The sequence below is a fragment of the Capra hircus genome, chromosome 23 (assembly GCF_001704415.2).
Source record: "Capra hircus breed San Clemente chromosome 23, ASM170441v1, whole genome shotgun sequence".
Classification (NCBI taxonomy): Eukaryota; Metazoa; Chordata; class Mammalia; order Artiodactyla; family Bovidae; genus Capra; species Capra hircus.
In genome coordinates this window covers 1,812,255-1,955,319 of record NC_030830.1, presented here as the reverse complement: position 1 = coordinate 1,955,319, position 143,065 = coordinate 1,812,255, and the positions used below count along the sequence as shown (strand labels likewise).

Here is a 143,065-nt window from a genome sequence, read left to right as displayed (position 1 = left end):
CACTCACTCTAACCCAGTGCTCTTGTGGTCTGGAAGTCGGTGCATGCACTGACGTTATATGCTCTGCCATGTAAATATTTACAGTTTACATACGGTACACAATTGGAGAAGGAAATGGCAACCGACTCCAGGCTTCTTGCCTGGAGAATCCCATGGACAGAGGAGCCTGGCGGGCTAGAGTCCAGGCGGTCGCAGAGAGTCAGGCACGACTGAAGCAACTGGGCACATAGTATGTAATAGACATGTGCTATGCCTAGTCACCCAGTCGCGTCTGACTCTTTTCAACACCATGGACTGCAGCTCACCAGGCTCCTCTGTCCGTGGGATTCTCCAGGCAAGAATACAGGAGGGGGCTGCCTTGCCCTCCTCCAGGGGATCTTCCCAACCCAGGAATCAACCAGGTCACTCACATTGCAGGCAGATTCTTTATCATTTGAGTCATCAGGGTATATGATATTTATACAGTATGTGGTACATATAGAGTACATAGTGTATATATACAAAGATATATATAGTATACGGTATATGTATATAGTACATGGTATCCAGCTGACTCTTGAACAACATGAATTTGAACTGTGTGAGTCAACTTATATGTAGATTTTTTTCAACTGTAAATATTACAGTATTACATGATCTGAAATTAGTTGAATCCTTGGATGCAGACCCATGGAACTGGAGGGATTACATATATAAAGGGCTGAATGTAAGTTATATTAAAAATATATATTCTTATCTATAAAAATAAGAATATTTTTCTGCATGGGGGGGTGAGTGTCCCCAGACCCAGCATTGTCAAGGGTCAACTGTGTGTACCTATGTTATAATATATGATTTATATATAGTACGTGGTATAAACAGTATATGATATATAGTGTGTGATATATATTATACAGTATATGATATACTGTTTGTATGCATATACAGTATATTACATATACATATGGGGCTTCCCTGGTGGCTCAGAGGTTAAAGCGTGTGCCTCTAATGTGGGAGACCTGGGTTTGATCCCTGGGTCAGGAAGATCCCCTGGAGAAGGAAATAGCAACCCACTCGAGTATTCTTGCCTGGAGATCCCATGGACGGAGGAGCCTGGTGGGCTACAGTCCATGGGGTCACAAAGAGTCGGACACGACTGAGCGACTTAACTAACTAACATATGCATACAGTATATATTATACAGTATAAATATGTATGTCGTATATGGTGTATGGGTGTGTGTGTGTCCAGTTGCTCTGTCGTGTCTGACTCTTTACGACCCATGGACTACAGCCCATATATCTGTATATCTTCAGCTGTTGCAAGAGATGTGTGTTCAACCCCTGAGTCAGAAAGTAGAAAATGGCAGCCCACTCTAGTATTCTTGCCTGGAAAATTCCATGGACAGAAGAGCCTGGTGAGCTACAATCCATGGGGTCGCAGAGAGTTGGAAATGACTGAGTGTGCACACACACACTCACACACCCATACATACAAATATGGTGTGTGTGCACATGTATCTTCAGTTCAATTCAGTTCAGTCGCATCTTACATGTCTTCATATCTTCAGCTAAACAAGGATATATAATGAAAATGCACAGGGTGTTTTCCTTTGTATTTCCTAAATGTCCTGACCTTTTGTTCCCATCTTCACTCAGTCGTTTACACTGAGGAGGGCTGGGACATTGCTCCTGAGCACTCTGTTTCCTTCCTTGAAAGGACTTTTCCACCTGCATCCCAAGAATATTACGCTCTTAACCACCCGTAGCGAAGCTGCTGCTAAACACTTCTCAAATCTTAGACCCTGTGCTCAAAGGCAGATGCATCTTCTTCACTGCCCAATCCATCCAGTTGCTTAATCCCTCATTAAGTGAATTAAATCATTATTTAACAAACATTTGGTTATTGTCTGCTCGCCAGAAAGCTAATACAGCTAATGCCCTGCTCAGTTACATCCAGGTGCTCATCATGAAGTTTCTCACTACCCAGAGAGAGGAGTTCTGAAGGAGAACTCAGACTCTGCCCTTAACTTTTGTAATTCGCTGCACTTTGCACAGTTAGTGGCACATAATAAGGGTTCACAAAGTGCTTGTGCAATAAATCTATGAGCCAACAGATTCATTATTTTCCTCTATGTAGCATATAGGTACAGAACATCAATTTTTTGCCTTTTTTTTTTTTCCCCCCCAAATGATGAGGAGGAGTTGTTGTGCAGGGCCGTTCCCTCACAGGGCTGGGGCATCGGGTCTTGAGCCCTTTGCTGACCTTCTCATTGAGATGAGGCGGTTTTGTCTTTTCCACCCCACTGGCTGGGATGGGAGGTGATGAGCTTTGCTGGGGCAGGGCAAGGTGGGGCATCCATGTCTGACCGCTCTTTCTGTACAGCTTTGTACCTGGCTTCGCCTTGAGATGTCCAGTTTCCCTGGGGCAGGTCCAAGTTTGTGGCCGAGACTCGAGCAGGGGCCAGGTAAGTCTCCACAGGGCTTTGCCTCCCAGTTCAGACTAGGTGAGACTATTTGCATCTGCCAGACGCATGGGTTTCAGTCCTGGTGGTTTATCTGGGTCAGGTTCGCCTCTGGCTTTGATCTCTTCTATGAAAGCGTGGCTCAGCCTGGTTAATTCCCTTGCTAAGGCCTGCTCTCCATCTGTTAAGATAATGGAGCTTCCCTGTGAATTGAGCACTTTCTTACTAGGCTGGAGGGCAATGAACATTAGAGAACAAGGTCCCTGTCCTCTGGAAAGTCCCTCCCACTCAGCGCCCTGCTAGAAGCAAGACTAGCCATGCAGAAAAACTCATATCATGGGCTGGTTTGCTCGCAGTGCCAGTGGTGGATTTTTCAAGACTATTCACTCCAATCCAGGCTGTGATGTACTGTTTCAGGTTTCTTCTAGAAAACAGTTCTGGTCTTTACTTTCTTAGGGGCTGCGGGGGGAGCCCACCCCTAAGATGGGCACACAGGGAGGCGTTTGGCAGTGGTGTGTTGTGTGCATTCTTTGGAGCTCGTTTTAAAAGGTTCAGACATCTTGCTAGCTGCTCGGCCGTGGAAGGTGTTTTCAGCACAGGAATCGCAAATGCAATCATCATTCCCCTGCCTGGTAGAGCAGCCACCCAGCATACCACTGCTGCCACCCCTGGATGGGGCCTCCTGGGAGGTGTCATGGCTGACGATCACACTTCCTTATCTAGCTGTGAACTGCATCTAGAAGTGGCATTCATAATGGGGCGGGCAGAGAGGGCACAATTAGAGTACAGTCAGCCTGTGGTAAGGTGAAGGCTCCAGTGGTGAGAACCACCCTGGCCTTGGTGATGGGACATCTGGGTCCCATCGCTGTAGCAGGGGGCCTGGGTATGCCTGGCTGCAAGTCTGCTCCCAGAAAGGGTGTCCTCAGAGAGCCTGCTTCTGTGAGTGGGCAGCTAAGCACTCCCTCCACCACCTTCCCTAGAGGTTTGCCCTTGACAGGAGGTCCAGCCGGCCACCTGCCTCCCTCTTCCACCAGGGCACAAAGCCACCCGCCAGCCTCAAGGTGAGGCAGCTGTGGACCAGCAGAGATATTAATAGCTGCTAATGCCTAAGCCAGTAACATCTTTCAGGTTTTTCTTAATGAAAGGCAACCAGGCAAATATTTGAGGATAAATATAAACTATTAACATGATAGTGAAACCAGATATTTTGGATTTTTTCCTAACAGTTCCCTTGGTGGAACAAACCCTGAAGACACTCATTTCAGGCAAAGAGCTGAAAGCAAAAAAGGAGGGCGCCTCACCCCTCCCACCTCCCCTGCCACTGCCCAGTAGACACGAGTTCTGGTCTGGTATGAAGAAACGGGAGCTCCGTGTGCTCTCTTAGCTGTTGTTATCAGCATTCCTTTACCCAACTCAAATTCCCGGTTCCAGCCCGACTTACTCAGAGGGAGGGGCTCCCTGGGAAAGAGGGTTCCCTGGGGAAAACTTCCCAGGAGGTAAGCCTGCCGTGGGACTGACCAGCTGGGAGGAACCAGCCTGTTCAGTGGAGGAGACCTAAGGTTGTCCAGCACCTTGGTGAAACGGAGGGAAGGCCCGGGGAACAGACACAGGGGGGAGGGGGCCGGGGGCTCATTACGAGGAGAGCCCAGAGTGGTTGGTCTGGGCCACCAGGCAGCTCTGTGAACACTCGTCAGCCAGGGAGAGGAATTCAGATCTTTTTCTGAGTATAAAACCCTAGGGCCCTCACCTTGGTGAGGCAACCACTGATCTTAATGGCCTTCTGAGGGGCCTCCAGGCATGTTGACTCACAAGTATTTTTTTCCATAAGGGTGACTAAGGCTGATATTTCCTAACATATGAAAAATGGATCACTCAGACCAACAGTCCAAAATGTCACTCACTCTTCCTCCCCCACAAATTGCTTTTGCATCTAAATGATCTCCAGGTCCATGCCCATCATAACGTCCCAGCAAACCACTGTGGTTCCAGCAAATGCTTCCTTCAGAAACACCCATCCTCACCTCTCACAGGCACAGCCCCACACACACACTCGACCTGAAATCTCGTGTTCCAGGTTCATGAAGAGTTTCAGATGGCAGTTAGCTCTCAGGTTCACCTGAAGGGAGGCCTTGGGTATCAGGGGGCATGACTGGGGTGGGACAGGGGAGCAAGGAGCATAAGACGGGGTCTTCCACCTGCTGGCCAAAGGGAAATGCAAAAACTGTCCAAGTTTGTTTCAGAAGCTTTCAGCCTCCAGAAATCGGCTTAGAGACTCCAGAAAAGATTGGGTTATCTAGATGAGTCAATAGAGAAGGCCTAATGGAATCATGCTCTTTAATTCAGTTGGTGGTTGCTCTTTAGTTTTAGATTTATTTATTGACTGTGCTGGTTCTTCATTCCTGTGTGCAGACAGGAATGAAATTTTTTTTAGTTGCAGACAAGCCGAGGCTACACCTCGTTGCAAGGCACAGGCTTCTCATTGCGCTGGCTTCTCTTGTTGCAGAGTGCGGGCTCCATGCACACAGGCTTCAGTAGTTGTGGGGCATGTGGCACATGGATATTCCCGGACCAGGGATTGAACTTGTGTCCTGTGCACTGGCAGGTGGACTCCTACCCGCTGTACCACCAGGAAAGTCGTAGTGGCTGCTCTGGAAGTCAGATAGTTCAAGATAATTTTTGTTTTGTATTCATTTTGTTCTCTTTCACATCAGAATTACTTATTAAATGGTTCCCATGGGCTGAGTACCACTCCTGTGCTGGGGTGGCAGATGAAAGACAATCCTCCCTAGGCCAGAGTGGGTGAGGGACAGGCAAATGTTAATGTGTGTTGATAAAGGTACATACAAACCTCAGGAGTGTTATCTACCACTTCAAGGAGGGTTTCTGGTGGAGGGTCTGCAGATATGAAATCACTCTGGCCTATAGGAGCCCTTGAGTGATGAGGCTGGGTCCTGAAGAAGCTTGAATGCCGTTATCATCGGTTTCACTGTTCTCTGGGAGGTCCTGAAAACCATAAAAAAATGTTAAGTAAGGGAATGACATAACATACTTACATTTTGAAAATAGGGCTTTGGCTGTTATCAGGGGATAGGTTTGAAGGGCTTATTTATCTTTGCTGAAACATAAATCACTTCAAAACATAGCAGTTTAGAATACAAGAGTATTTTTCCTCAGGATTTCTGGAGCTGCTCAGCTGAGAGGTTCTGGCTTGGGGTCTCCCATGAGGTTGCTGTGAAGATGCTGGCTGAGGCTATGGTATTGGAAGGCCAAGGTGGCTGACTTTCACGCCTGCCAAATTGGTGCTTGTCACCGGCAGATGGTCAGTTCCTCTCCCTGCCAACCTTGCCACAGGCTGTGTGAGCATGCTGCCTGCTGGGTCACTCCAGAATGGGTGACCTGGGAGAGTGAGGCCGAAGTGTCTGTTATGAACTGCATGTTTTTCCCCCCTTTCCCCAACTTCATACATTGAAACCCTAACTCTCGGTGTATTTGGAGATGGAGACCATGGAAGATAATCAGGGGTAAGTGAGGTCATGGGGGGGGGGCCCAATCTGATGGAGTTGGTGCCTTTCTGAGATGAGGAAGCAACCAGAGCCCCTGCTGTCTCTGCCACATGAGGACACCAGGAGGAAACAGCTTCTATAAGCCAGAAAGCAGGCTCTCATTAAACACCGAATCTGCAGACACCTTGATCTTGGGCTTGCCAGCTTCCAGAACTGTGAGAAATAAATGTCTGTGGTTTGAGCCACCCACTCTGCAGTATTTGGTTGTGGCAACCAGAGCTGATGGGGACACTGGTATGCCTTTTGAGACATGGCCTTGTACCATCCCTGCAGTCACATTTTGTTTGCTAGAATGTCAGTAAGTCCAGGCCATATTTAAGGGTAAAGGAATTAGGCCCCACCTTGGGGAGGAAGAGAATTTGTGAATATAATTTCAATATCCCTTTGTTGCTGAGTCCAAGCTCACTCTGCTCACCACATGACAGACCATTGTATTGAGGCAAGGAGCACGTCTTTATTCAGAAAGCTGGCTGACGGAGAAGATGGCAGATTAATGTCTCAAAATGACCATCTTGTCAGTTTCTGGATGCCAGGTTCTATTATACAACAGAGAAGGGGTGGAGTTAAAAAAAAAAAAAGTATAAAGGTGTTTAATCTTCCAAAAATCTCCTGGAAGGGCCATCCTGGGGGAAGGGATGTGTTCATTTCTTCTTCTAAGTAGTCATTCACAGGTGAGCAGGGTCAGATTGTCTTTCAGTGAGCTGAACAAAGGCACTTTAATTTAACAGTTAGGCAGAGGGGCAGGGTTCCCTGAGGCAGGTCATTGTGTATGATTATAATAACAAAACTATTAAAAAGCAAAGGTTAAAGTCAAAGAAACAGATCCAACGTGGAGTAAAAAATGGCTCTTTCCTGTAACGCCTTTGTGATGTTCTTAACATGTGAGAAAGGAAAGGGGTCATAATCTGGCCCTAAAGCACATGGAGAAAGGTACAAATGTGATAGACATGAAGTCTGTAGAGTCAGCATGACTTGGAAACTGCACTTAGACTGAGCTGGGACTAAAAAAACGGGGTTGGGGTGGGGGATGTGATGTGGAGGAGGAATAGGAGAGTCCAGAATGTCTTAGAAGTGAGACGCCTTTGGGACAGGAAATGGATATTTCAAAGAGGCTGGGGTGCACCTGGATCTGGGGTGTTGATCTGGAGCTGTGAGCATGAAAACTATGGTTGCAGACGAGCTCACCCAGCCAAAGGGCATAAGACAAAGGGAGTGAAGGCTCAGGCAGAGGCGATCCTTCATGTGGGGCTTGTGTAGAGGATGATAATCGGGCAAAACAGACCCAGAAGGGGGATCAGAGAGGGGAAGAAGATGCAGAAACTGTCCTCAGGGAGCCAAGAGGAGAGAGTGGGTTCCTGTGTCACACACAGCAGGGGAGCTGGAAAGTTGGCTGGATTTGGTGATATGGAGGCTGTCTGTGGTTGACTAAAGAGTATCAGTGGAGTGAGTGGAAGTCAGATTGGATTGGGTGGAGGAGTGAATATCTGGAAGGACAGGAAGTGGATAGAAACTGCTGACAGCCCTTTCAAGAAGGTTGGCTCTAAAGGAAGAGGAAAGTAAATGGAAGTTTAGAAAAATTGTTTTACTGCTTGAGGGAGGGTTGCAGTGGAGACAGAGGGGTGGAGAGAGGGAGAAAGAGAGTAAGGTTAGGAACTGAAGTCCTCGAGAAGTCACCTGCCTTTGCTCTTACAGTTTATTTTACACCCAATAGTTTGTACCTTTTAATCCGCTACCCTGATCTTGCCCCTTCCTCCTTCTCTCTTCCCACTGGTAACCTCTAGATTGTTCTCTGTGAGTCTGCTTCCTTTTTGTTGTACTAGTTTGTTTTGATTTTTAGATTCTACGTGTGATGTCATACAGTATATATCTTCCTCTGACTTATCTCACTTAGCATAATACCCCCAAGTCCACCTATATTGCTGAAAATGGCAAAATTTCATTCTTTTTTATGGTTGAGGAGTATTCCATTAGACATCACATCTTCTTCATTCATTTCTTGCTGGACACTTAGGTTGCTTCCATATCTTGGTCATTGTAAATAATGCTGCTATTAACGTTGGGCAGTGTGTGTCTTTCCAAAGGTTTTCATTCTTTTTCTGATATATACCCAGGAGTGGAATTGCTGGGCCATACGGTAGTTCTATCCCTAGTTTCTTGAGAAACCACCGTACTGCTTTCAGCGGCTGCACCAATCCACATTCCCACCCACAACACGGGAGTGCTCACTTTCCTCCACACCAGAAGAGCGTGTTAAAGAGCCTGTGAGGACCTTGGTGGGATGGCAGTCTGGGCTGTCTGCTTTTGGAATCCCGAAGAAAAAGAACTGGAGACCCAAGGACAGATCTGGCCACCTGGGGTATCTTCCCAGGGTCTCAGTGCAGTGCTCTGCTTGGACCCTTTTGCTGGAAATCAACCCTGAATATTCACTGGGAGGACTGATGATGAAGCGGAAGCTCCAACACTTTGGCCACCTGATTCAAAGAGCCAACTCTTTGGAAAAGAACCTGTTGCTGGGAAAGATTGAGGGCAGGAGGAGAAGGGGGTGACAGAGAATGAGATGGTTGGATGCATCACCCACACAATGGACATGAACTTGAGCAAATTCCAGGAGATGGTGAAGGACAGGGAAGCCTGGCTTGCTGCAGTGCTGCAGTCCACGGAAGCAGGTGGGAGGGGGTGTTGCAAAGAGTCAGATGTGACTCAGTGACTGAACAATAACAACCACCTTTCCTGGCACATTCTGGCCAGTTCGGAGGAGCAGGTGATAAAGGATTATGGCTCCTATCACTGGGTCTGACCCAGCTGTACATAGTAAGCAGCTGCAGGGAGAGTGGTCTGGTTTGTCTACGGCAGGGGGCATCCTCCAGGCACCTGTTCCGACAGTTCTGGTCATCCCTGCTGGCATCTAATCCAGACTGGCCACTGACTGCAGGGGGATGGAGGGGCACCTTTTTCTAACTGGCCATCTCCACCAGAAGAGAAGTAAGCCTCTGTCAGGGGACTTCCCTGAGGGCTCAGACGGTAAAGCGTCTGCCTACAACGCGGGAGATCCGAGTTCAATCCCTGGGTCGGGAAGATCTCATGGAGAAGGAAATGGCAACCAACTCCACTATCCTTGCCTGGAAAACACCATGGACGGAGGAGCCTGGTGGGCTACAGTCCATGGGGTCGCAAGGAGAGGGACACGACTGAGCGACTTCACTTTAAGCCTCTGTCAAGAGGTGGGGCTCTGAAGGTAAGTCACCTGAGCAGGTTCTTATCTTCCGCGTGCCTTCCTCCTCCGGTGCGGCCCTTGGCCACCACGGGGCAACCTTACCTGGGGAAGTCCTGCCCCAGAGTACAGGGATGCTGGCCCTCACTCACCGCCATCTTGTGCGTGGAGACTACAAGTCCCAGCATCCACCGCTCGCGGCCCGGCCACGCCCCCTGCTAAAGGCCGGCCCGGGGGCGGGGGGACCCTGCCCGCTGCTGGGACAAGTGGCCCTCGGGCGTCCCTGGCAAGCTGGCCCCGCGGCCAGCCTGGCCTTGACTCAGCCACCCGCTCTGTCTCGATGCATTGGGGTTGATCCCTTCGTGGCTGGCGGTTTCTTGGCCCCAAGATGAGGCAGGGGGAAAAAAAAGCGAGATCTCTGGCAGAGAGCTGCCCCCCTGCCTGCGCATTCAGCCCACCAGCCACCAGCAGGACCCTGGCAAGAACGGAGGGTTTTGTCAGCTGGGAGCTGTGCTGGTGAATGCAAAAAGTGAAACCAGATGTTCCCCCTTCCAGTTGCTTCACATCCATGCAGGGGCTTGGAGGAGGAGGCAGTAAAAACGCCAGGGCCCTTGATGGCCGACGCCCAGGTTTACGCGCCGGCTAACCTTGCACCATAAATCCGCTGCCCTCGCCCCAGCCTCTGCTTCCGAAGGGGCCGGGCCCAGCTGCGGCGGTGACCCGAGGCTGCGGGCTGGACAGCGGGAGGAACTGGGGGCAGGGAGCCTGACTGGGGACCAGCTAGTTGCTTTTCAAGAATTTCCCAGTGGGCGAAAGATGCTACCAGATTGGCTGGGGGGGTTGGCCTTCTTGGGAAATAAGCCCAAACTCTATCTTGCATTTTAGCCTGGAAAGGAATTGGATTTCTCTTTGGAAAGGACTACCAGATGCAAGAGAACTCGGTGGGAATGGACGTCACAGAAGCAGTTTTTGCTGCAGGTCAAAGTGCCCATGGGGGAAAGGAGAGGTGGGCAGGGACCAGACGCCAGTTCCCCAGGGGCCATTCTCCAGAGACTGGGGCTTATCCTCTGTGCCACGGCATGCCATCCGACATCGGCTGTAAAACAGTCATTCTCTCTGCATGTGGAGGCAGAACTATTGTGGTGGGGCAGGAAGAAAGCGAGGAGATGGCTCAGGAGGCGCTTAGAGACATCCAAGTGATGTCACTGGCGGGGGCCAGGTGGAAGCCGTGAACTCTGAGAACCGCGAATGAAGTCAAGGTCTGGTGGCCAGAGGGTGGGAAGAATCCCGGAGGCCTCCCCAGTTTCTGGTGTGAGCAGCTGAGTGGTCAGTGGTGAGGCCATTGGAATGGAAACTTGGCGGAGGATCAAGTCTGTTGAGGGGATTCAGACTTTGGTTTTGGACCCGTTGGGTTAGAAATGCTTATAGACACCCGTGTGGATGTTTTAAAGGGATTGTTGAAGACGAGGGTCTGGAGAAGGGAAGAGAGGTCAGGGCTGGGATCTAAATTTCCTCCTCATGTTGTGGGTGATAATTAGAAAGACAGAGCCCGACAGCTGCTGGTCAGGCCCCAGGTGTCCCGTACTATTGACGCTGTGATTGTGGTCGCCTTCTTAATTTCTCTTTCTCTTGTTGTTAGTGTTTAGGAATGCACGAGGTTTCTGGGTGGCCACCTCTGGTCTCTGCATAGATACTGGTCAGTGCCATGGGGCCCTGGGTCATGGCTTCACACCCACGGGTCACGCTCCTCCTCCTGCCTGTGGCTGGCGTCTCTCCTCCATCCTCCTGAGCTCCCAAGAGCTCGCTCAGGTCTCCCCTTGGAGCTCCTGGGGGGATGTCTGCTGTCGATGGCACCACGTGGCAGGAAAACTTCTTACCATCCTGACCCCAGATCAGCAGCATTCTCCCCAAGTTCTGCTTTTCTCTCTTTTTGCATCATCTGGCTCAAATTTTCTGCTTTCTTAACATTTTCCCAGCCTGTTGACATTTTTACAATGGGTAAAACCTTATTATTTCATTATTAGTCACTAAACGGGAATGATTTGCTTTTTCATTGGATCCATGTTGCCAAGACTGTTACATTAATTTTTAGCACGTTCTAAGTGACCAAGTCCTGATAAGTGACTTGACACAGTGCTTCTAGGTCTGTATCTAAGCAGCTGATGGTGGGGTTGCTACTCGGACAGAGATGCCCACTTACAAGGATGCAGAGGGCAGTCGACCTTGCTGTTCATGCTTATTTCATCCATGCAGTTTTTATTTTGCCTTGCAATTATGGCTTTTATTTGTTCTAATTAAATAGGAACCTTGTTCAGATCAATGGATTCCTCATATAAAAAGACTGAAAGAACCTCCCCCCTCCTCCTGCCCTCAAGCTGGAGGCTGAAAACAGATGCTGCTTGTACCAGGGAGTTAAAAACTGCACTTGTGTGACTGAGGCTGTGACATGTGCAGGAACAGCTGAGGGGCTTCCTTGTGGGCTTGTGTGGAGCCTGTGGGCTGGGCGAGGAGGGCCCTGGGCCATCTGGTTCCTTGTCCTTGGGAGGCTGGGACTGGCACCATTCTGGTCCCTTTCTCCCTCTCTCTCCTGGAGCCCTTCTTCATTTTTAAAAAAAATTTTTTGTAAGGATTTTTTTTTTTAATGTCAATTCAGTTCAGTTGCTCAGTTCTGTCTGACTCTTTGCGACCCCATGGACTGCAACACACCAGACCTCCCTGTCCATCACCAGCTCCTGAAATTTACTCAAACTTATGTCCATTGAGTCAGTGATGCCATCCAACCATCTCATCCTCTGTCGTCCCCTTCTCCTCCCGCCTTCGATCTTTCCCAGCATCAGGGTCTTTTCCAATGAGTCACTTCTGCACATCAGGCGGCCAAAGTATTGGAGTTTCAGGTTTAACATCAGTCCTTCCAATGAATCTTCAGGACTGATTTCCATTAGGATGGACTAGTTGGATCTCCTTGCAGTCCAAGGGACTCTCAAGAGTCTTCTCCAGCACCACAGTTTAAAAGCATCAATTCTTCAGAGCTCAGCTTTCTTTATAGTCCAACTCTCACATCCATACATGACTACTGGAAAAACCATAGCTTTGACTAGGTGGACCTTTGTTGGTAAAGTAGTGTCTCTGCTTTTTAATATGCTGTCTCAGGTCAGTTCAGTTCAGTCGCTCAGTCATGTCCGACTCTTTGTGACCCCATGAATCGCAGCATGCCAGGCCTCCCTGTCCATCACCAACTCCCGGAGTTCACTCAGATTCACGTCCATCAAGTCAGTGATGCCATCCAGCCATCTTATCCTCTGTCGTCCCCTTCTCCTCCTGCCCCCAATCCCTCCCAGCGTCTAGGTGGGTCATAACTTTCCTTCCAAGGAGTAAGCAAGTACTGTAACTAGTTTTAAGACTTTATTGAATTTATTACAATATTGCTTCTGTTTTCTGTTTTATTTGGGATCCTCTCTTCCTGACTAGGGATTGAACCTGCACTCCTGCATTGGAAGGCAAAGTCCCAACCACCGGAGCACCGGGGAGGTCCCTCCTACAGCCCTCCTTACTCTCCTGCAGTGCTTGGTGCTTGCTGGCACCTGGATCACTCCCAGGACTGGATCTGTAGATGTCCTCCCCTTTGGGGAGGCTTGTTGCCAATAATGATAAAATGCAAATGGGGGAGGGTTATGGAGCATGTGGGGTAGATGAAAGCATAGAGGTCAGGCTGATCACCAGAGGTGTCTCTGGGGAAAGGCACAGAGGGGACCAGCAGGAGCTCTGGGAAGGACCAGCCAGCAGGAAGGGAGTTGGAGGAGCAGCCAGGAAGGCAAGGCTGCTGGGGGTGCGGGTGCACCACGGGCCATGAGAACAGAGAGGGGACGGGGGTCTTGGAAGCCTGGAAGAAGCAGATTTTGAGAAGCCACAGTGATGAGTCAAGACTGTAGACAAGTCAATAACTGTAGACAGTTATTAAGACAAGCAGTGAATTGTCCACTGTGCACGTGTTAGTCATTCAGTCTTGTCCGACTCTTTGCGACCCCATGGCCTGTAGCCCACCAGGCTCTTCTGTCTGTGGGATTTCCCAGGCAAGAATACTGGAGCAGCTTGTCATCCCCTTCTTCCGGGGATCTTCCCGACCCAGGGGTCGAACCCGTGTCTCCTGCACTGCAGGTGGATTCTTTACCGTCTGACCACCAGGGAAGCCCATTAGATTTAAGAGTTCTGCGCTAACTAGGGCCGTCATCAGAGCTGGTTAGAAGGAAGAGCTGGGGCCGGAAGCCAGCCTCTAGCAGGCTGGAAGGCAAGCACCCAAAACAGCAAGTGAATCCCCCTGAGGAGGATTTGGGGAAGAGAGATGGGGCGGAAGCTGGGCAGAGGGAGGGGCTCTGTTTGCGCAGCTCTGCTTAGAGTCTGGCGTGAGATTCACTTCACTTTCATCTCCTGTTCCAAAAGAGAAAAAGACAAGCGCCCTTGGGGGGAGAGCCCAGCCTGCCTGCGATCGCCCTGTGGATATTTCCACGCTCATGATGGAAACTGCTGGTGTGTCCTCTCGGAGTCGTCCTGTCGCTCCGATGGTGTGTCCGCAGGAAGGTCACCAGGGCCGCGAGAAGGCCTGGGTGGTGGCCGACCCAGGGAGCGTCCACTTTCCAAGACCAGCCCCGCCGCACCCTGGCACGCTGGCTCCTGTCCTGGCTGCACTTCCACGCCCTGTGGACTCACCTCTTCTCTTGGCCAGGGGGCCAGCTCCAGGTCCCCGCCGTTGGTGAAAGTGTTTTGTGTGATTCCTCCTGTTGCCTAGAGAACACTTTTCTCTTTTATTATTGTTTTGGTTTTAACTGGAGAGAATGTGGGTGAGGAGGCCAAAGGGCTTGAGGGGCAAGGGAGGGAAGGGGAGTCAGGGAGGGGGGTCTGGGGAGGGGAGGCCAAATGGGGTCAGCTCGCAGGTGAAAGCCAGGGTGAAAGGTCAGGAGTGGGGAGCGAGGGGGACAGGTGTGACCCTGGGCAGGAAGTCCAGAGACCCCAGGGTGTGCTGTTGCTCAGTAGGAAGGCGGCAGGATCACTGGAGGAGGAGGCAAGAATGGATAGGAAGCTCTGTGGTTTGGCTCTCGTGGGGGCCGAGAGGAGCCAGGCAGGGACCAGGGGGCAGTTTCCTCGTCCCACCTGCCTGGCAAGAGGGACAGTGTAGTCATGGCGACCTTCATAGCAACGGTCCAGAGTTCCCTCCATCAGTGCTGTGAGGATGTGGGAAGGAAGGGTATGTGTGGGGGTCGGAGGGGGAGCTCAAGGTAGGAAGGCAGGCGAGATGAAGGGCCAGGGGCTGGGGGAGCGAAGGGTCGGGGCCTGAGCCCTCCCCCAACCCCGTAATTCCTGGTCCTCCCCCTTCCCCACCTGCCCTAGCCTCGTCCCTGGAAACCAGATTCATTTCACTCCCTGTCTATCCCGAGACTGGCCTTCAGGGTCATCGACACGTGGAGCGGCGGGCGTGGGAGGCGGTGACGGCCCAGTGTTGGTGCATCGGGGCACCGAGTGTGCCGCCTGGTGCAGGGGCTGAAGGTGGGAAGGCTGTCAGTTTGGGGGCGGGGGCCACGTGGGAACAAGACCCTACTGTGAGGATGAGCCGGGAGCGGAGGGGGGTTGTGAGTGGGCTTGCTCATAACCCCGACCACACCAGTGCTTAATCGGCTTTATTTTTAAGAGCAGTTTTAGGCTCGTGGCATAATGGAGCAGAAAATACAGAGATTTCCAAGATTCCAGATGCCCCACGCCCACGCTCACTTCCCTCACCGTCAACGTCCCCTCCCCTTCACGTGCTCATCCGTTCAGAACATTAAGCCCGGTTTCACTTGCTGCGCTTGGTGAGCCGCTTCTAACAAGTCGACAGCGATTAGGAGATGCGTGGCTCCCTAGACCAGACTGCCGAGGGCGACCCAGCCTCCTCTGCCTTGACCTTGCTCATGGGGATCTTGCTCAGGGGAAAAGTGCTGTGAGGGCACTTAGCCCCGTGGCCGGATCCATGGGCAAAGAAACCAAGGCCTCCAGCCAAGAACTCCGTGAGTGAGTCGAACTGATGGACCCGGTGGAGCTGGCAGTTGACCAGTCCCAGCCAACGGCTCAGGAGAAGCTCTGAGCTGGGATCCCCCTGCCAAGCTGCTCCCAGATTCCTGCCCCTCGGACACTGTGAGATAACACATGCTTTTTGTTTTAAGTCCCTAAGTCTTGGGTAATTGGTTATGCAGCGAGAGATAGTGAATATAATACCTTTAATTTCATTCTGATTATCACTTTGTCCCTAGACTTGCCACAGGACCTACTCTGTCAAGTCTGTTTTTTCCTGGCTCTCTCCACCTTTCTGCTGCCGCTGGGCTGGCTATTCTTGGGACCGGCAGCAGAGTGGTCGTCCTCCCTACCCTGCTGATTCTGCTTGCTGGTTCTGAGGTCTCTTAGTCTTCCTTAGGCCTCCTTTCCTTTTTGTAAAAGAGTTTATTTAAAAATATATTTAAAAAAATTGAAGTGTAGTTAGTTTACAATGCTATATTAGTTTCGAGTATACCACAAAGTGATTCAGTCATATGCATGTACGGCTCAGTCGCTGAGTCAGCTCTGGCTTTCTGTGGCCCCTTGGACTGCTGCACGCCAGGCTTCCCTGTCCTCCGCTATCTCCTGGAGTTTGCTCAAATATATATAGTTGTTCTCAGATTCATCTCCCTTACAGATGATAAGGTATAGACTGGGGTTCCCTGTGCTCTATGTGGTAGATTCTTGTTGTTTGTCTGTTTTATATGCGAAATGGCAACCCACTCCAGAGTTCTTGCCTGGAGAATCCCAGGGACGGGGGAGCCTGTGGGCTGCCGTCTATGGGGTCGCGCAGAGTCGGATACGATTGAAGCGACTCAGCAGCAACGGCAGTGCACATATGCTAACCCCAAACTCCTAATTTCTCTCTCCACCCCCCCCCCACTATATTCTTTGAAAGCCGTGAGTTTGTTTTCTCTGTCTGTGAATCTGTTTGTTTTGCATTATAAATTAGTTCATTTGTATAATTTTTTTTTTAGATTCCACACATAAATGGTATCGTAGGATATTTGTCTTTGAATTACTTCGCTTAATTTGGTAATCTCAGGGGCTATCCACATTGCTGAAAAGGGCATTATTTCACTCTTTTCTGTCGGCTATGCAATATTCTGCTGCACGCATACACCATGTCTTCTTTGTCTCATCCGTCCACTGTCCACGGACTCACGTTGCTTGCACGGCTCGGTTGTTGTAAATAGTGCTGCTGTGAACACTGGGATGCATGTGTCTTTTTATATTAGCGTTTCCTCTGGATATATGCCCAGAAGTGGGCTGCAGAATCATGTGATAAGTCTATTATTAGCTTTTTTCAGGAAGCTTGATACTGTTCCCCATAGTGGGTACAGCAGTTCACACCCCCACCAATGGTGCAGGCAGCCCCTTTCCCGCACCCTCTGCAGCCGGCATTGTTTATAGACTTTTACATGCTGGCCTTTCTGATTGCTGTCACGTGGTTAGGCTTCCTTTTCTTCCTTTTTATTCTTTTCTTTTCCTGAAACCTGTCAACCACTAGCACTTAGGAAAAAGTCTGTCGGAGATTATAAAAATATATAAATTTTTATCCCTGTGTGTATAAAAATACCTTTACCTGCTTTCATTCTTGTTCCGTTTTGTTGTTCAGTCAGTAAGTCTCTGACACTTTGCGACCCCGTGGACTGTAGCCCCGGAGGCTCCTCTGTCCATGGGATTCCCCAGGCAAGAACACTGGAGTGGGTTGCCATTTCCTTCTCCAGGGGATCTTCCCAACTCAGGGATCGAACCCACGTCTGCTGTGTCTCCCGCCTTGGCAGATGGATTCTTTAACCATGGAGCTGCCAGCGAAGCCCTAGTTATTGAATTCCAGATAGAATGTCATTTTCTGTTAGAATTTTGAAGTCATTAATTGTCCTAGCATCCAATGCTGTATCCGTTGTACCATTTTCCTTCCTGTTCCTCTGGGTTCCTCCTTGATTTTCTCTCCTTGGGAGTTCGAGGGCCCTCAGTTTCCCCCGATGTGGTGGAGTTTTATGATGACACACCTTGTTGTGTCAGTTAGGATTCTGGAAGTGAAGAAAACCCAATTAAAATGTCCCCAATGACAAGTGGATTCATTTTCTTGAATAATATAAAAGTCCTGGGATAAGGTGGCTTTCAGGTTGTTTAACTCAGTGGCTGAATTACATCAGGAACCCTGGTTTAAAAAAAACCTGTTTGTTTTGCCAGAATGCCTTGGGTAGTTCCTTTTATGGGTACAGTATGGCAATGGCTTATATTCCAGAGGCAGAAATTGGAATTACCTTGTCCTTTGACTCTTAAAACTGGAGAATGTTTCCTAGAATTAATCCCATCATTGGCACTTTCTATCAAGACCCCACACCCAAAATTAGGTGCTACGGCTCTTCTTAAATGAATCACTAGACAAGGGAAATAAAATTAATATGATTGTCTTCAACTAATCAAGGTTTTTCCAGTGGTCATGTATGGATGCGAGAGTTGGACTGTGAAGAAAGCTGAGCACCGAAGAATGGATGCTTTTGAACTATGGTGTTGGAGAAGACTCTTGAGAGTCCCTTGGACTGCAAGGAGATCCAACCAGTCCATTCTGAAGGAGATCAGCCCTGGGATTTCTTTGGAAGGAATGATGCTAAAGCTGAAACTCCAGTACTTTGGCCACCTCATGCGAAGAGCTGACTCATTGGAAAAGACTCTGATGTTGGGAGGGATTGGGGGCAGGAGGAGAAGGGGACGACAGAGGATGAGATGGCTGGATGGCATCACTGACTCGATGGACGTGAGTCTGAGTGAACTCCAGGAGTTGGTAATGGAGAGGGAGGCCTGGCGTGCTGCGATTCAATGGGGTCACAAAGAGTCAGACACGACTGAGCAACTGAGCTGAACTGAGCTGAATCAAGGTTTACTCCCTGGAGCTGAAGATGAGGTTGGTCTTTCCTGACACCATGACCTTGCAGTGGAGGCTAAGGACTTAAATACAATCTGAATCTTATTACAAGGACGAATAAGGCAAATTGTCAAGTGACTAAGGGTTCTTCCATCATTTACTGTGATGGAAACCCAGTGATCTGTCTTCTAAAAACTTGTCAAAGTCTCCCATCTGTTGATGTCCCCTCCTGTGTCCTTTGTCCTTGTGGGGTTTATGGCATTTTATTCCTTTATTACCATTTTAATAGGGTTTATGAAGGGAAAGGTGGAAAATGAGTGGTCAGTCTCTCTTCCTGTTTGGAAGCCCCCAGCCAATGTTTCTCAGACTGGGAGCTGTAGAGCCTCAGTCTGTACAGCCTATAGTGAGTGAGCTATGACTAGCGTTTTAACAAATGAAAGAGCATAGAAAATGCCAGATGGTGTGTATTGCACAGAGTGAGATTAAATATTGTTTCAGTTGAGTATGCCTGTGTTGTGTGTGCTGGGAAGAGATGTGAAACATGTTTCTCCCTACAAGTTGCCCACAAAACTATTTGGAAAGCATTAAATAAGGGGCTTCCCAGATGGCTCAGTGGTAAAGAACCTGCCTGCCAATGGCTGAAGATGCAGGTTTGATCCCTGCGTCAGGAGGATCCCCTGGAGGAGGAAATGGCAACCCACTCCATTATTCTTGCCTGGAGAATCCCACGGACAGAGGAGCCTGGTGGGCTACAGTTCATAGGGTCACAAAGAGCTGGACATGGCTGCAACAACTGAGCACGCACGCACTTTGAAGAAAGCTCTTCTGAGCATTTTGTGCCCTACAATCCTATCTTACTCGGGGTGGCTTTACGGGTACGTGAGGCTCAGAGAACATAGCAAGTCCATCCGACTCCAGTCGGCATGAACTAACGTGATTTATGCATAAAGACATGGTTCAGTTCCACAGAGTCACTCAAAACTCCATGGAAGTAAACGTGTTACTGTTTTCATGTTATTTGTCTCTGTTTTCCCAAGGAAGAAACCGCGCTCCAGAAGTATCCTTGGCTGGAGCAAGGCAGCAGGCAGGTGGGCCTGAGAGGCTCTGGACACTGAACGTGGAGCCTGGCTGAGATCCGCTCCCCTCCCCCCGCCCCGTGGTCAGGGCTGGGTCACAGCCCTCGCTGAGTGTCCAGGGTAACCTCCGCAAACATCTCTCCAAAGGCCGCATTCCCCAAATGTTTGGAGAGCCTCCGACCAGAAGAGACGCTAGGCTTCCGCTGAGTTACGTAACAAAGTACTAGGCGCGAGGTTTGGTTTCAAGGCCTGTTTTTCACTCAACCTTGCCCTTCCCAGGCAGCTGTATTCAGCAAAGACTGATGGGTATATTTCCTCCACCTAAAGGTTTTCAAGAAGTGAAAACATCCCTCTGGGCGAGGACACCATCAACCTGAAAGTCTGCTCCCTGGGTCCCGCCCAGGGCCGTGGGCGCCCCCATCTGTCGTGCTCACGGTGGTGCCGCCTCTTCTGCTTCCTTCCTGTGTCCCCTTGTCATTCTAGCCCGTGTTCTCCACTTTCCAATTTTAAAATTCTTTTTTTTTTTTCTAAAATATCTTTGACATGGAAAAATCGTATCTAATTAAGGTGTCCAGCTTAATGTTTTGATATACATAGACACTGCGGGGCTTCCCAAGTGGGGCCAGTGGTAAAGGATCCGCTTGTCAATGCGGGAGATGCAAGAAATGAGGGTTCAGACCCTGGGCGGGGAAGAGTCCCCAGAGGGGGAAATGACACCCCATTCTGGTACTCTTGCCTCGAGAATCCCACGGACAGAGGAGCCTGGCGGGCTACAGTCCATGGGGTAGCAAAGAGTCAGACACGACTGAACATCTGAGCAGAAGATAATATACACGTAAGCTGACTGACACGTCCCTCACCTTCACGTAGTCACCGTCGTGTGTGTGTATGTGTGTGAGAGGTGAGATGGTTCCCCCTTAGCTCAGTCCTCTTTAGCAACTCTCAGGCATCCAGGACAGTATTGTTAGCAACAGTCACCACGCTGTATGACAAGTATGTTCTTTCTGTCTAGAACATACTCATCTTGCGTAACTGAAGCCCTGTGACCCACACCATGCCATTTCTCTCTCTGTCTACTTGCCAATTCTGTGCATCAGACTATCACAGATTCCACCTACAAGCAAAATCCTACAGTGTTTCTCTATGTCACAGCACGGGGGGCTCCAGGCCCACCCATGTTGTCACAGGTGCTGGCATCTCCTTTTTAAAGGCTGCATAGTTACTGTCTAACCTTGTTTCTGATGCTGAGGTGATCAGAGAGGCGTGCACCCCAGTCCTTCATTCCTCGCATCAAAAGCCAACGTTCTTTACTTCTCAATATTTAAAAATTGCAGCAGAAGGCTTGGAGTCCTTTTCTACGTTGTCCAGCTTTTAAACTGCTGTCAGTGGGAAACTTAGTCTGAATACTGCGCCTGGTGCTGTTGGAAGTTGGAAACCCTCCCGGCAGCGCGAGGCTCCCGTTCAGTTCCAAGTGCGTCCTATTCTCCACGGCGTCACTTCTATAATTAGCCTGTCCCTGGCTTAGAGGCTGCAGCCCCTCTCCCTTGGATCATGGGATGGAAGCAGGGGGGGACGCGGGCCCAGAAGCTGACCCCGACAGGGTCCAGAGCTGGGGATGCTGGGGGTCCTGGCACCCTCATTCTTGCCGTGTTGCTGCTTTTCAGTGCACGTGATTTGGAAAAAGACGTGTGAACGGTGCTCGAAAAACCGTCATCGCTCCATGAAGAAACGGCAGGCACGGCCCAAGCGCGGTGCAGTGCGGGGACCGGCTGGGTCTCTGGGAGGAGAGGAGATGGGAGAGGTTGAGGGGTGGAGGAGGAAGTGAGGCCCTGGGGCCTGTGCAGGGGCTGAGACCTCGGGCGGGGGCTTTGGCCCCGTCACCTGCAATCGGACACTCCCCAGCCTGTTAGGGCGCAGCCTGTCCTTCGCCTGGACCGGGCTGGCCAGGGGCTCGTGGGAAAAGACGGTCCTTGGATTGCACAGACACCTCTGCTCCTGCTCCTGGTGACTTGGACGGAGGTCAGGGCTGAGCCGCGGCTCCGGGTTCTGCTCCTCAGCACACTGCCGGGCTCTCCCCTTGGGCAGGACGCCCCAGGGGTCAGAAGGAGGGATGCTGGGAGCTCTTTGAGTGCAGAGCTGCTCTTGCGGGGCACCCCAGAGCGTCAGCTCCCGTCTGCCCCGCCCTCCCTCTCCGGGCTGAGAGCCGTGAGGCTGACACCCATCAGCTCAGAGCCCGGCACTGCCCTCGGAACTGGGCCACCTCGTAGATCGCACTTGGCGGGGTCGCACTTTTCTTCTCAGATCCAGCCAGGCCCCCTGCATCTGCCAGCCTCAGGGCGCTCCCCTGTCCTCTCAGTCCAGAAGGCTGAAGCACGCTGGGACACACGATGCCCTCTCTGCTTGAGGTCCGGGCACTGAACTGGGGCCAGGAGAGGCCGAGGAGCCCATGAGACTCAGGCTCGTGGGGCGGGAGGCGTCGCTCTGCTCAGGGGCCTGCGTCTCCTGGGTTTATATGCCCAGCCTCTGCCAGGACATGCTGCCTGGCTGTTCCCTGAGCAGTGTCTCCTGCACACGGCCTGGCTTGGAGGGACGTTCCTCTGTCTCCCAGCCCAGCCCTCCCTCAAGTCTCTCGGACTTGTTTTTCTGCTGACACGCGGGAAGCCCAGCGTGTGCTCTCTGAGACGCCCTGCCCTTGGAAGAGAAGCCGGCTCTAGTTATCTGTTAGCACATGCTGCCCTCTATCGGCTCCCTTGGCAACAGCAGCCCCAGGCCTTCGAGGAGGGTCCACAATGAGATTCCTTGCAAGTAAGCAGGCTCTCTCCCTTCCCCCAGCACCAAGGACCAGCCCTTGCTCTTGGGAGGGGCTGGGGGTAATGTCAAAGGCAGGCAGGCCTGGTGGGTCTGGCTGGGGGCTGGAGGGGGGAGCGGCCCAGTGTCTCACTGCCAGCTGTGAAGTAACTGGAATTTTTTAGCTTGGGAGCTGGGACCAGCCTGTCCTACGGCCGTGCCATCCACCTGCTTGCTCACAGCTCCTTGCTGGGCCTAAAGAGGAGAGTGCAGGGCCTATCCTCTGTGCACCTTGAGCGGCTTCCTTCTCCTGCCTCCTGGGGACAGGGCTCCCCTGCTGCAGCCCCCAAAACCAGCTCAAACGCTGAAAGGCCAGGCAGGGAGGACACACACACCTCGTGAAACAACGTCTCTCGTGTTTGAAGAACCCGCAGTGATTGGTTGAACATTGTCCAGTTCTGTTTCCAGGGGAGTCTGGTACCTAATCAAGGAACAAAGTTCACAAGTGTGGGAGGAGAAACTGGGAAACATTTTGTTTTGGTAGCTGGCAAGCTTGTCTCCAGAGGTGGTGGAAAGAAGCTAAAAGAGGAAAGCACTGTTTTCCTGCAATAAGCCCCAAATCTGGCAAAAGCCAAGCGTCGTGCTTGAGCTTCGCTGCTCAGCAGGAAACGATGCGAAAGTGAGTTTTCATGAGTTCCGAGTTTTTATAGTATGAAGCTCCTTAGAGGAAAAAAGACTCACTTCACTATGAAGCAAAGTTTGGAGCGAGCCACCTTTAACTTTCCTTAAATTGGGGGTGGTGGTCACAGAGGTTAATGTGCTAATTCCAAGGGAGCTGAAACCACTGTTTGGTGGAAGCAAACCACTGATCCCTTCTGCCCTGGGGAGCAGGGATGGAGACCAGAAAGTGCAGGAGGAGGGGTTGAAACTTGAAATTATAAGCCTTATTTGAGATGATAAGGTTTTCATGTAAAGGGAAAACCCCAGGGAGCCCACCAGGCTCCTCTGTCCATGGGGTTCTCCAGGCAAGAATACTGCAGCGGGTTGCCATTTCCTTTTCCAAGAGATCTTCCCAACCCAGGAATCCAACAGACATCTTTACTGTCTGAGCCCCCGGGGAAGTCCAGTTTTCATGTGGGGTTCAAGCACCTCACCCCTTCCGATATGGTCACTCTTTGTAGAAACGGAAAAGACACAATTTTTTAAAAATGTATTTTCATTTTGAACTTTTATTTGGATCTCTAGCTGCAGAAACTCATCATCAGGAAACTCACCTTTTCCATTCAACTAAAAACAAATGCTCATGTTCCTCCTTTCTGAAAATCTCGAGCAAATTCTGAAAAAGATTAAAACAGAAAAGGTTCCTTTCTTTTGACAGAACTAACCTGAAATTTGGGCCGTGTTCATCTTTGATGCCTGACGGTGCTGATTCAGCCTCAGAGGAGCCCGGCATCTTTCTAAAGGTACTTAGGCACAGCCCAGGCAGGCCTGACAGCAGGCCCTGCTCTGGCTTCTAAGAGCCTGGCGGGCAGGGGGTCAAGCTCTGAGGGCTCCCCTCCTGCTGGAAACGGAGCTGAGTCTGCTTGGACACGTGTATTGTGCACTCCAAGATTTGGTTTGTTTTATAGCCACACTTCCCCTCATCCTCCCTTCCCGCCCCCCCCCCCCCCCCCCCGGCGTAAAGATGGCGTCATGAGACTTTGAGAGATGATCCATGCAGTTCCTCTTCCTCACCATTTCCTGCAAGGCCAGTTCCGCCTCTCAGGAGAAGAGTGTTTTCCCAAAACCAGGCCCCTGCTGAGCTGCAGACACGGCTCCCTGGTTTTATTTGGGTAACGTCAAAGGTAAACAGAGGGCCTTGGGCTTATATGTGGTATTTAAAACACAAGAGCGTGACCATTTAAAGAATACCTCTAAGAGTCGCTGGGATTCCCGGCATTTCTTGCTTCACTGTGAGTGTTTTCACGGTGGCTGGGGAAGCCTCCAAGGTCTGAACTGGGGAACTGGCTGAAACGCCCAGAGCAGGACCCGAACCCTTCAAGGTGTGAGTGAGGCTCCAGCACATCTGAGATGACGGGCCTGCACCATCCAGGCGGGACTGGCATCTTCTTGGCTTTGCTGCTTGGTGGGATCAGAAGCTTTTTGCTTCTCCCAGCCTCCATCTGGGTCCTCCCTGGGGCGGGGGGCGGGGTGGGGGGTGAAGATGTGAGTGGCATTATAGAAGTTCAATGCTTAGATGCCAACTGGTAAGATACCAGTAGATTATCTTTTTAAAAGTCTGAATTTAAAGGACCCAAAGGAAATGAGATGTGGAACTGGCTTCCTCAAGCCCCGAGCCTCACCTGGGCTTGTGGTCATGTAAGGGAAGGAACTGGGGTAGAAGCAGAAATAGAAGCTTTGGGAGGAAGACGAGGAGAAAGAGAGAGGAGAGCTAAGACCTTGTCTTCTTGAGCAGCTAGTTCCCATCACAGCCGGAGCCTGTGAAGGCGTGGGGAGCAGGCCCTGGGGGAAGCAGGGGCTGAGGGGGCGTCTGCCCTGCCTGGGGATTCAGCCCACCGCCATAGAACCTGACAGAGGCCTGGGCTTATGGTCTGGATCCCTGTGGAGAGAGGTCTTGGCTGGGAGCAGAAGAGGGGACTTGGGCTGTAGGGGCGGACTGGGAATCAAGCCAAAGCTCCCAGTCTGCCAGGCCGAGAGGGGCCTTCGAGCGCCAGCCAGTTAACCGGTTAAGCGCCTAGTTAATGAGTGCACTGTGGTCAGAGCACACCTGGGACTTCCTAAATCCCCATATGCTCGCTCCAGGCTCTTTGTACACCCAGGCCTTTCCCACCCTGCTTGCTTGACTCTGCTTGCTGAGCAGCTGTTGGGGGAAGAGACCCCTGGGACAAAGTTTTCTAAAAATCTGATATTTGGAGGCGGGAGGGGTGATGTTCTCCTCACTAACAGAAGTGGCAATGAAAACACAAAGAGGACTTGCTTCATGAACTTGGAAGCTCCAGAAGCTGTTAGGCAAGATATGGGCAAAAGTGCATCGCCTCGTATGTTATTGCAGACTGTAGATGACCTTTCATCCTTGTGGCCTTTCCTGTAGAACTGGGTTTTCATTGTTGCTCATATAATTTCTTCTAATGTTTACATATATATAGGGGTAGAGGAGGAGGAATTGGCTGAAGGCATTTTACAATATTTTAGAAAAAATTCTAAAAAATGCATGCAGAAAAGTGCCCAAAGCCTAAACGTATAATTCACTAGTGGTTCACAACTGGAAAACACTCGTGCAACCAACGCTTGCACTAAGGAACGGGGCTTGCTCAGCCCCCGGGAGCCCCCTTCTCCCCAGCCAGCCCTGGTCTCGCACCGTAGTTTGGTGCTGCCTTTTTTTTTCCCTTAAAAAAGTTAGTTTTTAATCGTGGTGAAAAGCATAAAACCAAATTTATTGTCGTCATTCTCTCTAAGTGCCCAGCTCAGCAGCATGAAGTGCGTTCAAACGGTGTGACCCTCACACTTGCCATCCACAGACCTCTTTTCATCTTTTGCAAAACCAAAACTCTGTCCCCATTCCCCCTCCCCAGCCTCTGGAGCCCACCAATCTGTGTCTGTGAACCTGCCTCCTCCGGGGACCTCTTCCATGGAGCCAGGCAGCGTTTGGCCTTTGGTGACCGGCGTCTGTCACTGCGCGTGATGGCCTCGCGTCCCTCCACAGTGCAGCCTGTGTCAGGACCTTCTCTTTATCAGGCCGACGGGCATTCCACTGTGTCGATTCCCCTTTTGTTTACCCGGTCATCTATTAATGGGCACTTGGGTGGCTTCTCCCTCTTGGCGATTGTGAATAAAGTCGTTATGAACATCGATGTGCAAATAGCTCTTAGAGACCCTCCTTTCAATTCCTTTGGATAATTACCCAGAGGTGGGATTGCTAAGTCAAGCGGTAATTCTAGCAATGGCTCAGACGGTAAAGAATCTGCCTGCAGTACAGGAGACTTGGGTTTGATCCCTCGGTTAGGAAAATCCCCTGGAGAAGGGAATGGCAACGCTTTCCAGTATTCTTGCCTGGAGAAGTCCATGGACGGAGGAGCTGGTCAGCCACAGTCCCTGGGGTCACAAGGAGTCAGATACGATTGAGTGTCTCTACCATGTGGTAATTCTATCTGTGAGTTTTTGAGGAACCTCCATGCTGTTTTCCATAACTAGTGTTGCCCGTTTTTACGTTGTTGTTGAGTCACTAAGTCGTGTCTGACTCTTTACGACTCCACGGACTGTAGCCCGCCAGGATCCTCTGTCCGTTGGATTTCCCAGGCAAGAATACTGGAGGAGGTGGCCATTTCCTTCTCTGGGGGTCTTCTTGAACCCTTGTCTCGTGCATTGCATGTGGATTCTTTATCGATGAACCCCTGGGGAAGCCCCTTTTAAATTTCTCTACATGGAACTTTTCAGTACACACTGTTTTGTCTGGCTTTTTTCTTCAGTTTTGTGCAGCTCAATTTCTGTTGCTATATTTTTAACAGATATCCAGGTTTGTAAGAAGCTCTACTTGCTTTTTATTTGTCTGTATTTCATATTTTCCCGTATCTTCTAAATAAATATGGTTGATTTACAATGTTGTGCTAATTTCTGCTGTACACACACACACACATTTTTAAAAAGGTTTTTAAAAAATAACATGTATTTTTAAAAAGTTCACATGTATATAATAAGAAATCAAAAGGCATAAGAAGCAACAAACAATTGCTCGTGAATCACAAGCAGTTTGCCATTTGATGTGTCATTGTTTTTTAAAATGTCCTTTTCCATTAAGGCTTAATCACAGAATGGGGAATATAGCTCCCCGCGCTATATCCCATGTCTTATTACGCTGTGTTTTTATAGGTGAGTCCTTTCAGCCCTATGGTTAACTGCCTAGCATTTTGCAAGGGTTTTCAGCGGGATAGTACATGGCCCCCTGTGCGGTCAACAGCAGGCCCTGCTGGACACGGGCGCAGGAGTTATGCCAGGATCTGTGCTCTGGGTCCCGCGTGGGGATGTCAGCTGCGCCTCTGTCTCTGCCGCTCTCACAGACTTCACAGCCTGAAGAGGCAGGCGTCTCAGCAAGGACTCCTGCCTGGTGCATGAGCTGGGCCTGCTCCTGTGGCAAATATCCGATTTGAAGATCGATTCTATAGTTTTATGATGGAGTACTTTGATCAGCTGCTCAATTACCCTGCTGATAACCGACTACTAAATGTGATAAAATAGCTCCATGATTCCACACCTCGTCTCAACCGGATTTCCAGCCCCCATCCCGCCCCTCCCCCCCCCCCAACTCCACCGCCCTGTCAAGAAAACTGTTCTTGGAATCACAGGTTTGCAGAACTCCTGTAGCACCTAGCACCTAGGGATTTTACTGATTGCTTCCCTTAAAAAAAAAAAACAAACAATTTCTGCAGAAAGCTGAGTGAGAAAAATATTTTGTAAGTCAGATATGTGAACCTCAGCTTCCAACAAGGTCCTATTTAAACATTCCAGCGGGTTCCAGCAATGCTAAGTGAACAGGGAAGTGAGTCCTCATTGGGTTGGTTGGGGCCTGGCAGCTGCACAACAGGAAGAGTTTCCCGAGAGGAAGGCACTTCCGGGAATAGAGCTGGGGGCCCGGAGGCCCGGCGGTCCCCTCCCTCGGCCGTCAGCTCCGCTTCCAGGCCCTCTGGGGGTCGGGCCCCGGGGTGTGGAGAGGGGGAGCTGCAGTGATCTATTCAGGGGTCCTGGGCTGGGCTCCTCCTCTGACACTTTCCAGAAACGCGATACTGAACGATTATCTTGACCGCACACGGCCTTGGCTTTCTCCACTTGCGGAAACAGCATAATTTATAGAGATCTTAAATTGCGTGTTGTCTGTTGTCATTTTTTTGGGGTCTTCTTTCCCAGAAGGTCAAGTGTTTGAGCTCCTTATCACTCTGGAGGTTTGTAGTGCCGGATGGAAAGCAGAGTTTTCCTGAATGGAAACCCACTGTTGTGAATTTTATTTTGGACGCTTGAAGTCACTTAGGATAAAAGATAATGTTTGCTGGTACTCAGAGGAAGGGGGGGCAGCGTGTATGTGTAGAGGAGGTTGGGGGGCAGGGGTGGCTAAGCATGGTGCTTTTTGTTTTGTTTTTTTCAGTGAGAGGGAAGACTGCAGAGCTGAGGAAGAGCTTTGCTGTGGCCAGAGAAGAGGCAGGGGCAGGGCTTCCAGAAGGAGTCCTGAGAACGCGGTCCTGTCGCACTGCCAGCTCTCAGGAAAGGGCCACCTTGGAGTGCCATCCCTACATGTGGCACGCAGACCCCTACAAAGCACCAAGCGGCCCAAGGCGACGGCCCATAGGGATAACCAGGCAGACAGAAAATCAGAGGGGCCGCCTTGAGTGTTCTCTGCTTACGACTCTGGGGCCTTTACGTTCTGAACAACTGAAAGAAACTGGGGAGAGAAGTGAGACTGGGAAAAGAAGGGCATCTTGTTGTTTTTTTTTTTTTGAATTGCATCTTTTTTTTTTGCTATGTTTTTAAATTTTTTATTTGAATTTAATTTTTAACTTGATTTATAATATTGTGTTAGTTTTTCACTTACAGAAGTGGGATTCAGCATTTCTGCAGATCCCATCCCGTTATAGGTTATTATAAAACATGAGTTATAATGCCCTATGGTCTGCAGTAGATCACTGTTGGGTCTCTGTTTTACGTACTGTCATTTCTATCTGCTAATCCCAGGCTCAGAATTTGTCCCTCCCTTTGGTACCCACAAGTTTGTTATCTATGTCTGTGAGTCTGCTTCTGTTTTGTATATACATTTATTTGTAATATTGTTTAAGTTCCACATACAAGTGATATCATAGTATTTGTCTCTCTCTGTCTGACATATCAATAAGGGTAATATTCCCCAGGTACATCCCCATTGCTGTAAATGGCAGTTGTTAGGGTTGAGAAATATTCCATTGTATATGTATGTATATACCATATCTTAATCTAATCATCTGTTGATGGATACTAGGGGTGTTTCCACGTCTTCGCTATTGTAAGTAGTGCTGCTGTGAGCATTCAGATGCCTGTATCTTTTTGAGTTAGTAATTTTGTTTATTTCCAGATATACCCCCAGAAGTGGAATTGCTGGATCATATGACAATTCTATTGTTTAGGTTTTTTTTTAAATTGGAGTATATTAATAGTTTCTTTACAATGTTGTGTTAAGGACTGCATTACTTTGATTTAGTAAAAATGACCTGAGTTTCCAGAGCAAGATTCCTATTGGCCACATATAAATAGAATGGAGACAGCCTAGCGTCCAGCTCACCTGACTGCTTCGGGGATGGAGGGAGGTGATGGAGGTGGGACGTGCCTCACGACATGCTCCACCAGCTCCTCTGACCCCCGGCTCTCCTGGCTATGGGGGGCGGTGCACCCCCAGGCTCTCCTACAGGTTGGTAGGAGTGGAAAGTTTCCCGGGCTCCTGCGTGGGGTGTCCAGGGTCTGTTGCTTCCATCAGACCCGAGTAGGATGTTGACAGCTGGGGCTGCTTCCTTTGTGGGATGTTGCTGGGCGTCGCCTCTAAATGCTGACACCGCTGGCTGTGCGACGGTTCTCACTGAGAAGAAACCTGGGGGCGAGCATCGGAGACTTTCTGACGATTCTGTGTCTGCTCTGTCACGCCTTGGCTGCCAGATCCATCGCCAGGGCAGAGAGTCCTGACAAATGCTTGCTTTGCTGGTGTGGCAGCAACTCACTCCCAGGGACTCTGGACCTGCTCAGGGAGGACCTTAGCGGGCAGCGTCTGGACCTGTGCTGAGCAGTGGAAATCTAATGCCCCACCAGCTGAGCCACATATGATATTTCAATATGTTATTATTATTCACATTATTCAAAGTGAAAGAAAAAAGAGAGGTAAAATCAATTCTTACATTTTATTTTATATAACTCAATGGATTAAGAATCCTATTATTGTAACCAGTAAAAATGTAACATAATCATATAAAAATATTCCTGAGCTGGTTTACTTTTTTTCTTTCCGTGTAAACACTTGAGATCCAGGATACAGTTTATGCTCACAGCACGTGCCACTTTGGACTAGCCACGTTTCGCTTGCTCAGGGGCCATGGATGGTTTCTGGATTAGATGGCGCTGTTTCAGACTGGTGGTTCTCCTGGGGAAGTTCCCCTCTCGCCTGGGGGGCATTTATCAATGTTCGTGGATCCTGGGGGTTGTCACGCCTGGAAGGGATGCTGCTGGCTGCTGCTGGGTGGAGACAGGGATGGTGCTAAGCCTCGCGCACACACAGTGCCCAGCTATCCCCCCATGCCCCATCCCCAACAAAGGACCATCTCTCCCAAGATGTCAGCAGCACCGAGGCGGAGAAACCCTAGTCTGGACCAATTCCTTCCCCCTTGCTTTTCCCCCAGAGCAGTGAGAATGAGGCAGCAGGTGTCAGGACAGGTGATTACTCACAAGTCTCTTGAGTTTAGCCCTAGGGCATTTCCCTACATCCACCCCCGCCCCCGCCCCCCACCATGGCTTCCTTGCAGGGGCAGATGAGGGTGGGGGGATGGTAGCGAGTTCCCTACCTTTTCACCAGCCCAGGAGGTGAGTGTGAGTGACAGGACGCAAGCCACGGGCAAGAAACCAAAACCCTCCACAAAGTTCCACAGCACAAAAGCAGCTTTTGTGCTGCAAGAAATTTTAGGGAAAATTCATACACTTCTCAGAACCTGAGGACCAGCCCGAGGGACAAAGGAAATGCTGAGACCAGCAAGGGGCCTGCAGCTGACGGCGGGGCCAACCCTGGACATGAGCTGCAGCGCCTGGGCGATCGGGAGAGCATCTTCCCACGAGAGCGGGCTTCTTACTCAACTGCCAGGACCAGGAACCTTTCCTGAGCCTCCATGTGAATGTTTATTCTCATCAGTCAGAGAAAAGTACTTTTCAGTGCCTGGAAGCCACAGCTTAGAGCTCCAGTGACCAAGGGTTTGTCCCCTCCCTCGGTCTCTGTAGGGCTTCCCGCTCCCCTCTCTACCCCTCCTGCATAGGTTTGCAGACAGGGCACTTTCAGAAGTGTTTGTAGACGTTGGAAGGAGAAAGAGTGTGTGAGGGAGTGAATGAACTGCATGGAACTGCTTCAGGTAGGAACCAGACTCCCCCCTGTTAGTTTCAATGTTAAGTAAACGGATTCTTTTCTAGTCTCTCTGGGCCCTTGGCCTTCTTTTCTGGTCCTGGGGCTCTGGCCTCCCTGCCTTTGTCTAGCTCCATATGAATTCCCGAGTTTGTCTGGATGGCCTGATCCACGTCGGAAAGTGAAACTGTGAGAGCTCCCTGGACGCCCTCCTCCAGCCTGGGGCCAGTGTGCTGTGTGCCTCGTCATGCCTGACTCTCTGCGACCCCATGGACAGCAGCCCGCCAGACTCCTCTGTCCGTGGGATTCTCCAGGCAAGAGTACTGGAATGGGTTGCCATTTCCTCCTCCAGGGGATCTTCCCAACCCAGGGATCGAACCTGCATCTCCTGTGCCTCCTGTATTCCAGGCAGAGCCAGAGGCTTCTATTAAAAATACCCTTCCCTGGGCCCCACACTCTTGGAGATGGTCAGACTGCTTCCTACATCAGTGACCTCCAGGTGCTTCTCGTACCCATCCAGCCTCCACAGAGAAGGCTTCCTTTCCGCGTGGTCCTACGACCAGGAGCCCTGCAGCCCAAGCAAGGGACGCCTTCTACCTGCCGTCTACTTGCTGGTTGCCAGATCCTAGGCAGTCTTTTGTTTCTGCGTGGTTGGTGCTTTAAGACTATTGCTTGCTTTCGCCACCTTTGTGCGTTCCGCAGTGTGTCCGTTCAATGGAGGATGAGAAAGCCGGTCTCAAACTGGCTCCGGCCATTGTGCCATCAGCATGGGTTACAGACAGAGTTAGATGCTCAGAGCTGTTTAAAACGGAGTTTGGAGAAGCCGTGCAGCCCTCACACGTGGATCCTTCCCCAACCCTGTCTGTTTAGTGAGGAGCTGACCGCTGGTGCTCCGGCCCCAAAGATGCAGAGACGTCAAGGCTGAGGGATCCTTGGGAATTCCCAGGGCTCTGACCCTGCTGCCTCCTGACCTGGCTCCTCTGTGGTGCCTGTTTTTCTCAGGCCTCAGCAGGAAATCAAGAGTCTCTAAGTCCACTGGGTGTGCTGGACGCCAGGACAACAGTCCCATCCTGGGACATGGAAAATATGATGTGTTCAGCTGAGAACACGGGGCCTGTCCCGGAAAGGAGGAAGAGCATGTTACTTGGAGATGGATCAACCTCCTTAGTGATCGCCGGCCTTGGGGACAAGCTCCTGGCCACACAGGGTGCTGGCTGTAGGGCTCAGCCAGCGCATCAGTTCCTGGTTCTGAGCAGCTGCCCACTCTGCTCACGGGATGGGTGTGTCTGTGGAGACGATGTTGTCCCAACAGGTGGACTTCTTTGGCCACTGATGAGGTGTAGATGACGTCCTTTCTAGACACCAAGCGCTGCTCTTCTCAGGGGAATTCAAGGTTGTTTTTGAAAATGATTTTCCTTTCTTCTTCCTCATCTCATCATTTTATTCGCTTTAAGCAACGTCGTCCATCCGTCCTAAGTCATTTCAATCACGTCTGACTCTTTGTGATCCCATTGACTGTAGCCTGCCAGGATCCTCTGTCCATGGAATTCTTGGAGTGGGTTGCCATTTCCTTCTCCGGGGGATCTTCCAGATCCAGGGATTGGACCCACATCTCTTCAGTCACCTGCATTGGCAGGGGAGGTTCTTTACTAGGAACGCCGCCTGGGAAGCCCTTAAACAACATACACGATGTCTTTCTTAAAGAAGATGTAGCCCAGAATCTAGGGCTCTGTTTACAGCACGTGGCTTTTCTCAGATTGCTCCCAGGAGCTCTGCTTTACCTTCACAGCTGCACAAGCCCTGCCTGTGAGGGGCACCCAGGCAGGATAGGAAGTGGCTGACGAGGATGCTTCTGTTTGCAAACTACTTCCCAGGCAGGCGGCTCCTGCAGCGGGACCTGGGCGTGTGCAACTCTGCAGCGTTGCCGGTACACAGGGAGATGCCAGGGCCAGGGAAACGCCCTAATGCAAACCCTGAAACTAACCGGAGAAAGAGTTCCCTCTGCACCCGTGCTGTGGTTTTGCAGTGTTTGCTGACCCAAGCACATCGACTTAGCTGCATGTTAATAAAAACGTTTTTGGACGGGGGTGACTGTCACGGGTGTTTTCATTAAGCTGATTTCAGCATATCGTTGACCCCCGTTCTCAAGGGGACACACAGCTTCCTCTGGGGCCGCAGTACAGTTGTTTAATCCTCCTGGCAGCGGAGGAAGTTCACATCAAGGAAGGGCCCCCTCACTCTTCCTGCTCTGCTGGCTGGATTTTTAAAGAGACAAGACGATGTTTTTGCTGGAGGAGGGTAAGTACCTGGGAGAGTCATTTTCAGTGGGAGCATGTGGGGATGTTAGCAGAAGGAAGACCTCCTGTTTGAACTGCGCTTGCTTTCCCTGGCTTTTTTTTTTTTTTTTTTTCTACCGTAGTTCACCAAGTTGGAAGTTCAGATCTCCTTAGGGAGGTTGGAAGTTGGCTTTAATAATGCAGAAATGGGTCCTGAAACTACCTGCACCCCGGGCTGGTCTGGGTTGGAGGCCAACAGAGCTGTAAAGACTCTTCTGTGTGGGGCGGAAACTCCTCCCGATGCCGAGCCGCGGCCCCCCTGAGAAGGGCGTTGGTCCACTCCCGCACCGCCCAGAGAGAAAACACACTCCCACACCGGGGCTGGCTTTCCTCTCTCCTTCTGAGCCCTTTGCAGGTCTCTGGTTGGCTACCCCCACTTCCATTGCTGAGCAAGGTGGCTGAGATTGCGTGGCACCCAGATTCCCCCTCACCAGTGTGCTCCCCAAGGAGGCAGAGGCTGGGAGGGGCGGTGAGGAGAGCTGGCTGGCATTTCCTCTCTGTCAGCCCTGCTATCCTCAAACCCCAGATCGTTCTTCTTGGCACTTAGCTTATTTCCCAACAGATTCCCAGAATAGAACTAAATTCAGATCATCTAAGCGTGTTGCTGGGGGGAGCAGGGCACATGCTAACCAATCCGGGGCCCCAGACCCAGAGCCTGACCCCACTAGGCTCTTGGGTGGCCCCTGGCCTGGCTCTGTGCCTCCCCCAACCCCCTGATCTGGGTCCTCTGGGCAAGCAGCAGGCTTGGTCGACTTTCTCTTGCAACACTCTGACCACGTTGCTCACAGCACAGAAGAGCTCAGACAGTCACAGAGCTCCTGGCTGGTCAGGACACAGCGGGTGGAAGAACTGGGACTTTCGTGCCCCAGAGAGGAGGTGCTGGTTGAAAACACAAGTAGGTGCAAAACAAGGTTTGGGTTGATTTGTGACTGTTTATAGGATTTTCAAGGGGATCCAGCAGTCACTTGTATATAAGCCTCTGCTGTCTAGCAGGGGACACACAAAACGGATGGGGGCCTTGCATTCAAAGAGCCTTCGGTCTGGGAGGGAAACGGGATGTGCAGCCACGTACCTGGCAGGTGAAACACTACCCCCATCCCCACCCGGACAAACCTTCCTGCTCCCCCTGCTTCCTGACCCACCAGGCCAGGACCACAGATTAGATGCCATGGGTCTTGGACAGTAAGGAATACATTTGCTGAACAGTTCAGAGGAACTGTGATGAGGTGGAGGCTTTCCTGGTGGCTCAGATGGTAAAGTATCTGCCTGTAGTGCAGGAGACCCCCGTTTGATCCCTGGTCCAGGAAGATCCCCTGGAGAAGAGAATGGCTACCCACTCCAGGATTCTTGCCTAGAGAATCCCCAAAACAGAGGAGCCTGGTGGACTACAGTCCATGGGATTGCAAAGAGTGGACACGACTGAGCGGCTAACACTTTGTGTGTGTGTGTGTGTGTGTGTGTGGAGGTGAGAGACTGGGCATTACAAGGCACAACACAGTGGAAACCTTTGGACCCGCCTTCCTCTGGTCCTGGGCCTTCCGAGGGTGAAATCTCTCCTCTCTTATTGTCCAGTGTCCTGCTGCGTGGCTGTCTCCTTCCTCTCTCCCCTTGGCGACCTCACACCACGCCCCCCACCCCTCGCCCTCCCCCCTCGCGCTACCCCCCCCTTCCCCCTCCCTTCCCCCTCCCCCTCCCCCTCCTCTCCTTCCTCACTTACTTTCTCTGCTTCTCTGTGTGGCTCCCTGCCATGGGCTCTTCCCTGGGTCTCTGCAGGCCCCGCCGTGGCTCTTCATAGGTGCTTTCCCACCACGGCCCCCATCAGCCACGGGAGGCTTCAGTGGGGCGGAGCAGGCAAGGGAGCGGGGCCCTGGAGACAGTGCTGAAGTCTAGCTGGATCCCGAGTTCCCCAGGCAGCAGAAGCTCCCCAGAAGCTTCATCCTCCCGAGCTCTGTGACCAAGCTCTCCCACACTGTGTGTTCTGGGGCACGACTTCCTGCAGAAAGCACTCTCCCCCACGGACTTATAGAAGACCCACTGCTATGGGCTGAATGTATACCCCGCTCCCCCTCCAAATTCACGTGTTCAGTCCTAACCGCAACGCTTTGCAGGATACAGAACAACTGGTGCGCCCATTCGTGCTCAGCTGGTGGAATACGAATCGGAACCACCGTCTCTGAAAACAGCCGGGCTTTCTTTTTTAACAAAGATAAACATACACTTACCCTAAGAGCTAGCATTTGCTTTCTGAGGAATTCATTCTCTTGAAAAGAAATGAAGACATGTCCACATAGACACTTAACCACTGGTCCTCAAAACAGTTCTATTCACAGCAGCCTCAAAGTGGACACAGCTCAGCTGTCCATCCATGAGTGCACACTCAGCCATGTCCGACTCTCTGCGACCCTGTGGACTGTAGCCCGCCAGGCTCTTCTGTCCATGGGACTCTGCAGGCAAGAACACTGGCGTGGGCTGCCATGCCCTCCTCCAGGGGGTCCCCCCGACCCAGAGACGGGACCTGCATCTCTGACGTCTCCTGCACTGGCCGGCGGGTTCTTTGCCGCTGGCACCACCTGGGAAGCCCTTGTCCATCCATAGGTGAAGGGGTAAAATGAGTTGGGGTATCTGTACAGTGAGTTACTACCTTGCAATAAAAAAACTCCGAACTACTGAGCTGTGTAACCACTGTGGCTGAATCGCAAAGGCACTGTATCGAGAGAAAGAAGCCAAGCACCAAAAGCACACGTGGGACACGACAGGATTTTGTTTATATCAAACTCTTGATAAGAAGAATCTCATCCACAGTGACAGACAGCAGGTCAGGGGTTGTCCGGGACTGAGCAAGGAGATGCCTGACGGGGAAGGGGCCCCGCAGAAGTCTTTTCTGAGGGATTGAAATGCTTTTACCTTGACTGGGACTGCAGTTACACACACATGTATTTGTCATGCAGGAGTGTCTTATTGCACGCAAGTTATATTCAATGAAGTTAATATAAATTTAGAATCAAAAAAGAATGTCATGTGTACTGACCTGGAATACTTTAAAAGTAGGTCACAGAAGAATAAGCCTAGAATTACGTTAAAGATAATCACATTTTAACCATCTCCCCATCTCTGTAAATGCAGGGGAAGGATTCAGAAAAAAAAAAGGCAATAAAATGATAACTGGGTGTTACCCAAGGGGAAATGAGTGAGATGGGGGGACTTCCCACCTACAGTAAGTGTGCTTTCCTTCTGTGTCATTTGGTTTTTATAATCAGTATCTGTGTACTGTTTATATACTGTCTTGTTGTTGTTAAGGTTAAAATACACACACACACACAGAGGCACTTGTCCCAAATCACATGAGTCTGAGCCCATTCTGACTCCAAAGCCAGAAGCTAAGAGCCTCTAGGCGCTCGCTGGGGCTCTGCCATGAAGAACAGCAGCTGCCTTCCCGTCGGCTCCAAGAGCAGCGCCAGGCCAAAGGGGCAGGGTGCTCCCCGCACATTCTCGGCTCCACAGGACACGTGGGAACACAAGCCATTGTGGAGGAATGCCTCTGACTCTCCCGGTTTCCTGTATCATTTGACTACGAAGCTGAAATAACCGTGAACAGCTGTTTTGGTTGTTGCTGGTGAGTGTTTCCCAGGGACAACCCAAAAGTCCAGTTCTCTTTTGATCAGGGCTTCCCTGGTGGCTCCTGGGTAAAGAATCCACCTCCCCTTGCAGGAGACGTGGGTTTGATCCCTGGGTCAGGAAGATCCCCTGAAGAAGGAAATAGCAACCCACTCCAGTATTTTTGCCTGGGAATTCCCATGGTCAGGGAAGCCTGGTGTGGTCGCAAAGAGTCAGACAGGACTGAGCGATTCAACAAGCGACAAGCAAATAATCCAGTTTCCTTTTATCAGTGGTTCCTAACTGGGGGCAACGTTGCCCCAGGAGAGACACCCGGTAACATCTGGACACACTTCGGTTGTCACCGCCCGCAGGCGGAGCTGCTGCCAGAGCCCAGCTGGCCGAGGTCAGGGCTGCTGCCCCCCACCAGCAAGTCCGGGGCAGCCCCCAGTGGGGACCGTCCTGCGCCCGGCGTCAGTGCTACAAGCCCAGCTGGCTGAGGACAGGGCTGCTGCCCCCCACCAGCAAGCCCGGGGCAGCCCCCGAGCAGGGACCGTGCTGCCCCTGGCGTCAGCGCTGCCAGGACGGCCGCAGCAAGCCCGGGGCAGCCCCAGAGCGGGGACCGTCCTGCGCCCAGCATCAGCGCTGCCAGGGCCAGGACAGCCGTCCGCCGGCAGGACCGCTTCTACCGCGGTCTCCAGTCTCACCTAAGAAACAGAAGGAAACCAGCCCCTCGGCGTCAGTGATGGTGGTGGTTCCTTGCAGAAAAGTCCTGTCTCTACTTTTTACGAGCTGCAGTGTGGAAATAGAGTTGGTTGTCTTCTTGCTTCAGGACAAAAGCTGGTCTTGGGCACATACGTGAGGGGCGGCTCTGGGGAGCTAGATATAGTTGTTGGAACAGAACTGGGCCTGGAGCATGCGCCCTGGGTCCTGGCTCTGCACGCGCCTGCAGCATGTCATTGGGAGTGCCACTCTCCTCGGGGTGGAAATAAGCACCTTCGGCTCTTTTCTGGCCCTGGCAGCTTTTATTCTCTAACAAGTCTGTGCACGAGTGGGTGTGGAGTTGCTGAAGCACAGCAGGAAGAAGGAAGAAGAAACTACGGTGCTCCGCCTTCCACGCCCAGGCGTGCTCCCTGCATGCGTGCCCGACTTTCCATTCCTCACACAGGATTGAGAAGCAGCCTCTAAGAAGGGCGCGGGGAGACGGGAAGGCTGGCCAGGGCGAGGTCTCCGTTTCTCGGCAGAGTAGCTTCTGCAGAGCTTGCTTCCACCCTGGGATCAGGGGGGTTGTGTTGCTGTTGATTTTTAGTCGCTCAGTCGTGTCCGACTCTTTGTGACCCCGTGGACTGCAGCACGCCTTGCTGTCCTTCAGCCTCTCCCAGAGTTTGCTCAAACTCATGTCCGTTGACTCAGGGATGCCATCCAGCTTTCTCATCCTCTGTCGTCCCCTCAGGGGAGTTGTGGGTTGCCAGTTATCCTCAAGAAAGAAATGATGACGGACCCTGACACTTTGATGCCACTCTTTGAGAAGATTTTTTTTTTTCTGGGTTGGATGATAGCTCCTTTTTTCCCTTGGGTATTCGTGAAAGAGGTTTGAGTTGTTTTGTTTGTTTTATTTTCCTTTCTGAAACAACTGAGGATAGGTGATGGTAAAAATATAGATTTCATGTCTTTGTTCAGTCGCCAAGTTGTGTCCAGCTGTTTTGGACCCTAAGGTCTGCAGTGAGTCGGGCTTGCCTGTCCTGCAGTCCATGAAGTCACAAAGAGTCAGACGGGGGCTTCCCTGGTGGCTCGTCGGTAAAGAATCTGCCTGTAATTCAGGAGACCTGGATTCGACCCCTTGGTCCGGGAAGATCCCCTGGAGGAGGGCAGTGGCTACCCACCCCAGTATTCTTGCCTAGAGAATCCCACGGACAGAGGATCCTGGAAGGCTACGGTCTGTAGCGTCACAAAGAGTTGGACACAACTGAGTGACTAAACACACACACAAATATAGATAATAGACTTGTTTTCTAGATCCTGTGGACACATGCTAAGGCATTCAAGTATGAAAAAGGGTGTACAGTGAGAAATAAGCTCTGGGATAAATGTTCCCTCTTTTCTTCTCAAAATACTCTTGGAGGAACTGGAGAAGTTGGGGACTTGTTGCTTTAGGGGAGCAAACACCAAACCTTGGGGCTCACGTGACAGCCACGGAAAGGAGACTAGAGGGCCAGCGTCCAGGAAGATGACACAGTTCTGGGCAGACATCCACAGCGAGAGAGACCACTGCCTGCGACTTAGGTGGTTGCCTGCTGCTGTGTTGAAGGAAACACAATCAAGGGGCAGGAACAAGGCAAAAAACTGCAGCTTTCAGAGCCACAGGCTGGAGTTCTACTGGCTTCCTTCTGGAATAATCCACACCCATGTGTTAAGCCAGCCACTTCTGTTTTTCCTTCCATGTCCTTTTCAGAGTAAGTGCTTGGCTGATACAGGGAAGTAACAGCAGTGAGAGAATAGAACGGTTTCTTGGGCTTCATGCTTTTGTAGAGCTCTGCGGTCTTCTTCCTGTGTTTAAAGCCAGTTCCAGTTTGGATGGAATCGTGGCCTCTAGGGGCTGCCTGCGCCCCCCAGCTGCTCAGGGCAGGTGTATTATACTTGAGTCCCAGGGGACTCCCGGGTGTGTGGGCCCCCGGGATTCTGTGCTCATTACATCAGGGATGAGGGCCTGTGAATGGGGCAGCAGGGAAGGGTGGGCCCCGCATTGCTCATGTGCACGTCTTATTGTCCCTAGGACTCCACTCACAAAAGACAAGTTCAAAGGTAAAAGTGCTAAAGATTTCACGATGGTGACAGCAGCGCATGAAAGAAGGTGGGGGCCCCGGGAAGCTGCGCAACTGACGCCCCAAGAGGCCGCCCTGCTGGTCTGGGTGTGAACCCAGGGCCACTAAGGGCTCGGGGAACCGTGAGACAAGACGCCTGAGCCTGAGGACAGGAGAGCCCAGGGCTAGCAGGGACTGGCTCTTGATGACTTTTTAAAAACATGTTTTAGGCGAAGCAGCAGGTGGGAACTTAGTTCCCTGACTGGGGATCAAACCCACACCCCCTGCACTGAAAGTGTGGAGTCTTAAACGCTGGACCACCAGGGAAGCCCGAGTCTGGAGATCTTGTCAACATTCTCAAGTGCCCACAGTCCTTAGACTCACAGAAGTTTATGGCTGGAAAAATCCCACAGGAGTTTAAGCCTGGTCTAGCCCTACCCTGGAGGTCACTGAAACACAGCTACGAAATGTTCAAGGTCAGTACTTAACGCAGACCTGGACGAGGAGTTCGGCTCTCCTGCCCCGTGCTCCCTGCACCCCTCCCCCACTCTCACCCCTCCCTGGCGGCTCACACTAATTTATTGCAGGTCCTGTTTCTACAGCCTCCACTGATTGGTTTATTTTCATTGGACACTCTTTTCAGGATAAGGGTACATTATTTTCTCATATTTCTTTTTCCTATTCTCTCCGCTCCCTCAAAGCTGCTGAGCCTCCATCTGAGATCAGCTAATTAATAGGAATTCACTTCCAAGTGGCTTCTTCCGGGTGACAGATGTGCAGAGCCGGGTGTGGAAGGGCGCCTGGCCACCTTCTTCCTGATATGTGTTACACATCAGCCTTGAGCTAATTTTGTCAGGCTCAGAAATGATCCTGAAAGTGATCCTGAAAACACTCAGCATTGCAGAAAGTCAGATTCAGAGCAAAGTCTTGCAGTTCTGTAAATATGCTCCAGGGAGCCCCAGGGGCTACCTTCTGCTTGGCCATTAAGAGCAGGTGGACTGGGGAACTGAGCAGACCTTCGTTCCCTCCCATGAGTTTTTTATTCAGCCGGGTCTCTGGGAAGGATTTCTCATGAGGAAAGGCTTCAACATTACAAAACGGTTTATCACGATGGATATGGTTCATCTAGAATATGATGAGATGGCTGGATCTGGACAGCCATATTGGGCCATGAGACAGAAGCTGTCTGGGAGGGGCGATGAAGCCGCAAATTAAGACAAACTCAAGCCCTGCTGATCATGGACCATCCAGGTTCATGGAGAGAAACTCAACGTCTAACTAAATATGGGGAAGTGGAGGATTGGCGGGAGAGGAGAGGGACCGTGACCTCTCCATACCAAGCTGCCCCAGCAGCTAGAGACAGAGCGGGGCTGGAAACCTGGTCTGCAGATGCCCCTGGGGTCACCTCGTGGAGGGGACCTGGTATCTCTAAGAAGCGATGTGCGTGGCTTGGCTGAGAGGTGGAGCTGATGGAACCCGTTCTACGGTGGCTACTCACTTGGGGAAGGAGGGGGGACAGGATCAACACGTACCGAGTGACACAGGGTGACAGACACGGAAGATGTATCTGTGCCCTGGCCCCAAGCAGGCTCCCCCAGCGCCTCTCCTGGGGCAGGACCACCCTGACTGCCTCTCCTCTGAGCCTCAGACAGCAGCAGGAGCAGCCGCAGCTCATCTCCGAGGTGAAGGCCTGGAGAGGGTAGGTGACTAGGGGCCACGTCTGAACCCATATCTCCCGAAACCCACACCATGTGCTAAGACACTTCTTATTTTGTTTAAGGCTCAGGAAGTCAGCAGCTGCCAGCGGCACATGAGCCCTCCAAATACTTGAAACCCAGTTAAAAAACAAACAAACAAAAAATACTTGGAGTTTTCCCTGGTCTATTTGGAAGGTGGCAGGCCTCCCCAGGTGACACTAAAGGTAAAGATCCCTCCTGCCACTGCAAGTAGATTTAACAGACGCGGGTTTGATTCCTGGGTCGGGAAGATCCCCTGGAGGAGGAAATGGCAACCTGTTCCAGAATTCTTGCCTGGAGAATCCCCATGGACAGAGAAGCCTGGCGGGCTCAGGAAGATCTGGAGGAGGAAATGGCAACCTGCTCCAGAATTCTTGCCTGGAAAACTCCAAGGACAGAGGAGCCTGGTGGGCTCAGGAAGATCCCCTGGAGGAGGAAATGGCAGCCCACTCCAGTCTTCTTGCCTGGAGAATCCCCATGGACAGAGGAGCCTGGCGGGCTCAGGAAGATCTGGAGGAGGAAATGGCAACCTGCTCCAGAATTCTTGCCTGGAAAACTCCAAGGACAGAGGAGCCTGGTGGGCTATGGTCCACAGGGTGGCAAGCACAACTGAAGGACGGAGCACACACACATGCCTGCACAGCTTCCCCTCCACGCCCATTCTCCAGGGGACACGGCTTCACCAAGGGGATCTGGGTCCCGTCTCCCCGCCCAGAGGCTTCCATGAGTCACCACACGCAGCCCAGCCTGGCTGGAAACCACTGCTCATCCTGCCTCAGCCATGGGCAGGTCGGGCAGCAGCCCCCCTCCCCCTGCCCCGGGCGACTCCTGGGGCCTGTGAACCAGCGAGGGGCAGACAGCAGTCGTGTGCGTGCGGGGCGAAGCGCGCGTGAGGGGCCTGTCTTCTGCTGTGCAAGGAGTTTCCAGCTGTCTCTCAGGAGACGGCATGTCTCCATAGCATGCTGGCGACTTCGGGAGCTGGTTCAGTCCAGTTTGTTCTCCATATTTGAGGCTTCTTCCTGCTGGACCCTGGCCAGCCTCCTGATCCTCTAAACATTCTTCGCAGACCCTGGGAGTCATCTGGATAAGTGGGAGGGATGTGGGTGCTGGCCAGGGAGGGATGATGGGAGGAAGGATGGGTGTGTGCAGACTCTCCTGGGATGTGTGACGGTTGCCAGTCCCTCTGAACACTGGCCTTTTCAGCCGTCAGACCCACCCACACACTTTGTTCCCTGCTTCTAAATCCCTAAGGGATTTTTTTTTTTTTTTCCTGAACCACACAGCATGGATCGAACCTGCACCCCCTGCCTTGGAAGTGAGGAGCCTTAACCACTCAACCACCAGGAAATCCCTGGGATATTGTTAAAAGTTGGTGGTACTGATGGTCTGACGGGAACGTGGGCCTGGCTGTGGGGTCTGAATATTAAGGCTTGAAGTTGAGGTTTACTTTGCTAGTTCTAGAGGTAAACACGCTGTCCCTCAACTTAAAAAATTAAACCATAAATCTTTGTGAAGTCATTCGAACTTAAGGAGAAGCTGAATGAATTATTCCAAGTGAGCACAAAAATGTACGAAGAAATTCAAACCACAGCCTCCTTTTTAATTTTTATCTAGTTACTAATTTACGATCATATCTCTCCCACTGGAAAGAGATTAGTTTTTGGACATTACTTCCAAAGAAGCTGCTTTCCTGAGGCAGCTCAATTTGAATATTCCCCACCCCCCACCCAGCTCCTCCTCTGCAAAGTGAAAGTGAAAGAAAGTGAAGTCACTCAGTCGTGTCCGACTCTTTGAGACCCCATGGACTGTAGCCTATCAGGTTCCACCATCCATGGGATTTTCCAGGCAAGAATACTGGAGTGGGTGGCCATTTCCTTATCCAGGAGATCTTCCCCGACCCAGGGATTGAACCCGGGTCTCCCGCATGGTAGGCACTGTAGGCAGACGCTTTACTGTCTGAGCCACCAGGGCAATTCTCAGCAAAGTATTTCTGGGCAGATGAATGCCCAGGGGGTGGGTGGCCCTGGACCCTGGGTAGCTGGAATGGCTGCAGGCTGGTCAGCAGAACTGGCCGCTGCCCGCCCTGCCCTGGGCCCTTCTTACAGGGGTGAACACCTGTGAATCCATCCCTGCTCCCCAGCACTGGGCCGGGCTCTGGGACAACAGGTTTCATCCCCAGGGCAGGTGGGGCTCTGGTCTTCCTGGCTTTGCGATCTGAGTGGAGGGGTGGGGGTGTCCATTGTGAAAACAGCATTTTCTGATGCTTTCTGACCTGCAGGGCTTCCCACCTGCGGGGTAAAGTGTTGAGAGGGGAGTGCAGGCGGTCTGCCTCCAGGGACGGGTGTCACTTCACAGTGTGCGTGTTCAGGGAGCCCCTCGATGCTTGGGATGGCCATGATCACGAGCACTGGGCCGGCAGATCACCAGGGCCAGCCGCGACTCGGGCCGTGCTGCATGCAGGAGGTTTGCCCTCCTTTGCTTGTGAAGAGCGGACATCTCTAGTCCCAGCCGTGTGCTTCTTTACCTTGCCCGCCACTGATTCCTCTGTCTCGGAGCCGATTCAGGTCACAGGAGGCTTAGGGGCACCAGGAGCGGGCCAGGCTGGACCTCTTGTGCAGAGGGGGACATTCTCTCTCAAGAGCTTGGAGTTTCGGGAACAGCCGGTGAGGTTTTCAGGGTTTAGCGACCAGCCAGCATCCGAGCTCCAGGAACAGCCTTCTTTAGCTCTTTAGGGTTGGGGTTAAAGGTGCCAGGAAGCTACTGCTCCCCGCTCGGTCGCAGACGGCCGCCAAGTGGGCACCATTGAAAGACTCTGCCAATAGCCCAGAGGGTCCCACGGAACAGCCTCGGGACAGCTTTCAGAGGAGGACGGTGTCTTCTCCAACTGCTGGGCATCTCCCCGCATGTCAGCCAGAACCCTTGAGCACTGCGGCGCTGGAAGGCCTGGGGCGAGGCTGGTGGCCATGGCAACGGGACAGAGAGGTCCCTGGGACTGAGACAGTGGTGAGTACCGGGCAGTGGCGGTGAAGGTGGGCTGGCCGGCAGCGCAGAGCCACCTTTCTGCCGTGGAGGAAGCCCCTGAAAGCCCATCACAGACGCTGACTGGGGTCAGACTCCAAGCAGCGCGTGCAGCTGAAGCCGGGAGCTGCCAGACCCCAGCCTATAACGGACCCACCTGGCCCATCGAACAGTGAATCAGCAGGCGCAGTGCTGGTCACGTGCTGCCTGCCTGCAGAGGGCAGACCCTTGCTGAGATATTTACGTGGAAGATGCTCTCCAAAGACATGTGTCTGATGAGAGAGTGAGTGTTGTCTTGCCCCACCTTAGGTCTCAGCCTGTGAATGAGAAAACAGAACCCACCCTGCGGGGAGGGGTGGCCTGTGCGTGAGAAGCCTGCTCCCCGGAGCCCTGGGCTTAGTGCAAAGCTAGAGTTCCAGTCCCATCAACGCTGTGACCCCTCACGTGACCTCTCCATGCCCTGGTTCCTTCACCCATAAAATGGGAGCAGTGAGGCGGTCAGGGGCGCTCCAGCTCTGAATTTCCGTCTGACTGTGGAGGGGACGACCGAGGATGAGATGGCTGGAGGGCATCACGGACTCGATGGACGTGAGTCTGAGTGAACTCCGGGAGATGGTGATGGACAGGGAGGCCTGGCGTGCTGCGGTTCATGGGGTTGCAAAGAGTCGGACACGACTGAGCGACGGAACTGAGCTGTGGAAGCAGAGTTAACAGACGGTGTGGCCCTTGTGTTAGTTCTGTGTTCATTTTCTCTGTCTCCTGAAGCCATCGGCTGGAGTCGAGGACAAGCTTTACACGTTGATGGCTTTCTGCTCTCCTTTTCCCCCCACCCCCTCCTTCTCTCCCATCTTTTCTGCCTTTCTTCCTTTTTTTTGAAATTTAATTGTATTTTATATTGGTGGTTTCCCTGGTGGCTCAAATGGTAAAGCGTCTGCCTGCAGTGCGGGAGACCTGGGTTCTATCCCTGCGTCAGGAAGATCCCCTGGAGAAGGAAATGGCAACCCACTCCAGTACTCTTGCCTGGGGAATCGCACGGACAGAGGAGCCTGGTGGACTACAGTCCATGGGGTCGCACAGAGCTGGACATGACTGAGTCACTTCACTTTCAACTTTATATTAGATTAAATATAAACATTTACACTTTCAATTTCATATTAGAGCATTTGTTGTTGCTGTTCCGTGGTTCAGTCGTGTCCAGCGCGTTATGACCCCGTGGTCGCCAGGCCTCCCTGCTGTAACAGAGCCCGGTGGCTGAGTGCCGTGTCAGTTCCAGAGGAACTGCAGAGGAGCACAGTTATGCATGTATCTGTTTCTTCCTTTCTTCCTAACTCTTGCAAGTATCATCAGCTGCAGAACTTGATGGGCGTTTTGCTAAGGTAGACAGCTGTAAAAAGTCGCTGTGTCTCCTCCCCTGCTGCGTGACCCCAACCCTCCTTCAGGCTAAGCTCCCCGGGCTCACTTCCCCATCCACTCTCGAAGCACAGGCGCCCATCTGAATTCCAAGCTGCTGGTCCCACGCTTTTTTTTGTCCCAACCCTGACACTGAAGCATCCGAAATTGTTTATCTGAGGCACTGATTCTCAACCCTAGGAAATTAAAAAAAAAAAAAATCAGTGCCTGGAAATTCAGATGCGATTGACCTTCACTGGCATTTTTAATATTCCCCAAATGATGCAAAAGTAGAATCGCTACGAAACGAAAGCGAAAGTGTCAGCCCCTCACTTTGTGACCCCATGGACTGGAGTCCTCCAAGCTCCTTGGTCAGAACACTAGAGAAATGAGAGAATACTAGGAGAAATGGGTTGGCATTTCTTCCCCATCCAGGGATCAAACCTGCACCCCTGTGCAGAGGTCCAGACTCGGAAAGTCGGCCGTAATTGTAGAGATTCCTCAGCAGAGCGGGCATGCTCTTCCTCCCACACCAAACCACAGACACACGTGAGCCTGGGGTGGAGCCGAGGCAGCCAGGAGAAAGGCGTTTGAAGTCTTTTTTAAATTAAAAAAAACCTTACAATTTCATGTGAATCAATGGAATGTGTTTATTACAATAAAAAAAAAATCTCCTCCCCAAGTATCTGTGTACAGCTGCACCCTCAGGAAGGTGTCGTGGGACTGCTGGGGGACCTGGGAACACGCCCCACCCCACCCAGGGGCGCTGCCCCCGCTCCGGCTCCCACTGCGCCAGACCTGAAACCCCAGCTCCTACTCGCACCCTCCTGCTTCCCTCACGCTCACTCACTTCCGGTCTTGACCTGTTCCCGCCACTGTTCCTCTCTCACCATTAGCTGTCTCCTGCCTTTACTCTGGTCTCTGCCAAGTGTGGGTCCAAGGTCAAGTGCTGCAACTGTGCTCACGGTCACCCCCATACCCAGGATCTCCCACCACACCTTCCTCTGTAGACCCCACCCCCGCACCACGGGATGGACCCCCACCCCGGATGGACCCTCACCCTCCGGAATGGACCCCTCCCTCCAGGATGGACCCTACCTTCCAGGATGGACCCTACCTTCCAGGATGGACCCCATCCTCCCGGATGGGCCTCGCCGTCCAGGATGGACCCCTCCCTCCTAAAAGACCCCACCCTCCTGGGTAGGCTCCACCCTCCTAGAAAGACCCCACCCTCCTGGATGGATCCCACCCTCTGGGTAGACCCCACCCTCCTGGGTAGACTCCACCCTCCTGGAAAGACCCCACCCTCCTGGATGGACCCCACCCTCCTGGGTAGACTCCACCCATAATGTCCAGCCCCACCATCAGCTTTCTCCCTGCAGGCTTTTGGGCGGTGGTGTTTTGGAGTGAAAAGGATGCCAAAGGGTCCCCTCAGGTTCATGTCATCTAGCCTCTCCTGGGCTCTCCAGAGTCAGCACTAGTTTAACCCCCCGCTTCCTGCAAACTTGCCTGGTGTCCCACTGATCCAGGGGCCCTCGCTGCCCCCTGCTGTGGCACAGGGCCCTTCATCACCCCCTTTCCTGCACATTTGGTGTTTCCCTCATCAGAGGATTGTTCTGTGTTGTTCTTAGAACTGGGCTTACGATCTTCAGCTCCCTACACCCTTCAGAACTTTGCCTTCTCCCTCCAGCTCCCAGAGCAGACCCTCCTCCCTCTTTCCATGGAAGGTCTCATCTTCCCCGGCAACCCCCTCCTCTCTCCCTGTCTGGTTACACGGGGCACCTGCACGGCACCTTGGCAAGGTGTTTGCAAGCCCCTGATGGCTCAGACGGTGAAGAATCCGCCTGCAGTGCAGGAGACCCAGGTTCCATCCCTGGGTTGGGAAGATCCCCTGGAGAAGGAAATGGCAGCCCACTCCAATATTCTCGCCTGAGGAATCCCATGGACAGAGGAACCTGGCAGGCTACAGTCCATGGGGTCGCAAAGATTTGGACGTGACTGAGTGACGTCACTTTCTTTCTTTCTTTCTTGCAAGCCCCTGCTTGAGCCAGGCAGGGGAGATCGTGGTCAGAGAGCAGACGCCTCCCGCTTCCCCTGGATCCAGCACGGCCTGGGATTTTCTTTCTCTGCCCAGCTGCTCTGATCCAAGCCTCTACCCCTTGGGACCTCCTGCAAACACAGGGCCTGTCTCCTATGGATAACCACAGAGAACCCACAGAAATGGGGATCAATCGCTGCCTTGTGGCTCCGAGGATGGGAAGCTGCAGAGACCTGCAGGGGGCTGCTCTGCACAGACTGTGGTGGAGGTCCCTGGAGAAGACCCCCTGGAGCCAGGGAGCATCTGGGCCAAACGCCACCTCTGAACTCAGAACCCAGCACTCCTTCACTCCTGCCCACACCCACCAGCTTCATCAGCAAGTTTTGTTGGACTTAAAAAATAATTTATTGAGGCAGAACTCTCGTAACATCAGCTTCACTGAAGTAGCGGTTTCGGCTTTTAGCGCATTCACAATGGCGTGCAAACACCACCCCTGGCGAGGTCCAAAATGTTTTCATCACCCTAGAAGTTTCCCCGGTCTCCCTCCCAGTCCCAGCAACCACTGAGCTGATTTCTGTCCCTGCGGATTCATCTATCCTGGAAGTTTCCTATAAATGGACTCAGACCGTTTGTGACCTTTGTGACTGTTCATTTGGTTTGTTTTCTTTCCCTTTAGCATCGCGTTTTCAAGGGTCATCCATGGCGTGGTGTGTATCAGCACATGCTTCACCCCTTTGCTCTCTTTAAAAGTTTTCCATTGTGGTCAAGTACTCATAACGTAAAGGTTACCATCAGATGTATTTTCAGCAGACAGTTCAGTGGTAAATATTAAATACACGCGCTTTGTGCAAGCATCACCTCTGACGTCTCCAGAACGCTTCATCTTTCTCAGCTGAATCTCCGTCTCCATCAAACACTATTTCCCACATCCCCCACCCCCACCCCGCTCCTGGCAACCCCTGCCGTGTGTGTCTCTGTGATTTCTACTCTAAGTGTCTCATGTGAATGGAATGAGAGGCAATTTCTTTCTTTTTTTTTTTTAAATTAAAACAGTTTTCTGGCCGCTCCTGGTCTTTGCTTCTGCAGGCAGGTTTTCTCTGGCTGTGGCGAGCAGGGGCCGCTCTCCAGGTGCGGAGCTGGGGCTTCTCGCGGTGGTGGCTTCTCTTGTCCCGGAGCAAGGGCTCCAGAGCGCGCGGGCTTCATTTGCTGTGGCTTGTGGGCTGCAGAGCGCAGGCTCAGTGGTTGAGGTGTGCGGGCTTAGCTCCCCAACCTGGGATTGAACCGGTGTCCCATGCATTGGCAGGTGGATTCTTCTCCACGGGACCACCAGGCAAGTCCTGAGAGACCCTTCTTAGAGTAAAAACAGGCTTTCATCAGTCCTCTCTCTCCTCACACAGCCCTGCAGCTCAGGACTCCCTGCATTTTGCCTGCTGGCGAGGATCCGATGGGGCTTGTACAACAAAGGACAACACATGGGCTGGAGATTCCACGTCGCTGGAGACTCACAGCCGATGCTGCTCGGGAACCAGAGGAAAACCCGGGAGGATGCAGTGCCTTCCTGTCTCCTCCAGAAAACCTTCATTTCTGGGCAGCACTTTCACTGTGACTGTTACCTGGTCCAAGCCTGTGCTGGTCGCTGAGCGACAGGTCAAAACATCAAGAGCCGAGTTGTGCGGTAAGGAAGAGTGACTTTATTTAAGGCAGTAGATAGAGACGGTGGTGGACTCATGTCCCAAAGAACCATCTGTCTGAGTTAGAATTCAAGCTTTTTGATACTCAAAGGGGAGGGAATAAAGTCAAACACTTCCTGGTTCTGTTCAGCTTCCAGAGGGAATGTGATAACGTCTTCCTTCCGGCAGTGGTTCACAAGTAGGCCTGGTCAGGATGTTTCCTGTGAGCTAAACAAAGGTAGTTTAGCCTAATGCTCATTACCTGGAAGGCAGGGTCCCCAGGGATGAGCCATTATGCATAATTTAAGCTTAAAGGCAACATCTCTTTAGTGATTAACTTGCAATCTTATCCCACCACTGACATCTCCAACCTCATGGGTCCACCAGATCGTATGGTTCCAGGAGTGGGTGTGTGTGTGTGTGTAAACTGAAGTTTGGACCTCCTGCAGTTTTCACTCAGAGTTAATATCCTCTGTACCACCCAGCGTTTGGGCTGGAGCAGTATTTCTGGGTGCAGAGCGTTTTGCCTTCAGGATCAAATGAGGCACAGCCAACACTGTGTTTCCTTCTTTGTGGTAAGGGATGCAAGACGCAGAAGTTTGTATTTTACCTTGGAGGCCACATTCAGGCATTCTCTAGCCGCTGGACTCCTGAAGACATCAATGACATGTAAGCCCTGAATCTTCATGGGATCCATCTGCCATCCTCTCTAACGCATGTATTTCACCAAGGTGAACTTGTTATTTCTTCTGTCCAATCACCACGATGTCATTGTGTTCTGTAGGATGCTCAGGTGGTCCACATATCTTCAGGCCATTTCATGAAGAAGCTAGAAGTTCCTATAGCCATGGGCAAAGTGCTAACTGAATACTGGTTTCCATCCCACATAAATGCAAACTGTTTCTAATCCTCTTTCTTGATTGGAATTGAAAAGAAAGCATCTGCCAGGTCAATGATTGTTTGTCATGGACCGAATCCAACACAGTCCCTGAGAGCAGGGTGGCTATTTGTTTTGTCTGTCGTAGATTGTAGCCATTCCCTCAGATCTATTCAGCTTCTGTGGAGACCAGAGCGGTACATTAAATGGAGACAGAATTGGTACAATGACTTTGCACCCCCGAGGTCTTTAATGGTGACACAAATTTCTGCCACCCCTCTCAGAATGCAATATTGTTTTTGATTTACTGCCTTGAAGGACCGGGATATTTTCAGAGGTTTCTGTTTGGTGTCCTCTGCTACGATAGGACTTATCCCAAAGATGAGGGTCCCGGTGTTGAAGATAATCCAACCACTAAGTACAGCCATTACGATGGTAAGGAAGTGGTCACAGGTGTGTCGGTGGAAAAAGCAGGACCATCTAGAGCTGGACATAAAGCAGAACTCTATTGCCAGGCCCCAGAGGCCCCCACTCTAAGAAGAGGGCCATGATGACACTCTGGATCTCAGGGGTCAATGTCAATTTGGACCCAATAGTTCTTACATTATCTGGGTCTTCCCCTTTCCCCAGTGACTGCTTACCTAGGATATGACCTTCAGGGTCATATCAGGGGTGCTACTGATATGAGCTGAGTTGTGTTTACCCCCCAGAGAAGACAGGTTGAAGTCCCAACCCCTATACGTGTGGATGTGACCTTGTTTGGAAATAAGATTTTTTTGCAGGTTTAACCACAGTAGGATGAGTTCAGTTCATGAAGGTGGACCCCAGTCCGATGTAACTGGAGCCATTATAAAAAGGGGCAGTTTGACAGAGAAGGGCCTGCCCAGAGGAGGGGGGTGTGAAGACACATGGAGAGATCCACGTGGAGCTGGGGGACGGGGCTGATGTGTCTGCCAGAGCTTCCTGGAGAGGCACTGCAAGCCAGCAAGGCGCCAGGAGAGACGACCTGCAGGTCTGAGAGGGCGCCTGGCCCTGCCCACGCCCTGCTGTCAGGGAAGCCACACTGCGGCTTCCAGAACTGTAGGAGAATAAACTTCTCTTGTCATCGGTCAGCTACTTGGGGTGCTTTAGGAGGCTAATGCGACTCTGACCCCAGTGGGGCTGGCAGTGGCGTTGCAGAGCTCCACCGCTGCAGCCAGCGGGTTCCATATCTGAGGGCTTCCCCGGTGGCACTAGCGGTAAAGAATCCGCTGCCAGCGCAGGAGATGCAAGAGACGCAGGTTCGATCCCTGGTCCAGGAAGATGCCCCGGAGGAGGAAACAGCAGCCCACCTGCGTACTCTTGCCTGGGAAATCCTATGGACAGAGGAGCCTGGTGGGCTACAGTCCGTGGGGTCGCAGAAGAGTCGGACACGACTGAGGAACTAAACAGTAACGCAAGCCTCTAGGAGCTGAGAGAAGAGGCGGGAAGCTCCCGAGGGGCCCGAGAAAGGCTGCAGAGTCCTGGGCTGAGACCCAGCTGTGGCCTCAGTGGAGGGAGGAAGGCATCAGTGCAGGTCTAAGAGAGGCTCAGCCAGGCCGATGGGGAGTCCTAATGCCAAAGCCTTTCTCTCTCTCTCTCTCTTTTTTAAATTTTTTGGCTGTAGCTTGCAGCTTGTGGGATCTCCATTCCCTGACCAAGGATTGAATCTGGGCCACATCAGTGAAAGCCTGGAATCCTAACCACTAGGCAACCAGGAAACTCCTACCAAAGCCATTCTTTAGAGGAACCCACATGTCCCAGACATAAAGATCTCCCCTTTTTGAACACAAGACCCTCCATTGCTTTGTTTCTGAATTGAGGCTGATGGTGGTGCTAGTGGTAAAGAACCCGCCTGCCAATGCAGGAGACCTAAGAGACGCGGGTTCTGTCCCTGGGTCGGGAAGATCCCCTGGAGAAGGGCATGGCAACCCACTCCAGGATTCTTGCCTGGAGAACCCCATGGACAGAGGAGCCTGGCAGGCCAAAGTCCACAGGGTTGCACAGAGTCAGACACGACTGAAGCGTCTTAGCACACAGTGCCCAAGGATCAGATGAGGCAGTGCCTGAGCATGTAGCCCGCGGAAGGGGGCAAGCCATGCCACCCCCTTCCCCTGCCCAATGCAGATGGCACGGAGTCACCAAAAAGATTTTTTTCCCCAGGAGGGACTGAATACAGTATAGCAAGTGGTCTCTGAAACAAAATCTAATTCCTAAGCAGGACCTAGGCACTGCCCGGCTCTCTGTCCCCAGTAAAGTCTTTGTTGAGACGCCTAAGACATTTCAAGGGCTTATGAATGAGTAGCTGTGTTTAATGAGTATATTCTGTAACTTCCAGGCATTCTGTTTGGATGGTATTATCCAAACAGTGCTGAGCACAACTTCAGTTCATCGGGGGACACCGAGCACACCTCCTTGGGTTCTTTGCCAGTTCTTGATTTAGGGAAGTTGAGGGCGGAGGCTCCGTAACCATGGAGGAGAGAGGAGGCAGGACACGGGTGTGTGCACAGGCGGAGAGTGGGCGGAGGTGGGAAGGGCCTGCTTCTCCGCTGGAGAGGGGAAGGGGGAGGGCCGCACAGGGTCACAGGTCTGTGTCCCCGAGAGCAGGTTAGGAAACACTGGGTTACGGTCTTCAACCCCAGAGGCTCCTGCCTTTAGGAGTGAAGATGAAGGGAAGGGAACAATTTTTCTTCCGTCTGCTCTTGTCTCTGCGCTCTCCCACCTGATCAGACGGCACTTGTGCAGCTCTGGGTGGCATGGAGTGGGTGCGCCTCAAAGCAGGCTGTGCTGGCTTCATGCTGTGTGCACACATGCACACCAGTCACACATGCACACGTGCAAAAACGTGCACACAACTCACACGCACAGCTGCAAAACCACACACATGTACACTCAAGCACTCACACACATACTCACATTCATACACAAACATGCACACACTCACACGCAATCACACACATGTGCAAAACACACACAACTCACGCACACATGCAAAACCACACACAGATGCACACTAAACACACAGGCACTCACACACACACATGCACACACACAGTCACACATGTACACATGTCAACACAACTTATATGCACACACAGTCACACATGTACACATGTCAACACAACTTATATGCACACACAGTCACACATGTACACATGTCAACACAACTTATATGCACACACAGTCACACATGTACACATGTCAACACAACTTATATGCACACACAGTCACACATGTACACATGTCAACACAACTTATATGCACACAGTCACACATGTACACATGTCAACACAACTTATATGCACACAGTCACACATGTATGCATGAACAACCACACACGTGCACACTCAAGCACTCATGTACACTCACACATAAACATACGCACGATGTTTTCAGCAGTTTCCTATAGCAGTGGCTGCAAGGAGGCAGGCAGTGTCTCCACGGTCAGTCAAGCTCCAGGCCGGGCCCTGCATGACTAGCTCACCAGCTGAGACGCACACGTCTCACCATGATACCGTCTTCTCATTGTTTTAGGCAGACGTTTTTTTCTCTTTGCCCAGAGGGAGGAAGCAGGCTGCACTCTCTTCCCTTCCTCCTTTTCCCTCGTAGCTTCCACATGTACATTTTCCTGTTTAACTCCTTGGTGTCAAGGAGAAAGCCCTCTCATAATTTCCAGGCATACAGACTTATCTGCAGGCCCTGAAAGAGGCTGGTCCTTGCCTTTGGACCGCCTGTGGGAACTCTCTGGTTCCAGCCTGGATTCCTCCTTCTGGAAGGATTTGTGTCCCAAATGCCTCTCTTCGGGTAGGCTGTAAGAGGTCATGATGGCTATCGTTTAGAGTTTGGGATTTCTGCATTTTCCTGATGCTTCTCCCCGCTTGCTCCCTGTGTGACATCTGCACATCCTTGACTTTTGCTGATTATTTCGGGGAAGTGTCCCTTTGCATTTAAAGGGGTATTTGTTTCCCGTGTGTGTTGGGAGGGGAAAGGAAGATAGGCTAGGCTAGGACAGCAAATACTGGGGAAGAATACGGCCCTGTCCTGCTGGGAGAGGCATTTCTCTCAGTGCCTTGGATGAAGCAGCCTGGGAGGGGCTTTCTTCTTTCTGTGATTTCATTTTTTCTGGAAGTGTGGTTGACTTGCAGGGTTGTGCCTGTCTCTGCTGTACGGCAGTGACTCGGCTGCACATGCAGAGGTTCTTCTTTGATGGTCTTTTCCGCGATGGTTTATCACAGGATACTGCAGTGTGTCCCCTTACTGTTTATCCATTGAATGTAACCATTTGCATTTGCAACATCAGCTTCCCAGCCCATCCCTTCCCCTCCCCCTCCCCCTCAGCGAGCATAAATCTGTCCTTTACATCTGTGAGTCTGTTTCTGCGCTGCTTTGGTGGAACAGGCCCGGGTGACTGTTTGGCTATGTGAATTAGAGAGGACTCCGCATCTCAGGACGGGAAATCTGCAGTTAGTGGACAGTGAGGTCAACTGGAGCCGACCTGCCAGGAGTGCCCTATGTGGGCGGGACGAAGGCAGGGGGCTCCGGGGGTGGAGGGTGCGCGGCACCGGTGGCCAGACTGCAGGGAGCAGACAGACGGGATCCCTTGCCGCTGAGGGGATCAGGAGTCAGGGAAGCGGGGGGAGCCCCCTGGAGTCAGGGAGAGGGAGGTCTGGAAGGTGGAGGGGTGCTGGGGGGGCAGGGAGGTCTCGAGGAAGAAGAGATTTCTTGTGGATGTGGAGGAGATGTGTTTCAGACACAAAGAGCTGAAAGTGCCCGTGGGAACATCCAGAATGTCCCTGAAATGTGGGTCAGCCCTTTAGGAGTGGGGTTTGTACCAAGGATGCGGGGACGGGCGTCACTTGCTTAGAGGTGACAGTCAAGACTGTAAGGAGAGATGAGACTCCTGAGGGCCTGTGATGCGTTAGGAAATTTAGATTGCTAAGCTCCATCCTGACACTTCCTTTTGTAGGATAGATAGACAGATGAAAGATAGTTGATTGATCGATGGATAGATAGATATAGACATGGTATCTCTTATGAGCTGTGTTTCTACTAAAATAAGACCTTGTTGGCATTTTCTGATTGTCTAAATATATTCACAGAAAACTCACCACACTCATCAGGGGCTTAAACTCTTGGTCTGCAAGCACAGTACCAGTCTGGGGCTCCTGCTTCACTGCCCTCAGCTGCAAGGTGGGCCTGTCTAGTGGGGTGAGCCCTCCGCTCTCGATGTTTCCTGCTCTGCAGGGCCGTTTAGAGGCTGCGTCCACACTCGGTCACGGAAGACGCTTGCACGGGTCCCATCTCAGTGGGGGTGCTCCTGGCTCCCGCTGGGGTTCCTCTAAAGCCTAGGGAGGACTCCTGCAGGGCCCCTCCCAGCACTCACACAGGCCCCCCTGGAAATAAGGGCCAGTGTGACGGGGTGCGGCACGGGAGGAATACCCCGTCTCTCAGGCCAGTGGTTCTGAGATGCCCTCAGGGGGGTGCTCCAGCCCAGTAGGATCTCTTTCCAGGCAGTGGCCTTGGTAGCCAGTCTGGTAACACATCCTTGTGTTGACTTGTCCTCCTTCGCTCACTCTTGCTCCCGGGACCTCCTTCCCAGATAAACTGCTGCACGTACACGTGACACTCGGCTTTCAGGGAAACGCAGGCTGGGGCCGATGGGGTCTTCTAACCTGCTGGACCGGACCCCTGGGGCTTCACCTTTCCTACCACAGACAGGAATGAGATGGGATGGGGTGATGGGGTTCTGTGGTGTGGTGGGGAGGACTGCTGTTTCCAGAAGCAGAGGGGGAAATAAACTGCACACACACAGGAACAGGGAAGAGAGACTGAGAGACAGGGCTGTTCTCTCTCTCTCTGTATATACACCTGTGGGAATATAGGACACTGTTTACTGAATGGTCAAGCTGGAGGGTCACCCATAATCGTGTGTTAGTGGTACTGAGCAATCCCTCTGTGTTCCACCACCAGAGGGTACAAAGCGGTCTTGTTTTGCAAATTCTTAGCCCTACAGACACACTGACCGCTTTCATTACAGAGATGGGAAACCAAGGCAAAGGGATTTCCCGAGCACCCAGGGCCGTGACCGACAGTCGGTGCTGAGTTTCAGATTACCTTTTGGGCTTCCTGCCTGCTGCAGCCGAGCCCCACCTTTGACTGGAACCGAGTCTCAGCAGGGAAGGAGGTTTGTGAGGTTCCTGGAAGGCAGAGGTTGGTTTTGGCACGTCCTGTGCCGGGGTGCTCGCCTGGTGTGGCCAGGAGGATGCTGCGGGAGGCGAGCCTGGGAACAGGAGGGGCGCGCCGTTCTGAGCGGCCGGCTTGGGATCAGCTGCGTCATCGCTGCCGTCTGCCCGTGACTGGACTTGCCGTCGCCGGGGAATGGTCTGACTCCAGCCGCGGCTGCCAAGGACAGGGCAGAGCTCATCTCTCTGCAGACTTGAGTCATGCTGGCATGTTCCGTCACTCAGTCCTGACCCCGTGGACTGCAGCCCGCCGGGCTCCTCTGTGCATGGGATTCTCCAGGCAAGAATCCTGGAGTGGGTTGCCATGCCCTCCTCCAGGGGATCTTCCCGACCCAGGGATCAAACCTGCAGTTCTTAACGTCTCCTGCATGGGTAGGTGGGGTCTTTACCACTGAGCCACCTGTGAGGCTAAACCTACTTATTTAGCCTCCATTTCCTTTTTGTGCGTGTAGAAGAGTGATACATGGTTTAAAGCTTTTCTGTGTTCAAATAGGTCCAAGAGTTCTTTTAACAAGTTTAAAATAAACATTCCAAGTGCTGAGTCAGCACTGTGCCACACGCAATGAGCCGTCAGCATTTTCTCGTGCGTGGTGCTTCATTTAAATATCTTACGCTGGTGGAGACTCACAGTCCGTGAAATATGACAGCATTTATGTTTTCTGTTTCAATTGTTATCAATCTGTTTCTAATCTATTCATGGAAAAACATGTGAGCCATCTTGCCATGAAACTATTTTCAAAATCTCATGGAAGCCTACCAAGTTTCTGTAATTTAGCTATGGAACTTTCTTGCTTTTGAGAGAAGAGGTTCTGATACCGTAAGGCTATGTTTCTGAGTGCATTTTTAGTTCAATTTTGTTAATCCCGGCTTTTGTCTTAAATAAATAAATGAAAAATATATAAATGGATTTATTTATATTTTGTTTTATTTTATATTTATATATTTATATTTATAAATATATAAATAGATGACATTAACAAATAAAATACATGTAGAGAAAAATTAAAATGTTCGTATTATAAAACATGCACTTTGAAGAATGAACAGTTATTTGTGCAAAGTCGATGTGGCTTCGATAAAAAGGTTTCAGTTCAAAAAGCCTGGCCTGTCTGCTCCTGCACTGACTGACCGGTAGTTAGAGATATGTGTGTCCTTGAGTGCCTTTGGGTTTGTTCACTAATACAGTTAAACAGAAAAAAAAACTAAACTTACCATGGGTGCAGCAGGTGTATTTATTCGCACTATCTTTACTTTTAGAAAAACACTATGATATCATGAAAATATTTCAACTTTAAATGACTTCCCGCAGGCCCCGAGTTCCATGCGGGACACACAGAGGAATCGATCTGTTCGGGCCTGAAGGACGATGGACTTTGGTTTTGTCCCACGTGGAGGAACAGCAAACGCCTCCCGGGAAACCGGGAGACAGGCCCTTCTTTCTGCAGTGCTCCGTTCTCTCAGTTCTGGCACTGCCCCACGGGCGCTGGGTCTAGGCTGATGGAAATTTCCAGGCCGGGAGGAGACGGAATTTCCAAGGAAGCAAAATGCAGGCTCCCCTGGTTGTGCACACCTGTCGCCCGAACTAAAACAAGCCCCCGACTTCGGATCTGGCGGGGTGTTGGCCTTTTGAACAAACAACCGCTCCCCCTCCTCCACCCCCAATTCTGAAGCTGAGGCCTCAGGGTCCACCCCCTCGCCCACCGTCGGGGAGCCCAGGTCCTCCCTCCTAAGGGCATGCTCCTCCCTGCGGAGTTTGCACCCACCTTCCAGCCTTGAGGGGAGAAGGGCTTCGCTCTGGTCAGGGGGCTCCAAGTGGGAGAGCCTCCAGATGGTGCCCCATTGTCCTCGAGGCAGATCCGAGGTCCTAAGTGGCTTCCAGGACTCTTCCTCATCTCCCTGGGCATCTGTGTACCTTCCCCTCTTCAGCGTCCTCTGTATTCCCTGACCTCTCTTGTCAATTTTCCCCCAACTCTGATCTTGGTCTGGTCCCCGGAAACTTGTCAGGCTTTACCCGACCTTTGGAATCCACACGAGGCCTAGAAAGGGTTTGATCTTGTTTAGGGAGTCCTACACACACGCAGTCCAAGACCCCTTGTCTTGATGGGGAAACCCATTTCAAACCAGCTTTCAGAACCACATTCAGTGCATAGGAAGCGGCAGGCGGGGGCTCACAAGTTCCGTCACATGAGTCCAGCTGCCCTAGGAGGTCTGGGCCTGGCAGTGGCCCCTGGTCCCGGGAGACTGCTCTTCAGAGCTTTGGCAGTGTGGACAGGGCAAGCCGACCCATTTGCTGCCCACCCCATTTGTCACGGGAAGGCATCTGGACTCGACCTAGGTGAAGGCTGAACTCTACACGGTAAGCTCTACATGCTAAGCTTCTCTGCGGATGCCAGGCGGGAAAAAGCAGGCCCTGCCGCACCCCGGGTTCTCCTCCAAGGGACAGGCCCCTGCCCGGGCTGGCAGGTGGAACACGGTGTTTATCAGCGGGGTTTCTTCTTGCGAGGCTCCCGTGAGGGGCCACCTTCTTCCTAACCTCACGGGACACCTGCCCTTCCTGGCGGTTCCACTACGTGCAGAGCCTGGGCTTGGCCTCAAGGTGTCTGATCCCGCAAGCAAACATTTCTATCAGGCAGCAGGTGACTCAACTCTGGCCACAGAGCAGGGCAGGCCTGCTCAGGTCAGCCCTGGATGGTGGCAGGAGTCAGGGGCACTGCAGTGGGCAGAACCCCGGGGGGCTGACCCCCGGGTGGGCCCTCCAGACGCAGACACATGCGGACGGAAAAGGGAGCCCTGCAGGCTCCGTGGAGGAGGCAGGGAGTCAGCTCAGAGCAGAGCTGGGGGTGTGTGAAGGAGCAGGGGCCCTCTGTGCCTCAGTGTGCGGGTGTGTGTGTGTGCATGCAGGCAGGTGTGTGTGTGTGTGTGTGCGTGCACCTGCGCAGAGTTTGTAGAATTGTGCACGCATGGGATGAGCCCCAGGGCTGGATCCGCACCTGCTGGTGAGCTTGCTCTGGTTGGTGACCACATCCCAGGTTGCCTCGGCCTGTGGGGCCCAGCTTACTGAGCACGTGTTCTAGCTCAGGCACAGTCCTAAGGACTTATCTGTCTTCTCGTTCCACTCTCACAGCAGCCCCTGCGGTAAATACTTTCACCCCCATGCAGCACACGTGGAACTGTGTTCTGCTCCATCTGCCCTCTCCTGCTGGAAATCTTCAACTGGCAGCCACCGGATCAGGTCTGGACTCCTTAAGTGGCTTTCCCAATCCGCCCAGAACCCTTCGCTGTCTGAGCAGCTGGCCTAGGTCTGTAGCTAGAGAGGTGGCGATGATGCCAATTCAATGATCACCTCTCGGGAAAGACCTCTGGATCCGTGTTTGCATGAGGACAGCACGCGGGCGTTGCTGCTGGGAAAGCACATGGCGTGAATGACTCAGCTCCGTGACCTCAACACAACAGCCGCCTGGCTTCTTGTGATTTCCTGCAGAATCCTCCAGCTGCTCGGCCTTCCCGGGGCTGGGATCAGTCTGGCAGTCTGCAGAGCCTGCCCGCCTTGGACCCCTTCTGATAAGACGGTGGGGCTTCAGGGAGAGGCCTGCGCCCACCCAGCTTCCCACGACGTGCCAGCCTCTTGGTGCTGGGAAAGTACTTACTGAGGGTCTGGCTAGAGCTAAGAGAGCTTGTGAGGCACAAACAGTCTTTATCTGCAGGATGAGGTTAGTTTCTGTTTGGGCCTGATGTTTTTGTAAGAAGGAAATCGCTTTCATAAGAATCAGATTAGGTCCAGGAAGCATCCACCGGCAATGAACAAGCTGATAGGGGCAGAGTGGCAGGATTTTCTCATTGGTCACGACTGCCACCTCCTGGCCACATTTGTGAACTGCAGAGTGTGGACTTCCCGCGTGCGTGCCAAGTCCTCCAGTCCAACTCTTGGCGACCTCATGGACCGTAGCCTGCCAGGCTCCTTTGTCCACGGGATTCTCCAGGCAAGAATACTGGAGTGGATTTCCATGCCCTCCTCCAGGAGATTTTCCGGACCCAGCGATCAAACTCAGGTCTCCCGCATCTCCTGCATTGCAGGCAGATTCTTTACCACCAAAGCCGTCAGGGGAAGACCTAATTTGTTACGTGGAAAGAGGTAATTCACACAGTCCTCTAGCTGATGCTCCCCTCAGAGAAGTCGTACGACTTGCAGGAAAGGGCTGTCTTAGTGTTACTGATGCACTCAGGCTGGGGCAGCTTGCAGGAAGCATGATCTCCCTGCAAATGCAGTGAAGGATTTTGGAACACAACAGCTGGGGACCTCGAGCGATTGTACTCCCTGCAGTCAGAAGTCTGAGAGGCGCATTTGCAAGCTGCTGCAGACACACCAGATCAAAGATCACTTTCTTCGTCCTCCCTGGAAGCTTTGATGGCCTCGTGTTGGGCTCTGGTCAGTGCGGCATCTGTGTAAGCTGTATATACAGCTTTCAGGAAGAGTCCTTAAGAGAGGGCTTATTCCTTCCTGCCCTTTCACCTCTCTTGCTGGCTGGAATGTGATGAGATGACTGGATCTGCACAGCATTTTGGTCCACGAGACAGAAGCCATCTGAGGAGGGTGATAAAGCCTCAAAATAAGACAAACTCAAGCCCTGCTAATCACAGACTGCCTGGGTTCTCGGAGGAGAGAACTGAACTTCTAACTTGTGTAAATCACTACTTGATTTTCTGTTCCTTGAAATGGAACTTAATCCTCCTACATTTCATAGGTTCTTTTCAATTAGTGAAGTCTGAAGGTTAAAGAGGTAAATATTTCCCAGAGGGTAAACCATGGCACAAAGAAAGGTGTAATTACCCAAGACTACTGCTGGGAGGTGATCTTTGTTCCATCTGTTGAGGGTGGGACAGGTCTCCCCTTCTGCTGCTAAGAAGTCATCTCCCTTGGTTCTCAAGGACACGAGAAGGAAGCCACAGATGCCCAGCCCAGAGAAGTCTTTGAAAACAGCACGTGAGAAAGCAGCTACCCTCACCCCCAACTGTGTGCCCGGCTAAGAACACTGGCCCCAGAGGCTGACAGAGTTTGCTCAATGAGGGGACCAAAAGGAAACCAGCTTGATTTTAATCATCTGTCAAAACTGTTGAAAATGAACTTTCTCTCAGCTAATTCTTTTTGAAGCTTTCAAAGCCTAAGAACATAGCAAAGGCCACACTTTTTTTGTGTTTTTCATCAATTTTTTTTGGCTATGGCACAAGGAGGTAGCTTTTGGAAGTATACGGCTGTCCTCTCTGATGACTTTCAAAACAGGGATTTGCTCATCAAAACTTCCTTTTGACTATATCATCCATAGCATCTTTAACCTTTACATGCATTTTTGATATGTGACTTCTAAGACTTAGCAAATCCCGTGCTTACTAAGTGTTCCACAGGTCAGGGGGCAGTGGAGACGAGTGGTAAGTACAGTCTCTTAATCTCTGAGACGGTCTCCTCACTTGCACCATGGGCTTAACAACAGTCTCTAGCTTGTGGGACTGCTGTGAAGATTAAGCTTGATATGCATGAAAAGTCTCAGAGGCTCAGTAGAGTCCTGGGCAAGCAGCAGGGACATCGTCTCCCCTGTTATCACTATTACTGCCCGCCACCCGTCCTGTGCTGTCCAGGGCGGCAGTCACCGGCCACCTGCAGCCACTAGGCAACCGAACGAGATGAGGCCAGTTCACAGCGAAGTGCATTAACAGTGGAGAGCGCAGACTGGATCGCGACTTCTTAGTACGAAAACAAGAATCTCAGATGTGGTCCAGATAATTTTTTAAAACTATTGATTCCATGTTGAAATGATGACGTTTTGGCCATATTGTGTCAAACAAAACATATTATTGAAATTAATTTTACTGTTTTTTTTTTTTCCTTTTTAATTTTGTTTGCTTATTTGTGATTGGCTGCGGTGAGTGGGTCTTGGCTGCTGCGTGCCCTTTCTCTGGCTGCAGTGAGTGGGGTCGCAGTGCTCGGCTTCTCTAGCCGCAGACGCGGGCTCTGGGGCACGTGGGCTCAGTGGTTGCAGCCCCTGGGCTCTCCCAGGCTCAACAACTGTGCTCGGGCTAGGGAGCTCTGAGACGCGTGGAATCTTCCCAGATGAGGGGCTGAACCCATCTTCTGCTTTGGCAGGCGGATTCTTTACCCCCGGGGAAGCCCTCGTCTCCGTGTTTTGAAATACAGCTTCTAGAAAATCTAAAATAGCATGGATGGCTTCCACATCAGATTTCTCCGGGATGGTGTGGGTGTAGGCAGACAGTTAGGGCGGGGTGGAGAAAGTGAGCTGGGAAATGGTGGTCTACATGGTCAGTACTGGTGGTGATTCAGACAAAGGGGCAGAGGCGCAGAGGGGGAAGTTAGTCCCAGGGCACTGTGGACTCTGGCGTGGTTTAATTCCACAGATGACGCTGGGGGTTAAAGGGCGGTCCTCACAGGGACCAGCTCTCTGCCCCGTGAGTCTGAAGACAAGCTGAAAATCGGTGGGCTCAGATAAGGGGGGGTCTGGAGAGGGCACACTGGGATCCCCCAGGGGAGACCAAGCCCCAGGGTGGAGCATATTTTTGACAGGAAACCACACAGCGGGTGGTTATCAAGGACCTCAACCAAGAGGGTGGCAGTGGAGGGGTAGGAAGCCCACTCTGGGGTCGCTGCTGCTACGGATACAATTCAACCCCACAGGTGATGGTCAACATTCACTCAGGGCCAGGCCCTCTGTTAGAAACCAGACGGAACATAGAGCCTGCCTGCAAGGTGGTCCCAGTGAAGTAAGGAAGGCAGAGCAAACAGGTGATCGTGGCCCAGAGGGATCAGTGCCGTGATAGGAGGGGAGGGCGGAGAAGGCAATGGCACCCCACTCCTGTACTCTTGCCTGGAGAATCCCATGGACGGAGGAGCCTGGTAGGCTGCAGTCCATGGGGTCACTAAAAGTCGGACACGACTGAGCAACTTCACTTTCACTTTTCACTTTCACGCATTGGAGAAGGAAATGGCAACCCACTCCAGTGTTCTTGCCTGGAGAATCCCAGGGACGGGGGAGCCTGGGGGGCTGCCGTCTATGCGGTCGCACAGAGTCGGACATGACTGAAAGGACTTAGCAGCAGCAGCAGCAGAGAGAAGAGGACACGATTTCTCTGAGTGGTTAGCTAATAACTCATAAATATTGTCTATGTAGGTAGGACATTGTCCCCTACGCAGTTCACTTTGTCCTATACATAGTAAAGATCTAACGTGTTGTAAAGCATTGTAAAAAGAGGCTTGCTCCTTGGAAGGAAAGCTCTGACAAACCTAGACAGCGAATTAAAAAGCAGAGACATCACTTTGCCAGCAAAGGTCCATATAGTCAAAGCTGTGATTTTTCCACTAGTTAGGCACAGATGTGAGCGTTGGACCATAAAGAGGGCTGAGCAACAAAGAATTGATGCTTTTGAACTGTGGTGTTGGAGAAGATGCTCGAGAGTCCCTTGGACTGCAAGGAGATCAAACCAGTCAGTCTTAAAGGAAATCAGTCCTGAATATTCACTGGAGAACCAAAGCTGAAACAATACTTTGGCCACCTGATACAAAGGGCGAACTTGTTGGAAAAGAACCTGATGCTGGGAAAGATTGAGGGCAGGAGGAGAAGGGGGAGACAGGGGATGAGATGATTGGATGGCATCACCAACTCGATGGACATGAGTCTGAGTGAGCTCCGGGAGATGGTGAAGGACAGGGAAGCCAGACATGCTGCAGTCCGTGGGGTGGCAAAGAATTGGACACAACTTAGTGACGGAACAACAACAATGTTGTGAATTACCCTGGGTTTGGAGTTTCTTCTGCTATACACCCCACCACAAGTTTCCTCTGGGAGTAAGGAGAACAGAGGGGCTGTAGGGATTGGGGATGTGTGTGGTCCAGGCCGTAAACAGACGAGAGTCCAGTGTTCTTGTTGGGAGGGGCTGAGGGAGGGAGTCCAGGGTGAGAGCAGAGCATCCTTCCTGTCATCAGGGAGACGGGAAAACAACAGAATGGGGCTAGCGCTGAGGTTCCAGGGAGGTCCAAATGGACCCCCACGTGTCTGCAGGGAAACTGAAGGAGCTGAGGAGGGAGCACATGGTGAGGAAACGGGATTCCAGTCCTGGGGGAGGGGCTCTCTGGAAGGGAACCCCACCCACCAGCAAAGCTGGACCGTCTCAATCATACGTTTGTGGGTTCCAGTGAAGACGTTCTGACGATGAGAGCTGAATTAAACGTCACTGATGGAGCCCTCGACTTGCATGTGAAGGGATCTCTGCAGACTCTCCTCCCGCCCCACCCCCCACCCCGCTGGTTATTTCTGGGGCCTCTGTCAGCAGAAGCGCAGTTCTTCCCTGTCTCATTCTCAGGCGCCTCCCCCGGGCCCTGACCCAGGCTCTTGGGGTGCAAGAAGGCTGAGCATCGCTGGCCTCGAGTGTCCTGGGGGCATGTGGTGCCGTGCCCAGGCCTGGCTCTCCCCGCCCTGCTCGGTGCTCGGCCCCCTAGTTCGTGGAGATGCCGTGCAGTATTCTACCCTCCAATGCCTGTACCCTGTTATTGTGCGGACCCCACAACATGGCACGGGGGGCCTGGAGGCCCTGGAGACCCTGAGTGCCTGGCGCGTCAGCTACTGGCCAGACTCCCGCGGGCGTTCTCTCTCCCTGAGGCTCGATGCATGTGTGCAGGGCTGGGTGGGGGCGTGGGGCCCCAGGCCCCTTCCCCTCTGCCTCTGTCCTCGGAAGCTCGCCCACAAGGCAGAGCCCACGCCACGGCTTCCACCCCGAAATATCCAGAAGAGACGACGCGGTGCCCTTTGCTCCAGGGAGGATCGGCTTCCTTGCACAGCTGTGCTGAGTCTCAGGTTCTGATTTTTAGGGCTGTTTCTCCAGCATCTGGGAGCCAGCTCCCTGAGTGGGGGAGGTGTGACTCCCTCCCAGGGGTGACCTTAGGGGCTCTTCTCCAAGTCCAGGGTTCTACAGCCTGAGCGTGACTGTGAAATATTGAAGTCAAAACACGGAAAAAATTGAACAGTGAGATCCAATTAAAAAATTGAACAAGAAGCAAACAGCTGCAGACAGACAGCCCTCAGGGTATGTGAAAGGGAAGGGAAAAAACACAATTCAGACAAACAAATAGTCTGGTACCTTTGGAGGCAACAAAGGGAAAATCCAGCGCAATGATGAAAACCTGTGGACAGGGAACGAGGCAAGAGTGGAAGCACCTTTCTCTGTTAATGACAGCAGACCAGACGTGAGTCGCCCAGGGTGGTGGAGAGGGCCGTCACTGAGAGGGCAGACGTGGACGGGTGACCACGGGTGGTTTACTCCTTCACTTATTATTTTTTTTTAATCAAATATATTGACATACAACAATGTGTATGTTGAAGATGTACAGGGTATTAAATAATACAGCCATATATTGTAACGATTGCTGTCAAAGTGACAATTACTGCTTCTATCGCATTGCATAACTCTTCTTTCTTTTTGGTGGTTGGGATAATTCATTTTCAATAGGGGAGTTTCACCGTTAAGCCGTCTTTCAGTTTCTTCCATTTCATGACCAAAAAGGAGGTGAGAAAAGGAAAAATAGAAAGCAGGTGTGAGGTCTGAACGTTTGCATCCCTCAAAAACCTCAGAGGTTGAAACAGACCCCACCCCTGTGATGGTGTTGCCGGGTGAGGGCTCTGGAGAATGGTGGGGTCAAGAGGCTGGACTCCCCTTGGGTGGGTGTGGAGCGCTTATCAAAGAGGCCACAGGGAGCCCCCTCCCCACTTCCAGCACTCAGGACGCAGTGGGAAGACAGCTATCGGCCTAGAACCAGGAGCCAGGAGGGCCGTCCCCAGACACCCTGGACTTGCAGCTTCCAGAAATGTGAAAAGGGGTGTTTCTGTTGCTCCTAAGCTGCCCATTCCATGGTGCTTTTGCTCCAGCAGCAGAACGAACTAAGACAGGAGGAGAGGCTACAAGCACGTGGCCCTTTTCTAGGGAAAGGGGCGACTCGGGGTGTTACTGCGTCTGGCTGGAGGAGTAAGCGCGGGAAGGAGCTGATGGACACCGAGCACCCCGAGCACCCCACTGCTCCTGTTGGGGCGCCAGGGCCGCTGCGGTCCCACTGATCCCTGAAGACACAGGGCTCTGCTTCTTCCCTTCACTAACCCTGGCTTCCTCTTCTATAAAGTGGGCCATTGGATCATCCCCCATGGGCTCAATGAGACTAAGTATCGAGACGGAGGTTGGACTCCCCTGGTGGCACAGTGGTAAAGAAGCTGCTTCCCAATGCAGGAGACACAAGACACTTGTGTTTGATCCCTGGGTGGGGAAGATCCCCTGGAGTAGGAAATGGCAACCCACTCCAGTATTCTTTCCTGGAAAAATCCCTTGGACAGAGGAGCCTGGCAGGCTATAGCCCATGGGGCCTCAAAGAGTCAGACAACGTTGAGTAACTGAACACAAAGTCCCTAGCACAATGCCAAAACATAGCAAGTGCTCAAAAAACTGTTAGCTTCTAAACTGGCGTTATTACTACTGCGGTTGTTCTGCCTTCTCAAACGTTATTTTTCTATACCACGTATTTTAACCTTTTTAGTCTACCTTTATGTGGAATTCTTGATTCCTGATGTGAAGAGCTGACTCATTTGAAAAGACCCTGATGCTGGGAAAGATCGAAGGCAGGAGGAGAAGGGGATGACAGGGGATGAGATGGTTGGATGCCATCACCGACTCAATGGACATGAGTTTGACCAAGCTCCGGGAGATGATGATGGACAGGGAGGCCTGGTGTGCTGCAGTCCATGGGGTCACAAAGAGTCAGACATGACTGAGCGACTGAACTGAACTGATGTGGAATCCTTGCTGTAACTCTTTGATTATTTCAATAATATTCTCTGGCCCCCTCTCCAGTTTTCTCCAACCATTTCTGAGTAGAAGAAAAGGAGGGGAAAACCACAATAAAAGGATATGAGCTTGTGTGGCATGGACTTTTTCCTTCTTTGCATCCTTGGCTGAGTTTCAAGGAATCCATAAAAACATCAGCTGGAGGAAGAAATTATTGTTTTCAGCTGAAATAACATCAATGCAAATATTCTTTTTTTTCAAGAGTGAGGGACCAAGAAACTGAAAGAAAGAATTTGGTGTTGTCCTACCTTTTAAAGGAAATCTGGGTTTAGGGAAAAGAAAAAAATCAGGTTGGTACATTTGAAGGCAGCTGAGGGCTTCGGCTCCAATGGAACAACTGAAGTTATTTACAAACTAGATGTTAAGTGGCTGATTCCCAGTTCCCCCGGAACCCCTGCTTGCCCAGAGCAAATGATGGGGGAACCAGACAGAGAAACTTTCCTGAGGAGGCTGGCTGGGAGAACTGTAGCTGATTCAAACCTGACACTGAGCCGCTGAGATGGGATGCTTTCCCTCCTTAACAAGTCCGGGTTAAATTCAGCACGTGGCCTTTTCCATTCTCTCACTAGCTATTTTGGGTGGTTTCTTCTGGAGGCAGACGTAATTGTTCCATTTGCAGATGTTACATTTAGTTCTTCACATCCCCGATGCATATCTTTTCTTTCTTTTTTAAACAGGAAACAAGTTTAATTAAAAATTACATGCATTTTTTTTCCTAGGCCTTTTTTTTTTTTTTTTTTTTTTTTGGCCTGGAAAGTTTCTGTTTCAGGGGAAACTTGTCCCTGAATGTTTCCCTTAAATTCTTCTCAGGGTTTATGTAGTTCAGCGAACATGTCCCTAACCCAGATTGACTTAAACCAGCCACACTTAGAAGCAATCAAGGTGCCAAAGAACCATGTCAGGACGTAAAAGAAATGCGGGCTCCTGGGTGAGGTCAAGGCTCAGAGACAGTTTGCACCCGACGATGTCGAAGGGAAATTAGGCAACAGGCCTTCAGCTCCAAGGTGAGTACCCATCTGCTTTGGACTGAATGTCTATGTCTCCCCTAAGTTCATAGGTTAAAATCCTAACCTCCATCATGGTGCTGTTAGCGGGTGGGTCTTTGGGAGGTGATGGCATGATTCATGCTTCTATAAAAAGGGACTCAGGAGCGCTCCAGCACCCATCTTGTTATGTGAGGGTACCCCAGAAGGACAGCTGTCTGTGGTCCAGGAAGCGAGCTCTCACCAGACATCGAATTTACCAGCAGCTTGGTCTTGGTCTTTCTGAGCTCCAGAAATAAATGAGAAAAATGTGAGAAGTAAATGTCTGTTGTCTGTAAGGCACCCAGCTTATGGTATTTTTATCACAGCATTCTGAACTGACTCATGCACCTCCTGAACAGAATAATAACTCACATTCATTGAGCTACACGCCTGGCACTGTTCTTTCATTTACTCTCAAGGTATTTCTGTGAGTAAGGCAGGTATTATTACTGTTGACGTGTGCACATGAACAAACAGAGGCTTTGAGAAACTGAGGACCTCACCCAGTGAACAGCTGAAAAGATGGCCTAATTCTAGACGCTTCTTCCACAACTCTTTGCTCTCTATACTCTCTAGCCTCCCCAGTGTCCGCTTAGGGGATGGTGTGGTTCCAGCGGGACTAATGCCAATCCAGCTCTCGGGGTGGGTCATGTGATGCAGGCAAGCCAATCAGCACCGGGCAAGGTGATTGGCCAGGAGTGGTCACGTGATCCAAAGCATTGCACTCAGAGTGAATGCCGGGTGTAGGGAGAAAGGCCGCCGTCATCCTTACTTTGGACAAGTGTGAAACTATTTACTATTATAGGACGGGCTGTCAGAGGGTGAAGCCGATACTCAGGGAGGCCAGAGGTAAAAGAACTGCAGAGAAATAGAGGTGGCATGCTGATTACCGCGTGAAGCTTTCTAGAGAACCGTGGCTGAAGCCTGAACCGCATGACCTCAGCAGTGAGCGCTGAGCCCCTGCGTGTAACCAGATGGAGCTGGTCTCCGTTCCTTGCAAACATTCCAAGCGGGGCGATCACACTGACCCAGTGGATCTTCAGCTTTCTGCCTGAACCTCGCCTGTGGAAGCTCTCCTTGGGCACCAAAGTTTCCTTAAAAATAACACACACACACACACACACACACACACACACACACACACACACACAGAAGCGCCCTTAAAATATAAGGAAGGGCCTACAGACATCAAAATGACTGGAGTTCGATTATTTCCACTTGAGTCCCTTGATTTGGAGGCATCCTAGCATAATCTTAAATCAGGGATTGTTTTTTTTTTCCAGAGAAGTTTATTTAGGAGAAATTTTTAGAATACTTGGTGATTTTGAAACAGTGGCAAATCATTAATAAGAAGTAATTAAGTTCTTTGGCAGGGCCCCCTCCCCCACCCCCAAACCTGCCCCCTGGGCACACATGGGTGACCAGCCTAAGAGCTTGCTGTGGGTTGCCCACCTGCCCCCTAATACCTCCCGCTTCCTGTGTTGGCAACTCCAAGCTTCACCCTCGTTATGATGGTCTGCCTGAGTTATGATAATTATTCTGGCATTTCTCCTACCAGAACGGTTTGTACTTTTTAATAGGAGAGTCATAAACAGGGACAAACTTTCTCAACTTGCAGGAGTGAAACTCAGTGAAATGTAAGGGCAGACGTATCTGGGGGCTGAGAAACACTTTTTCTTCCTCAAATCACACCCTTAGTGCAACTGCTGTGAGCTCCTGTGTGCTCAGCCAAGGCAGGGTCAGCCCACGTGTATGTATAAGTCTCTGTTTAACTAAACCTACAGCCTCGAAAACTCTTTCTTTCTCTCGCTGCCTCTCTGGCTTGCTCTCTCTCCCTCTTCCTCTCCCTCTCTCTCTCTCTTTCACACACACACACACACACACACACACACACACACACACACACAGTCAATGAATTTTAAGAAGAGAGCAAAGAATAGAAAAAGGAGCAGCTGAATAGCGGCAGATGAGATGTGCTCTGCTTCTTCCTGTCCCCGCCTTTGGAAGGCGGCGACAGCTGTCCTAAGCCGTCTGTGGAACCTGTGAATTCTCGGACTCCACCCAGGTCGCCTACTGGATGTGGGGTTGTTTCTGGAAAGGGAACGGGGAATGTCTGGCTGGGAGGAATGGAGAAGGACCAGCAGTACAGTCTGCCGTCTGGATCCACAACTGTTCTCCCCGCCCCCGGCCACGTGTGTGCCCTGAGCTTTGCCCCCGAGCCGGGCATGGCCACAGCGAGCCTTTGCCCTGGAGCGTTTTCGGCGTCAGCAAGAACACTGCTGTAATTTTGTCTCCCCACAACCCAGGAAACCTCAGATGCTGGGTTTAAGGTTTTGAGTCACCAGGCATTTATGGCCTGCTATTCCGGGTAGTTCAACTACGGACAGACGGTAATTAATAGCAACGGACATTTTAAAACTATGCATTTCTTCCCTCGTTTCATCGCTAGCACAGTGGCACCTTTATGGCTGTAAAAGACCTGTAAACACACGGTCAACCCCAGTGTCCCAGCTCCACCCCTTCGCAGGAGCAAGAGGAACAGACATGCTGGAAACAGAAGCGGGGGAGCAGGAGGGTGTGGAAGGAGGGCGGGGCCCCCGGGGGATTCTGCACATCCAGGGACAGGAGACAGTGGGGCCCCCCATGGGCTCTGGCAACAGCAGGCAGCCTCGTTGTTTATGGGGGGCATTGAAGGAGGCGGCTCTGCATGTGCACGACTGTGGGGGATGTGAATTTTTAATTTCGGGGGCCTGCAGGCTCCATGAGGGCAGAGACAAGCTGTCTTTTACCCCCTGGAGTAGCCTAAGTGCTGAGCAGAGGGCCTGGTATGTGAGTGGCCAGCAGTGACTCAGGGGATGAATTAAGGAGCACACTCAGGAGAGCCGAGGTGGGCTGGGGCCAGGACAGCCACACTCCGGGATGAAGTTATCAAGAGGTTAGTTCAGTGGAGACTGTGATGTCTGCACGTGAGGTTTCACCAGCTTCTGGACCTCATGTCCAGAGTGTGGCGCTTCCCGGAAGAAGGGACGGCTCATCCCCAGGTCTGTCCTTGCAGGTGTGCCGTCGCCTTCCTGCATCTCTCAGCATCACTTATGCTGTGGCAGCCCGTGGCTCTGTGTGCAGAGGAGCTCACACTATAGCTATAGGCCCATACCAGGATTCTTAAACAAACCACGAGGCACTCCTTTTGGGCCAGTTTCTTTATTTGATCCTGGGCTCCCAGGAGCTGGAAAGAGTTGAGCTTTGTTATGAGAGCACTTAGGGATGAGGGACGGTCCCTCAAGACTGCTGGGTTGACCCCCAGGAGCTCCTGGGAGGCAGATACTCCGGGGCCTTCACTGCATCCATGTAGTACGGGGACCTTTGGTCTTGCGGCTGACAGCGCTGGCACCTTCCAGGAGGCTTGCTCTGTGGTCCACTGGTCCTCCCTCTCAGCAGGGTTCGTGGGAGGAGCTGCTGTCGCCACAAGACAGCTGACTGCACTTCGAGACACTCAGGAATAGAGGACGGTGGCATTGGCGCAGGCCACAGTGGCATGGTCTTGATTGTAGAGCTCCAGCAGGACCTCGTAGTCTCCCTGAGGGGCACGGGGAAGCAGCAGCTGTGAGACCCACAGAGCCATCGCCTTGCAGCGGGTGCTCACTGAGCCCGTCACATGCAGCCTCTGCTCTCGACCCTGGGGGATAGGTCAGCAGGAGGAACCATGCCCTCCCCGCTGGCCCCCAGGCTGGCCCAGAGAGCAGAGGGCCCCCAGGATGGCTGGCTAAGCCTGACATGCTGGTGCTCCAGACGGTGCTCCCATGGGGAGCGGACCGATGGGGTGGTGGGGCTGGGGTGCTCAAGGCAGGCCCCCTGAGCAGGTGACCTCAGGGCCAAGACCTGAAGGAAGTGCGGGAGCTCGCCATTCCCCTGGAGGCTGGGGGCCCCGCATTTGAGGAGGCAGACGGGACTCCCAGGAGAGGCCTGTAGGAGGAGAGGGGAGGAGGCAGGGGACAGCCCCTCGGCCTGTAGGGGGTGGCGCCGGCCTCTACTCTGGGGGGTGGCCTGTCCCGACGTGGCTGTCGGCAGGGTCCCTTGTTGGAAGGAGATGGGGGGAGATGTGGAGGAAGTGGTGGACCAGGTAGGAGGCGCTGCAAGAGCCAGGTAAGAGGTGGGGACGGTTCAGAGCAGCTGGGGGAGACGAGGGAGAGGTGGGTGTTCTGGCTGGATTTGCAAAGACGAGCCGAGATGGTTTGCCGAAGAGACCCACGTGGGTGGGGAAGAGAGGGGTGAAGGCTGACCCCAGGGATGCTGGCCTGAGCAACAGGAAAGGCGGAGTGCTGTGTGCGGAGACGGAGGAGACAGCTGGGGGCAAAACTCAATGGCACGGAACCCGAACGCGCCACTCGAGAACGTGTTCCTGCCTTTCGGGATCCTTTCTGGCCACGGCCAGCCACAGAGGAGCCCCTCTGCCTGCGGTCAGGAAAGGCCGGCCAGGCTGTGTGTGGCGCAGCAGAGAGGCCCCGGGCAGGAGCCGCATCTGCAGCGCTCGTGGCCGAAGCCCTGCCCGCCCCTCGGCCCGCGGCTGTGGACACTCTGTCCCGAGGAGAAAGGCTCTGCGTGGTGGAGGGTGGAGGAAGCTCCTGGAACTCCTGGCCTATCTCTGAGGAGCCAGTCACCCAAGGGAAAGTGTGTATTACTTGCTCAGTTGTGTCCAACTCTTTGCAATCCCATGGACTAAAGCCCACCAGGCTCCTCTGTCCATGGGGATTCTCCAGGCAAAAATTCTGGAGTGAGCTGCCTTTCTTTTCTCCAGTAATCTTCCCAACCCAGGGATCAAATCCAGGTCTCCTGCCCTGCAGGCAGATTCTTTACCATCTGAGCCACCAGGGAAGCCCCCATCCAAGAAAGGGAGGGTGTTTAATCTGTATCAGCCTGGAGGGCAGGGCCAGATCAGACCACAGGATGGATGGTACATGACTGGTCTCAGGCTAAGAGAGAAGAACTTTCTAGCAATTAACAGAGGCCCAGGAGCGAGTGGGTTCCCCAGCACTGATGGGGTCTGGGGTGTGAGGGCTGCTGAAGGCAACCTTAGGCACCGTTCACCTTAAAGACTCTATGACGGTCTAGGCTCCCGAGGTCTGCTCAAATAGCAGCAGCTATGACTTCAGAAGCAGTGTTAGGGGTTTCAGTCACGGTGTAAAAGTCAGAGAATTAGGTCTGCATAAAGACCAGCTCACACGTGCACCTGAGTGGATTTCCTCCTCACCATCATCATTGCCATCACCATCATCTACTTCTCACTGTTCCTGTGCCTTTAAGAACAAGCCACACAAAATCACTGTAACCCAACTGAATCTTTCATCCATGCTTTAGAAGCCTAACAAAAGATGCAGTGTTTGAAGGAAGGGGTTCGGGATTTCTGAATCACAAGATATATTAATACATACTCTGCTGTAAGGGGTGGAGGTGTTCAGGCAGCTGTGCCCATCTGCGGGCAGGAAGAAGGGATGAGGCACAGACCAGGGGCCTTTCCGCTTTTTGGATTTGCCAGGTAGGAGACTGTAGTTGCACCCTTGGCACTTACACGGTTCAGGCCATACCTGCAAGTTGGCAGCCAAGCAGGAAGCTCAAAGAGTCTCTAAGTCAGAAAGCAGCCGCCACAGACAGGCCCGCTGCAGGTGGGACTTCAGTGGGGCCAAGGACTGGTTGTGATAAAAAGAAAATAACACCGGCACACTGAAGACTGGCGGCTGGGTGGGGAGTTTTCAGTCGAGCAGGGGGAGGAATTAGCACAGAGCCCACCTCGGGGGGGTTTGGTGGGAGGAGGAGGAGGACCTGGGGAAGGTCTTCTAAAACCAAAAGTCTGCACACCATTTCTGTCCCACGTTAGGGAGCAGCGTCTCTGCAGCCTGCAGGCTGGCGGCCGGCCAGGGGCGCCTGGGTGGGCCGGGTTGATCTTGGGCCAGCAAGGGAGCCCAGGTTGGAATTAAGGCCTCCAGCTGCCTTTGCGGCTCACGTGATGGGTCACACGTGTCCGCTCTGGTTCTGCCCCCTGCAGGCCTGGCTCGGGGGTCAGGACTGACCAGGTTCCTGCTCCACGGGCCCAGAAAGTGAAGAGGTAGGAGGACCGCACAGAGGGCTTCTGTGGATGCTTGAACAGGCAGGCGGGGGCAGGCAACCTAACCAGTGTCTTAGCCTCACACTGGGCAACATCTCAAGGAACACTGTTAGTGGGCCATGGATGTGGGTTATGCATTCACCCACGTAGCCTACGTGGATGCAATAAACCTCGTTACGTCTGGGCTTCATTTCTTTCAAAGCGATCCTATGGCTTTTAAGTTCTTTCTATTTCATTGCAGTTGCTAAGAGTAACTGCTTTTTTAAAAATCAATAATGCAAAACAAAAATTAATTGCTTGCAAATTTCGAGTTGATGAATTGGGGGTGCATGGGAAGGATCTGCAGAAAAAAATGGAGAAAGAAAAAGAATTCAAATAGCAAAGATTTAAAGCAAAAACTTTGTGGGAGAAATTTGGTCTCACATCCTAGAAGGGAAGAGAGTTTGCACAACTTGCATGTTACCCTGAAAGGCTTGAGGAGAAGACTCTGGGAAGCCGGACCTGCCCCAGCTGCCAGAGAAAGACCGAGGTGGTCTGGAGACTTGCGGCTTGAAGCGGAGGAATGCAGAGGCTGGGACAGAAAGGGAACACGCCCCGGGGGATGAAACAAGTTCAAGAGATTCTTTATGGAGAAGGAGGTCCTCTTCTAGAGTCATACTCAGGCTTTGGAAGATGAAAAGGATGAAAAAAAAAAACAAAAAATGAAACCGATTACATTTCTGTGATTCTCTTGACGTTTTTCTGAAGAATGCTCTCGGGAGTATCTGTTGAGAATGGATCACTAAGTCCGAGTCGCTGGAGTTCAGCTGTTTCATAAAGTAATGGTATTTTAAATAAAAAGGAATTGTTGGAAAAACAGTGAAGGTGCAAGGCGTGGAGATTTTATTTACAGGGTGGGAGCTTGTGAGTACTGAGCAAGCACAGTAACCGGGAGGCTTAGCGCTTTCTGGGCTGTCTCTCTTCCCTTCTCTGAACGGCCAGCCCACCTGTGGCTGCCTGCCTCGCCTCTAACAGTCTGGCCACGCGGAGGGCCCTGGGCAGAGTCCTCCAGCAGGACAGGGCCCTAGAGCCCCTCCCAAGGGGCGCTGCCTCCACAAAAGGTGCCCCAGGGTCCCGCTGGACAAAAATGTTAAACACCCAAACGCCAAAACCCGTGCATCAAGCTTTAATTAGCAAGTGCTCATGATGAAGTAACAGCTTCACCCAGAAAGGGTCTTCTCAGTGAAAGGCCATGCGAAAACTTGAAGGTTTCACTTTAATTTCCTCTCCTCCTCCTCTGCTGTCTCCCCCCGACCCCCACCTCCTTCTTTAAGAAACTGCTCAATACAAGAATTAAGGAGCAAAATAAAACAGCAGACCAAACCCTTACCTCGGGAATTTCAAATCCAGGATTATTGAGAGGGCCGGCATAATAAATCTGCTCTGGAAAAACAGACAAAACGCGCATCACGTCATTCAATCATTGAAAACAGAATTGACTCGCTCTATTATCTGTGCTTATTGTGCCCTGGGGATCCAGTGATGGAAGCTAAAAGTCTCTGACTGTGGTACATAAATCCCTGAGTAAGACAGAATCCAGGCCGTAGCAAGGAGCCAGAGACAGGCAGGGCATGAGAGAGCCAGGCAGAATGAGGGTTCAGAGGGTAGGCCGGCCCTGGGATGCTCAAGGTTAACTCCTAAGACAACTTCCCGCAACTGGTCCACCTTGGACAGTCACGATCCCTTTGGGCTCAGCGCCCTCGTTTTTAAGACGGGTATAGTAAGGACAGCAACAGAGTTGCGAGGAATGAAGAGAGTTAATCCATATAAAGCACTGATAACGACGTTTGGGAAGATTTGCTAAAGTTACGAACGGAGATGCTGTGTTTGAGACAATGGTTGGTGTGGGACGTTTGCATGACAAGATCTCCCCAAGGCTTCTCGCTGATTCTGTGACTTCTCAGTAGCCTTTCAAGAAAATCCCTTTGCTGCTGATGGCAGGAGCAGGTTTCTGCTGCCTGCAGCTCAAGAACCATGGCTGCTAGGACCACGAACCACTTAAAGCCCTTCAGGGAACGGGGCCCAGCTGACGGAGGAGCAGAGTCCCAGCACACCAGTGAGTGTGCCGCTCCCCGGCAGGTGCGGCTGGATTCTGCTTGGATTCCCTCGGACGTGTTTTATACCCACTTCTATTTGGTGTTTTAAGGTGACACAGTGCAAATGGCTGGGCCTTGGAGGCAGGGCCCAGCTCTCCTCCTCACTAAGTGTTGGTGGACGAGTTGCTTAACTACCCTGTGACTCAGCACCTGCCCATGCAGCACAGAAGTAGGAAGGCCTCTCCTGCAGGGCGTGGAGGGGCCAGGAGCCCGTGTGTGAGCTCTTGGAGAGCGGGGCCCTGGGAAGCGGGGATCCAGCAGGCCTTTCCTGCATGTTTCTCCCCTTACTTCCCAATGTGAAGGAGAGGGACGCGAAGGTTCCGGGGGGATGCGGAGAAACGCACCAAGGCTGGGTTTGGGAACCTTCTTCCTGAGACAGTGTGAACAACTGATAAGTTCTACTGGTGTCTTTTTTTTTTTTTTCTTCTTTTTTTAGCTTCCATTTTAAAAAAAATGGATGAGGGCTGTTTTGTGAAGCATACCAAACAAATGCTATCTAGCGCTTTGTTACGCTCACTTAATGCTCCGAGATCTGCTGATTTTCGCTTCACTATGAGCAAACTTTTCAGGGTGGGAGATTGCCATGAATTCACTTTGCAGTTTCAACGGGAGCTTTTCTGTGGGCCCATCAAGTTCCTGAGAATTGCTGCAAGTAACTCGTGAAACTTTTTTTTTTTAAACCTGATGAAACAACACCTAAAATTAAACCCTTGCTCCTTCCTTTTCCAGATCATCTCGGGTTCTGAGATTCCTTTAATTAACATCCTCACACTCCAGGGCTATAAAAAGAGCCGCGGTATATCTGTACCCACTTCTTTCTCTCCTTCTTTGGGAATCTTGATCAGTTTTTAATACAGAGTATATTAAAAATGTCACCCTCCTGCTTCTGAATACTTGAAGTCATTTCTGCCAATCGGCTTTTTTTGGGGCGGACCCAGATATTTGTGTGATTGGCACACAGTGTCTTTTTAGAGAGGAAACGGATTTTTAAATGTGGAAATAACAGCTCCCAAAGAGTCGTGGACCAGACGGCTGCCCTTTCACTAGGAGAGTGATCTAATGTTGTTTAAACTTAGACACATTCACTGTGTACTTGCAATGGGGCGTTTATAAAACCATGGAATGAGCAGCCTTCTAGGGCTGAGTAGGGTCCCGCCAAGCCCCTTCTCCAGGCATTCAGAGATGTGCTTGTTATCCCGGTCTTTCTGCCCTGATATCACGTGGGCCTCCTCTCAGTGACAAACTCCTATAAGGACTCGTTGACAATCTTAGCCTCTTTCTCTGCCAAGAATGGTTCCGATAGACACAGGGGTTGTGTCCCCCGCTTCTAGCCAGATAGTTTCTCCTCTGGGCAGGGGACCTGGCTGGTGGGAGCTTTATGGGGTCTGGGAAAGGGCAACAGGAACAGTCCAGAAAGGCAAGGCAAACCTTTTCTGAGCAGTAATAGGATCCCCTAACAGAGAAACTCCAAAATCACTGCAGATGGTGGCTGTGGCCATGAAATTAAAAGATGCTTGCTCTTTGGAAGTAAGAGAGAGACTTCCTTCATGGCTCAGACGGTAAAGCATCTGTCTACAACGCGGGAGAGCCAGGTTCGATCCCTGGGTCGGGAAGATCCTCTGGAGAAGGAAATGGCAATCCACTCCAGTACTATTGCCTGGAAAATCCCATGGACAGAGGAGCTTGGTAGGCTACAGTCCATGGGGTTGCAAAGAGTCGGACACGACTGAGCAACTTCACTTTCACTTTCACTCCTTGGAAGGAAAGTTATGACCAACATAGATAGCATATTCAAATGCAGAGACATTACTTTGCCAGCAAAGGTCTGTCTAGTCAAGGCTATGGTTTTTCCAGTGGTCATGTATGGATGTGAGAGTTGGGCTGTGAAGAAAGCTGAGTGCCAAAGAATTGGTGCTTTTGAACTGTGGTGTTGGAGAAGATGCTTGAGAGTCCCTTGGACTGCAAGGAGATCCAACCAGTCCATTCTAAAGGAGATCAGTCCTGGGTATTCTTTGGAAGGACTGATGCTAAATCTGAAACTCCAGTACTTTGGCCACCTCATGCAAAGAGTTGACTCATTGGAAAAGACTCTGATGCTGGGAGGGATTGGGAGCAGGAGGAAAAGGGGACAACAGAGGATGAGATGGCTGGATGGCATCACCGACTCGATGGACGTGAGTTTGAGTGAACTCCAGGAGATGGTGATGGACAAGGAGGCCTGACGTGCTGCGATTCATGGGGTCGCAAAGAGTCGCACACGACTGAGTGACTGAACTGAATTGAACAGAGAAACTCACATCTCAGCCCAGCTACACGAGCAGCTGTATCACTGGTGAAGTTGTCAGAACTTCTTGGAGGGCCTTTTCATTGGAAACATACAGAGTTTGAGTTTTCTTCTGATGATGCACAATTACATGGCCTCTTCACAAGGTCATAGTATGCACAGGTCAGACAAGCTGTGCTGGTTCTCCGTTTGGAAGCTATACTGGCTACTAATGCCTACCCCTGCCCCTACAAGATGTCCATGTCCTGATTTTTAGAGCCCGTAGATACTTTACAAGGCAAAGGGGATTTTGCAGATGCAAAATTAGGATTTTGAGATGTCATATGAAGGATTTTGAGATGGGGAGATTATCTTGGATTGTCTGGGTGAGTCCAGTGTAACTACAAGGGTCCTCATAAGCTGGGGAAGAGCAGAAGAAGAAGGGGATGTGAGGATGGAATCAGAGAGGAGGGTTGTGGCTATAAGTCAAGGAAAGCCAGCAGCCTCCAGAAACTAAAAACCTCAAGGAAATGGACCTTTATCCATCCTTGGAATTCTCCCGAAGGAACACAGCCCTCCTGACTCTGGTTTCAGGCTTCTGGTGTTCAGAATTGTAAGAGAACACCTTTGTGTGGCAAGCTAGGGTCACAGCAGCAGGAGGGCACTGATACACTGATCTCAGGTTCAGAGAGGAGACTGGGTGGTCGGCCTGAGAAGGGCCAAGAGTGGTGGCTGACATATATTTGAAGTGAAGTGAAGTGAAAGTAGTTCAGTCGTGTCTGACTCTTTGTAACTCCATGGACTTGGACCTCTCTAGGCCAGAATACTGGAGTGGGTAGCCCTTCCCTTCACCAGGGGATCTTCCCAATCCAGGGGTTGAACCCAGGCCTCCTGCATTGCAGGCGGATTCTTGGGCTCCAGCAAAGACCTCTTTGGAACCACGACACCCGCATACTCTAGGTATTCAACAAAAGAGAAAGCACCTGGGCTAGACAGTGAAATTTCCAACACAAATTCCAACTCAACTCAGGACAGGTGGTTAAGAAAAATGCAGAGGGATACAGAGCCTACCAGGCCAGGGATGCTTAGCACAACATTCCACAAAAGCATGACTACCCTGTATTGGCATCACTAGGTAAAGCAGCCGCCACCCACATGTGGCCATTGAGAACTTGAAAGGTGGCTAGTGTGGCTAAGTGTTTAATTTAATTTAAATGTAAGTAATTTCAATAGCCCCCCCGTCACGAGTGGCTATCGTATTGGACATTGTGGTTTTAGGTCAGCACTATCTACTGGAAATATAATGTGAGCCACATTTGTAATTTGCATTATTTTTAAAAAGGAAAAAGAAGCAAGTGAAATTAATTGAATAAGACGTGCATATTAACCCCGATTTTGAAATTATTGTCATTCCAATGAGCCTATTTGCAAAGCAGAAATAAAGACACAGAGAACAAATGAACGGACACCAAGGAGGGAGAAGAGGCCGGGATGAGGGACTGAGGGATTGGCGTTGGCATATGAGCGCTATGGGTGTTACGTCTGGAGCAGATAATGAATGAGAACCTACTGCGGAGCACAGGGAACTCCACTCAGCTTTCCGTGGAGGCGTAAATGGGAAGAAAATCTGAAAAAGCAGGGATATGTGTATGTGCGTAGCTGACCCACTTTGCTGTTCGGCAGAGACTAACACAACATTGTAAAGCAACTAGACTTCAACAAAAACATTTTTTTTTTTTTTTGGCAATAGAAAATATAATTAATACATTGCATACAAAATACAAATTTTGAATTTAATTTTTAAAAAAATCTAGGTCTCTAAAGGCAAAAAAAGTGTTAAGGAACTTAAAGCCATTGACAATGAATATTTATCTGGCAGAATGAGACCAGCTAATAATTAAAGGGGAAAAAACCCCGATGATGCCTATAAGACAATGACATGCATATCAAAGTTAAGTTAAACTTGAAAAAACTGATCCAGGCTTTCAAAATCCTTTTCAAAAATGGCATCTTTTATGATCATATTGAAAGTAAAACATGCATGAATTAAAATATGCCATTAATAATTTTATCTTGAAGTTTTGTCTTGAATCATCTCCGCTTGAAAGATTTTTTCAACAAAATTTAAAAAAAAGACTATAATTTCAAGAGATTATCAATGTAGAAAGCATCAATGAGATTAAAAAAATTTTTTTTCAATCTATGTTTTGTACAAAGTCTTCAAAATTTGGTGCAAACTCTGCACTCCGAGCCCACCTAACTTGGATGGGCCCCGTTTCTGATCATCAGGGGCCACACGTGACCGGTGGCTCCTGGACTGGACAGGGCCACCGATGGAGCCGTGGATGGCCCAGGAGGTGAAATGATTTCCTCCAACTTCCTTCCTCCTACAAGAGATTTCTGCCTTTGCTGCCCAGGTTTTCTCTGTAAGAGCATAACTTCTGGCAGCAAGAAGGGAAGGAGGATTTAATTTTTTTTTTCCCTTACCAACCTATTTTTGGATTTCTGTGGATAAACACTTAATATAACTCTCAAAATACAGCTTGTGAATTGGTGGGCTGATTGCATTGCCAGAAGGAGAAGCGAAGAAAATGGTGATGGGAAGAAAGGAAGAAACTGAGCTGATCTTCAGAGACCTGGGGCAGCTGCAGGGAAGGGCAGTGTGACCGAAAGTCAGGAAACAGACGGCACAGAGGGTGGTCTTCCTCAGACTGGGGGTCTCAGGTGTTTGTGCACATCAGAGCTCTCAGGACGTCTGCTAAAATGCAAACACCAGCAACCCACGGGGTCCACAGGAGAGCTGCCAGTCCGCCGTCTCCCTACATGATGATTACACAGAATTGTGAGTACAGGCTTCCCTGGCGGCTCAGACGGGAAAGCATCTGCCTGTGATGCGGGAGACCCGGGTTCGATCCCTGGGTCGGGAGGATCCCCTGGAGAAGGAGATGGCAACCCCCTCCAGTACTCTTGCCTGGAGAATTCCGTGGACAGAGGAGCCTTGTAGGCTATAGTCCATGGGGTAGCAAAGAGTCAGACATGACTGACTGACTTCACTTCAATTAGAGTTAATGAAACTCCACAACAGGCTGAGAATTTGTAAAGGATCCCGTATTACCTTAGAGAATTAAAAACACTTTGGCCCTTTGTTGCTGTTCAGTTGCTAAGTCGTGTCCGACTCTCTGCCAACCCATGGACTGCAGTACGCCAGGCTTCCCTATCCTTCACTGTCTCCCAGAGTTTACTCAAGTTCATGTTCAATGAGTCGGTGATGCCATCCAACCATCACATCCTCTGTCATCCCCTTTTCCTCCTGCCTTCAGTCTTTCCCAGCATCAGGGTCTTTTCCAAGAAGTCAGTTCTTCGCATCAGGTGGCCAAACTATTGGAGCTTCAGCTTCAGCATCAGTCCTTCCAATGAATATTCAGGACTGATCTCCTTTAGGATGGACTGGTTTGATCTCCTTGCAGTTCAAGGGACTCTCAAGAGTCTTCTCTAGCACCCCAATTTGAAAGCATCAATTCTTTGATGCTCAGATTCTTTATGGTCCAACTCTCACATTCGTACATAACTACTAGAAAAACCATAGCTTTGATTATCCGGACCTAGGTCCTATGTCATTATTAATCTCAATACTTTGGGCTCAACAGAAAGAACTGATGGATTTCAAAGGACAAGTTCAACACATTCTTGACTCATTTACAAGAGGCTTTATTCTGAGGATGGAGGGAAGCTCCCAGGGCTACAGAATTCCTTAAGAGGCAATATGTCTTTCTCTTTCTTCTTTCCTTTCTTCCTTCCTTCCCTTCTTTCTGTTTTTTCTTTCTTCCTTCCTTCCTTTCCTTCTCTTAGTAGAAAAATAAAAAGTCTAAGGTGATCATTGTTTCTATTTTTATTTTTATTTTTTGCAGTTCAAGGGAGGGTGTTTCCTGCCAATGCAGTAATAAACCACTGTTTTTGTTGACTCTTCATGAATCTGCAGCAGCGGCAGCTGCCCAGTTACTGCAAGCAGGAAACCCACAGCTGCTTGAAGTATGCAAAGAACAAAACATGACGAGAAGAAAGGCTGAAGGCTGAGCTGCTGGTGCTTCCAAATTCCAGTTTCATGAGAACTGCAGGCGGGGGTCTCTCCCCAGAGGTGGAAGGGGGCTGCGGGGGCTTTGCTCTCTCAGCCAGCAGAGGATATACAACTTGGACCTGAGTCAGGTTCCTGCTACCCTCCAAGGAAAAAAGGTCTTAAACTTCTAAGCCCCCGAGGCTCTGCCGCCTCTCCAGGCCTTGTTAAAATGCAGACTTCCACTCTGAGATTGATGACTTCAGGGGCTCAGAGCCCTTGCTTGAGAAATCCCTCATCACCTGCGGGCAGTTGCTGCCATTTATCACTTACTGAGTCCTGTGTGCCAGACTCTGTCCTAAGGACTTTGTATAATTGTCCAATTTATCCTTACTAAGAATCCCATGAGGTCTCTATGTGGAAACTGAGGCTCAGACACACTGAGTAATTCTGCCTGAAGTCACATAGCCATGAGGGACGGCAAAGGTCTGGCTCTGTGTGAGCCTGGCTTCCCACCCTGTGTGGGAGGAGACTCAGAGCAAAGGCCTGGGACCCGCAAGACGAAAGCCCGAAAAAGCGAAGCAGCTTCGAGACGCAGGAAGTCTTGATGTTGTTTAGTTGTTCAGTCAGGTCCGACTCTTCGCGACTCTTCGCGACTCCATGGACCGCAGCCCGCCAGGCTCCTCTGTCCAGGAGGTTTCCCAGGTGAGCAGACTGGAGTGGGTTGCCATGCCCTTCTCCGGGGCATCTTCCCGACCCAGAGATCGAACCTGAGTCTCCTTGTTCTCCTGTACTGGCAGGTGGATTCTTTACTGCTGAGCCACCTGGGAAGCCCAGAGATAAGTAGGTCCCACTGAGACTGCTGGATTCAAAGTCCAGAGTGCTAGCCGTTACACCACAGGGCCACTATCAGAGATCTACAATGGCCCAGAAATCACGGATGTGCAGACAGGTAGGGAACGCTGCCCCAGAGAAGATGGATTTTAAAACTAAGGCCTCAGACACAGCCACTTGCTCCCCTTCTTTCAGAGCAGAAATCAGCGGCTCAGTCCCTGGGACTGCTTTTGTTACTAACGTGTGCCGTGAATGCAGAACAGTCACAAAGGGAGGCCCCAGGTGGGGCTGCGGGGCTGCTGACAGAGGCTGGCTGGTCCTCGGCGTGGATCACCGGCGGGACGCGTCAAGGTGGCCTCTGCCTGGAAGGTGTTTTGTCCTGTTTCTACTACAGCTGCGTGAGGTATAAGGCGTTTTGCAGAAAGTGTTCGGGGTACTTTTTCCAAATCTAGGCAATTTCCTTTGTTTCTTAGACCCACAAAAAGCAGCACTTAGAGACAATGAGGCAGCGAAACTCTGGCTGATGAAATGTGAATTGCTGACCTAGATAGAGCTGTTAGGACTGACTGTGAGCAGCTAGAGACAGTGAGACTGAGAGGCCTTTGCAATCAATAATCTCGGGGAATGGCCAGGCTCACGTGTTCAGCGTGAACCAGGACAGACAGGAAACGCCCACGTTTGCGAAAGGGAGGGTGGGGGGGGTGCCCAGCCCCAGCACACACTAAGCTTCCCACTTTGTCTTACTTGCAGGTGTGAGATCAGTGAACTTTGTCGCAGAAGCCCTACAATTCCGGCTGCTGTTAGGAATGACACCTGCCTCCTGGGCGATGTCATGTCAGACCTGAAAAACAGCTCTCAGGGGATCTTCTCTGCTGTGTATTGAAATTCATCTGATTATGATGTATTCCCCCTTTGGACAAACACTTGCCATAGGTAAGATCGGACTGACACAAAAGATGAACCAGGGAGCAATTATTTCTTTGAATAAAGGACTCATCAGCTTGCAAAAGGTGTCGGGGTCATGTTTATCTTACCTCCAAGCTTTGCAATGCCTTAAAAATTAAGTCCATATCTAATGTTTTCATGTAGCTTACTTACTGTACTGGTTATTTTTCACAAGTTGCCACTGCTAACACTAACAACAATTTTCTCTTTGCAAACACCCGATAAACACATTTCATTTGATGTCCACACTTGCCCTGTAAGGCAGGTCCTGTGGGATGGGCCGTGTGGTCATTTTTACACAACATGTGACGATCCATGAGGCTAAGCTTACCAGCAGGGGAGGGGGGACCCTAGACGCTGGTCTGGATATCGTGACCGTGGCCGCAAGCTCCTGTCCACCTCTCTCTGGGCCCCAGCCGGCCGTCAGCCGGCCCAACACCTACCTCCTTTCCTTCTTCCACAGAAAGAAAACTTGGGTAGATCCACTTCGCAGATGGGGTAGGAGAAGTTCAGGATGGACAGTCCTTTACTGAAGAGCGCAACGTCCAGAAACAGCTGCTCGATGTCCTCTCCTGGGGGCAAAGAGGAGACCAGCTTTCCTGTTAGTGTGGATTTTGCTGAGCATCAGAGTGTTCGGAAGTCGTAAAAGCCTGAGCTGAAGAACCTTTCATCGCCAGAAGTCTGCGCCGTATGGCGAACAGCTTTCTGTTTTGGTGAAACAGCGTTTGGGCAATTTGACTGGGACAAGTCTGTGGATGAAAGACAGCCCTTTCACAGATTTCACCTGCCTGGAGCAGCTAGCTGGCCTGCACCCGTGCCCTGATGCTGTGGAACCCGGGCACCTGGCTCCTACAGCTTCGGCTGCGTGGTCCCAGGTGCCTCCCTCAAGTGCGGTCCAGCCCGCAACCCCTGCCACTGATGCCCATTATCACACAGGAAGCTTCCGGCCGCTCTGCATGGCCGGCTCCCGACTCTGCCTTTTTTTCCTTTCCTCTCTGTTTAGAGTCCGCTCACTCCCTTCCTTCTAGTCCTCTTTTTCTCCCTACAGCATTCCTGGAGCCCAGACACTGTGCAAGGTCTGGAAATGCCAAGATGCCTGCGCGTTCTCGGCGTCCGGGAATGTTCCCTCCATTTCTCTGGAAAGAGTCCACGTGCTCAATTGATTAAATCCGTCTGCTCTGGTTTTGAGGAAGCTGTGAGAAAGGAGAGAGGCTAGCAGCTATAGCAATGTGATGATCAACTGTGATGACATGGCCACGTAAAAATAAAAATAAACAATCTGAAAGCATTCTGGCTCGTTGACTTGGTGGAAGGAGAAGATAACTCACGTCTTTGCCCGTGTCCGGGTTTAGGAGCTTAGATGAGTTATTTGTGGAATGAAATAATGCGAAGATAAACCGTGCTGCTGGTACCAGACTTGTTTGTGGCTGAGACAACTAAGCAAAAAAGCCTTCTTTTGAGCAAACATTGATACTTAGGCTCAAAATATTTTGTTGTTGTTGTTGGATATACTGATTCCAGGCGCTTATAGCATCCAAATGAGTGTCTAGGGTCTCTTTTCACAAAAGAACAGCTTTAAATGAGAGTTCTGCTCTATCTGGATATTACCCAGAGAGAGAAACGGAAATGGAAATAGTTAATTCCAGAGAATGACGAGGTGCAGCGGCTCAGCCACTACAGTAAATACGAATAACTGGGTGTCTGGGCCACAGAGAGGTTGTGTCATGTTTTATATTATGTCAATAATGTTTACTTACTCAGAACCATTCCAAATCTAACGTTGATATTTGGTTTTAATTGTCTGGAACACTGGTCGACAGAAAAGCCAAAATCTTGCAATGGGTCTGCCAAGAAGAAAGCGACGGGTTAGATGTGAGGACACCACATGGTCTGCAAGCGCACGCTCAAGACTCACACCCATCCTGCGCCTTTTTTCCACGTGAGTCACTGAAATGGACTTGGCAACGCATTGCCCAGCACTCTTCTCGCCGAAGTCCATGATGCTTTCAACCGCCCCTCCCCGTCTCTGCAAACTGGATGCCGTGTTCACTCTGATGGCAGGTCTCAGGCTGAGAAATGAGCGCAGGGTCCTGATGGGTGGGTTTCATCTTTTTTTTCTAACTTTTTGGTTGCACCACTCAGCACATGAGATCTTAGTTCCCCAACCAGGGCTCGAACTCGCGGCCCCTGCAGTGGAAGTGCAGAATCTTAACCACCGAACCACCAGAAAAATCCTGGGTGGGTTCTATCTTTACTTGTTAAAACTCTGATTATTGCTTGCTTTTATTTCCTGAACTTTTGTCCTTAAAATTGATTGCCTAAAATACTTCACAAAGCATGTCGTACTATATTTCAAACAAGAGAAAATAGGTGCAGCTTTTCAAAGTTAAGATCCGCCTTTATCACTCCATCCCACCCCATCCCATTCAACACAGCAATTGTTTCCAAATATCCCACTATCTGAAAGGTATTGTGTTAAATAGAAAAGCTACAAAAACAATATTTTTTACGTATAATTTCTGCTCATTCCGAACGTCCCAGTGGCTCGTTAGAGAGAATCAAGAAATGTTCTGCTGGCCCCAAGTTCCGTTTCCCACATCAGAGTCCATGCTCCATTCTCAGAGGTCTTGGTGGCAAGTTTTCTAGCAAGCTCCAGGCGCTTTCTCCTAAGTCTCCTGGTCTTACCGGTTCAGGCCATTGTCTACAAACTAAAGCTGCTCATTCCCACTTTTTTTCTGGTGAAGGTTTCCCTGTGCCGTGCTAAGTCGCTTCAGCCTTGTCTGACTCTGCGACCCCATGGACCGTAGCCCACCCAGCTCTTCTGCGAGTACGGTTCTCCAGGCAAGAATCCTGGAGTAGGTTGCCACGCCCTGCTCCAGATTTTCCTGACAGTCCCCCATATATTTTTCTGCTTCTCTGAGCTCTTCAAACAGTTGTGTCTCAAGTACTGTTTAAGGCGTACAAGCATGTGTGGCTTTGTACCTTGACGTTTGACTTGCCTCACGATAATTAACCTAAACGCAGACCTCCCGAAGGGCAGGAGCCAGAGTTTTCTTTCTTTCGTGTTGTTTTGTTTTCCATTTCCTTTTTCCTTATGTTTCCCTCTGGGCCCCAGAGGAGACAGCTGATTTTAAGTGAGGGTCTGCGTTACATGAATCGCTGAGCCATGCACTTCGCGGGGTTTCCACCTAATTCTCCGCGCCTAGCGCAGAGCCTTGAGGTCAAACACGAAGTAAGCGCTGCATAAATGCGCACAATGCATGGACGAACGGGTTAGGTTATGTATTAAGCTATTTCCTCTCAGCTTCAAATTAGCCTTCAGGGCTCTGCTGTGAGAAGCTGGGGGCTCTTTGCATTCACATTTCTACTTTGACACCTGCCAGAGATGCGCCAGAAAGAGGCAGGCTGAGCTGGAGAAGGACTTCTCCTTCCACTCCTGCTGATGCTCGAGTGTGTCCCCTGCTGAAGGCCTATTGCCTGGCAGCGGCAGCTGGTTCCAGAGTCCAGCTCTCTTTTGTACCTTCCTAGAACCAGCGGAGGCTCAGCTCTGCTGGCCCCAAAGCTTCTGTGGCGATGGTAACTCAGAGGGTGGCACCCTTCCTAGGCTGCCTGCATCTCAGCCCTTCAGGGGCTCTGCTGTCAAACTTCTACATTCTAACAATGTTCACCTCTGTCCTCTGCTCACGGCCCTTGGAGGGTAGCTTCTTCCTCATTGGTGGGGTTTTTTTTTTTTTTTCCTTTTCTGGTTCTCTAACAACTGCTTATGAGAGTTGGACTATAAAGAAAGCTGAGCACCGAAGAACTGATGCCTTTGAACTGTGGTGTTGGAGAAGATGCGTGAAAGTCCCTTGGACTGCAAGGAGATCCAACCAGTCCATCCTAAAGGAGATCAGTCCTGAATATTCATTGGAAGGACTGATGCTGAAGCTGAAACTCCAATAATTTGGCCACCTGATGTGAAGAGCTAACTCATTTGAAAAGACCTTGATGCTGGGAAAGATTGAGGGCAGGAGGAGAAGAGGGCAACAGAGGATGAGATGGTTGGATGCCATCACTGACTCAATGGACACGAGTTTGAGTAGACACTGGGAGTTGGTGATGGACAGGGAGGCCTGGTGGGCAGCAGTCTATGGGGTCGCAAAGAGTCAGGCATGACTGAACAACTGAACTGAACTGAACAACTGCTTAACCAATAGCCTGTACTAAATTCTCTGTTGAAATAACTGATGGGATTTCTGAATTTCTGACTGGACCTGGACTGATGGAATGAATGAGAATCTTGAGAGACAGGCCTGGTCATCCTCATTTCACAGATGGGAAAATTAAGACTCAGAGAGGCGGTGTTGACTTATCCAGGTTTAAGACCCAGAAAATGGCAGAGTCAGGATTCAAACTCAGACTTAAAAACAAACAAATAAAAAGTTGCCACCCACTACTGCATAGAGACATACACAAAAGCAGAGCCTCCAAGGTGGATGTTAATGACCTGATTAGTGCAATGCCTGGGATACTCTGTGTGCGGGCCTGTGGCATCTGGCAGTTCTATTTCATAACTGGTTTCAATTTCATCTTAGCTATGAGCTCACATTTGTTGGTGGGAGCATTCCAGACAGTTTAATCATCCACACTGCTGACCTGGAAGACGCGTAATTGTCTGTGGTATACGCCGTGGAAATGATCACTAGGCTATTCAGCCCTGCAAATCTAATCTAGCTGCACTTTTATTTGATGAAACTCCTATGATCTGGTCACTAATTTCCTGGAGGGATAAGCCATTTTCTCTGATGCCCATTTTACTTGTTCATCAGCATGTGTGTGCCCTCCTGGCATTTATTTCAGTTTGGAACATGGGAGCAGGGCTTAAGAGACAGTTTTTCCCGCTACATATTTGGCCCTCGGTATTAGAAAAGAGGCCAACCAACAGAGGCTTAGAAAAGTGCGTCCTCAAGACTGTGAACAAATTTAAGTTGCGATTTGAGGAAAGATAAAAGAAGATAAGCATGTGTCGATTAGCTAATTATCAGGCACAGAATCACACTGTGTTGATCAATATTTTAAAGGCATAGCTGGAGAGAATAAAGTGAGGCCAGAAGAAGGAAATAAAACATCTCCCTGGTCCTGGAAAAATACTATTGTGAAGAAAATCATTTTAATAAGGAACAAAGTCACAAAGAAAGCAGCGGGTTGCTTCTCTCTGAGGATGTGACTATAAAACAGAAAGATAGACTGGTTAAAACGTCCTTAGGGCTTTGGTGATCTTTCCTAGCAGTTATTTCAATTTTATATTTGAGAGTGAATTTTATTTAAATTTTTTTTTTTGAGAATGAATTTTATGCTTTAGAGTGAGCATGCAGTTTGCAGTTGGCTCGGGGAAAATAACATCTGTTCCCTTGTTCCCCAAGCCCGCCCTCACACACTTATGGCCTTTCCTCTATTGACTGATATTTTCACTTGGGCACTTAGCATGCTCTGTAAAAAATATTTTTTATTTTCTTGTAAACCTCTGCCTTTCCTCTACTAGATGCTTCAAGGCAAGCTGCCCAGCCTCAGAGCCCAGCATCACGTGCTAAGATTATACTATGTGGGACTCCCCTGGTGTCCAGGGGCTAAAGCTTCTTGCTTCCACTGCTGGGCGCACGGTTTCAGTTCCTGGTCAGGGAACTAATATCCCACACGCCACTTGGCATGGCCAAGAAACAAAATAAATTAAATAAGAAAACAAAGACATTCGTAAGAAAAAGATTATACTAGGTTCCGAGTAGTAGTTTGTTGAATGAATAATAGGGATTATATACAGTAAACTTATTGAGAACTTGAAAGCCAGATTTCTCAACTTTGTCACTATGGACGTTTTGGGTCAGAAATCCTTTTTGAGGAAAATCCTTTTTTTTTTTTCCTGTGCGCTGTAGGATATTAGCTACACCTCTAACCTACTAGACCCCAGTAGCATCCCAGCCCCAAGTTCAACCAAAAAAGGTTATGGATTTTACTAAATATCCTCTTGGGAATGAACTCACCTGGTGAGGACCCACTGCTTTGAAGAATTGCTTTCTCAGTTGCCAGACAAACATCTACAGAATCAGCTACCCAAATGAAGAAAGTGGGCTGCATTTTTAAAGCAGGTCTCCTTAATATGGTGTGAGAGTTGACTGGAGACCAGGATGGGGGGTTTTTCCTCGGACACTTGCCCTGGGTAAGTTTGACCACATAAAAATGGGATTATCTGAATTTGGATCTTCTGAAAGAATAAAACTGGGGAGTTGATGAGTGGTGTTCCTGGGCTTCAAGGGCAGAGATGACTATTTCTTCCTGACACTTCACTGTACAGCAGCGAATGAGCCGAGAAAAGACGAGAAGCTTCAGGGTGAGACATACGATCTCTCATCGAATCTGTTTCTTCCTTAGCCTCTAAGCTCCCCCTCTGTTCCATATGCTCGGTGCTCCTGTACGGCGCCCGCCGGAGAGAGGCCGGCAGCTACCGTGGGTGACTGTAACGCCCCCCAAGCTGCCCCGTGCCCCCACGCCCGGGGGACAGGTGTGCCTGGAAGGCAGCCTCCTCCAAGCAGCGGACACCAAATCCCCGGGGAGAAGGGTGAGGGAGGGGCTGGGGAAGCAGCCAGGAGCATCTGCCTTCTCGCTAAGGGCAGTGCTGGTCACACGCATCCCGGAACTGGTTCGTGCTCCTTCGTTGGAGTGGGAGAGACTTAGGAAGACAGGTGCGGCTTAGCGTGTGCAGGGGCTTTACACAGCTCAGCTCCAGAGCCATTCTGGGGCCTTAAGGTCTGCTGATGGCCTGTGCTCTCCCGGGAGGGGCTGGACTCAGGCGGTCATCCGGGAGAGGATGGGCTGGCCTGGGGCGTTTCTGGCCTTCGTTGGGCTCTCAGCTGGAACCAGGGCAAGAAAACAAAACCCAATGGCACAGCCTCGGGAAGTGAGATTCCTCTCCGAGGTCGGTGGGGCCCGATGGGGCCAGATGGGTGCACCAGGCTGGGCTCCCCGCTGATATGTCTCAGGCGCACGTGTGTCCCCAAGTGCTCGAGTCCACGGCAGTCACTCTGCTCCCTGAAGCCTTGCGCTGCTGGTTGGGTGGTTTGAGGGGCACAGGAGGGGACAAGCCTCATGCTGCTGGTCTCATTCTCCAAATTCCATAGCTCTGCCTGTTGCTGCGGTTCAGTCGCTAAGTCATGTCTGACTCTTTGTGACCCAGTCGCCTGCAGCACACCAGGCTTCCCTATCTTTCACCATCTCCCAGAGTTTGCTCAAACTCATGTCCATTGAGTTGGTGATGCCACCCAACCATCTAAACCTCTGTCGTCCCTTTCTCCTTTTGCCTTCAATGTTCCCCAGCATCAGGGTCTTTTCCGAAGAGTTGGCTCTTTGCGTCAGGTGGCCAAAATATCGGAGCTTCGGCTTTAGCATCAGTCCTTCCAATGAATATTCAGGGTTGATTTCCTTTAGGATGGACTGGTTTGATCACAGTGGACAAGTCCACAAACCACATATCTCAGCTGGTTGGATAAATAAACGGAAAAGGGGCAAGGTCAAGCCGTTGAACGAGAGCAGGAGGGAAGCTAGACTCTCATGTCGGCTCTGGTGGGTGCCAGCAGTCACTTGGGAAGCCTGAGTTTTGAAGCCAGTGACTAATTTCCCCTGCACTTGGAAGACTCTTCGGAAAGGTGTTAGCACATATTAACTTTATTATCATCGTAACAGAGGTATTTGCTTTGGCGCTTAGGATGGAGTTTCTGAGCGTGGATGAAAATCTAGCCTCAGGCCAAATATTAGCAGACGGACCTCTGCTGCCTTTCAGAATTCTTCTGCAAATAAAACAAAATAAACAGATCTTGCGTCTGACTTCTTCCTTTAGGCTGGGTGGTCACTAGTTTTGCAAGCTTGTGCTCTGTTCGCCATACAGGCCTGGTTGTGCGTGCATCTGAAAGTCTGCCTTCTTATATGGCTGTGTTTTGATGGGGTGTTTTAATTTTCTTGTGTGAGTCCTATGATAACATTCAAGGGTCATTGTGGATCCTTGGAAGAGAAAAAAAAAAAAAAAAAGATGACGGGAAGGCTTCCGTGAGATGCCGTGGCTGGAAATCCGTTACCATGGCAACACAAAATTAATTTCCTCTTTTCTGTCCTTGACGTGCTGCGGTGTGCTCCTTTCCCCCTTGCCCCATCCTCTTTTCCTGCCTTTGAAGAGAAAGAAATGACTTACGAGGTGGTAAATGCATCCTAGCTAGTTGTTCTGTTATTTCCTGGTCTCTCCTTTTCCCCCGCCTGTCAAATCTTATTACTGTAGAATAGCGTGGCAAAGCTCCCTGATGGGCCATTGTATTTCAAATAATAGCAGTTCTGCCCCCATTCCAGTCTCCTTGGCCAGCATTTCATTGGGAATTGACTCACACAGCCAAACACGGGTATGTGATCTGGATTTTCGTTTCTTCAGCATGGTTATGTAGAAAAGTGAAAGTGTGGAAGTGTTAGTCACTCAGCCATGTCCGACTCTTCATGACCCCGTGGTCTGCGTAGCCTGCCAGGATCCTCTGTCCATATAATCCTCTAGGCAAGAATACTAGAGTGGGTAGCCATTCCCTTCTCCAGGAGATCTTCTTGATCCAGGGACTGAACCCGGGTCTTCCACGTTGCAGGAAGATTCTTAACCATCTGAGCCACCAGGGAAGCCTGGATACATAGACTGGGTGTTCAAAAATGCTTAAACATGGTTCCTAATTGCAGACACAACGAAACACAATGAACACCGTCACAGTTACAAGTGGAGCGGCTGCCGCTTGTAACACTGAAGGCAAGGACGCCTTCGTCCTGCAGCCCACCTGGAAGCTGGGCGAACGCATTTTTGAGTGTGAAGGTAGGTTTTGGCTGCCAAGTTCAAAATTCCATATCCTTTATCTTGTTTACTTCTAACTGCAAAAGAAACGGGATTCTTTGTAACTCATTACTGACAGATAAAGGGTGTGAATCTGCACTCTCTTTTGGCCTCTGAATTCCATTCCCCAGGGATAACCGGAGCCTGACTTCCAAGAGCTTAAGAGGAGGTGTTTTTTTATGTTATAAACACTTGAGGCCAAAAAGAGATTAAAAAGCAATGAAGATGAACTTTCATCGAAAACACCTTGCCAAATGTCTCAAGGGAAGTAACGACCCATTTGAAGCTCTTAGGATTGATCTTTTGCACCCCAAGAGCAGGCGGACGACAAACATTAAACGCAGTTTTATTGTGTGTTACTGTGGGGGTATCACATACATTGAGCTCAGCTACTCAGTCGTGTCCAACTCTGTGGCCCAGTGGACTGGGGCCCACCAGGCTCCTCTGTCCATGGGATTTCCCAGGTAAGAATACTGAAGTGTGTTGCCATTTCCTCCTCCAGGGGATCCTCCCAATTCAGGGACCGAACCAGCATCTCTTGTGTCTCCTGCATTGGCAGGCGGATTCTTTACGATTAGTGCTGGGAAGAGCTGGGGGTATCACGGTGCCACTGAAATCTCACCATGAGAGTATAAGCAAACGTGAACTTGTCTCACCACAGACAGTGCACATTAGTGGCTGAGGGATGGGGAATGCAGCTCAACTCCGCCTTCATCTTACTGAGGACCTGATACACGGCCTTGGGGACACACGGGTGAGCCCGAAAAGGCTTCTGCTTTCACCTGGAGTATAATGCTTCCATCACCTAGTTATGACATTACACGGCCAAAACGTAAACTCAATAAAAGATACACGTGTACTCTGAATCTCTTATTTTACAATCAACATAGAGTCACACGGTCTTTTGCGTGCAAGCCGTGTCTGCCGTACACTCACCCCACATTACCTGGCCTGATCCCTTTGCAAGTTAAAGTCAGTCTTAGTGGTGGGGTTGCTATTCATAGCTTCAACTTCCACCACTACAGTCAAGACACAGACACGAAGAACCTTCCTCGTTCTGCACCTTGACAATCACTCCTGACTCCAGCTCCCCTTTCCCACCCCAGCAACCACAAATCACTGCTTCAGCAACATAATTCTGTCATCTTGAGAAAGTTACATATGTGGAACCATACCGTATCTAAGTGTTTTTCTTAACTTGTCATAGATATATTAAGATATAAAAATATGTACACATTTATTTTCAATCGAGTATAGTGGACTTACAATATTGTATTATATTAGTTTTCTGCATACATCATAGTGATTCAATATTTTTAGACATTATAAAATGATCAGCACATATGCAACCTTTTAAGGTTGGATTTTTTTCTTTCTCCCAGTGGCCCTGGAGACCCATTCAGGTGGCTGTGTATCTCAGGAGCTGTTTTTCTGCAGTGTGGATATTTCACAGCCTAGCTACGTACCTGTCCTTCATGTGGAAGGACATCTGTCCAGTTTGGGGCCATTACGAAGAAAGCTGTCATGATCTTCCACACACAGGTTTTTGTGTGAACACAGTCTGCATTTCTCTGGGATACATACCCAGGACTGAGGTTCCTGGGTTCTATGGAAAGCATGCGACCAGTTTTACAAGAATCAGCCTGTTTCCCAGAGTGGCTTTGCACTTTAAATTCCCTCCAGCATGGTAGGCAGGTTCTCCTGGGAGAAGCTTGTTCCCTGGGAGAAATCAGGAGAGGGGCTTGTGGTCAATATGGGGTCGACAGCTTCTATGCCCACTCAACCTTCCAGGTTCAGGCCAAACTCCCCCCCTGACATGAGGTGACTGTTCCCAGGAAGGTCGAATCCTGAGTGAGCTGGGAGTGCAGCAGTGGTTCATTGCTGTTAACGGGTGTCGGGGAGGGTGGCTTGGGTGGCCGGCCGCGATGGGGGTTTCCTTGCTCAGCCTCCCCTGTCTCCTGCCCATCGCTGTCTTCAAGACCCCTAAGGCGGCTTTGGCCACACTCTGTCACACGGAGGCCGGCAGAATTCTTAAGACTCATTTCTCCTGTGCTTCTAGTATGAGATCAGTTGATTAAATATTTCTTCTCCCTCGAGTACTGCTCTCCCCCGCTTGGTAAGAAATTGTCCACTGCTGCCTCCAATCCCCCAGCCGAGCCACACGACGAAACATCAATTTACACTTTCCCTGAGAAGCAAGACTGCTGACGGAGCTGATGGTCTGTCTCAGTCTGACGGGCTGTCATAACAAAATCCCACAGGCTGGGTGGCTGAAATGGCAAACAAATGCTTATTTCTCAAAGTTCTGGGGACTGGGAGTCCAAGGTCAGGACGCCAGCTGATTTGGTGCCTGGTGGGAGCCCTCTTCCAGGTTTGCAGACTTCTCTGTGTGTCCTCACTCTGCTCTCTGCCTCTTAGAAGGACACTAATCCCATCATGGGTCCCCACCCTCCTGACCTCATCTAACCCGAGTTACCTCCAAATACCATCACCTTACGGGCTCCCCCAGTCGCACAGTGATAAAGAATCCACCTGCCAGTGCAGAAGACATGGGTGGGGAAGATCCTCTGGAGGAAGAAATGGCAGCCCACTCCAGTATTCTTGCCTGGGAGAATCCCACGGACAGACGAGCCTGGCAGGCTATAGTCCATGGGGTTGCAGAGAGGCAGACATGACTGAGAACACACACACACCCCACCCCCCGTCACATCGGGGTCTAGAGCCTCAGCACATGAATTCTGAGGAGACACATTCAGTACGTAACTCGTGTAAAGACCTTCCTCTTCACGGTTAGCATTCAGCAAAGGGGACGGAGAGTGACACTGTTTCTGAGCCCGGCCACCCCGATTTAGAATGAGCATGAGTGTCCCACGACGGCCCTGGAGTGAGGAAGGGAGTGTTCAAGGGGGACCACAGGCTCATCCTTTATCCGAGAATTAGAGACACAGTATCTCCAGCATCTCCAGGACATGCAGCTGACTCTTCCTAAAGAGACCGTGGAGCTTCCCTGAGGAGGTGTCTGATGTTGTTCAGTTGCTCAGTCGTGTCCTGCTCTCGGCGACCCCATGGACTGCTGCATGCCAGGCTTCCCTGTCCTTCACTATCTCCCTGAGTTTGCTCAGATTCATGCCCATTGAGTCAGTGATGCTGTCTAAACATCTCATCCTCTGCCATCCCCTTCTCCTGCCTTCAGTCTTTCCCAGCATCAGGGTCTTTTCTAGAGTCAGCTCTTCACATCAGGCGGCCAGAGTATTGGACCTTCAACTTCAACATCAGTCCTTCCAATCATTCAGGGTTGATTTCCCTTAGGATTGATTGATTTGTCCTCCTTGCTGCCCAAAGGACTCTCAAGAATCTTCTCCTGACAAGGTGGAGAGGTTACCTAACAGGAGTTTCTACCAGGATGTCTTGTACTGATCAGGGAAACAAAATTCCTCATTCTTAGAACTATAAACCACTTTCCCCCGCTGTATCTCTCACTTTACACGATGAAGCCAGAAGGAGTCTGCTGGACATTCCAACTCTGCACTAGAGCTCTCCCTGATGGGAAAGAGGGAGAAGTTTCTCGTCTACAGGGCATGGACCACCCAGGAGTAGGATCTTGTGGCATGAATGACCCAGGTCTTCAAGCACTCACTGCCAGATGCCAGAGGAGAGAAGAACCAGCTGCCTTTGGTTTGGACCCTCTGCCAGCAAAATAAATTCTTAATTGAGAAGAGGAATCATTTCTCTGCTTCCTGGACCAACACAATCCTATTATATTTTCCTCCTGTTTAGAGGATTAAAAATACTTTTGCTAAAAATATGAAAAGAATTCTGTTGGAAGATGGCAAACTGAAATGAAAAATAAGATGGGAAAGCTGACTTCAGACTGATAAATGAGAGCCGTGCACCTGCTGAATAACCACTGCCTTCTTACTCCCACTGGGCTGCACACAAGTTCAGGGCCGCCAGTGAGCTGATCAAAGTAAAGTTTCAGGCAGGCCTGACTCAACACCTTACCCGTCTCCTTCACGCCATCGCTGGAACCATTTGGATATCGTTCAGCCTTTTCTTGCCATCTGCTCGTGTGTTTTCAGAACATAGCATTTAAAAACCGTTACTGTATGGAAACATTACCCGACAAAACTGGTGAAACTAGAGAAATGCTGCTACCTTTGCCCAGCCTTAAGGCTCGGAAAAATGGAAAGAAAAGTCCTGGGCTAGAAAGTTTTTTTTCTGAGATAAGGAGACATAAATAATAGATACTCACAATAGTTTGTAACTGTGAAAACCTGGAAGCAACCTAAATATCTATTGGAAGGAGAATGTATGTAATTGTGGTCTGTGCACAAATGATATGTTCTACAGCCGTGAAAGTGAATTCACCACAGCTGCACATACTGGCTACCTCTTGGAATAATGCAATACATTGATTTCAAAATAAACTGCTGCTTCACTGTCATTAATTCCATGCATTTTAGGTTAGACGTTTCTATGCTGTCATGCGGCACGCCTGCAATGCTCTTTGGTATCCTCTCTTCAGACCCTTAGACGCTGTATTTGCTGTGCTGGTGACGGCCTTCAGCACCACGGTGAACAGAAGCGGTGGTGGTGGGCACACTCATTTGCCCGATTCTTGGTTTTAAAGAGAATGCTTCCAACGTTTCACCATTCAATGGGATGCTCACTGGAGATCAGTATTTTAGGTGCATTTCTTTAAAGAACAGGGAGCTGATTTTCACAATGCAAGCTGGCAGACCCTCAAAAAATTAAAAATAGAACTACCATATGATTTAGCAATTCTGCTTCTGGGAGTACATCCAAAGGAAACACAAACGCTAACTTGGAAAAGAGATCTGTTCCACCCTGTTCATAGCAGCATCACTTACAATAGTCCAGACATGGAGACATCTTAAATGTCCACTGGTGGATGGAGGGATAAACAAGTTGTGATTATATATATATATATAAAATCAGCCATTAAAAACTGCGAGATAATGTTTGTTGTTTTAAGCTGCTAAATTTTAGGGTAATTTATTATGCAACAATAGGAAACAAATGCATTCTTATTTCAAATTAGATATTTTTATCATCCTTACACTCATTGCTTATTTAAATTTATCAATTCTTTAGCCCCAGTCCATCTTGCAATTCAGAACTCATTTCTGGGATCATTTTACTTCTTTCTGAAGTGTCCCTTAGAAAGTTTCATTACTGAGAGTTTTTTAGTGGCAAACTCTAGATTTTGTTTGTCCAAAAAGTCTTTAATTCCCTCTTGTTTTGGCATGGTAGTTACCTAAATACAGAAGTCAAGGTTGATTGCTGTTTTCTCTTCTGAGTATACTGATGTTGCTATATTAAAATCTGCTATCACTCTAAATAAAATTTCTTGCTATGTGATTTTTCTTTCTCCTTACACCAATAATTGTTTTTCCTCTGTTAACTTGTGATTTTATTCCAGTGGGTCTACTTGTGGTATTCTTTTTATGAATCCCACATGGAATCTGCGTGCAGTGAATTTGGTGGTCTAGGTCTTTCATTAATTCTAGAAAATTCCAGTATTTTTCTTCAGAAATTGCCTTTTTCCTATTTTTTCTATTTTGTTTGGTAGCTGAAGCTTCTATCTCTTTATTTCTCTGTGATGCATTTTGAATAATATCTCCAGCTCTTTGGTCCAGTTCATTACTTCTCTCTAAGTTAGCAACACACGGGATCTTTGTTGCGACAAGCAGGATTCTCTCTCTCTCTTGTTTTAAGTTGCGGCAGGTGACTCATAGCTGTGGCGTTCAGGACCTGGTTCCCCGACCGGAGATCAGACCTGCACTGGCACCACAGAATCTTAGCCATGGGACCACCAGGGAAGATCCCGCTCTCCAAGCAATTTTTAAATCTGTGTTCTAACCTAGCCATGAGGCTTTTTATTTCAACAGTTAAATATTCCAAGGGCTTCTGTTTGATTCTTTTTAAAATCTTTCAGATTTTTTTTGGACGTTTTGTTTTTTCCTCTCTCATGTTTTAGATTCTCTTTCACTTCTTCAAACAAATCACGTGTTCTTTCTCTTTTACAGTCTGTATCTCACATCTTCCAAATCTGATGTATTCAGGGCTAGAGTTCTGCGTTTTGTTTTTCTGCTGCCTTTCCCTTATGGTGGTTTATTTCCTTGTGGTTTTACATTTTGGATTGAAAGCCGAAGCTTCAGAAATCGCGTGAAAGTTAAATTGAGAGAAGGTTTTCCTCTGGAGCAAACGGACGTGTTCTTCTGCCAACGTGTCTCAGGTATCCCCAGGTAAGGCCCACTTTAGTGTGATTTCTAGATCTGGGATTTCCTGGATCATGAAGGGACTGTACACTTGAGCCTCAAAACTGTGTTGCTATCAGGTCTGGAGCTCCTGGTTCTCGAAGAAGAGTTATTTCCTCCAGAGGCCACGCAGAGTCCGAAAACTTTCTTTGTTTCTCATCACTGTTTACTGGGGCTATCACTCTTGGCAGGTCTTGGCTTCATGATGGGATCAGTTCCCACTTTGCACAGCACAGGCTGTGGTTACCAGACTCGCACACCGCTGCTGAAGCCGTGTTCTGGCTCGTGGAGACCGACACAGGGCCTGAGCCAGACACAACCTCGGTGCCCTCTTTCCACTCTGCGTCTGTGCTTTCTCTCTGTTTTGGCTCCCAGAGAGCTCCCATTCTTTCAGGCAAGCTCAGCTGTGTATGTAGAAAGATCTGCATCACATTTTACCCACAGATTTTATAACAAGACAGTTTTCCATCCTGTGGAGGCGCAGCGCGCCCGTTCCAGGATGCGCTGGTCATTTTTTATGGGCTATCTTGGTCTCTCTCACCAGTGTCCCATTTATGGATGCTTTTGTGTATGGGAGGGGTTTCAGTGCACAAGGACACTGTAGCAGACCATTTATTCTCTCCAAAGTCTTCCTGAAAATTCCATGGCTCTGCCTGAGGGCTTTCTCTGGGTGTGGGAGGGAGTTTGCTCCGTACACAGTCAAGCCAGACGCGCTGGAGAAGCGATGTGCCCTGAGCCACCATGGCACACAGCAGCTGGCAGACCAACACTCCAGCTCCCTCTCCCTTCAGATCTGACCACCCCGAGGCACGTCTCACGGGTCTCCCCGGAGCCCCAGAAGGACTGGGCTTTAGCTGCCCACAGGGGCCACCTGGAACGGCTTCCTTTTCTTCCCTGACTCACTTCTTCACTCTCTTTTGGTTCTTCCAAGAATCATTTCTCAAATAAATTTGCACTTGACTCCTTGTGTCACTGGTCACTTCTCAGGAAACCCTATGACTTAAACCTACTCCTCTAATTTGTAAAGACTATTGACGCCATATATGGTGCTAAATGTGGACTCAAAGATAAAAGCAAAGAAATAGCTTTATCTTCAGAGTTCTTCATATTCAGGCCTCCTGCTTTCTTGCCTTTTTTAATAGAAATACACATTTTAGTGATGACTGTAGGTAGTAAGAAACAGTTCAACAGATTTGGATCAAAATCTAACTAGCAATGTCAGGTGTTGGGGTGCTAATGGAAATAGCATGACCTGGACATGCTTGAACACTCAATTCTTGGGCTAGCAAGAACACTCCAAATTGAGTAAGTGGATTTCTTACCTTGGGGGGTTTGCACTAGGGGTAAAGGATCTGCCTGCCAATGCAGGAGACGCAAGAAACGTGGGTCTAATCCCTGGGTTGGGAAGATCCCCCAGAGGAGGAAATGACAGCCCGCTTCCATGTTCTTGCCTGGGAAACCCCACAGACAGATGAGCCTGGCGGGCTATAGTCCACAGAGTTGCCAAAGAGTCAGACATGCCTGAGCACACACACATGCCTAACTTACATATTTGTAATTCTTGGGGATTCCCGTGGTGATATCACTTAGACATAGAGGATAGTGATGGTAAAACTGGACAGTAAGATGTTTTTTTTTTTTTTTGAGATGTTCTGCATCCAGGAAGGGGAGGCCTTCAGGACTAGGTATCAAAAAAAAAAAAAAAAAATGGTGTGACCAGACTAACATCTCCTCTCTCTACAGCAGAGGCTGTAAATTGCTAGAGCCTGATTTACCCCTAGCTTTCAGAACTGTTTCGTTGCCCTTCACAGTGTTAAAGAACACTTAGGCTAGTTGCCATGTTCATAAATCAGGAGGCGGTGCTTCTAGATTAGGAGATTTTCTTTCAAAAAAGGAGAAGGTTGGATGCCTTAGGTCTCCAAATCCCTCCTGGCAATCAAATGGAGCAGAATAGTAGCTTCCTTCTTGAGATGAGATGAGCTCTAGTCCTCGCGACTTTTATTGTGTGTTACAACTGACCCCCTTCCTTCACAACCTGCCTTTTCCATGAAGGTTTTTGAGCATCTGACTCAGGCTCTGGAGCGGGTGAGAGGTAAGGCGATGACGAGTCAGGCAGGAAGGGAACAGTGGTCTCCGCTCTCTGGCTTCTCCCTCACTGCCTTCCTGAAGGTCCGCTCCCCCAGGAAGGCAGCATCCCTGAGACCCTGGGAATCAGCAGCATTTGCATAGGCGCCTCCTGCTCCTTGTTTTGGCAACTGGCTCTAAAACCTCAGACACGACTGGACACGATACTTGCTGCTCAACCGCAGCTTCAAATAAACCAAGAGTCACTGGCAATGCTCTGTTCTCCTCAGGGATTTTTTTTTGAAATGTGCGTATTCACCTTCACAAGAATTGCTCTTTCGTTTGGTTAAAACTGAAGCTAACTGTGAGGCAGAAAAGCTGTGCACCCTGGAAGAGGATCTTCCTGTCCACTCTCCATCAGGCTTGGATTCCAGCAGCTCTGTGCCGGTCAGACTGGAATTTAGATGCCAGAGAACCAGGGCTCCAGTGTTGTGTTTCCAGAACAGGCACGATCCAGGATCTAGACCTGAGCCTGCGGATCCGGGGGGAGGTAGGTGGGACTTGGGCATTTTCCTTGATGGCAGAAGCTGGCTGCTCTCAGCAAGCTTTTGTACACATGGAGAAGGGACCAGAGGAAGCCAGCTGCTGGCATCAAGCTGTGGGGCTTCAGGGGTCTGAGTGACCTGTCCTGTTTTCATCATTGTCCTCTGGGATGGTCATGTTTCCTAAGTACTGCTAGAACCCTTGATGGGGCTCATGCCACAGAAGGCGGCAGCTTTCCTCCTAAACAAGCTTTGCCTTCACTGTTCTGTGGAACCATGTCACTTCTATGTACAGTTGGCCACGCTAGGACCTTTATGGAACCAAATGGTCCTCTCAGTATTGTAAAATGAGCCCGCTTAGGTCTTGCAGACACAGAGGGTCTTGTTTTGCCCGGGGCCTGGCAGGAAGGGATGTGGGCACATCGCTTTCAGAGAAGGCCTGCCTAGAAAGAGGATCGGGGGTGTGAGTAGGAAGGAGAGGGTCTGGTCACAATGCAGGTGGCATCCTTGATCTGAGATCGGGTGCGTTCACACCATGGCGTTCACGCAGGAGACAGGAGGCAGGGCTGCCTGGAAGGGCCCTGGGACGGAGCGGTGGCCACGCTACTCTGTGGCTAGTGGTTGGGACACGCTGCTTCCCTGGCTCCGAGTTTCCTGTTCTGGATGAGGAGACACTTGGAATGAAGCCCTGGGGTTCTGTCTGGCCAGAACATTTCCCAGTTCTCTAAGAGGTCTCCTGTCTGCCCCATCGCCTGCTGGGCGCGTGGAGGTGGGGGTGGAAGGATGCCGACCCCTCCCCACCTGCCTGCAGAGCACCAGGCTTGTGGAGAAATAGGTTGTCATGGACAGACCCTGGCTGCCAGGCTCCTTTCAAGGCCAAGTAACATCCAGGACCACAGTAGACGGCCACAAGGCCCCCGTCAGGGACGGATGCCTCAGCTGAACCTGGCAGCTGCTCTAGGAACCCCGCCCAGGCTGGAGCGAGCCTCCTTCCACTCCGCCTGCAGCTACACAGCCTCTGCAGACCGCAGTCACGGAGAACAAGTCCTCTGTGCTGGCCTTGGAGCTGCAAAAACACTGCTAGCCGAAGAGGCGGGTGGGTGGCTGTAATGCCATCTCTGACCGGGAGGGGGCAGATGGGAGGGGGCCACCAGGGACTTGCTCCCTTCTGTGGACTGGGGTGACACCGGGCAGATTCTGGGACCAGGAAGAAAGGCAGAGCCCGCTGTGTGGGGCTCCTGAAGACGACATCTCTGGGGATTCTGTCTTTCAGAGTCACTTCGCAGGCCTGTCTGGGTGAGGCAGCCTGAGCAAGGACGAGAAGGAAGCTGCATCACATTACAGACACTGGATGGGCATGAAGCCTTGTTCTTAGTTCTTTGGGGATCCAGAACGTTTCCACCAGTTTGGATAGGCTAGAGAGAACCGCGGGATTTGTTTCTATCTTTGTAAGTAGGTAGGAGTGAAGACAAAGCATCATGAATAAGCCAGGAAAAAAAATATGAAAAAAATATATAACGTGTATAAATATATATATGAACACAAGGGCTTGGAAAAAATTAGAACAGAAGGATTGATCAGTTTAAATGGTCTTATATAAAAATTGGATTGAAAGCTGGATGAGAGTCAAACCAGCATCAGCAAACACAAGGTAAAAAGATAACCCAGTGCTATGTTCTAAGAGAATAAGTTTGCTAAATATGTTAAGGTGAGCCTCAGCTGTGCAGAAGATAAAATCCATCGTGGCTGCTAAATGACGCCCTCACTGTATTTCTGACATTAGGGTGGTGGGTGTATGCTTCCAGCAATGCTGACAGGCCAGGTCGATGCATAATGATGCTACGGTGACTTCACAGTGACCCAGAAACATACATCAGCAGCTGAGAAGCAGCAGAACACAGGGAACCCTGAGACAGGAAGGGGCTGAAAGGTCTTCAGGATGTAATAGGTCAAGTTCAAGTGCAGAGACATCAACTTGCTGGCCAGCCCCCAGGCCCAGAATCAATTGATTGGTAACTTAAAACCTTTGTCCTGGCTAGTCTGAATGATAGGCTTTATGTTTGGTCTGGAACATACCCTAGGCAAATACTGACCTAGGTATTGCTATAATTGGGCTTCCCTCGTGGCTCAGATGGTAAAGAATCTACCTGCAATGTGGGGGACCTGGGTTCGATCCCTGGGTGGGGAAGATCCCCTGGAGAAAAGATTGGCTACCCATTCCAGTATTCAAGCCTGGAGAATTCCATGGATGGGGAGCCTGGCGGGCTTACAGTCCATGGGGTCGCAAAGAGTTGGACATAACTGAGTGACTAACACTTTCACACTTTTATTGCTATAACTCCAAAAAAAGTAAGAATACAAGGAAGAATAAATATCAGTGTAGAGATGATTAAGTGAAATGCACAGTAGAGATGGTTGGATGGCATCACGGACTCGATAGACATGAGTGTGAGGAAGCTCTGGGAGATGGTGAAGGACAGGGAAGCTGGGTGCGCTGCAGTCCACAGGGTCGCAAAGAGCTGGACATGACTGAGCGACTGAACAACTAATAGCTTGACACTAGTTTAAGAAAAGGGTCCTAGTAAGCGAACAATCACTGTGATAACCTGCGCTTGTCTGATCTTGAAGATTTTAAAGCATTTAAGGAAATCTGCTGCATCTGTTCACCTGCTTAAGACAATCCTACTAGTGAGTTTGCGGCCCAAGGATGTATGCCTGTGGTAAAGCCAATTTTTTGAATTTACAAAGCTTTGGTTTATTAATTATGCAAATAGAGTTTAATTGTTTAAAGGGATATTTTAATAGAACGTGGTGGCGGCTTAGTTGCTACAACTGTGTGGAACTCTTGTGACCTCAAACACTGTGGCCAGGCTCCTCTCTCCATGGAATTCTCCAGGCAAGAATACTGGAGTGGGTTGCCATTTCCTTCTCTAGGGGATCTTCCTGACCCAGGGATCAAACCCTCATCTCTTTCACTGCAGGCGGATTCTTTATTGACTGAGCCACCAGGAAAACCTCTTAATAGAATTGAACACTAAAAGACACAGAGGCCCCCTGAATAGAAAGGCCCCAGCTACGGGAAAGGATGCTAAGGGTGAACCTGATCGCGCTCCTCCAGATTTCTCCTGGGGCTCACACAATGCCCATCCGGCCAGAGGAGAGAGGCCAGGCCTCACTCAGGGGAGTCGGCTGACCTCACTGTGGCCCCCTGGCAGCCGGGTGAACCCGCACTGACCTCATTGTGCTCCCGGCAGCAGGGTTAACCCCTACTGGAGGCTTGGATTTCTCTTGTGAAACCTATATGCAGGTCAGGAAGCAACTGTTAGAACTAGACATGGAACAACAGACTGGTTCCAACTATGAAAAGGAGTACGTCAAGGCTGTATATTGTCACCCTGCTTATTGAACTTAGATGCAGAGTACATCATGAGAAATGCTGGGCTGGAAGAAGCACAAGCTAGAATCAAGATTGCCGGGAGAAATATCAATAACCTCAGATATGCAGATGACACCACCCTTATGGCAGAAAGTGAAGAGGAACTAAAAAGCCTCTTGATGAAAGTGAAAGTGGAGAGTGAAAAAGTTGGCTGAAAGCTCAGCATTCAGAAAATGAAGATCATGGCATCTAGTCCCATCACTTCATCGGGACCAGTGGAAACAGTGGAAATGGTGTCAGACATTATTTTTCTGGGCTTCAAAATCACTGCAGATGGTGACTTCAACCATGAAATTAAAAGACGCTTACTCTTTGGAAGGAAAGTTATGACCAACCTAGATAGCATATTGAAAAGCAGAGACATTACTTTGCCAACAAAGGGCTGTCTAGTCAAGGCTATGGTTTTTCCAGTGGTCATGTATGGATGTGAGAGTTGGACTATGAAGAAAGCTGAGTGCCGAATAATTGATGCTTTTGAGCTGTGGTGTTGGAGAAGACTCTTGAGGGTCCCTTGAACTGCAAGGAGATGCAACCAGTCCATTCTGAAGGAGATTCGTCCTGGGTGCTCTTTGGAAGGAATGATGCTAAAGCTAAAATTCCAGTACTTTGGCCACCTGATGCAAAGAGTTGACTCATTGGAAAAGACTCTGACGCTGGGAGGGACTGGGGGCAGGAGGAGAAGGGGATGACAGAGGATGAGATGGCTGGATGGCATCACTGACTCGGTAGATGTGAGTTTCAGTGAACTCCGGGAGTTGGTGATGGACAGGGAGGCCTGGTGTGCTGCAATTCATGGGGTCACAAAGAGTCAGACATGACTAAGCGACTGAACTGAACTGAACTGGAGTCTTGGAAGCAGCGCCTTATGGGCCCCGGATCTTTTTCTTCCTCCTCCCAGCCATTGGCTGGTTACCGCCGCTGCCGCCCCCCCAACCCTCCGGCCTGGTTCTGTTCCAGAGATGGAGAAGCTCGGCGGAGGAAACTGGCACAGACTCTCAAGAAGACGCCGAGGCACAGTTCAGCCTTGTTGGGTCCCTTGCAGGGAGGCAGGTCCCTCACAATGCCAGCTTGCCCTTTGCCTGCTGCGCAGGAATGACCCCCGTGGCTGCACCAAGATCCCAGATGGACACGCTTGGTCCCTGGAAGACTGCAGAGGGCTCCCGAGATGCTCACTCAGCTACTCTACATCCTAGAGGGAAGTCCTGGAGCATCACGAGGCTTCCCAGAGAAAGAACCAACACCCAGCCAGATGGCACACAGTTCCTGGGCGGGTGGCCCTTTTCTTTCAGCTAACCTCCTCTCCCCAACCATTGTTTGGGGTTGAGGTCTGGAGGGGAGCCCCTGTTCCCCACCTGTGTGCACGTCTCTTACTTTTTCTGATCCTCCTCTTTGCCTGGTTGATGTCGAGGCATGTTAACTGACACACTAGGATCTACACTCAAGGCTGTGGTCAGAAAATACAGCTGCTCTCCAACTCTTACCAAAACCCCATCACAGCAGTAACAGCAGCAATGGCTCACAGTGACATTTTCGGATGGAATGAGTCCTGGACCACATGCAACTCACTCATTCCTATGGGCACCCAGCTTCCCCTTGAGCACCCCAGACCTGCAAGTGCACACTCAGAGAAGGTTGCATTGCAGCCCTTTGCAAAATCATTCCCAGCTGCATTTTGGTGATGAGCCCTTGGTCCACACTGAGGGGCGCTAGGCGTGAGTCACTGTGGCTTTGCCTGTGGAAATGCTGTCCAGGGTAACATCTATGCTAGGGAGAAGTTCCTCACGGCTTATCCCAGGGTCAGGAAAAGCTGGATATCTCCTTAAAAACTGGTTTGATTTTGTAAACGGTGTAACGTTAGTTGCTCATTCGTGTCCAGCTCCTTGCAACCCCATGGACTGTAGCCTTCCAGACTCTTCTGTCCATGGGATTTCCCAGGCAAGAATACTGGAGTGGGTTGCCATTCCATTCTCCTGGGGATCTTTCTGGCCTAGGGATTGAACCCAGGTCTCCCATATTGCAGGCAGATTCTTGACTGTCTGAACCACCAGGGAAGTCCCAACTTCTAGGAAGCTTGTAGTCAAATATATCCCTAGTGGCTGTGAAGTATCTCTCAAGTCACCAGCAGCAAAGATTTATTGAGCGCTTAGTATATGCTCAACACATTTCACTTGATTCTCACACAGCCCTGAGATGCTGATAAGATTCTTGTCCCCAGTGCAGTGGGCTGGAGAATGGTTCCCAAAGATCCATGTCTCCGTCCCCAGGGTCTGTGAGTGTTCCCTCAGGTGGCACAGAGGACTGTGCAGAAGTGACGAAGCTAAGGATCCTGAGACTGAGATCATCCTAATCTCAGGGGGCCTCCCAAGAGGGAGGCTGAGGGAGACAGGACACGGAAGAAGGAAGGGATGTGACCGCAGAGGCCAGGCGCTGTGCTGCTGGCTTTGGAAATGCAGGAAGGGGCTGTGAGCCAGGGATGCAGACGCTGGAAGAGGCGAGGAAAGTCTCCTCCCCTGGGGAGTTCGAGGGAGGGTCTCCTTGGACCCAGCAAAATTGACTTTGGACTCCTGGCCTCCAAAACGCTTCAGGATTTAAGAATCCTTTAAAGCCACTGAGCGTCAAGTGGTACCTTGTTACCACCACCGCAAGAAACTCATAGGAAACAGGATTGCCCAGGGGCTGGAGTGAGGTTTGCAGACCCCAGACCCCAAGCTCTTAGGCCTCACGCGGCCTCCCCTGTTGTAAGTTTCCCGACCTCCCTGCCCCCACGTGCTGGCTTCATGATTCCCCTCCCGGCTCTGCTTCCCCCAATCTCTAGTTCATCTTCTCATCACCTGCACTCTCGTGACCCACCTCCCGTCTTTCTGTGACAGAAGCAGATATAACCGCACTGGTGGACGTTTGGGCAGGTATGCGAGGTGGGGCCCCTGGGTTTTTTCTAGCCCTGGAAACTGCCTTAGGATTTAACAGAAGAAAGGCCCCCGACTGCTTTAATCCCCTCTTTCACTTTTGTAAAGACTGTCACCCCCTTCTCTGCGGCAGCACCACCATTTGGGTGGAGCAGGACTTCTGCTTTTTCAGACACTTCTGCTCACTTCCTGGTCTAAGCCCGGCGCCCAGTAACTGCTTGTGAAGTTCCTTCTTTCACCTTGAGGATTTTTATATTGTTCACAACAGTTTCTAGCCTATGATCTCCCCTTCCCACTGAGATTATAAAACGGGCAGAGAAGGGGGAAAGGAAGCGCTAAACCTGGAAGACAGCGAATCCTGGATTGCTGATTCTGCCACATCATGGATGATCGTGATGTGAACACACCTGTACCGGGATTCCAGGAGCCCCCTGTGCCCAAGGCCGTCCAAAGCCCAGGCCTGGATCCAGCATCACAGCACACAGTCTTTACGTGCCTCACTGGTGGGGCGCCTTGAGAGGCTGTCCTGCAGCGAATGCAGTAGCTGAGGGGGCACCTCCATCGGGGAGGGCGTGCAGCCATTTGGTCCCCCACAGCTCGATGGCTGGCAAGATGGGAGGGAGACCCATCTCTGGAGGAGCTCCCAGGACACCACTTTCCTCTCTGCTGACCCCGGCGTACACCAAAGCCTCCCTCTGACATTAAGGATGTTGAAATGATGCTAATGTAGGCTCCCAGCAATTCCTTCCTGGATTATTGATTTTTTTTTCTTTTGCTGCACCATGCATCATAGAGGATCTTAGTTCCCAGACCAGGGATTGAACCTATGCCCTCTGTGTGGAGTCCTGCACCAAGGTCACAAGACAAACATCTCTGGAACTGACCAAACCCATAGCAACTGCTACCATGAGCCTCAGGCCGGTGGTCAGTTCCCTGACTCCATATTAGGTAAAATTTCTACCCTGTTAGCCACCTTATAGCATCTTAACCCATCACCTAATGCCACCCTCCCAGTAGGAATTTTTTCTCTTTTAGAGGCTATAAACATTGGCTACTAGCTCTTGAAAGGGTTGGCTCTCCCTGGAGCCAGCCCGCTATTCTAAGAGCGTCTCCCACTCTAATAAACTTTATTCTCCTTTCATCCTGCCTGGAGATTCTTTTCCATCCCCCGCACAGGTCATGACCTGTTGGTGATCACGACACATACCTGTATCTGTCCTACAAAGAGACTTGTTACACGGTGTAGGCTCGTGTGATGATGGAGCCTGGGACGTTAAGAGTCTGCCGTCTGTGAGCCGGAGCCCCAGGAAGGCCAGTGGTGTGGCCTGAAGGCCTGAGACCCGGGGTGGGGGCACTGCAGGTGGGAGATGGGCACCCCAGCCTCACAGTCAGGCAGAGAGTGAGTGCTCCCTGCCCCCGCCTTTGTGCGGACGTCCAGCCTCACAGGTTGGGAGCTGCCCGCCCGCACCGGGAGGACCATCTGCTTTATTCAGTCCACGCGCCAGCGCTCATCTCCTCTGGAAACATCTCAGAGACACCCCGGACATGATGTTTAACCAGCCATCTGGGCATCGCAGGCCCTGGTCACACTGACACATTAAAGTCACCCATCACCCCTGGACTCTGCCCACCCTTCCCACCTAATCGCTCACCCTTCCCTGTGTCCCAGCCCTTCCCCAGCCCCCGAGGCTAAACCTGCTCCCCAGCCTTCACTCACATGGTCCTCGGCCTAAATGCTCATTCCCGCTCCCACCCCTATGCCATTTGCCTTCTGACAACATTCTAGACGCCAGTTGATTCAGAGTGGGCCTGGAATCAATGCATTTTAACTCCACAGGTATTTACTTAATGCCTGGAGATGTCACTCTGCCACTGCTACCTGGTGGCCTCAGAAAAGTTATCTGATGTCGCTCACCCTCAGTCTGTTGCTGTTTCACTGCTCATTGTATGTGGCACAGGGTTTCATCCCTGGTCCTGGGAGATCCCCCAGAGGAGGGGATGGCAGCCCACTGCAGTATTCTCAGGCTTCCCTGGTGGCTCAGATGGTAAAGAATCTGCCTGCAATGCGGGAGACCTGGGTTCGATCCCTGGGTTGGAAGATCCCCCGGAGGAGGGCATGGCGACCCCCTGCTGTATTCTTGCCTAGAGAATCCCATGGACATAGGAGCCTGGCGGGCTATAGTCCATGGGGTGGCAAAGAGTCAGACACAACTGAAGTGACTTAGCATGCACCCCCAGTTTACACATCTGTAAATAAAAATAACGCTTAGAAAGTACTTAGTGTGACACCTAACACATGTACCCTTTATGAACATGAGATGCTGTAATCACTATTCTCATCATCCTACATGGTTGAACTCAAGCTTGAGGACAGGTTCCCTGGTGGCTTGGACTCAGCCTCACCCTCACCAGCCATCATCACATCCCTGGTGCAGGACACTGTCTCTAGTCCAGCCCTTCCCACGGGGCGTTTACCCTGTTGCTTGGCTCCTCCTCCCGCTGCTCTTGGACCAGAACTGTGTCTCCCCTGTTCCTTCCACTGAGTGCTTAGAGCAAGGCTGTGACCAGCACTCACTGACTCCACCGAGCACCCGCCCCTTCAGAGGGAGGGGTGCTCCCCAGGCAGCGGCAACACGATCCATTTCCCTGGAGCATCTGCTCCTGGCAGGGGTGGGAAAGGTGGTCGCCAGGCTTGGATGCAGGCTGCAGGCTGGTGTGAGGGGTGGACCAGCCATGGCAACCGTTTATGGGAGGGTGAACTGGAAAAACAAATCCTGAGTGGTGCGTTCATCTCAAGTTTTGCTTCTCATCCTGCCCTGAAAATGAACAGATGCCAGCAGAAAGCATCCCATCCCCAAGGGAAGAGCAAGAGGAAGGCGATGAACACTTCCAGCACCCAGCCTTTCCTTCTCTTCTACAGTAAACAAAATTTGCGTGCGTGCATGTGTGTGTGTGTGTGTGTGTGTGTGTGTGTGTGTATTTCAATTTTCTATGTTCCCTCTTTTTAAGAGTCATGTCTGGACATCTGTGAGGCAGCTCCTTGGGTGCCAGTCATAGGGCCCAGCTTCTGCTCAGTGTAACATTGATGCCCCTCCTCGGCATATTGTGGGGCCAGCTTGGATACTTAAAGGGCATCTGCTTTCCACCCCCGGTAGTCTGAGCAGCATTTTGCCCCCTGTCTACCACCAAGATGTCATGTTTCACAAGGTCATGACGTCGTGAGCCAGTCCCTCTCATCTTCATTCAACATGCGATCCTGAGACTGGGCTCATTTCTCCCCGCTCAGGCCCCCTTTATGAACTGAACATGTGTATATGTGCTCAGCCACCCAGTCCTGTCCAGTTCCTTGCAACCCCATGGACTGTAGCCTGCCAGGCTCCCCTGTCCATGGGATTTCCCGGGCAAGACTCCTGGACTGGGTTGCCACTTCCTCCTCCAGGGGATCTTCCTGAATGGGTGGGCCGTAATCCGATATGACTGATGTCCTCATGAGAATGGACACAGACACACGAGGAACATGTGGGCACAGAACAAAGAGCAGGTGAAGACAGGAGGAGGAGGCCACCTGCAGGCCCAGGAGAAACGAGTCCCGCTGGCACCTTGGTCTTGCAAGACTTGCAGCCTCTACTGTCGAAGCCCCTCAGCCCGTGGTGTTTTGATGGCCCCAGAAAACAAACATACCCCCAAGACTCGGCTCAGATCCGACCACAGCAGCTCCCTGCACTCTGTCCACCAGGCTGCAGCACTGGTTGGTGTCCACGCTTGCCTGGTGGGGTAACCGCCTTGGCTCATTCCCTCTTATCATGTCCAGAGCTAGAGAAAACCGTGGCATTGGCAGCAGCCGGATAAGTGTTTGTTGAATGAATAAATGACGTTGCTGCTGTGAGAGGAGTTCTGGCAGCATCATCAGAAGGACAGGAATCTTCTCCTTTGTCATAAATGATCTTTTCACTCAACTCGCAAACAATGTAACCTGGAGAGGTGCCCCGGGTGAGCAATTGGGGGAGGTCATGGAAGCTTCACCATGATGGCATCACCAACTCGGTGGACATGAGTTTGAGCAAGCTCCGGGAGTTGGTGATGGACAGGAAAGCCTGGTGTGCTTCTGTCCATGGGGCCGCAGAGTTGGACATGGCTGAGCGCCTGAACTGAACTGATGGAAGCTTCTCTTCCTGATCCTGAACTGACGAGGTTTCATGACTTGGTAGACTCACTGGGCAGTCTGCTCTTTTTCGGGCTCTGTGAGGTTAGTGATCTGATGCATGGTAGCCCGCTAGGACTCGCTGTCCACGGAATTCTCCAGGCAAAAAGACTGGAGTGGGCAGCCACCTCTCTTCTCTGACCCGGGGATCGAACCCAGGTCTTCCGCATTGCAGGCAGATCTTCTTTCCCTTCTGATCTAGAGTCACTGTGCTTTTCTGGCCCTCTGGTCATGCTCTCCAGCTCTCTCCCACCAGACGGCTTCTCCTGCCCAGGGCTTCCCGTGGTCCACACCTACCCTTTCATTCGCTGTCTTCCTGCCCTTCCTCCACTCCCATAAAGTGCTCAAGCATCTCAATGTGTGGGCCTTGCCTTCCCTGTAAACAGAAACCGACGTTCAGAAAGCACTTACCGCAGCTCTGGTAGAGCACTTGCAGATTCCCGTTCCTGCAGGCCGTGTGCGTGGGCCAGGCCTCCCCGCCAGCTCTCCGGGGAGACAGCAGAGTCCAGATGAGAAGGGCAGCTGCGAACCCTTTCATGGCGCGGAGACCCTGTGTGTGACCTGCACGATAACAGGGCCCAATAAACAGCGCCGTCCATGTGCTTCCTCCCCCCTTATCAAGCGGTGACATGATCAGTTTCACTTCTTCTATTTTATGCCCCTGGGGAACCACTGTGAGAAGCAAAAGGCAGTTGGCAGTAATTTAGTCTCTAAGTGGTGTCCAACTCGTTGAGACCCCAGGGACTTGGATAACCCACCAGGTTCCTCTGTCCATGGGATTCTCCAGGCAAGAATACTGGAGTGGGTTGCCATTTCCTTCTCCAGGGGATCCTCCCCACCTAGGGATCGAACCTCGGTCTCCTGCATTGCAGGCAGTGTCCGGATTCTTTACTGAGCCACCAGGGAAGCCCAAAGGCAGCTAGCAGTGGCCTTTGAATGTGGTTCCCTGAACCTTTGGAGCTTGAATCAACAGGCGAGGCTAGTCTAGGTCTGGGGTGGGTGATGTTTGACTTTCTGTTCTCAAAGAGAAAGGGCAGCAAGTAACACGTGACCTTTTGGCTGGGCCTGTACCAGGCTGCCGTGTATGGGGTTGCACAGAGTTGGACATGACTGAAGTGACTTAGCAACAGCAGCAGCAGCAGCAGCAAACCGCCCTCCTTGTAACCCTGCCCTCCTTGTAGCCCCGCCCTCCCCACAGCCCTCCCTTCCTTATAAGCGGCCCCTCTGTGCAGCCTTGCCCAGAGTACAGACCCACCCTCCCTGGAAGCCCGCCCCCAGGTAGAGCAGTGAACTCAGGAGAGCGAAACCACAGGCCTCTACGTGTTTTCCATCACTGGCATACTGTCCCAAGGGGGCTCTGATGTGGGTTATGGACTGGGGGTCTGGCTGGGGCCAGCCCGTGGGGTCTAGCCTTTGGAGGGCTGCAGAAGGACCTCTGAGGTCTGGAATGAGGCTCTTGCCCTGTTGGCACTTCGCTCTGGCTTCCACTCCGGGATTCAGACTTCAGCTGGGGGAGCAGGGCTGTGTCCTTGGGGGCAGCTGCTGTGGTCTCTGGAGAGGAGATGCAGGCAAGAGCCCTGAGAAGTGAGCTGGGTTCTGTTTCTGGGCTCAGCTCAGTGGGAAGGATGGGGGGAGGTGAAGTAAGGGCTTCCCTAGGAAGCCGGGGGCATGATGGTTCGGGTCAGCGGCAGGGTTACGGATGTCACCTCCCACTTCTTATTCAAAGCCTAGAGTCTCTCTCCCTGTCCCCCATCCTCCGTTGTCCTGCATTGTGACAGTGAAGCTTCTCACCCCTGGTCCCCAGCCCAACCCCAGCTCCTCCTTAGCTTAAGGGAACCAGAGTCAGGGCTGGGGCCAGCAGATTGTAGAAGCTGCAGAGAACACTATTTCCCCTGGGAGGAAAAGCATTTCTCTGAGCACATGGAGTAAATTGACTATTTCTCCTGATGGCTTAAAGAAGAATTAAAGTAACTTCAAAACTTCTTTTTTCGCAGTAAGTGGAACGTAATTACCAGTGAAATAAGTTGACTTAATTGAAGGATACTTTGGATTTCTTGGGATATGAAAGGGTGTGGTCGTTTGGGGACTGTTTTTTTTGTTGTTGTTGTTTGTTTTTTAGTTTTGATGATGTTGGTTTTCAACAGAGATGTTCAAAGTAGGATTCCTAGACCACAGCATCAGCTTGTTAGAAATGTAAATTCTTCCACTGCAGGCTGAGAACCCACTGAATCGGAAACTCCTGGGCGGGGCTGGCACTGTGTCTTAATAAGCCCATCAGGCGGGTCTGACACCCATTCAAATTGAAGAACCACTGGCTTTTTGTGAAACCCAAGGGGAAATCTGAGCCCCAGAGGAGAGGAGCGGGGTAGGGGGCGGGGTAAACTTCTACGCTCTGCAGGGTCCGGGTGGGCAGGAGGGCGGCACGCTGTGAACAGAGTTGAGGTGAGAGCATAAGGCGAGAGCTGTGGGCCCTGGGAGCCTGCGACCAGCAGTGACTCCAGGACAGGGACATGGAGCCTTTCTCTAGGGACCGCTGAGGGCTCCTCTTTGAGAGGGCTCTGAACAGTCAGGGTAAAGAGCAGCTGAGGCCACGCCCCTCCACCCCTGAGAGCAGCCCCACCCACCAGATGGAAGACCAGGAGAGGCCGGCAGGAGAGATGCCCCATGAGCAGCCCCAAGAGGGAGGCCAGCTCATCTGAGGACTGGGCTGCAGACTTTCGTAAATCAAAGGGACCTTGCCATGAAAAGAGTCATCATTCAGAGGCTGTTTTGACATCTAGGGGCTTTCCAGGTGGCGCAGTGGTAGAGAATCGGCCTGCCAACGCAGGAAACGCAGATTCAATCCCTGGGTCGGGAAGATCCCCTGGAGAAGGACAAGGCAACCCGCTCCAATACTCTTGCCTGGGAAATCCCAGGGACAGAGGAGCCTGATGGGCTACCGTCCACGGGGTTGCAAAGAGTTGGACACGACTGAGAGACTAAGCGCACACCTTGCCATCTAGAAATATTCAGTATGGACTATTGAGAGGCTCTGGAGGTGGGGTGGGTCTGGAGCAGTGGTTCTTGGACTTAGGAGGGGGTCAGCCTCACTTGGAGGGCTCCTTCACACCAAGTTCCCAGTCCTAGAGGTCTGCAGTGGGGCTGAGGGCTTGCGTTTCTAACAAGCCCAGGGGAGGTCATTGCTGTTGGTCTGGGGACCACAGTGTGAGAAGCTCTGCTCTAGACCAGAGGACTTAGTCTGTTGCAGAGTGTACAATTTGTTTAAAAACTCATCTAAGCTCTTAACAAAATGTTCTGTGCTAAATGACAGGCAACACTTTGTGTAAAATGGAGCACATCTGTAAAAGGATGAGGAGTACCCAGCCACTTGCTCTAAGGAGTCCTGCTCCCCAAGAACTAGGGCTTGCCTGAAGTCATCAGCTACAGCTTGCCTGGTCCAGTCAAAGCAGAGCGTGTTGAGTCCTTTAACCAGAAGCTTCATGAAGGCAGCCAAAAAATTCCCTGAGAAGGTCCTGCTCCTCAGTATATTAAAATAATTATATATTAATTATAAAATAAAATTAGGGTCAGTTTGTATCCTTATTTGAAACACGATTGTGGGCCTGTGGTTAAGCCGCTTCAATCCCGTCTGACTCTTTGCGACCCTATAGGCTGTAGCCCGCCAGGCTCCTCTGTCCATGGGATTCTCCAGCCCGGAATACTGGAGTGGGCTGCCATTTCCTTCTCCAGGGGATCTTTCCAACCCAGGGATCGAACCCATGTCTGTCTCCTGTACTGGGTGTGGGTTCTTTTCCACTATCACCTCCTGGGAAGCCCCGAAAGATGGTTCAGTTCAGTTCAATTCAGTTGCTCAGTCGTGACCGACTCTTTGCGACGCCATAGACTGCAGCACGCCAGGCCTCCCTGTCCATCACCAGCTCCTGGAGCTTACTCAAACTCATGTCCATCAAGTTGGTGATGCCATCCAAGCATCTCATCCTCTGTCCTTATGTGTATGTAACTATGTTACATGTATGTATTGTTATGTGCATGTAAATAGTTACCTGCATGTAAATAGTATGTGTATGTAAATAGTGACTGAATATATCCTCAAGCTTTGGTGTTGACTTCGAGGCCCTGACCATGCCCTGCTGAAGTCACCGCACTGTTCTGTCGCGTTCAGATTTCCCTTCTTTTAAACAACCGTCTTCCTTCCTGTCGCCAGCTGCTTTCTTTCCACAGAGGCTCGCTTGGCGATGGCGGCTTTCTTTTCTTGTCCGGTAAGAATGTTCTCATCAGGGTGGTTGTCAGTGCGCGCTCTTAAGAAAACTCTGGTGTTTCAGGAGAGACTGTAAGGATGAGCGGGAGCCTGAGGGCAGGAGTCCAAAGACGGAAGTGGAGGAGGGCGACACCGCCCCGCAGGAGAAGGTAAGGTGACAGCAGGTGGCCAGGCTCTGCTGCAGAGCGTGAGGGAAGGGAGAGAGAAGGGAGTGGGGTCAGAGAGCCAGGACGGAGCCGCTGACACGCCGCCGCTGGGGGCGGAGCAAGCGGCCAGCAGCAGGCGGGGCGAGCCGCTGGGGGCGGAGCAAGCGGCCAGCAGCAGGCGGGGCGAGCCGCTGGGGGCGGAGCAAGCGGCCAGCAGCAGGCGGGACAGGACAGGGGTTCACGCCGGGGCGCACACAGCCCTTCTGCGGTGCGTGGATGGGGCTTCAGGCCAGGGTGAGCCATCAATATACTTCGCGTGCTGACAGCGGGCCAACAGCCCTGACTACTCAGGACTCTGTCTCCCACGCCAGTGTGTCTTCTGCATTCCGCAGCGGTCCACCGCACTCGACGGTGGCTGCTCTCCGAATTTGTGATACTGGGCGACAGTTCCCCTCCTAGAGTGCTGCCACTTTGCTCCCTTCCTCTGTGGGCTGACCCTGGTCTCTGCCACCCTGCGGAGGGAGGGGACAGGTGTGATCTCCTCTCACTCTCGTCTTCTGGATTGAGCGCAACCAGAACAACAGCTCCTTGCCCGTGCAGATGGCAGGAAGCCGTGCTACTTCATGAGTGACCCCATTTAGTGCCCCCCCCCCCCCCCCCCCCCCCCGCCACTCCAGGGCTGAGCGGTGACGTTTCGCTCTTTAACTATTTTCACATCTACTGTTTGTAGTGTGGGTAACATGTGAATCTCATAGGGTTGGTGCCAGCCAGCAAGGGTCTTCAGTAGTCTTCCCTGTGGGGCCTCTTGGGCCTCTGAGAGATCCACCCCCAGGAGACTCCACCTTTTATTTAAAAAAATTAATACTTACATTTTTAGAGGAAAGCAGAGTCGGGGAGAAGTGCTGTGTGCCAGGTTCAAGAGTTTCTCAGTAATCTGGTGTGCAGACGTTTCTTTTCAGCCAAAGCCAGGCCCTGCATCCCATGGCAGGTGACTAAATGGATGGACATAAATACCTTCTCATTAGAAGAACTCTCTTCCCCGCTAGAAACGGAAAACAGGCCCTTGAGAATTCGGAAGAGAGAGCCCTCAGCTGGCCAGTGAGCCGCCCAGCCCTGAAGGGGTCTAATGAACGTTAGGCCCCTTTTCTATCACCACTGGACGCCGCTGAAACCTAAGGGTCAGACCATCTCTCAGCAAGCCGCTTAATATTCACAAACTGAGCTCTTTGCTTTCACTTTGAAGCTTGGATGTGTCAGCTCCAATTGTAGGGTTATTGATGAATAAAGCGGGAAAAAGGCACTTTGTACTTTCCAGGCAAAACCGTGCTTTCCACAGCTGTGGCCTCTGTTCACCTAGAATTTAATTGTGTTGCAAAGCCACCGCCCCGCGTTGTCACTTCACGCTCAAAAAGATGGTCTTTCCTTTGTTCGAGCTTTTGAACCTTAAGATCGGAGACTCCCTGGCAGGGAGTCAAAGATGAAGTCACTTAAAAATAGTCTGTGCATCACTGGGTGATTTCCTTGTGACTGCATGAGGGTCTCATTCCGCTCAAGTCTACCCGCTGCCGCCCAGGGTGGGACTCCTCGGGGTCTCCTAGAATCCTCCGGATGCTCTCAGATCCAGAGCCCTTCAGTGGGCCCCGGAATGTGGCCACAAGATTCAACTGTGGTCTGGTCTCTTCTGCTCCAACCCCTGCTGGCCCAGCCCTCTCTCTGTCTCTACAGCAACCCTGCTCCCTCCTGAGCCAGCATCTCCAGCCCATCCTGTTACCTTGCACTGGATGCTTGTACCTCTTTCTCACCTTAGGGCCTGAGCTCTGAAGGAAGCCATGCCACCCCTGGCAACTCCCTCCAGAAAAAGCTTGTGTACCTGAGGGCTGGTTCACAGCGCTGCTCCTGGCCACCACGTCGTTGAGGTCAGAGTCCCTCATAGCACATTAGAAGGCGTTCTTCTTCCCTCCCTCCTTCGCATGCTTTCTCCTTTCTCTTTCCCTCTTGTCCTCCTGACTGTTGTACCCCTAGTGCCTAGCACAGAGCAGGTACTCGGTAAAACACTTTAGACTGAATGGATGAAATACAGAGGATGGGTGTGACCCAATAAGCTCATCTTTTTGGCCTTGGAGACTGGACTTCTGGACTTGGTGAGTCATCTCCCAGGTAGGGCAAAAGCAAGAGCTCACCCTTGCCTGAGAGTCTGGGCTCCCCAAGAAGTTAAAGTGTGATGTCAGTGTTTCTCAAAAATGCATCACAGTTTCTTTTTCTCTTCTCATTTTTAAATTAATACATCCTAATTGAAAGACTTTGGAGATAACCCTCCCCTGCAGGGAGATGGGGCAGGGAAGCTGCTGGACAAAGAAGAAAAATCATCACCCATAATCTCAACATCCAGAGATAAGCACTACTGACGTTTTGTGAAATGTTCTTTTGGTACTCACACACAAAATCACACTATGGAAACTACACACACTGTGGCATACTACAGTATTTACACTGGCCATTTACAATCCCTTCCATGACATGAGTTTCAGTGACTGTATAGTATTCTGCCGCGTGGACTGATCATGATTTACTTAATCAGTTTATATTCTAGACATTTCGACTATTGTTAACAGCAAATAAAGGGAGATGCTGCTGTAGTGAATGTTCTCTTCTTTCTATATTTTGTGCTGCCATGATTGTTTCCTCAGGGTAAATGCCTAAAAGTGAAATGCTCCGTGAAAACAATCACCAGATTTTTGTCTTAATATGTATATTTTCTGTTGGATTATGGTTGACTTATAGTATTTCAGGGGCACGGCAAGGGTGAAGAATCACCAGATTTTAAGGCTTTTGATACATCCTATCACACAGTTTTCCAGAAACAGTATAACAATCCCCTCAACAACAAGATATTATTATTTTTAAATGGTTTTTGTTGATTTAGTAGATAAATATTGGTTTCCCCTTCAATTTATTTACATTTATTTCAGCACTAGTACAGTGAAACACTTTTGATGTGATTATTATCGGTCGTGTGTATTTATTTATTCCTTTGTAAATTCTCCGGTGTGTTTAGTGCCTCTTTTTCTATGATGATGTCAGATTTGCACAAGAGAAACAGAAGGTAAGAGGCTACTGAATTTAGATCTTCCTGAAAATCCAATCAACAAACATTTACTGCTACGTCCTTTTTTGCCCAGTGCTCTTTATCTTTGGGGTAAATGGTTGTACGAGCTGGTGCAGGTAAGGAAGACCCTGCCGTGAGATTTGTTCAAGACTTAGGTTTACCCGGAGGACAATACAGACTTAAGAAAATATAGAAATATTTAGTGCTTGTACTATAGAAAAACAAGTAAGAATTCTTGATATACGATATTATATTAACCTGAATAATTTCATTGTGATTGTAGATGATTAGACTAGAAGTCAGGTTTCCCAGGAGGTGCTAGAGGCAAAGAACCCGCGTCCCAGTGCAGGAGACGTAAGAGATGTGGGTTTGGTCCCTGGGTCAGGAAGAGTCCCCTGGAGGAGGGCATGGCAACCCACTCCAGCATTCTTGCCTGCAGAATCCCATGGACAGAGCAGCCTGGTGGGCTATAGCCCATAAGGTTGCAAAGAGTCGGACACAACTGAAGCAACTTAGAACCCACACACGCAACTTAAAAGTCACGTGGGAAAAGGAGAATGCTTCACGGGTATCGTCCTGGCTGCCACTGTTGACAGTGAACTCGTGACCCCAGACCATTGCTGCCGCCGTTGCTACTGCAGCTTGGAGCATATGATCTGTTTGGAGAGTCTCCGAATATTTGGTAAGAACAACTGAAGATGTGTGACCGACCCCTCATACTCTGAACAAATGGGAAATACTGTTGTGCAACTTCTCCAAAGCACCCGCCAGGAGAGGAAGATGTACAAGGGGCGGGTGCAATTAGGCTGGCTTTCATCCACATTCTGGCCGCACCACCAACCACTGTAGGACCCTCGAAAGTCCCAGGCTCTCTTCTATTCAAGGAATCTTGCTAAATCCACGTTTCAGGCTTTAAAACAAAACTAAACTGAGTTGGTATGAAAAAGTGCTTGTTATATGCTGCTGCTGCTGCTGAGTCACTTCAGTCGTGTCTGACTCTGTGCGACCCCATAGATGGCAGCCCACCAGGCTCCCCTGTCCCTGGGATACTCCTGGCAAGAACACTGGAGTGGGTTGCCATTTCCTTCTCCAATGCATGAAAGTGAAAGGTGAAAGTGAAGTTGCTCAGTCGTGTCTGACCCTCAGCAACCCCATGAACTGCAGCCTTCCAGGCTCCTCTCTCCATGGGATTTTCCAGGCAAGAGTACTGGAGTGGGATTACATTGCCTTCTCCATATATTTGGCGTCAAAAACCTGGTAATCTTCTCTATGGAATAACTCTCACTTTATAAACTAGGGGCTAGGTCAGGTACATGAATGACCACAATACTTTTGTAAAAGGATGCTAGAGAAGAAAAATATCAATAAAATACTAGTTCCCAACAGTAAGATTCAGAAGATTGGAGCTTCTTGGTGAACAAATAGAAAACTGCTCTTTTAAGTTAAGTGAAAGTGGTAGTCACTCATTTGTGTCCGACTCTTTGCAACCCCATGGACTGTAGTCCCGAGGCTCCTCTGTCCATGGAACTCTCCCGCAAGAACACTGGAGTGGGTTGCCATTTCCTTCTCCAGGGGATCTTCTTGACCCAGGGATTGAACCCAGGTCTACTGGTTTGCAGGCAGATTCTTTACCATCTGAGCCACCAGGGAAGTCTTAGAGGAGAATAATTTGCTCCTCATTCACTTGTAGAATAAAGTTTGTTGATTTTTTGAAATAATGACCGGAACAGAACTTTATTCATGATTATTCCAGGCTCCCTGGATACTGTATTTTGTCAAAGAAAAAGATTATGCGTCATGGTATGAACACTGATACAAGGAACACGTCTTTTTAACCTGAATGCTTCTCTCTGTGTTCCTACTTTAGCCTCATAATAGCCATGTTAGTAGGCAGTCAGGTAGATGTCTGGCTTCTCTATGGAAGAAAGAGACTTTGCCATTCACCCTTGAGTCATCGCTGCCTTGAATGGTGTCTAACCCATAGTTCAAGTCCTAGTTGGCTTAATAATAATAATAATAATAATAATAATAAAACAACTTAATATTCTCGAAGGCTTCTAAAATGATGGACACTGTGTTTTACGTGGATTTAAGGTAGGCATTATATAATACCCATTATGGAGAAGAAAGAACTGAACTTTAGGACCATTAAGCAATTTGCCCAAAGTCACATGAGGGCAGAGTCCAGACTCAAATCTGGGGCTAACATCCAAATCCACTTTCTGAAATGTAACATTTATTGCTGCCATAAACAGATATACTACATGATAAAGAAATATATGCAAATTGAGAAGGATGAGGTCTCTCGTTTAAATCCCCAAAGATTGTCAATGGCATATTTAGGACCAAAATTCTTCACACGACCTGTCAGTGCTCACCTTTCCTGCATCCTGGAGGTGAAGAGTTGGTGTGCCATATCCAAATGGGTCATTTGTGCCATCGCCTCTCAGCCTGTTTTTTTCTTTCCTGACTTCTTCTGGGTTAATACAGTATTTCTTTAGTATTCCATTTTATCTCTATCCACTTTTCAGCCATTCATCCTTGTTTTATATTGTCAGTGGTGGTTTTAGAGCTGTGCTGTCCAATAGGTTAGTCTGTAGCTATGTTAGCATTTGAAATGGGGCTAAAATGAACAGATGATGCTGGTGGTTTAAATATACACTCATTTTCAAAGAATTAGTATAAGAAAAGAATAACTGAAAAGTATAAGAAAATACATAACTGAATTTTTTTATGTTGATTGAATGTTGAAATGATAGTATTCTGAAGATGCTGAGTTAAATAAAACACTACCATTAACTTCCTCTTTCTCATGTCTCCAATGTGGCAGCTAGAGAATTTAAGGTTACATATACGGCCTGCATTTCTGGTTTATGGTATATGTTTGTTAGAACAGCGTTGCTCTGTTATAGCACGCATCCATAAAAACTTGCAGTAAATACATTTCCATTTAATCTCTCTCATTGCTTATTTGTCATACTCATTTAACTTCTACACATGTTATAAACTTCGTAATGCACTGACTTTTTTCTTAAACAATTGTTAAGAACTGTGGAGATTCACAGACTTTACCTTCCCTGGAAGCTGAGGGGCTTACCTGTTACTGCTTCATGGGTGTGGGCAAAAGATGCGAAACTTGGGGTCAAAGACAAAGGCCTTGGTCACTCACAGTGTAATGAGCAGGATAAGCATCAGTGTGCTGGCCTTGATTCCTCGTGCCCCAAGGCCCAAGAGGACGATGTGATAGCCCCGATGGACGCTCCACACGGAGGAGGTTTATGATGTAGCTAGGGAGACAGGGTCAAGAAGCTCGCATTGTTTGAGCAAGAAGTGAACACTGTATCCTTGGAATATATACTATCAATCTTATGCTGAAAGTTGTATATGCAAACATCACGGTGGTCCAATAATCTGTGACAGGCAGCGAAGGAGGGAGATGCTAGAAGTGTCTTTCCATTGCATTTGTGTCTTTCACAGCAACTACATAGCACTCGATTCATTTAAAAAGAAAATGTAAAGGTAATGTTCAACTAGTTGGTGCAAGTGGAGATCATTACTTTCATTTTTAATATCATTTCCTCAAACCATGAAGAATATCTATAGGGTCTTGAGTCAGCTTCCTGTTCTGATGTAACCATTTTATGTTTCTTTAAGTTTTGCCTTTTCCATGGCAAGAGCAACTTTTAAATTGATCAGCCTTTTTGATTTTTGTAAATGTGTTTCTTTTCCACACCCCCCCCCCCCCAGCGGGTAAGCAGGAGATGTTTTTATGCAGCTGTAATGAGCTGTCTTTGGCAGATTAATATAGCATGTTACAGCTGCCCTGTCAGGAAATATTTAAATAAATCCACATGTCTTTGTTGCAGTGTAAATTGTGGAAATACATAAATAGTTTCTCCTTTCCCAAACAGGAGAAATAATCTCTCTTGAGAATACACCAGCATTGAAAATTTCCCCAAGGATGAAGCTTCAGACCGTTGGAGAGACTGGAAAACACATACATGCAAGTACTCACATCTTATCAGCTTAACCTCCTTTGTGTCCATGGCCCAGCCACGGGCAGAAAGGCAGAGCACAGCCCTTTCTGGGAGGCAGATACAGGGCCCCCCAGCCCTGGCTGGCTCTAGATCTGACCCCCAGAGTTTCCTCATGGGGGGCAGGGAAGCCTGCCTGTATCACATATTTTATTTAGAAGGTCAGTTGCAACAAGCAAGAAAAGCTGAAATAAACTGCTTTCTGCAATTATTATTATTATTATTTGCAACAACTTTCACATCCAAGATTGAAGATTCCACTTCATTCAAACTGGAAACAGATTTTAAAATGTCAGGGACAGCTGCAGAGTGATTCTCTCAAAGTCTCAGGGCTCAAAATACTTGTCAGGCTGGGAGAACAAGGACAAAGAAGCTGTCCTCCAGCTGTTCAAGTAGAAACATGCCTCCAGAAGGTTCTGCCTGGATCTTCCCGCCCCCCACCACCCGGCTCTCTGACAGATGGCCTTCAGCCTCCAGGGGGCAAAGTCAGAAGCTGTTCTTGACTTGCCCTCTCCCTGTGTCCTGTGGCCACTGGGGTCTGCAAGGATCACGAGCCTGAGGAGGACAGATTCGGAGATGCCCACCCTGGATCCTGCCTGCCTGGCACGGAGGGTCGTCTCTTCCTGAGCCCTGCTTCCCTAACTTGTGTCTGGGGCACGACAGTCTCTCTTATCGCAGGAGAGTTTGAGGAGTCAATGAAGTGGTCCGTGAAAAAGCCCCTGCTATATAGTAGGCGTTCAATAAATGTTAAAAACAGACAAATCGCTGCCCCCCAACTAGCCCTTATTTTTTGTGCTGTGTCTCAGTCCGGCACCTCCTTTCCTGTTTTCACCCCGTCTCCCCAGCCCTGGACTGTGCGCCCAGCTTCCTGAGCTGGTGGAATCATCTCCGATCTGGCCTCCTTGCTGGGGGTCTCTCTTTCCCAGACCTCCTCCCGCCGTCGGGACGAGGCATCCTGAACCCCACGCACACATGTCTCCCCAAGGACAGACCCATTGTGCTGTCTTTTCTCTCCTCAGGGTGGAACCAAGCTCTGGTTGGGTGGCTTTCCTGGCTAATTATCCCAAAGCAGCTCCAAGCTTGCCCTTCAGACTCTCCTGTCCAGCCTTCCTGCTCTCACCAACTGGTTTGCCCCTTTCAAGCAGGTCACGTGGGTTCCCACCTGCATCCCTGGTCCGACCCATCCTTCCCCAGCCTCCATCTCTCCTTCCCTCTGCTTCGGAGCCGCGTTTCCATAAACTTGTCCCAGTTTCCTCGCCCTGGTCATCTCTCTCCTCTGACATCCATCCTGCGGCTTCCCCACCCCAGTGACAAGCGTCAGGGTGCGCTCTGCCTTCTGTGGGTCCCATCTCCCCTCCTGATGCTATCGCTCTGGCTAGGATAATTACTTACCGTTTTTGCTCCTAGCTTCACTCTTCATTTGTCCTTTAACACGTTTTTATTAAATGCCTACTCTGTGCTAGGGGGGCTTCCTTGGTGGCTCAGTGGTAAAGAACCCTCCTGCCAATGCAGGAGACACAGCAGACGTGGGTTCAATCCCTGGGTCGGGAAGATCCCCTGGAGAAAGAAATGGCAACCCACTCCAGCACTCTTGCCTGGAGAATCCCATGGACAGAGGAGCCTGGTGGCCTACAGTCCCTGGGGTCACAAAGAGTCTGACACAGCCAAGTGACCAAACAACAGCAGCAGCGTGTGCTGGGCGCTGGGGGTGCAAGAGTAGAGAAAATATTTCCCAGGTCCATGTGCTTAGAGGTCTTTTCCAACTCACTTCATAAATACTTGGAGAAGGACAGGAATATATTCAGGCTTTGTGGAGCCTAAAACTCGCAAGTTCCAGGTCTTCTTTAAGAAAAAATTAGCAAAATTGTGCATAAAAATGAATCTTTACATTGAATATTCAAGTGACAGAAGAAATGATATATCATTAAATTTAAAATCACTGAATTAAAATAATAACATCATTAAATTTTAGATGTCAACAAATAGCAAGACGTTGCAAAATTTGTAAAAATAACATTTTAATTAACTCTTAACACCTGCTTTTCCTCTACAAGTGCTTGTTCCTCCTAGATTTTTGTGACTTTCGCTCTCTTCAGATGGCAACTTTGTCGTATTTTTCTATAAAGAGACTAGAAAGATAATATAGTCTTTCCTCCAGCATTGTTGATTGATGTTGGTCAGGTTTTTCTGAACTATTGCTAGTTTGCAAAAACTGATTATGTGGCTTCTCATTTTGTTATTGGTTAAGTTTTAGGGCTATTGTCAAATTTGGGAAAACATCTATTGAGTTTCATTCATGCAATGAAGAGTTTTCAGTTTTATTTTATTTGTTTGTTTATTTTTTTGAGGAATAGCTTCAGAGGGATACTTTTTAAAAAAATTATTGAAGTATATGCTTCAATAATTGAAGTATATGCTTCAATAAGAGTCGGAAGTTGTGTCCGACTCTTTGTGACCCCCTCAGACTGCAGCCCACCAGGCTCTTCTGTCCGTGGGATTCTCCAGGCAAGAATACTGCAGGGGGTTGCAGTATTTCTTTCTCCATACTGAAACATAGTTACTTACAATGTTTCAGGTGTACAGCAAAATAATTCAGTTATATTTGTATATATATAGATATATTCTTTTTCCAGTTATTATACATGTTATCAAAAGACATTGAATGTAGTTCCCTGGGCTATACAGTAGATTTTCAAGGACTCTTTGAAGGACTTTTTTTTTTTTTTAATACACTGATTAATCTCTAAAAAAAAATCTTTGCATTGGAAACACTCATAAATCATTTTGTCACCGAGGCCTTGGTTTAGTGGCTTCTTATGAGTTTTAGGTTATTGTTGTCAATTCCACTATCTGTGGTTTGTGCCAAACCAGTAAGAGTTAAATATTTTCCCATTTTCCTTGTAGAATGGACTCCTTTTTATTAATCAGATTATCAAACAGTCCAAAGAGTCTATTCTTTATTTCCACTCAAAATACATTACCTCCTCTGAATGAATTACTATTTTTGGTTTAATATAAAGAAACAAAATTGGTAGAATTTACTTCTCAGTATCAGAATAATTCTTACTGATTACTACATTGTTCAACTTATGGCTTTTGTTTTGTATTCCATTAATTTTTTGCTGGATTTTTCTCTTGGTTTTTTAATAAGTAAATTGAGTGATGACCAAAATAAATGCCTCTTTTCTATATCCAAATTAGGTCTCTGAAATTTTTCACTTGTTTTTTGATATATTTCAAAACCTCTTGCAAATTCTGTGGTAAAACAGTCTTTTCAAGCTTTAGTGAAAACATCTTTCTCTTTATCAAAAGAAATTAAATAAGCAAAAAGGGGATGTCTTGTGAATAAGTGTATTAGCTGAATCACCAAATAGATTTCTATAGGCAAGTGTTTCCATTTTGACTACTGAAGCTCCCACTTATAATTTTAAACATCTGATGATAAGAAACAATTTCCACAGATTCCATTTCAAACCTTGTTTCTCCACCATGACCTACATACTTCTGTCTGATGCTATGGAGTATCTATAAGGCAACGACCTCCAGGCTCTAATCTACTCAGTGCTGACAGGTAAGCAGAGGGCTGGTGGGAGAATTCCTGGACCCAATTCCTACATGAGAGCTGCGTGCAGTAACTCCATACATGCTAGTGGCTGGAAACCACAAAAATATGTCCCAGTTAGTCAACCAAAATCCCATGGATGGAGGAGCCTGGTAGGCTGCAGACCATGGGGTCACTAAGAGTCGGACACGACTGAGCAACTTCACTTTCACTTTTCACTTGTATGCATTGGAGAAGGAAATGGCAACCCACTCCAGTGTTCTTGCCTGGAGAATCTGAGGGACAGGGGAGCCTGGTGGGCTGCCATCTATGGGGTCGCACAGAGTTGGATACAATTGAAGCAACTTGGCAGCAGCAGCAGCAGCAATCAACAAAATGAATGTCCAATTCAATCTGCCCTTAACACCACCCCACAAATACAATTGGTCCCTCCACACACGGGACAGAAGGGGGGAATGTGATGGAGAGTTTGCCAAAATAGACGATGGAGGTCTTAACCAACCTGGGGTTTACAAGTTTTACAAATTCTGACCACCTGAAGACATTGCTGAAGCCCTTCCAATGACGGTCATGGAGCTAACTTCGTTTGCCTCACAGTAAGTCTACAGGCAAAGGGCAGACAGTCTTATTCTGACCTCTAAGGACTTGTGTCCTTTAGAGCAGTGCTTCTCAGGGTGAGATCCCTGGACCTAAAGCATCAGAGTCACCTGGGCCTGTAATGGTGCAAATTCTTGGGCCCCATCCCTGCTAAATCAGGTCTGAGAAGGTCTTTAGATGGCTCTGATACAGACTGAAGGTTTGAGAATTATTGCTTCAGAACTGTGCTAGCCAACATGGGAGCCACTATTCAAACTGATGAAAACTAAACAAAACTAAACATCTCTCGTGCTCAAGAGCCACGTGTGTCTGGTGGCTGTCGTCCTAGTGAAGAAACTGGACCTTTTCATCGTCACAGAAACTGCTGCTGAGCAGCGCTGCTTTAGAAAACACGTCCTTCAGGTTTTTCCCCATCCCAAACTCTCCCATTCAGGGCCCAGTTATATAGCCCCACGATAGTATTTACACACTCTGTTAACAGTGTTTATTTCTATGTGTGCTTGTGGGATATCAGGCCTCTGGTATCCATCTTTCTATTCCTAAAAACCGGCCCTCAGTCTAGCATGTAGTGGTTACCAAATAAACATTTGTATAATACACAAAGCATTAAAACATTCCAAGACAAGCTATTCTTATCAAAGGATGGAGGTGTTTTTCTGTGTTTCTTCTGTAGTTCTAAATTGGGTGTTTATATGTCTTATGTAAGAATGCTCTATATTTAATATGAATCGTCTGAATTGGAGGGGATTAAATCCACTTTCACTTAAGGAAGATGACTGGCCTCCAGTTTCCACTTCTGCTCCAAGAGATAGATGGCAGCACCTTCTCTTTAATGAGCATGGCTGGTTTGCAAGCACACTCTTTAGTGAAATAACATATACGTGCTAAGTCGCTTCAGTCGTGTCCAACTGTTTTCGACTCTATGGGCCGTATCCCGCCAGGCTCCTCTGTCCATGGGATTCTCTGGGCAAGAATCCTGGAGTGAGTTGCCATGCCCTCCTCCAGGGGATTTTCCTGACCCAGGGGTTGAATCTGCATCTCTTAAATGTCCTGCACTGGCAGGAGGGTTCCTCACCCCCAGTGCCACCTGGGAAGCCCGATACATATATATGTGTGTGTGTGTGTGTGTGTGTGTGTGTGTGTGTGTGTGTGTGTGTATTCAGCAATCTCAGGTAATCCTTGAAATAAATAACACAGGAGGGGAAAAATCACTGATGGTAACGCCATTCAGTCAATAATGCTAAGATAAGACCCAAATTATTCCACCTACTTCAATCATTTTTATCTCACTCACGAAAAGAAGATAATTTAATTTCAGGAGATTGGAAGCATTGATTGAGCTGTGAGTCCCTGAGGCATTTATTAGACAAATGAGACCGATGAAAAAGAAATGTGTTTTCGTCTTCAATTTTCCATACAAGATTTATAGCCGAGCGTGGGAGAGTTGATTTTCAAACTGTAACGTTTCCCCCCAGAGCTGACATCCATGGGAGACAGCGGGCGAGGGTGTCACAGAGGAGCCGACAGAAGAAGGCCCTTGGGTCTCCTGCTGTGCTATGAGCTCTCCATCCTGCAGTCTTTGTCCTCAAGCCACAGGCTGCAAAGCCCAGGAGCAGCCGACGCCCCATCTACTGCATTGCACAGACCTTCAAAGGATTAATTACAGCCATTATTACAGGGCACACCAGGTACGCAGTTTTTCCCTTTAGGATGAAAGAGATTTTTAAAAACTTTAAATTCAGCTCTAATAAATGTCTCAGTTTGGGCTTAGTGGAGATGAGAACGGAGGAGAATTTGTCTCTGTGCATTTCAGCCTTTTTCAGGGTTGAACTACAGGGAACAAAACAAAGGACCTTTCGGGACCAGCCTCTTTTTTCTCCCCAACCCTGTAGCATATGTCTAGTGCGTTCTTCACCCTGAGCCATCCAGGTGCCTCCCAACTCTGACCACATTTACCTACCTGCATTTACCACGGTGAGGACCCTCCCTGAGGGAGGGGGAGGCTGGCAGGTGGGCAGTGGGGAGGAGCCCAGGCCCCATACAGGACTAGAGACATGGGTCCACATGGGCAGGGTGAGAGGAGGGGCCTGGCCAGTCCTGCTCACGCAGGATGCTTCATCCCTGCTCTTTCCAGAGAGTGTTTAGAGTTTTCTCATACTTGGAGTTTTGGCTTCCCATGTGGCGCTGGAGGTAAAGAACCTGCCCGCCAAGGCAGGAGAGGCAGGTTTGATCCCTGGGTTGGGAAGACCTCCTGGAGGAGGAAAATGACAGCTCATCCAGCATTCTTGCCTGAAAAATTCCGTGGACAAGAGAAGCCCAGTGGGCTATAGGACATGGGGTTGCAAAGAGTCGGACACGACTGACAAATGAGTATACACACTTGGATGCCGCCAAGTCTGAACAAGGGAGAGAGTTCTGAAATTGAGAAGCAAGGCCAATTTAGCTCCATTGCTAAGAGGTGTGTGTAAAAAAAAAAAAAATCAGAGGTCTGGACCCGTGGGGACGTGAGTTCTAGGGACAGCAGACCCATTTCCAAGGCCCAGCTCTGACCTCCCTGAGCCTCAGTTTCCCTGTCTGTAAAGAGTGAAGCCAGATGATGATAGCTCCTTCTCCCCCGCTTGACCCAAGTTTCCCTGATGCTCTCATGATTCACGTCTTTATCACAATAGCCCATAGGTCACACTGTGCTATTTGGCCATTGAGCGTGAAGGTGAAGTTGCTCAGTGGTGTCCGACTCTTTGCAACCTCATGGACTGTAGCCTACCAGCCTCCTCTGTCCATGGGATTTTCCAGGCAAGAGTACTGGAGTGGGTTGCCATTTCGTTCTCCAGGGGATCTTCCTGACCCAGGGATCGAACCTAGGTCTCCTGCATTACAGGCAGACGCTTTACCGTCTGAGCCACCAGGGAAGCCTTTTGGCTGTTGTTTCACGTCTAATTCCTCTCTTTTCCCAACCTCGTCTCTTCCAAGCGTGGCCACAGCCCCCTGCATCTCACAAGTACAGCAGCTCTTCACACCTGTAGACCCTCGAGCTGACTTTGGGGCATCCCTGCTCAGCCCTCTGTAGGCTTCCCAGACTGGGGAGGGGGCACTTCAAGGACTAGTTGGACCCTCTTTTCTCTGTGCTCCTCATCATGCAAGCACAACTAGGAACCCTGGGAATAATGCAAGGAAAACTACAGGAAAACCCTGAAAGGAAGAAGACAATTTTGTTCGGGGTCCTGGGACGAGAGGAGTAACAGGGGTCGACATCTTATGTCCTCTCCACCATGAGAAGACCACCCAGACCTGGCATTTCCCATCCCAGCCCATCAGTGAAGGCAGCCCTGGGAGGGCTGACCCCTCCCCTACACCCAACAGGGGTCCAAGTGACGACACCCAGCATCCTCAGTGGACCCCTGGGAGTCCTTAAGCAGTAGGGGAACACTCTTCCCTGACAGAGGAATCAGTGAACTTGAATACAGAACAATAAAACTCACCCATATAAATGACAGAAAGAAAAACGGGCAGAAAATAAATGAACAGAGCTTCAGGGACTACGGGGTAGTAAAAAGGATTCAACATCTGTATCATCAGAGTCTGAGAAGAAGAGCAAGAGTGTGGGCTGAAAGAGGGTTTGAAGAAACAACACCTGAAAACTCCCTTCATTTGGCATAAGACACAAAAATAACAGACCCATGAAGATAAGAGAACCCCAAACAAGATAAGCCCAAAGAAATCCATATGGAGATACGTCAGAATTAAACTCTGAAAATGAAAGACAAAAGCTTGGACGCAGTCAGAGATGAACAGCATGTTATCTGTGGGGGAAACTTGGTTCAGATAAGAGTGGATTTCTCCTCGGAAACCTCAGAGGCCAGAAGGAAGTGGTATCATATTTTTCAAGTGCTGAGTGGAAAGAACTCGATCAAATTCTTTATCAGGTGATACTGTCCTTCAGGGATGAAGAGGAAATGACATTCTGAGACAAAGGAGCATGTTGCTACTGACCCACCCTTAAAGGCTGACAAACGGAAACGCTTTCAACAAAAATGATACAAAGGGGCGTCAAAGACCAACAGGAAGGAAGAGGGACTAATGGAAAGGGAAGAAATAGAGGCGTGTGCAGGGACTATCCTCTCCAGTCTGCACACTGTGGAGTAACGAATGGAGCTCACGGAAAGAAAGGCCTGGCCTTTGCCCTTGGCTCCTGGGAGGTGAACTCTATGCCCTTGGAATAGCGTCTCTGATAGAAGCGGCTTTGTTTGCTGGGGACCTTGAGTCACATCAGAGAGTCAATGCTGGCAGTGGTTTATGGGGGGGGCTCTGGGTCACCTGGGCTTCCCGGGTGGTGGCAGTGGCAAAGAACCCGCCTGCCAATGCAGGTTAGACACGAGAGATGCAGGTTCGATCCCTGGGTCGGGAGGACCCCCTGGAGGAGGGCACGGCAGCCCACTCCAGTATGCTTGCCTGGAGAACCCCACGGACAGAGGAGCCTGGCGGGTTATGGTCCGCAGCCATTGCACAGTCAGACATGCCCGAAGCGGCTTAGCACACAGACACGCACTGGGCCACCTGCTCTCAGTGCAACGAAAGCGGCAGATTTAAACTCTAACGTATCAGTAATTACCTTAACTGTAAATGATCTAAATACACCAATCCATAAGTCAGAGGCTGGTAGAGGGTATATATATATATATCCAATCTATGTTACTTCCAGAAATATCACTTCAAACTTGATGACGTAGGGTGAAATTAAACTGATAGGAAAAAATATATCATAAAAATATTAGTAAAGAAATCACAAGTAGTTACATTACTTTCTGATAAAGTGGACTCCGGAGCAAGAAGAAATCACTAGAGAAAAAGAATGCATTGCATAATGATAAACGATCAGTCCATAGGGAGGCATTATGATCTCAAAGGGGTCTGCACCAAAAATAGCACTTCAAAATACACGCGTCAGAACTGACAGAGCTGAGCGGAGAAACAGACACATCTGCAATTACAGTTGAAGCCTTCACCTTCTCAGCAGCAGACAGAAATGAGAGGACAGAAAATCAGGAGGGAAATGGAACATCTGGTCAACGCCATCAACCAACAAACCCACATGCACGGAGCACTCTACCCATAGACTAGAGATCACATATAGACTTTAAACTCCCCTAGAATATTCATCAAGGTACATCATACTCTGGGCCATGACACAGACCTCAGAAAATTTGCTTCTATTTTTGGATGAGCCACACTGCTTGTGGGATCTTAGTTCCTGATCAGGGATTGAGCCTGGGCCCTTGGCAGTCGTAACCTAACAGAGTACTAACCACTGGACTGTGAATTTAAAAGAATTGAAATTATACAGAGTGTGTCTTCTGACCCTAACAGAATCAAACTAGAAGTCGATAACTGAAGGACAAGAGGAAAATCTCTAGACACGTGGAGATGAAGCAACACGCTTCCAAATAAGCCATTGTCAAAGAAGATGCCTCAAAGGAAAGTTAAGAAACAATACAGGACTGAATTAAAACGAAACACCAGGAACCAAAAACGTGCGGTGCAGCTAAAGCAGTGCTGAGAGGGAAATTATAGCAGGAAGTGCTCACAGGAGAAGTGGGAAACGTCTCAAATCAATGATCTACATACATACTGCAAGAAACCAGAAAAAGAGTAGAAAAATAAACCCAAGAATAATGAGGGAAAGAATAAAGAACAGAAATGGAAAATAGGGCAATAGAGCAAATCTGTGAAAGAAAAAACTGGTTCTTTGAAAAAAAAAATCAATGAAATTGAAAAACCTCTAGCAAGACTGACAAAAATAAAAAGAGTGAAGACCCCCAGCACCAACACAAGGAATGAAATGGAGACTGTTGCTACAGACCCTCCAACCATGTGAAAGCTAACAAATGAGTGCTATGAACAGCGTTATGCTTGTAAATTTGAAAACTTGAAAGAAACGCACAATTTCCCTGAAAGTAATGAACAACCAAAACACAGGCAAGAAAAAAATAGAAAACTTGAATATACTTATAACCATTAAAAAAGCTGAGTTTTCCAAATTTTCTAGCATACTGAGTGCAGCACTTTCACAGCATCATCTTTTAGGATTTGAAATAGCTCAACTGGAATTCCACCACCTCCACTAGCTTTGTTCATAATGATGCTTCTTAAGGCCCACTTGACTTTGCATTCCAGGATGTCTGGCTCTAGGTGAGTGATCCCATCATCGTGATTACTGGGTCGGGAAGATTTTTTAGTACAGTTCTTCTGTGTATTCTTGCCACCTCTTCTTAATATCTTCTGCTTCTGTTAGGTCCATACCATTTCTGTTCTTTATTGTGCCCAACTTTGCATGAACGGTTCCCTTGGTATCTCTAATTTTCTTGAAAGAGATGGGAATACCAGACCCCCTGACCTGCCTCCTGAGAAACCTGTATGCAGATCAAGAAGCAACAGTTAGAACTGGACATGGACAACAGACTGGTTCCAAATTGGGAAAGGAATATGTCGAGGCTGTATATTGTCATCCTGCTTATTTAACTTAGATGCAGAGTGCATCATGAGAAACACTGGGCTGGATGAAGCACAAGCTGGAATCAAGATTGCCAGGAGAAATATCAATAACCTCAGCTATGCAGATGACACCACCCTTATGGCAGAAAGTGAAGAGGAACTAAAAAGCCTCTTGATGAAAGTGAAAGAAAAGAGTGAAAAAGTTGGCTTAAAGCTCAGCATTCAGAAAATGAAGATCATGGCCTCCAGTCCCATCACTTCATGGGAAACAGATGGGGAAACAGTGGAAACAGTGTCAGACTTTATTTTTTTGGGCTCCAAAATCACTGTAGATGGTGACTGCAGCCATGAAATTAAAAGACATTTACTCCTTGGAAGGAAAGTTACGACCAACCTAGACAGCATATTAAAAAGCAAAGACATTACTTTGCCAACAAAGGTCCATCTAGTCAAAGCTATGGTTTTTCCAGTGGTCATGAATGGATGTGAGAGTTGGACTGTGAAGAAAGCTGAATGCTGAAGAATTGATGCTTTTGAACTGTGGTGTTGGTGAAGACTCTTGAGAGTCCCTTGGACAGCAAGGAGATCCAACCAGTCTGTCCTAAAGGAAATCAGTCCTGGGTGTTCATTGGAAGGACTGATGTTGAAGCTGAAACTCCAGTATTTTGGCCACCTGATGTGAAGAGCTGACTCATTGGAAAAGACCCTGGTGCTGGGCAAGATTGAAGGGAGGAGACGGGGACGACAGAAAAGAAGACGGTTGGATGTTGTTGGATGGCATCACTGACTCAATGGACGTGAGCTTGAGTAAATTCCGGGAGTTGATGATGGACAGGGAAGCCTGACAAGCTGCAGTCCATGGGGTCGCAAAGAGTCGGACACGACAGAGCGACTGAACTGAATTGATTAAAGAAACGGAATTTGCCATAAAAACGATTCTGAAAAAGAATACGTGTGTGCTGCGGTAAGTTGTTTCCGTCATGCCCGACTGTACTCAAAATGCAACAGTCAAAAAACTCAAACAACCCAATTAGAAAACGGGCGTAAGACAAGAAGAGTCACTTCACCAAAGAGGGTTTGCAGTTAGATAGTGAGTGTTAGGTGCTCAGTCGCGTCCGACTCTTGGCGACCCCGTGGACTGTAGCCCGCCAGGCTCCCCTGTCCATGGGATTTTCCAGGCAAGAGTACTGGAGTGGGTTGCCATTTCCTTCCCCAGGGGATTAGATAGGAAGCACATGAAAATGTCCAACATCAGTAGCCAGCAGCATGAACAACACTGCACCAGCGGTCACGGCAACTTCATTTAAGGCTGAATCTTGAATCAGTCCAGATGTTCTTTGGTAGGTGAATGGTTTGAGCAAACTCAGCTCAGCTCAGCTCAGTTTAGGTCAGCTCAGTCGCTCAGTCGTGTCCGACTCTTTGCGACCCCATGAATCGCAGCACGTCAGGCCTCCCTGTCCATCACCATCTCCCGGAGTTCACTCAGACTCACGTCCATTGAGTCAGTGATGCCGTCCAGCCTTCTCATCCTCCGTCGTCCCCTTCTCCTCCTGCCCCCAATCCCTCCCAGCAACAGAGTCTTTTCCAGTGAGTCAACTCTTAGCACGAGGTGGGCAAAGTACTGGAGTTTCAGCTTCAGCATCATTCCTTCCAAAGAAATCCCAGGGCTGATCTCCTTCAGAATGGACTGGTTGGATCTCCTTGCAGTCCAAGGGACTCTCAAGAGTCTTCTCCAACACCACACTTCAAAAGCATCAATTCTTCAGTGCTCAGCTTTCTTCACAGTCTGACTCTCACATCCATACATGACCACTGGAAAAATCATAGCCTTGACTAGACGGACCTTTGTTGGCAAAGTAATGTCTTTGCTTTTCAATATGCTATCTAGGTTGGTCATAACTTTTCTTCAAATGAGTAAGCGTCTTTTAATTTCATGGCTGCAGTCAGCATCTGCAGTGATTCTGGAGCACCAAAAAATAAAGTCTGACACTGTTTCCACTGTTTCCCCGTCTATTTGCCATGAAGTGATGGGACTGGATGCCATGATCTTCATTTTCTGAATGTTGAGCTTTAAGCCAACTTTTTCACTCTTTTCTTTCACTTTCATCAAGAGGCTCTTTAGTTCCTCTTCACTTTCTGCCATAAGGGTGGTGTTATCTGCATATCTGAGGTTATTGATATATCCTCCTGGCAATCTTGATTCCAGCTTGTGCTTCATCCAACCCAGCGTTTCTCATGATGTACTCTGCATCTAAGTTAAATAAGCAGGATGACAATATACAGCCTTGACGTACTCCTTTTCCTATTTAGAACCAGTCTGTTGTTCCATGTCCAGTTCTAACTGTTGCTTCCTGACCTGCATATAGGTTTCTCAAGAGGCAGGTCAGGTGGTCTGGTATTCCCATTTCTTTCAGAATTTTCCACAGTTTATTGTGATCCATACAGTCAAAGGCTTTGGCATAGTCAATAAAGCAGAAATAGATGTTTTTTTTCTGGAACTCTCTTGCTTTTTCATTATAGGGGACTGGAATGCGAAAGTAGGAAGTCAAGAAACATCTGGAGTAACAGGCAAATTTGGCCTTGAAATACGGAATGAAGCAGGGCAAAGACTAATAGAGTTTTGCAAAGAAAATGCACTGGTCATAGCAAACACCCTCTTCCAACAATACAAGAGAAGACTCTACACATGGACATCACCGGATGGTCAACACTGAAGTCAGATTGATTATATTCTTTGCAGCCAAAGATGGAGAAGCTCTATACAGTCAACAAAAACAAGACCGGGAGCTGACTGTGGCTCAGATCATGAACTCCTTATTGCCAAATTCAGATGTAAATTGAAGAAAGTAGGGAAAACCACTAGACCATTCAGGTATGACCTAAATCAAATCCCTTATGATTATACAGTGGAAGTGAGAAATATATTTAAGGGCCTAGATCTGATAGATAGAGTGCCTGATGAACTATGGACAGAGGTTTGTGACATTGTACAGGAGACAGGGATCAAGACCATCCCCATGGAAAAGAAATGCAAAAAAGCAAAATGGCTGTCTGGGGAGGCCCTACAAATAGCTGTGAAAAGAAGAGAGGCGAAAAGCAAAGGAGAAAAGGAAAGATATAAGCATCTGAATGCAGAGTTCCAAAGAATAGCAAGAAGAGATAAGAAAGCCTTCCTCAGTGATCAATGCAAAGAAATAGAGGAAAACAATAGAATGGGAAAGACTAGAGATCTCTTTAAGAAAATTAGAGATACCAAGGGAACATTTCATGAAAGATGGGCTCGATAAAGGACAGAAATGGTATGGACCTAACAAGCAGAAGATATTAAGAAGAGTTGGCAAGAATACACAGAAGAACTGTACAAAAAAGATCTTCATGACCAAGATAATCACGATGGTGTCATCCCTCACCTAGAGCCAGACATCCTGGAATGTGAAGTCAAGTGGGCCTTAGGACCATCAATCACTACAAACAAAGCTAGTGGAGGTGATGGAATTCCAGTGGAGCTCTTTCAAATCCTGAAAGATGATGCTGTGAAAGTGCTGCACTCAATATGCCAGCAAATTTGGAAAACTCAGCAGTGGCCACAGGACTGGAAAAGGTCAGCTTTCATTCCAATTCCAAAGAAAAGCAATGCCAAAGAATGCTCAAACTACCGCACAATTGCACTCATCTCACAAGCTAAGTAAAGTAATGCTCAAAATTCTCCAAGCCAGGCTTCAGCAATATGGGAACCGTGAACTTCCAGATGTTCAAGCTGGTTTTAGAAAAGGCAGGGGAACCAGAGATCAAATTAAGCAGACTGGTGCATGCAAACTGTGACTTGGATAAACCTCCAGGGAATTTCTCAGCTAAAAAACAAAAAACAAAAAAACCTCCAGTCCTCAAAATATACATACTATAAGTAGAGGGCGCCCAGGGCTCCCCGGTTCGGGGTCGAGTGGCCGCCCTCCTGCCTTTCTCGGGACGTTCGCCCGCCGGGAGGCCCCTTGCTGCCTCCCACCCACTCCCCAATGGCATACTGTGGCCAATAGTAAGTTCAGTTCCTTTCCAAAAGCAAATGAACGTTAAACGATGACTATTCCTCTTCGCTTGGCATCGTCACATTATTACTGCTTTCTAAACATCTGCGGAAGGAGAAAATAAACAGTTTGATAAATTCTGTGGAATTTACCAGAAATCTTCAGGGACTAAGCCCTCTGGCGCTGGCAGATGCCAACAGGGAGCCCCCTAGTGGCCATCAGGCTGCTCTGCAGCTTCTCACAGGGCTCCTGGCTATGGTTTTTCCAGTGGTCATGTATGGATGGAGTTGGACTATAAAGAAAGCTGAGCGCCGAAGAATTGATGCTTTTGAACTGTGGTGGTGGAGAAGACTCTTTAGAGTCCCTTGGACTGCAAGGAGGTCCAACCAGTCCATCCTAAAGGAAATCAGTCCTGAATGTTCATTGGAAGGACTGATGTTGACCCTGAAAATCTAATACTTGGGCCACCTGATGTGAAGAGCTGTCTCATTGGAAAAGACCCTGTTGCTAGGAAAGATTGAAGGTGGGAGAGAAGGGGAGGACAGAGGGTGAGATGGTTGGATGGCATCACCGACTCGATGGACATGAGTTTGAGTAAATTCTGGGAGTTGGTGATAGACAGGGAGGCCTGGCGTGCTGCAGTCCATGGGGTCGCAAAGAGTTGGACACGACTGAGTGACTGAACTGAACTGAAATAACTGAAGTCAAGAGACTTCCCAAGTGGCACAGTGGTAAGGAGTCTGCCTGCCAATGCAGGAGATGTGGGTTTGATTCCTGGGTCAGGAAGATCCCCTGGAGAAGGAAATGGCAACCCGCTCCAGCATGCTTGCCTGGAGAATCCCATGGACAGAGGAGCCTGGAGGGCTACAGGCCATGGGGGCCCAGAGAGTCAGACACGACTGAGTGCAGAGCATACCCGAGTCAAGAGGCAGGTTTCCTGGGCTTCCCTCTGCACAGACATCGTGAGGCTGGAGCCTGTTCTGTTCTTTGGCACCTGGTCTGCGCAGGTTGGGCACTTACAGACCCTGGGGCTCCAGGGTACAAGCGTCCTCAGTCGGGGCACCAGCGTGAGAATGAGAAGCCATGCAGCTATGCTCTTCATGGGGGTGTCTCTTCACCATGCTGCCTAGTGGCAATCCACTCAGCCTTGGAGAGGGGCGCTCGGGGAGGCAGGCTGAAGTCCCTGAGCAATGCCACATCTGTTGGACATATGGCAGAGTTTACTGTTACCAGAAAACAATGCACCCAGAAGGACTCGGCAGAGCAGATGGCGTGAGCGGAGGACCTCTGGTACCCAGGGTCAAGCAAAGGATGCCGGTGCAGAAAAGAACTGCTGACGCTTTCTGTTGCAGAAGATCATCCGAGGGCCTCTGGAGAGGCTTCGCCATCCTGTCTATCCATTCTGGTACGCGCTGGGACAGTCATCTCAGGATGCTATTTTGGCCCTGGGAAGCCAGATGGACCCAGCACAGGATGGCGAGCTGGAGGAGTTGGAGGGGAGCGGATGAGTCATTCAGTGTTTCCTCAGGAATAGTCAGGAGTGCTCACATCAAGGAGCCCTCCCTCAGAGCTGGTGTTTTTCTAACAGCTTGGGGCATAGCTGGCTGTGTCTGGTGCTGTGTGTGGGCCACAGTCTGCTGTTATGATGCTGAATGAATCATAATTAGTGTACTATAAATTTGAAGTGGAGACCAAATAGCCCATGAACGTTAATGCAAAAGTCTAGAATTACTTTTTTTTCCCCCTAGTCACCATGCAGTGCATCACATCCCCATGACTTATTTATTTCATAACCCAAAATTTGTACCTTTCAACGCCCTTTCCCCATTTCACCCACACCCCATCTCCTGGAATTACATTAAAAAATTTTTTTTTAAAAAGATTTCCACTCCTGCCCTGACATTCCATGAGCTCTCACAAGGATGAAACTGCACTCCACAGGGAAGTGCTCAGTAGAACCAGGTTCTACCGTGGACCCTGCAGAAACTAAAAAAAAAAAAAAAAAAAAAAAAAAATCCAAAAGAAACAGGTGAGCCATGGGTTCTACAATCAAACTGTTACAATGTAGTTAGCTGAGATGAAGCATCAAGAAACAAATTAGCTAAAAATACAGGGGTGTGGAAATTTGAAGTATATTGTTGGATATTTGTTGAGATGCTGTTTTACAGAAACATTGAACATTCCTTTCTCACAGCAGTTCTTTCCTCTGTTGGGGGAAACAAACATATCTCTCATTCATTTCAGTTTGATGTGCTTGGTTCAACACACTGAACTCAGCAGGCTTTGAATTAACGTTATTGATTGATTGAAATGTTTGACTCAGTCTCTTATTCTGTTTCCTTGGTGGGCTGTCAGCTAGAACACAAGGGATGCTCCTTTCCGGGCCCAGTTCCCTCCCTGATGAGTTAATGTCACACAGACCCAAGATTCATCACGTGACCACCTGCCTCCTCCTCTTCCTCCTGAGACCACCTTAAAGACAGTCATCCTAGGAGCCCTGGGGAGGGGGGAGTGCGTGGGACTCAGCCCAGACCCATTGCTCCCATTAGAATTATGCCTTAAAACACGGGGTGATGGATTTATGATGGTGGATTAGAAAGTGATTTCTATAAACAGTGCATCAAAAGAACATTGTGTCAGCTAGGCTGGACTGTTTCAGTAACACATGCATGCTGAAACCTCAAGGGGTAAAAACAGTAACAGCTTATTTCTCAGCCACTTAAGGGGCAGGGGTGACTCTCAGGGAATCCACCCAGCCCGGGTGGACTCAGCAACCCAGGATGCTGCCTCCACCTTGGAATGCTCTTCTCCACAGTCACCAAGGTTGGGGACAGAGGGCTGGCAGGTTGAACCCTGGTTCCTAAATGCTTTCTTTCTGAATGGACTCGAATCACTCCCACACATAGCCTATTGGCCAGAATGACACACGGACCTACCTAATTATAAGAAGTAGACATTTGGTGATCGGTAAATGTCGTCCTCCAGATAAAATTTAGTGTCAAAGAATTGACATAGATTTCAAAGTTACCTAATTTACCGTCTTGCCATGGCAAGGCAGTCTGAAGCAGAACGCTGCATGTTTGGAAGCTCCGTTGCTCACCCCAGGTACAACTAAGCAGATATGAATTTATGGTAAAGAATACTGGCTAAAGATAATAATTAGTTCCTGCCCAGTCAACTTTCCTTCCATAAATAAATCATGCCATTCAGGGCTGTCAGGCATTGCTTTACTCTGACAGTAATTGCATTTTCTTTTCATCATTACCATAACTTTGTGTGTACAATGCATACTCTATGAGAAGTGAAAGGTTGGGGGTGGGGAGGTTTCCTTATATATGAAATCAAAAACATGCTACATTTTGTTTTTAAAAGGAAAACAGATGATATAATTCCCAAGAGCGTACCATCCCAAAGGGTAGTGCCATTGCCTCACCCTTATTTAGGCCCCACTCCCTGT

The 143,065-nt window shown here is 49.8% G+C and overlaps 1 protein-coding gene across 1 annotated transcript; it reads right to left on the bottom strand.

Moving 5' to 3' along the window:
* LY86 (lymphocyte antigen 86) lies at positions 71,938–114,001 on the bottom strand. Its single transcript, XM_005696896.3, has 5 exons — positions 113,806–114,001; positions 86,838–86,924; positions 85,524–85,652; positions 76,222–76,274; positions 71,938–72,329 (listed from the first exon to the last, which is right to left on the bottom strand). Exons 1-5 carry the CDS (start codon positions 113,930–113,932, stop codon positions 72,246–72,248), a joined length of 480 nt encoding a protein of 159 aa, XP_005696953.1. The 5' UTR covers positions 113,933–114,001; the 3' UTR covers positions 71,938–72,245.

What these genes read in the sequence shown, in the direction of transcription:
- LY86 (XM_005696896.3), bottom strand. Translation starts at nt 113,932, where the DNA reads ATGAAAGGGTTCGCAGCTGCCCTTCTCATCTGGACTCTGCTGTCTCCC. An exon ending in AGTGCTCTACCAGAGCTGCG is followed by an intron (nt 86,925 to 113,805) that starts GTAAGTGCTTTC and finishes TCTTCTTGGCAG; the next exon opens with ACCCATTGCAAGATTTTGGC. An exon ending in CTGTGGAAGAAGGAAAGGAG is followed by an intron (nt 76,275 to 85,523) that starts GTAGGTGTTGGG and finishes CTGTTTTTCCAG; the next exon opens with AGCAGATTTATTATGCCGGC.